This window comes from Bacillus rossius, chromosome 16, assembly GCF_032445375.1.
Source record: "Bacillus rossius redtenbacheri isolate Brsri chromosome 16, Brsri_v3, whole genome shotgun sequence".
In the NCBI taxonomy this organism is placed as follows: domain Eukaryota; kingdom Metazoa; phylum Arthropoda; class Insecta; order Phasmatodea; family Bacillidae; genus Bacillus; species Bacillus rossius.
The window spans coordinates 330-144,508 of NC_086343.1; the positions used below are offsets into that span (position 1 = coordinate 330).

The 144,179-nt window shown below is 42.5% G+C and overlaps 9 protein-coding genes and 1 long non-coding RNA gene across 20 annotated transcripts in view; 5 read left to right on the top strand and 5 right to left on the bottom strand.

The window, feature by feature from the left end:
- Positions 1–576: 576 nt before the first annotated feature.
- Positions 577–16,917, bottom strand: LOC134540023 (uncharacterized). 5 transcript variants are annotated; one of them, XM_063382457.1, is made up of 9 exons: positions 16,766–16,910; positions 15,284–15,461; positions 12,759–12,853; positions 11,378–11,535; positions 10,782–10,934; positions 9,544–9,702; positions 3,102–3,163; positions 1,501–1,685; positions 577–705 (listed from the first exon to the last, which is right to left on the bottom strand). In XM_063382457.1, the coding sequence occupies exons 2-9, from the start codon at positions 15,444–15,446 to the stop codon at positions 577–579; spliced, it is 1,104 nt and encodes a 367-aa protein (XP_063238527.1). In that variant the 5' UTR covers positions 15,447–15,461; positions 16,766–16,910. The 5 variants fall into 5 exon arrangements, with proteins under 5 accessions (XP_063238527.1, XP_063238526.1, XP_063238529.1 ...); XM_063382456.1 differs by having other exon boundaries at positions 3,102–3,178; positions 16,766–16,909; XM_063382459.1 differs by lacking the exon at positions 3,102–3,163 and having other exon boundaries at positions 586–705; positions 16,766–16,908.
- Positions 16,918–19,292: 2,375 nt separating this feature from the next.
- Positions 19,293–30,399, top strand: LOC134539923 (uncharacterized). 2 transcript variants are annotated; one of them, XR_010076367.1, is made up of 3 exons: positions 19,346–19,375; positions 20,792–20,848; positions 29,469–29,483. It is a non-coding gene; the product is annotated as an uncharacterized LOC134539923 (long non-coding RNA). The 2 variants fall into 2 exon arrangements; XR_010076368.1 differs by lacking the exon at positions 20,792–20,848 and having other exon boundaries at positions 19,293–19,375; positions 29,469–30,399.
- Positions 21,240–32,357, bottom strand: LOC134539922 (uncharacterized). Its single transcript, XM_063382274.1, has 6 exons — positions 32,242–32,357; positions 30,932–31,107; positions 29,549–29,743; positions 28,348–28,505; positions 26,853–27,810; positions 21,240–25,572 (listed from the first exon to the last, which is right to left on the bottom strand). Exons 1-6 carry the CDS (start codon positions 32,280–32,282, stop codon positions 25,481–25,483), a joined length of 1,620 nt encoding a protein of 539 aa, XP_063238344.1. The 5' UTR covers positions 32,283–32,357; the 3' UTR covers positions 21,240–25,480.
- A 1,569-nt stretch (positions 32,358–33,926) lies between these two features.
- Positions 33,927–38,167, bottom strand: LOC134539981 (venom serine carboxypeptidase-like). Its single transcript, XM_063382386.1, has 6 exons — positions 37,814–38,167; positions 36,933–37,119; positions 36,548–36,694; positions 36,085–36,159; positions 35,240–35,406; positions 33,927–34,515 (listed from the first exon to the last, which is right to left on the bottom strand). The coding sequence occupies exons 1-6, from the start codon at positions 38,108–38,110 to the stop codon at positions 33,997–33,999; spliced, it is 1,392 nt and encodes a 463-aa protein (XP_063238456.1). The 5' UTR covers positions 38,111–38,167; the 3' UTR covers positions 33,927–33,996.
- A 1,228-nt stretch (positions 38,168–39,395) lies between these two features.
- On the top strand, positions 39,396–52,501 carry LOC134539847 (venom serine carboxypeptidase-like). Its single transcript, XM_063382154.1, has 7 exons — positions 39,396–39,762; positions 40,356–40,542; positions 42,424–42,570; positions 43,347–43,421; positions 44,763–44,929; positions 50,240–50,386; positions 52,077–52,501. Exons 1-7 carry the CDS (start codon positions 39,466–39,468, stop codon positions 52,446–52,448), a joined length of 1,392 nt encoding a protein of 463 aa, XP_063238224.1. The 5' UTR covers positions 39,396–39,465; the 3' UTR covers positions 52,449–52,501.
- Positions 52,502–52,779: 278 nt separating this feature from the next.
- Positions 52,780–57,988, bottom strand: LOC134539848 (uncharacterized). Its single transcript, XM_063382155.1, has 2 exons — positions 57,912–57,988; positions 52,780–55,937 (listed from the first exon to the last, which is right to left on the bottom strand). Exon 2 carries the CDS (start codon positions 55,933–55,935, stop codon positions 55,234–55,236), a length of 702 nt encoding a protein of 233 aa, XP_063238225.1. The 5' UTR covers positions 55,936–55,937; positions 57,912–57,988; the 3' UTR covers positions 52,780–55,233.
- Positions 57,989–83,818: 25,830 nt separating this feature from the next.
- On the top strand, positions 83,819–94,998 carry LOC134539998 (glucose dehydrogenase [FAD, quinone]-like). Its single transcript, XM_063382412.1, has 2 exons — positions 83,819–83,844; positions 90,462–94,998. Exon 2 carries the CDS (start codon positions 90,470–90,472, stop codon positions 92,351–92,353), a length of 1,884 nt encoding a protein of 627 aa, XP_063238482.1. The 5' UTR covers positions 83,819–83,844; positions 90,462–90,469; the 3' UTR covers positions 92,354–94,998.
- A 2,709-nt stretch (positions 94,999–97,707) lies between these two features.
- On the top strand, positions 97,708–122,673 carry LOC134539925 (gastrula zinc finger protein XlCGF57.1-like). 5 transcript variants are annotated; one of them, XM_063382279.1, is made up of 7 exons: positions 97,708–97,867; positions 110,349–110,468; positions 112,187–112,294; positions 113,326–113,430; positions 114,797–114,985; positions 116,467–116,563; positions 119,203–122,673. In XM_063382279.1, the coding sequence occupies exons 1-7, from the start codon at positions 97,805–97,807 to the stop codon at positions 120,303–120,305; spliced, it is 1,785 nt and encodes a 594-aa protein (XP_063238349.1). In that variant the 5' UTR covers positions 97,708–97,804; the 3' UTR covers positions 120,306–122,673. The 5 variants fall into 5 exon arrangements, with proteins under 5 accessions (XP_063238349.1, XP_063238348.1, XP_063238350.1 ...); XM_063382278.1 differs by lacking the exon at positions 97,708–97,867 and having other exon boundaries at positions 110,211–110,468; XM_063382280.1 differs by lacking the exons at positions 97,708–97,867; positions 110,349–110,468 and adding an exon at positions 110,946–111,063.
- A 5,038-nt stretch (positions 122,674–127,711) lies between these two features.
- Positions 127,712–129,642, top strand: LOC134539926 (gastrula zinc finger protein XlCGF8.2DB-like). Its single transcript, XM_063382283.1, has one exon. It carries the CDS (start codon positions 127,853–127,855, stop codon positions 128,966–128,968), a length of 1,116 nt encoding a protein of 371 aa, XP_063238353.1. The 5' UTR covers positions 127,712–127,852; the 3' UTR covers positions 128,969–129,642.
- Positions 129,627–144,179, bottom strand: part of LOC134539924 (beta-galactosidase-1-like protein 3) — a 23,052-nt gene continuing 8,499 nt past the window's right edge. For both annotated transcript variants that reach the window (XM_063382275.1, XM_063382276.1), the window contains exons 5-13: positions 143,185–143,326; positions 142,443–142,602; positions 140,916–141,065; positions 138,160–138,306; positions 137,494–137,681; positions 135,552–135,799; positions 134,215–134,421; positions 131,723–131,939; positions 129,627–129,794 (exon numbers count right to left, since the gene is read on the bottom strand). In XM_063382275.1, the coding sequence (XP_063238345.1) occupies positions 129,726–129,794; positions 131,723–131,939; positions 134,215–134,421; positions 135,552–135,799; positions 137,494–137,681; positions 138,160–138,306; positions 140,916–141,065; positions 142,443–142,602; positions 143,185–143,326 (1,528 nt within the window). In that variant the 3' untranslated portion in view covers positions 129,627–129,725. The remainder of the gene's footprint in view (positions 129,795–131,722; positions 131,940–134,214; positions 134,422–135,551; positions 135,800–137,493; positions 137,682–138,159; positions 138,307–140,915; positions 141,066–142,442; positions 142,603–143,184; positions 143,327–144,179) is intronic.

Here is a 144,179-nt window from a genome sequence, read left to right on the forward strand (position 1 = left end):
AAAAGTGTGAATAATGAGGTTTTTTTAAATGTGTAAATATGAGCTCATTCAAAAACTATTACCTGAAAACAGAATTTAAAAAAAATATATGTATATTTCATGTTACGGTCAAAAATACTAAAATACAGCATGCTTTTACATTTTTTTTGTGATTGAATCACTGTTTATTTTCAACTCTCAAAAAATATCGAAGTAGTAGTAGTTTGAACTTTAGCCATTTGGCAGCTTACTGTGGAAATTCTCGCTTAAGAAACAAGTGTTTCGCCGAAAATCCAACTACGTTCTTTCAAGCTATTTTCTTTTTTGTAACACTAGCTATCACTCAGTTCGAGCACGGCACATAAAGTAATTTAGCTCTCCTGAAAAATTTGCTTTTTGTCACATTGGCTGTGTTGTTTCTAAAGTGACATGCTGGATTAAATCTCTGGGTGATGACATCAGGTCCATTATATATTTCAACTGCGTGTACAATCACCATTAAATTGAATTGATCATGGATACTAAATTGCCAGTTTTAAGCTAGAGATTTTGAACATTGGCACAGTCCTGCACACCCGCAGCAAGCGGTCTAGAGCGTCACCTGAGCTCCGACTGGCCCGGGTCCTGGAGGAACCTCGACAGCTTCTCATTGGCCGAGGTGAGGATGCTGAAGCCCGGCCGCTCGCCGCGGATCCTGCGCCGGCCCGCTCGGATCTCCCGCCCGCTCTGGACCACAACACTCCGTCACACCACCGCACCACATGGACAATGTTAACTATTACATTTCGTAAAACAATTGAATTTAATTGTGGTTAATAATAAAAATAAATAAACATGATGAATGTTTCTTCTAATTTATTAATTTTGATTATTTATTAAGTAATAATAATTTAATATGCATATAAATTAGACATGAGGATACACAAATTCACTAATATAAATATAATAATGTTCGCAGGCTTTCACGGCCATCGTTTGAAGTAGCTTGGCTTCTGGGTTGTAGCCGTGTCCTTGGTGAATAAATTCACCGACTTTTTGGTCGACATTGCAGTCGCCATCATCAGGGAGCAGTTACCTACTGCTCAGTAGGTTAACTGCTCCCTGATGATGGCGGCTGCAATGTCGACCGAAACGTCGGTGAATTAATTCGCCGTGGACGTGGCTAACAACCCAGAAGCCAAGCTACTAAATAAATATATCGTCCGCTTACTTCTGAAACCTTGTAACTCCATTTCAGTCAATTTCACAGGAGAACTCATGAGCTTTTTGGAAAACGGTCTCGACTGACAAAAGATACGAGGTTTTATAATTTGTGAATTGAAAAGAGACTGAGTAGAGTTGACTTACGAGGAGGTTTTTATCAGCATACGCACTATGAAAAAATGAAAAAAAAAAAAAAAATTACACTAAACACATACGGAATATAAAACTGGGGAAAATCTGGACTCACGAGGTTTTAGAAGTAAGCCGACGATATTTGAAAGAAATGTATGAACAGGATTCGCGAGGAGCGGCACCGACCAGGTGAGTGCGGCACGCCTGCCGGGCGTCCTCCGACATGAGCCCCAGGCCGCCGGCCAGCAGCGCCTGCAGCGCGGGCTCCGTGGCCTCCCGGGCGTCCATGGGCGTGGCGGGCGGGGACTCCTCCTCCCAGCAGCCGCGGGCGCCCGCCTCGCCCCCGAACCAGTCGCTCTGCTCGTCGTCCCCTGCACGCACACGCCCGTCAGTACCATCACATCACGTGCATCTTCAAACATGACACTGCACAAGAGAACTGTACGTGGGACTATTAGAACAATGTACAATTTTTTCTGACTCTGTTATGTTTCAAAATATAATGTTACAAACAGGGGCACAACAACGAAATTACCAAAGGAGGAGGGGGGGGGGGGGCAATATATTTTTTTTATAAAGAATCATCGATCCCCCCTATTGAAGCGGAGACCCGGGAAAATTTGTATTTCAAGGTGGGAAATGGTGCTATTTAAGCAGTTTTATTATCTAAAAATTGATTACACAGCACTTTCTTTGCCCGCCGTTTGCCCCCACTTCAAAGGTTTCAGAGGGGGATGGGGGAGGGGGCAAAATACCCTTGCCCCCCCCTCCCCCCCGGTTACAAACTACTGATCCGATTCACCCTGTTTTACGATACCTTCTCAGTAAGCCACCCTCGTACGGCCCTGTGTTGTGTACACACGCCATTAACCTTGGTGAAAATGGTGTGTATGATCAAATTAAACTTTTAAGTTGTTGGTGGCAATTTCGACTAGTTAGTGTGTGTGTGTGTGTGTGTGTGTGTGTGTGTGTGTTTTTTTTTGTTAAGTCACGTGTGGGCGGTTGCAACGTTGCGAAGGACAATGGGTGTGCCGTGCACGCAAAACTGGCTGTGGGACGCGGGACTGGCGCGGTGACTCGTGAGAGGCTGTTATCTACTGTATTGCAAGTGAATGCGTTGTCCTCTGGTCAAAATAAAATTGTTACCGTACAGACAAAGGAATTGTGCCATGCATTGGAAAACAAGCCCTCCTTACCTCATTCTACACCATTGCGTTCGAAACTATTCCCCTAATGCGATCATAATTTTCATAATGCTCTAAAATTGTAGCCCCTCAGCAAAAAACTTTCACTTGAAAATTTTTTTTTGTAATAATGATAAGTAGTGAGGGTTCTCAATGCCAATTTTCTGGAATCCAAATCGTAAATTCGAATCACAAAGACTAACTTGAATCTACTCGAATCCCAAGATACGTTACAAAGGTCAAAAAAAAAAATTAGACAAGAAATGATCAAGGTGATTAAAAATTCAATAAGTAAATTAAATATTCCTTTCACCAGCTAAGTTTCCAAAATCTATACATATCCTTATTTTTATTTACATAATTACATACACATTAAAGTTAAATCTTAAGAAATGGTAATTGCACAGGAACGAAGATAAAATTCCTAATAGACCTAGTAAAATTGAGTTGTCAATGTTAAGTTTTTCAATTTCCTATATTTACCATTACATTAACCATCTGGTTGGATTTTCAAACGTCACTGCAGATTTAACGGGAACACCAAATGCAGAATGTGAAATGTAACTGAAAATGCCGGCAGCCGGTGCGGTCCGAGGCACTCACCCTCCTGCCCCTCGTCGTTGGTGTACAGGCCAGTGTCGCTCTCCGAGCTGCTGAGGCTGCTGCTGCTCATCAGCTCGCTGCAACATGTCGCACAGCTGCTTCACGCGGATTGGACGGTGCCGGGCGCCCGCCTGCTCCGCCCCTCCGCTCCCTTCCCTCCTCCCTGTGCCTTCAACTGCTCGTTAACTCCATCACAATAACGTTTGGCATTCAAGAGATCTGTTTCCAACAGTAAGGCTCCTTTCACACGAGGCGACTGATCGCGGCGACTGATCCCCGCAACTTTTAGTGGAGCATTGTTTTGTATGATAACTTTCACACGAGGCGACTGCAGTCGCTCGAGCAGGCGACAGTCGCTTGCAGTTGCTCACTATCGCAACTGATCGCCGCAACTACAGTTGCCGCAACTGGATATGAAACATGTAATCAGATACACGTTTTCACACGAGGCGACTGGTCGGCGCGACTGGCGAGTGGCGTCTGCCGTTCCCATAGTTGTGAAGTGACCGAACCATGGCACATCGTGTTGATATGAACCGTTCTATTACTATATTAATAGAAGAAAGAGTAAACACTGAAGACCTCATTTATGAAGTACAGAACAACGAGGCTATTTGGAACAGTACACTTGAAGAATACGGAAATAAACTTGAAAAAGGAAATGCATGGCACAAAGTAATAACGAAATTCTTCGGTGATTTCGATGAAAAACCATCTCCAGAGAAAAATGAAATAGGTAAGATAAAACTTTATACTAGTTTCATTACGGTAATGGTTTATAGATATAGTGATACGTAATACGCTTTGTAAATGTATGAGGCAGTGACTACACTGAAAGTACGTCCGTAATAAAGTAGCGGCTGAAAATATTTTTTTTGTTCTTGACAAAACACTTGTCCACACTTATAAAAGCCTCTTGAAAATAGTTTACAATAGTTTTAAATTTTGTTTTGCGTTTAATGGTTCTTTTAATATTCGAGAAATTTGTGCTAGCGTTGTAGACTTGCAATGTTGTTGTGATACGGAACTATTTCTCTACCGACAGTAAATATTTTTCAACAATAATAAATTATATTTCAGGACGAACGTTTTCTGAAATGGTTCTTAAATACGTTCCATTTGCCAAGGGACGGAACCTTCTGCACTTATGAAGTACTTGGCAAACATGTCTCTAACATTGCTTGCAAGTCTTGGTGTTGGTCGTCCAGCGGGTTCCATATCAAGGAGTCCTTCAACTGTTAAAGTATCCTCAAAGCGAATCCCGTCCCTTTCTTTTACAAAGTTGTGTAGTAAACAGCACACGCTTACTATGTCTTCTGCTAGGGTTAAGTCAACATTTAATGGCCTATGAAAAATACGCCACTTGTATACGAGAATGATAAACGTGCATTCGATATATCTGCGCGCTCGGGAGAGTCTGTAGTTGTATATACGTTTTTTTACACTTAAAAATTTACCTGAATAAGGCCGTAAAATATTATTAGAAAGTCCAAAACCTTCATCAGCAACAAAGACAAAGGGCATAGGTCCATCAAATCCTGCATATGATTCTTGTGGCACCGGTATGTTGAGCTGTTGGTTCTTAAGTTTCTTGAAAAATACGCTTTCTTTAAACACTGTGGAGTCTGATGATTTTCCGTATGCACCTACGTCTATAAATAATAACTTATACGATGCATCACACAAAGCAAGGAGGAGTATTGAGAAGTAGTTTTTGTAATTGTAATATAAAGAACCACTATGAGCAGGTTTGATTATGCGAACGTGTTTCCCATCCAGTGCTGCCATACAATGTGGAAAATTCGTCCTTTCGTAAAATTGTGCTGCTGTTTGCAACCATAGTTCTTCTGTCAGTTCACGGAAACATATCGGCTTCAGTCGAATCCAGATTGCCTTGCAAACTTGACGGACGATGGTAGAAATTGTAGAGATTCCTAGCCTATATTGGAAGTGAAGGTCTGTCATTGTTGAACCTGCACCCAAGTACCTGTAACAAAATATAATAAATTGAAAATCTACACAATCTAATAGGAATGTGTCCTAACAAATTTGTAAACGGTATGTTACAGCTGCTGCTATACAGAAGAAGTGGAAAAATATCTGGACATGCTATGCTAGAGAACTTCTGAAAAAGAAGACAGAAAATCGTGGTTCTGGGGCTAGTGGCCGAAAGCAGTATGTATATTTTGAAACATTGCGTTTCTTAGAAACTGTGACGAAGAAAACAACAAGTAGTATGGTCTATGTCTCTGGCGAAGATCTTAGTGTTGAAACAGAAGTAGACGATGATATTTCAACACAAGAAGAAACCCCAGTAAATATCCAAAAAAACATCACGGAAGAGACAGATCAAAGAAAATGATGAGCTTATTAGTGTACTAAAAAAAAATTATGTATGGAAAGTACAGCTTCGGATGAAAAAGATGAGGATCGCTTGTTTTTACTATCTCTTGTTTCGGAAATGCGTAAAGTTCCCGATGACAGAAAGCTCAAACTTAAATCTGACTTAATTTTGGCTATTGCAAATGCTCAACAAGTGCGACAGATGCCACAACAATTTCAGTATAATAATACCAGTACTGTAGGCATCCAATTTCAATCTGTTCCACAAATCAATCATGGTCCATCATGTTCTCCAGTCGGTCTGCCAAGTAATTCATCAGTGATAAATTGTGCACCGCAGAGGGATTATGTTTACAATGTTTCATCTCCTGCATCTACAACATCACGTGTATTACGTTAACCAACAGAATCAGTGGGCAGCCAGTATAGTGATGTGATATGCTTTGAATAGTTACTCTCTTTCCCATTTTCGTGGCGTGGCCTCAATTTCTATTTGTTTTCCACAACTGTAACATTTCCTTTATGGTAATTTTATTCACTGTAGTCACAAGTAAACAACCTTAAGCATACTGTAACTTGCTATACATTGTCTTATGCCGTGTGCTTTATTCAGAACATTTAGTGACTGCTACAAACTAAAAACTTATTTCTTTATCACGAGAACAATGTTTCATGTGGTTGGTAGCCCCTTGCAAATTAATAATAAACACATTACAGAAGCATTAAAAGTTATTTTTTTATTATTTTTAATCACCTTAAATAAAAATATGAGTAATAATCTACTGATATGTGTATGCCATGTATTAAACATATTGCTTTGATTACACATATTACTTACCTTAAAGTAAGAGCAAGTTTTTCTTTAGCAGGAATACTTTTTCTCATAACTGTATCAATTCCTTGCACATCGGATTCTATGTAGTACAGTAATTCGTCAAACGAATTTCTTGACATACGAAAGTAATTAAAAAATTTCTTTCCATATGACAACAGCTCGTCAAATAAACTGTAAAAAAAGTCCCCGCTCTATTCTCGACCTTAATATAGGCTGCACATGCATGCTTCTTCTTGATCTGCGCTTTCTCTTCTTGAGAAGCAAGAGGAGCAGCAGAACCTCTTCCACCCTGGACGCCATGACGAACTGAAATCTATTTGACTCGGCGATCGCCGCAACCAGTTGCCTGCGCTAACGGCACAGTCGCCAGCAAAGGCAACTGATCGCCACGCTCAGTCGCCGCGATCAGTCGCCTCGTGTGAAAGGAGCCTAACCTTACTGCTGGATCCACTTGTACGCCACTGGTGACTGCCTCGCTTCGAGCTACAGTGATCACCAGCTATCAGGGCTGGTGCAAGGTAAATTGGCGCCCTAGGCGAAAAACCTGTCAGTTCTTTCCCTTTTTTTACTATAGCTGGGTCAGTTTGGTTTTCAACATTCTAAATAATTGTAACCAGACTTTATATGAGTTTGCTTTACAGTCATTGTGTTGTATTTCTTATTTTGCCAGTCGTGGCGGTATTGTTCGCGTTTAAAGCCTGCTTTGTGGTATTTCTAATTTGTTCGTGCACCCATTCAATTTCTTTTGCAACCTTGTTATTGAAATTGTAACGTTAAGATAACCTGACAATTGTGTTCCTTTAAATACATATGAACGTAACAGGGAACTTTACCTCTCTTTTGCCTTCAACTAATACTCTGTGCCTCGACTATAGAGTTTTCCGGTTTCTGGGAGATGGGGCAGTGGTTCATCACCACATCTACACACTACATCAAGCCTGCTGATTTCTACAGATTCAACCTGTTTTTGCAGGTATTAAAAGATAAAAACAAACTCATGTAAAAAGAGTGACATTCACAGATAATTTAGATGGTAGCTGCAATATTATTTTCAAATTTACATTACGTTCCTGACAATATTTACATTCCACTATCAAGCAGAGTTCCAACGACAAACAACTGCCATTAAGTACAGTACCATCACACTACTCAGCTTTTAATTGAACAAACCTTAAACATTGACCCCAAGACATTGTTTAAAGCATGTAAGCTACAGCAATATCAATCTATAACCTCATGGAATGTGTTTTTTGTATGTTGAATAATGCTCAGATAGCATAATCACATTATTTGAAGATTCAATTTTTTTGACATTATGTTTGCTCAAATTTGTTACTGAAATCGGGTTTAGGAAGTTTCACATTTTTTGCAATTTTGTAAAAAAAAGGTAAACGAAAGGCCTCACCGGACAGATCCTCGTATGAACAATGTTAAACATGGTTGCTACAGAAATAGAATCTTAGAATTCTCTGACTTTTCCCTGTTTTCCAGAAATTTAAGAGAAAAATTCCCTGACTTTCTTTTGAAGTACATACCATAAATATTAACGTGCATATGATTAAATGTAGTATAAAAATTTCAACATGAGGTAAAATAAGGTTTTTTTTATTGTGTTATTTAGACGTCAGAATTGCAAATGTGTTTTTTTCCTTCGACATGGCTGGTGAGAGCTCTTCGGCCCATATTGCTGAGTTGAATACTTTTGTAGCACAAAGTGCAGTACGCAGATTTATATTTTTAGCAGAGGGTTTGATAAGCTGAAACTGTGGCTCCTTGAGCCAATTCTCCTTAAAAGTAGTTTTCTTCGACATCTCTAAGCTAAAAAAAAAGTACCTATTAATATTTTCAGGTTAGGTTAAAACATTATTGCATATGAATTCTTAAAAAAATATAACTACACAAATACAAAAACTATTACAAATTCACACCTAGCAATATAACGGGCCTACTTAGAGAATTACAATAGCAGCATTACTACATGCAATAGCCTACTTACAATGTTAACTAACGATTCTGGGGAAAAACATGTTCAGTTATGCATATTTTTTTATACATTATGTGTCACACAAAAGAACTCACAAATTATAACGGTTGAAAAAAAAAGTAATTTAAAAAAATAGGGAGAAAAAATGCAAAAACATAACCGCACACAAAAGCCACCTGTTTTCGTATCAGCTTGATAGTTTTCAAAATGAGAATTGGTATTGCCTCTTTATCAAAATGCACTTTATTTTCTTATGATCGCATCAAAAACTAACTTCACCTGAAACAACGCCTTTGAATTCACGTAATAAGCTTTGTACTCACCTTATTCCACGTGAAAATAGCCTTCAAAAGATAAACGACGCCATGCCCGTTTTGTAGTTCATTGCATGGAACGGAACAAAACACAAAGTCTGAAGGGCAAATTAAAAAGGAGCAAAACACGAACAAATGAAGGCCTGGATTCGCTAGTGAACAAACGAGTGCTTGGATTGGATAGAAGTTATGGTGGGTGGTTGTAACAGCCTATTGCAACGGACAATCGTAGACCAAGTAAAAAAAAGTTGCAGTTGCCGTGTGCCTTAAGCAGCAGCCTTTTAGCGGAGTCGTTCTGTAGCGGTACGAGCGCATCAAAACAAAGCTTTGTTTGAATTATACGCAACTGTAAAATTTCCAGAATTCGTAGAATTTTCCCTGACATTTCCCTGAATTCCCTGACCATTTAAATTTCCCTGACATTTCCCAGTTTTCTAGTCCTGTAGCAACCATGTTAATGTAAAAAAAAAAAAAAAAAAAAAAAGAAAAAAGAGACCTGGAGTTAAAATGTTTGACACGTGGCAAAACTGAATTTACTGTTCTCTTGTTCGACCTGCATTTCTGAAATGAACGTGACGATGGGTTGAAATGTGCAAAAGTACGGAAGATCATACGAGAACTCCTCCAGCTGCCGATCAAAGTTGTTCTTTCACCGGTACATACATATTATAAACTATAACAAACTTTTTTTCATCCTGATATTAGTTTATAAATTAGAGGACTGCAGGCGACATAACAGTTTCAATAGGTGACGAATGATTGATGACTCCAACAAGAGACCAAAGATAGTTGCGGTGTTTAATTCCCCAGCCATGCAATTCTGCTGTCTGCAGCCTGATATTTCAAAGATCCATGATGAATATTAATTAATGCGATTAAACATTATAATTTTTTGAACAGCTCGTGGCTCATGGCAGCCGCCCTCACGCGAGAACGCAGGAGGGGGGGGGGGGGGGGCACACTGACCAATGGCCCGTGGTCTCCATGTGGGTGTCGCCGGCCCCCAACTTGTGGGCGGTGAAGACGCGCGAGGTCTTGGGCCGTGTCGCGGCCGCCGCGCCGTCGCAGTGCATCTTGGTCTCACGCACGCTGCGCTTGCGCTTCCCGCACAGGAGGCTGCCCAGCCTGCAACAGCCAGCCGCTTGCGCTCGGACCAGACCCCGGGCCGAGTGCCTCTAGGGGCGGGCTCGCACCGGAGCGCTGATCTCTCCCGGTCTGCCCTCGTCAGACGCAACAGATCACTTACAGTCAGCATGTAAAACACAACGGACAGACACCAGATTTTGTGGTTTTATTTTTTAGCCCAATTTCTTTCACAAACAGAAGATTACAGGTGAAATTGTTTTCACTTTACTGCTCATAAGTACTTTTTGTAATACTTAACTCCATTTGTACGCTGAACTTTTATGGTAAAATAATTTGTAATAAATTGGTCTAAAACAGATATTCAGAACAATACAAATAAATGAGTATTTGTGGTTTAAAAGTTAATAAGAGATGCACAATAAAAAAAAATTAAATTAATTTTTCAGATCTATGCACTTTGGTACAATTTTCGTACGGAAAAACTGAATTACTTGAATTTCAAACTTAAAAGATGACTTTTTGTTGTGTGATTTGAATAGTTTTGGTTCAATGCTGCTTAATTCAATGATATAACCTGCACTTCAGTGCTATATGGTGTATTAAATTACATTTTGATGTTACGGCTACGCGTTTCAGTGGGACCCTTCGGTTGGGCATTAGTCATTCTCATTATCCTTACTATTACAATTAAGATGAGCACATCAGAAAAAGTCAAATATTCTGCACATTACTTCCTTTATTAATCGCTAATTTTAAATACATTCCTCTTAAAAAAAAATAATTTTAAAGACTAATTACGAAAAAAATAACAACAGATACGTGAATAGATGCTGTTCATTATAATATAGAGATTATTACAGAATCCTGAACAGACTTTAATTTTTGATGCTTCCTATCGGACTGTTTATCCTTCCATCAAAGGGCAAATTTAGCACCAATGTGGACTCGGGACCAGTTACGACTTCACAGATTTTTTACTTTCATGTAAACTAAAATACGTGTGCATTACGTCAGCAGTGGGCCGGGGTCGTAGATCAGTCGCATCACTTGGCGATCCAGGTTGGATTGCGACAAGGGGGGAAACTGAAGGTGTTCCCGGCCACTCAGGAGACACTTGCCTGGCATCGCAGGGGGAGGCGGTGGCGTGCTTCATGATGCGCTTCTTCTTGGTGGCGCCGAGGGGGGCGAGCGGGGGCGGGGGCGGCGCCTGCGAGGTGCAGGGCTTGCTGCCCTCCCCGGAGTCCACCGCCATGCGCTTGAACCGCCGCTTCCTGCCGGACAGGTCACAGTCCTTGAGGCCGGGCCTCCCACCACAGCGTGCTGTTCATCTCGTCGCCATTACTACTGGTACAGTGCACGGATCCAGTTGGGGGGCAGCAGTGAAGGATCCAGGGTTTTGGTTCGGGAGGGGCTTGACCCAGCTGAGGCTAGGCTTTATCAGCGCAAACACTGAAACAATAGTGGACCCAGATGCTTTTGGAGGGGGCTTGAGCCCCTTAGCCTCTCTGGATCCGCTACTGATGGGCAGGGGAAACATCCTGCCCCCCCTCAGGAATCAAGCAGCCCCTCACTGAGGGGGTCCTCCCGTGCTTGCAAACGAGCGACTGACAAACGTAAACTTAAAAACTACATTTCGTGAAAGTTTCCCCGCCGATTGCGAGCGTCCAGGACGAGACGTGCAACTGACGGCGAGGGAGGAACGGCGCGGCTATACCTGTACCGCCGGGTGCTGGGGTGGACGGGGGAGAAGTTCTCGTTGAAGGAGTCGGACTCCATGGTGCCGTGCAGGAGCGCGACGCGGCGCGAGGTCAGGCTGAACTGGGCCAGCCGGCGGCACACCCCGCCCGAGGCCCCCAGGTCGTCCGAGTCGCTCTGCAACCACCGCGCCCCCGCTCACGCCTCCTGGCCCCCGCGGGAGCTTCGTACTCCTACAGCAACGATTAGAGTTCACTCGTTGCAATTTAACCCTTTCCTGCCTGGCGGAACTTGTGAGTCCCACAATGTTTGAAGCCCCATAGAAATAGTGTGTGCATGTTTGAAACCACATGCTGCCTGTCGGGACCTCTGGGTCCCTGTATAGCTCCGCTCTGCCAGTTGTCGAAGAAGTTCGATTGACAGCCGAGAGGTTGCAGCACTAATACGGCAGCGCTGCACCAGTCTGGAGCGCCCTTTTTTTTGTTCGTTGAGCTGGACATATGATAAATGCCTATCACTCTATCAGGACTTAAAAGTGCCATCATTAAAAAATATATTAAATATAAATTAAAAAATTTGGAAAAAATTATGGTCTCCTTTTATGCCTACTTAAATTTAAAAATGAAATAAAATTACAAATTTCCATTTTTTTACATTTCTAGGCAGGAAAGGGTTAAAAGAATGATATAATTTTTCGACTCATTTCTAATTTCAATAAAACTGATCATCTTAACCTGTGAAAGTGTAGCTAGGTATATAAGTTTTTTTTTTTTTTTAATTAATTTTTACATAAGCCTGCAATAAGTAATTTCATTATACTGTAATGTCTATGTTTTGTATTTCTTTTTATGCATTTTATATTTTGAAGTTTATTTTTAATAGTTATACTTATTTTAACTTTACTTGTTTGTTTGTATTTTGTTTGTATTGTTTATATGTTGTCCTTGTACATATGTGTCGTGCCCACAGCTTAAGCCCTCGGCTGTTGGTGGGCATGTTACAATATTAATAAATAAATAAATAAATACCATCCTGGTTTCTTGAACCCACTGACTTCTGGCTGATGTTTCAAGAACCACTGATTGTAAAGTAACATGTTGGTGCCTTGGCAGAAGTTACGTCACCAATCTTTTCCCTCTAATATTGAATCCTTCGAATACTAACGGGATTTAAGGATTTGATTGGCAACATCCCCATTTTCAAACACAACATTGCATAGGCCATTTCATTTTATGAATTTGACTGAAACGCCGCCCGAAAAAATAAATGCTTTCTTTCGAGTCTGGGTGACGGCAGATTGGGGTGTGTAGCATTGTCTCCTCAAATTACTATTTCCGGGCGACTTCCACGAGCGATTGTCGTCGGGGTTTGCGGGCCGCGGACGCCCCTGTCGGAGCTACCTGGTGCAGGCTGGAGGCCCCGCGGTCCTTGGACGTGAGGCGCTCCCCGAAGCTGCTGCTGGAGTCGTCGCTCTGCGTGCGGTGGCACGCCAGCACTGGGAACACACCCCGTCACTACGCGTCACTACCCGTCACTACACCACACCTCCACACCTTACAACCACGTCACACCTGCCACAGTCAACATTAAAAGGACTGGAGTGATGTGAATACCGTTAGCAAAGTATAAATTCAATCAAATTAAAATAATCACAATAAATTTTAATTAATAATGAAATCAATAAAACTGGTGAATGCTTATTCTATAATTATTAATTAAATAATAATGGAATGATTTATGGTAAATATGTAGTTGGACGGTATTTGCGAAAAAAAATGTTAAAAATCCGAAAATACCTTTATTAGATGCTCTTCAACTTCCTCTTTTCATTAAAAGCGGCGGCGATAAGAAATTCCAAATACTTTAGGAGATATCGAATTTTTTAATTTCATCACAATTATAGCAGTGCGTTCATGTGGCTTTCACAATTGTTTCTTGTTTACGAGCATTAATTTTTTTATTGGATAATGATGTCACATGATTGTTCGTGATATGCCAGAATTCAAATTAACCAATACGTGATTATTTACTTCATTTATTGTTTAAAACGGTATTTAATTACCGCCTCCAACTTAGGCGAGTTTTTAACGTTTCGAATTTTAAAGTCTTATTTTTTTATTGTTGCGCAAGTAATAAGTAACAAAAAAATTTTACGTGAGTTGTTTCTGTTCATCCTTAGTCCCGGTTTGTTAGGTCAGGTCAGTTACATTATAAATACTTTAAAACTAAAGAACCATTGAAATAATTTCATATTATTTCTAATGTACGCTTAGTTTCAAAGTATTTATAATGTAACTGACCTGACCTAATCGATCATTTTCATTAATTAGGCATTCACAAACACACAGCAAAATAAAAAAATGGCGACGGTCGAATGATAAACATAGGTCTTGTATGCAAAATAAGAACGGCGATATCTCTTAAAGTATTTGGAATTTCTTATCTCCGCCGCTTTTAATGAAAAGAGGAAGTTGAAGAGCATCTAATAAAGGTATTTTCGGACTTTTAACATTTTTTTTCGCAAATACCGCTCAACTACATATGATGAAATTTAAAAATTTGATATCTCCTAAAGTATTTGGAATTTTTACCTCCGCCGCTTTTAATGAAAAGAGGAAGTTGAAGAGCGTCTAATAAAGGTATTTTCGGATTTTTTACATTTTTTTCCGCAAATAACGCTCAACTACATATTTACCTGATTTATAATGATAAGGAATTATACAAACGGGAAAATAACTTCACTTACCTATATAAATAAACTTGCAAAAGTTTATAAAAAATAATTTCTATCACTAACATTCACAAAATATTTGGAAATGTTTTTAGGTATGGACCAGTATTCAATATCATTAAAGTATAAGATTTAAAAGTACATATATAATTTTTATTTTTATGTGGCCTTTTTACCATCCTGTGAAAATTTAGTTTCCTGGTGCGTGCACATCGTAAAAATTCACTTTCAAATTTTTCATAATGAGTTTACAGAAGTTAAACTTTAAAAAAAAAATTTGACTACAGGACAGCCAACAGACATGTTACTTGTCCAGGTTTAGGAAAAAAACAATGATATTTATTAGTCGCCATGAGTTCAAATTCACAATCATGACTTGCACTATTACCACAGGACCACTATCAATTATTTTATTACACCACATGCACTACTGCTGATAGCACTGAATAAAGTTGTTCATAACATTATTTTCCAATAAAAAATAAAAAATAAAAATTAATGCAAATTTTTTGTAATTAAAAAACCTTAATTTTTTCTCGGAGAAAATATTACTGTACACACCCTTCCTTCAATTTCCAAACTTTATCTATTTATGTTACGTTCTTGAATAACAAATCACGTTTAAATGTTTTATGCAAAAAATTTTATCTTCATGTCATATTAAATTGACACAAACATTTCCAGCTTGAACTATACGAATGCTTTACTCACGTCAACATTATTTTTGAAACTTGACAGGATATTTTTTTTCGCAGGGATCTACGCAGCACAGTTATTAACAAAGACCTCAGTTGGCTCTGGGTCGTGTCTGGGGTCGAACCCACGACCGAGAGCACATCCAGGGGAGGAGAGGGTGAAGGTGGATGAGGAGGGGAGAGGGATTTTTTTTTTAGAGAAATCAACCCTTTCCACGTGGGAAGAGAGAGCATGGTGTCATACTATAATTAACAAATCTACTAAACATAAATTTTTTAAACAAATGTTTGGGAAGATTAATTACAAATTTTGTAACAACAGCTCCTTGCTTGCGAGAACTCATTGAGGTTGAAAGCTCCGCATGGCTAACCCATTTATAACCTACTTTCGCCAATAGTGCTTTAGTACACAGGCACAAAAGTAGCCGGGGCAACGCTGGGAAAGTAGCCGGGGCAACGCTGGGAAAGTAGCCGGGGCAACGCCGGGACAGGCACGCACCGAGGTTGCCAGTGGAGCGGGCGCGTCGCCTCAGGCCCCAGCGACGCCGCGACGCAGGGGTGCGAGACGACTCCTCCAGGGCGCTGCTCAGGTCCGGCACCAGGGACTCCATCCTGAGGCGCAGTCCCAGCTTCAGCGGCACCGTGCCCAGACCTCGCTCCATTGGCACGGCGCACGCCTGCAACCGGCAGACCGACTGCAGTTAGGCGAGGGTCTTCAGTCTTCGGCACGGCCACGCAGTAATGCCAACTGTGATCATGTGAACTGTAACCTGGTAGAAACGTAACAACTGACAGTAAGGATAAACTTGCAGTATAACAAAACCGGCAGCACAGCAGCAACGGGACCTGGCGACTAATGTTCACAGCCGAGACCCGCCCGAAAGAACCCGAGTGTGTCTCCACTGCATGGAGGCCAGGCTGATGACCTTCACTAATTGTGCAGTTCAGAGGGCATTTCTGAGCAATTATCGTACATATTAACACAATAAGAACTCAAATGATTATTTTTTTTTTTTGCAAAAACCACGGTTAATTTGTATAAATTAGGTATCATTATATAATTTTTATTTTCATTGAATCTCTATATTATCTATTTATACTATTATAAAACTGTAAACAGAAGTGTGTTTGAGCACTGCGCAAAAACCGATTATGATGAATTGTTTAAAAGCTTATGATTAGACTTCAAAACTGGTGTAGCCTATGTTTTATCTCGAAAATGTGATGGGAGCCGGAGATAAATAACAATAAATGCACATTTTTTTCACAACCAAGTACAACAAATATAAGGTGAGCTCCATTTCAAGTTTATTTATATTGAAGCGGGTCAGTTTCTTTCTGTTCTAAAAAGCTGCGATGTCCAATAATTCCTTAATATCGTTAATGTAGCTAATCTAACCCACTGTTCAAAGAATTTCAAAGTAGATTTAATGCACCTAACCTAACAAACCATTCAGTAAAAATTCTGTAACACATATCCAAGTTTATTTCTTGATTCTAATACCATAATCATGTATAATTAAACTTGTGGTAAGTTATATAAAAAGATCATGGACATAAAAAGTGATACGTAACAATGAACTTTTTATGAGCTCCTACTCCAGGAAATTACAATATTTATCCCTCCCAGCTAGGAAAACATTCATATTTGTCATTAATTCATGTTTATGGGTCACAGCAAAGACAAAAAAAAAAATAGTGCCTCTGTAATTGTTTAGGAGTAAGAGTATGGATTTGAAGGATGTGGAATATCCCTCATTACTAAACTGTGTAGTGCATTAACAAGATCAACGTAATATGCGCTCCAGTACACGCAAAAAAAAAAAAAAAACTACCTAATACAAAACTATTTCCATTGCCTTCATACGATCATTTAATACTAAACACGCACACGTAATTGGCAAAAATGAACCACAAGAAAACAATATTATCGGTGTAAATTCAATCTCATTTATTTAAAACAGCAACTAATAATACCTACTCCTTGTTTATTCAATTTAATTATCTTCTATTCCACTTAGCCATATAAGTAATCAAACGTCAACTAAAAAATCTGTCAAAAACATATAATAAAAAATAAAACACACAACCATAGATAAACCTAACACCAAGTTCACTATCAGAGCAAATACAGCGCCATGTGACAAATGAAGTAAACAAATGAAGAGAGTGGCTGTTAAAATAAGACATTTTAGCAGGAAATAAAATTGTCAAATTGTAGTGACGGTGCTGTGCCATAGAAAAAAATTACACAAATTATTTTTTTCACGGTCTAAGTTAAGCTTACGATTTTCATTAAACTGTCAAAATGAGATGTTTTAAACATTGACTAATGCGTTTTTTTTAAATAACACTTTAACGGCCTTTTAAAATAACCATAAAAAGACACAGAATATATTAAAATTGAACATCAAAGATATTAATAAATAATATTCATAGCTCAAAGGAAAATGGCGGGGAAACGGAAATTTTGTTCATAATAGTAAACACTACTTTCTCTTTACATAAAATCTTCTTTCACAATCTTTAAATAATCTTTTTTTTTTTCATTTTTAACTACCGGGAAATAGCTAACATTAATAAAACACGCTATACAAACGTATGAAATACAAATATATTGGAAGGACTCTGAGCATATACCTATTACCGAAAGTAAAGCCAAACAAACCAAAAGAATTGCTCTTTACAATATTGCAGGCATTAGATACTCTCAGAGCTTCCTTATTAACAACTGTAGAGCTATTTTAATTAAAGCTCCACTTTTAGGTAAGTCAATTTATTATGTGCTGCTAGCTATTTACTTGTATTGACACATAGGTATACACATACATTTATATATAGGGATACAGTTGGTGATAAGTAGATTACAATATCATAAAAACACAATGGTAATTTTAATTATTTATTAATGAAATTCAAAGTATCTCAGGTTTATATCAAAAAGTAAAAATATTTATTGCTTCCAAAATCCTAAACTATTGTTGGCACTACAGAACACATATCTATATATTGGAAAATGTCTGGAGTGACGATGCGCACATTTACTAAATAATCAAGTGTCTCTTTTGTTCGGGTTAGAAAATCTCATAAACAGATTCAGTATATAATTATGATTTACATAAGTTTTTACCTCGGCTAGATCAAAATAACTCAAGTCAGTAGAGCTCTGATGCTCTCTCTCCCAGACCACTAGACCACTGGGTAATTACAGTTATGTGTTAAAATAGTGTGTCAAATTAGATTCACGTAGTTAATATTACATTGTTTCAATTTATCTATGTCTTTCTTGAAATTTGGCCGCAAAATAACTAAGTATGGATGTGACACGTGTCTCGTACTAACGAAATGGAGTAACACACACAGTCATTTCTTACTCACGTATTTATACACTCCTAGAATCTCTATCCTTTTGGATAAATCCCTGTTAATATTCACTGACACTTAAACAAACCATTTATTTCATTCTTTGGTGTGTATACCTATTTCTAATTAGCTATTTTCAGGATAAATTTCCGACGATGTCTTATATGTGTCCATCCCTTAATAGGTCATCACATTCTTCTTAAAAACCTTCTTAATTTAAGTAATCTAACAATGCGGGCCACATTTTAAACTACGGCTCCTGATTGGCCGAGAACTAATGATAGTTACATCACTTTAAATAAAACACATCAATTCCGCGCGCAACAATAGCGCGGAACACAAAATCTCACATTAAATTTGAATTAAATACATATAGGAATAACATTTTACATTAATAAACACGGTGTCAAATTAGCAATTTACCGTTTAAATGTCAATTGCTCCTAGAGGGGTTCATGCAATTGTTAGTCTCAAACGTTCGTTTTAGTCATAGAGTTTCAGTTAAATAGATATACATTGACATCGTACGGCCGAAGGCCACCCCAAAGCCCGACCTGCACCCGCCAGTACTCGGCTCCGCTAACGGAAAGCACCCCTAGCCATGGCCCACCTGAGTCAAGTGAGTTGACCGCAGCCCAAGGTAGAGAATAGCGAACCATTTTAATTACGCATGCAACGCACTCCCCGTGCCTACAAAATTCCCCACACAATAATAAAGTAATCAAAAACAAACAAAAGCCCCTAATTAATAGAGTGCGACGTAGGAGTGCCCGGGTCACTCACGTGTAGTTTTCTACTAAAACAGCTGTGAGTACAACCCTTGCGGCCTTCAGCCTTAATTCAGTAGTGAAACGTGTGACGTAACGCAAACCGCCCCAAATTAGCATTATCATTCGCCACTGGAGTAGTTATCAAGAAACAGACAGTCTCCAGCTTGACTCTAATATTCAAACTTATTTTAAACAAACTTATTAAATGTCATTTCTAAAACATATATAGGTATTAAATTAATCATTATGTTTTATTATGTGAATTTAGAGCCACTTGCTTTTTATTATTAATGTACTTTTTTTTTAATAACGGAACTTTAGAAACTCTGGCGCGACAGGGAGCTCACCCCTCCCCTCGCGCCAGGGCCAGACGCCAGTACAGCGCGACTCGCGGACCGGGACGGACGCGCGTCCCACGGGGAGCCATCATTTCTTTGTGTTCATCGAACTTTAATCTGGTAATTATAGTCACAACCAAAACCTTTTTTTAAATACTCCCCGTGTGCACCCGGTCCTTTTCCGGTGTAGGGCCTAACCCAGCCGCGTCAATTTAACACGCCCCACACAAAGCATTACGTGGGGCCGTGCAGTGTATGGTACGGGCCGTCTCCCGCCACCCCAGAACTTTAGTTAATCGCCCAGTGCACAGGCACAGGCTACATCCAAGCTTAAACGTGTCTTTAATTTAGTAGCGAGCCGCGGTCCACACAGGTGGGCCCGCGCGTCGCAAGTTACAGATTACGAGATTAGCCGATGCTAATCGAACGCTCTCCCTCAACTGCGACTGGCGTGAGGACTTAATAAGTAAACACACGTAGAGGCACGCAGGTGTCCCTCTCAGATAACGTGTGCAGTGTAATCGTGTACGTAAAAGCACCACAGAGTGCCGTTTTGTCAAGTGTAATTGTAATAATAGTGTAATCAAAACTTCTACGTGTTCCGACGCCTCATGGGCAGTCATGTACAGCAGAGTAGACCTCGCGCCCAATGTAATGAACCAGTGTAAATCGTGAACAATAAAACGTCCACCCCGCACCTCCCGTGCGACCCGTAGAACAACCAGAACAGTGTATGTAAATTAACCTAAACAACCCAACCTAATCAGGAAACAAATTCCATCACCGCCAACGATTCTAGCGGACCACGCTTTGGGCAACGAACCCACGACCATCACACGGTTAGACACCGAGCTAGCCTGGCGCCCTCCCGGAACAGAAATCTCTAAGAAAGCAGCCACCCCGCTAGGACCTGCGCCCGACCTCGAACACGAGACCGCGGCGGACGGCAACATATTAAATTTTTCAAACAATAAAATATATACATGGAACTAAGAAATATAAATTAAAATAAATTATAACTTAATCTGGGCTGGAAATATACATAGTTGCAGTACACAACACAAAAACTAGGTATTGGCGTCGGACTGCATGCGACGGTTAAGCCCGGTCCGTACCCCGCCAGTACTATTCCTCACTGGCGGAATGCACCCTCCACCAACATCAGATGTGTCAGAGAAGCAATAGAGTCAACATGCAAATAAGAGGTAGGGGGGGGGGGGGGGGGGGGTTGTGTGTGTGTGTGTGTTTTTTTTTCGCCTTTAATTCTCATTTTTATTTCTTAAGTTAATCCTTGCTGTCAATTGTTCCCTAAGGTCAAAATAGTCAATGGAGTAGTCACAAGTGACCTTAACTCCATGCAGGTGACACAGTCCCCAATTTGACTCATAAAACTAAATATTTGCATTAAAATTTAACGACCACATTTTTAGACCTTCTGTGCCATTTGGGTTTCTCTAATAAATTTAATAAAGAAAATTTATTTATTTTGTAAATTTTAATGTTAAAATATTTACCGGTACTGTTTTTGTGTGTTAGGCGTGAGACTGTGCTTTTTGCCCCTCCTCCCATCCGGGGCGGACGCATCGTCCCAGGGTGAGACATCACCGTTGTTTCATTGCAATGTTTTATATTAGAAACTAAGATTTGACATCTTGGGAGAAACAAAATCTGAATTTTAAAGATAAATAAGAAAATTTAAGTACATATCTGAAAAACACGCTGTCTGTTATACAACACTACATATAAATTTCATACTAACAAGTGAAATTTTTTTTTCAATGTTTGTGGATAAGTTGAATTTAGAATCAAAACTAGATTTTAAGATACAAAAAAAAAGCCAATTTAAACACCATTTGCCAGCAGTAGATTCTTTCTATCATACAGTGCATTAACAAACATATTCTCATAAAGCAGGAAGGAAATGACACTAAAAAAACTTAATACATAGCAAAATTCAAGGTAAATATGAAATAAAACTATTAAGTCTTTTTGGTCAGACAACCAAGGTAAAATGTTAAATCTATTTATTCCACAACACACAAATAAATACATAGGTAACAAATTTTTTTTTTACATAGTTTTGTCAACACACATTTCCACATTTAGGTATATTCTTACAAACATCAACAACTATTGTAAGGCTACTTCATATTCTTCACAGTCTTTTACCAACACTGCTATCAGCTAAGTCTTAGAACCTTAGCAAGCCACTTAGACAGTTGGACCTATTGTTGACACTTTAGTTTTTCTACATTATAATGAGTATAAGTGGAAATGTAGAAATCCCCACATTTTCTATTTCAAAAATTCACAAAACCTGGTTCAGAATTTTTTTCTTCCAAAATCACAACAAAATTTAATAAAATTCATCATAAATCAAGAATGTCAATAAAATTAAATTGAAAGTTATTTATAAAAAGAGCTGTAAAGCAACTTTTGTTTTAGATTTGTTGTATTTTGTTAACTCAGAATGAAAAACACATCTCAGAAAGAAAAAGAAAAACAACTTTGCAGCAGAAAATAAAAAAGGTATTAAAACAAATTTTGGAAAATTTTTTTCAAGTAAATATATTTATTCAGTAATTATTTATGTTCTTGATAAAATTTGAGATGCACGGTTTTCATTCTAAGCCAACAATTTGTTTTATTTTAGTACATTTGTGCTAAGATAAAATAATAACTTTGCTCATAACTGTCTTCAGTATGTTCGGTGACAGCGGGACAGTCTTTGGGGGGGAGGGGGGAGTTTACTGGCAGGAAACGGCATATCCACAACGCCAGCTATCCTTACGGAGGATGTTATATACGTGGCCGCCAGGTGTGCCAATGCAATCGCTGAAGTTTTGAAGCATGGACTGTCATTTACACTAGTCGGTCAATACGTGAAAAGTGCATTGGCTTAAAATATCAATGAATTATAATGAATTAGAAGTTTTTCTTCATGATGTCTACACAAGTAATTCATTTTAAGCACTACATGGTACAAACCCGTTTTGCAGTATTTTTAGCCCCTTATTCGTCACGAAAATCGTGAAGAGGGGTAGAGAGAGCTCGTATTCAGAAAGTAATTGTTTTCCATGGATCCTCTCCTTGTAAATGTAACTAGTGAAAGACATGTTCAGAGAAGGGGAGAAACAAATCCTCGGCTGTGAGCTGTACGTCTTCTCTCCGCGACATAATGCGTGGCTCACAGGCAAAAGGTAAAATTTGGGTATATAGAAGGCAGAGCGAAAAACCCCAACAACATCCCCTGATGTCATCTCTTCCAGAAGGTTGGCGGGACTGCGGTCACGAGCGGCCGTCACGCGATGGCCTGGCTCATGCAAGTTGACAACTCAGCTCAACAACTTTATGACGCATGTATCTCAGTTTCTCAGTTTCCATTTCAGCTGGTAGCCTTGAAATATTATTATTCTTTCAACAGGTTCAATAGGTTTTTCAGAAATTAATTTTCAATTTTTCAGAATTTTTTAACTCTCTTTTTTTACCCAAATTCTATGCATTTTCTGTAATACTAAATTACACTTAAAATATTAAAATAAAATAAATTAATATAACTGCACAGATATGGAATGATTGTTATACGAAAAACTTAGAAAATATAATTTATTAGTTCCAATTATTTAAAATAATATATAAACCAATAAATTCTGTTAAAATGAATCCGCAGAGAACACTGAGATACCTATGTCGTTAGCTAGCACATCACTTTATTCCAGAAATTCAAAGCTTTTTTTTCCAAACCTGAGAGTTCACCATTGAATACACTGGCTTCAGCACATGCTTCTTCAAGAATTTTACAGTTTTTCCTTCCTAGTTCTGACATCCAAATCGCCTGGCTTGCGACGACTGGGCTGACACTGGAGTTGTGTGTTCCTCCCGAGCGTGAGCGTTGCGTGCTGCCTGAACACCATCCACGTGACCCATGTTGTCTACAAGACAATCTGCATCTACAGAAGATCCTCTCTGAACGCCGAAATTTCTGTGTAACCTACCAGTAAAATCAGGTTCATTCAGTACCAGGTCCTGAAAGGAACACTTCCCAGTCACCTGGCTTGGGCCATTTTTGAATACTAATCTCAGTGAAAGCTTAGAATATAAACTTATAATAACATACCAGTAATTAAATTTAATTAACAAACAAGAGAACTATATTAACCCAACACATCGCAACATGAAGCTGAAAGTCATCTGCAATAAAAAAAAACTGAGGTTAAGTTACATAACCTCTAGTTATTTCTTACACACGAGACATGTCCGTTTGTTACTTCAACAATTATACAATTGTGATGTAGGGCAGTAATGTGTCATAACAACATTAATTAATTAAAGTTCAGTTTACTTCAAAGCCTACGTAAACATATAGTACAAAATGCTGTATCACAAACTTTCTGGGTAAAAGCAGAAACAATGATATTAATATATTAGATGAAGATGTTGCCAAATATTGATATGATAAAGTTGACACTAAAACAAGCATTAGCCATAATAAAACCAAAATTTATTTGCTAAAAAAATAAACTGTATGGAAATTTAATAAACAGAAACCAGATCATCAACGATAAAGAAATTAAACTGCAATTGGTATTAAGAAAATTGGGATGATGTGCGGTCAACAGTATGAATTCACTCTGGTGTCAGCTTCTAAAAGTGTAAACAAATGGTATTGGGACTGCCGATAGGCTTTCATCTGCAGACGCTGACTCTCCCATGGCATCTTTTCTCTTAAATTAATTATTTCTATCGCAATCCATAGCTATTAAATATATTTTCTATATCGAGTCAGTTAAACGCGTACATAGTCAACGACTGTTAATTGTTAGACGATAGTTACAGTATGGACGAAGAACAGCAAAACTCCCGAGGGGTGAATAAATTCATGGGTATTTCCCGCAGCGTAATATTCCTATGTATATGTCTACATTTTCCTGAATTTTCCGACCAATCACCACCCTGCGTTGGGCAATTTTTGGTTGACTTCGAAATTCTATAATGTTCAAAAACAAAGAAAGCCAGGGGTGTGATACCCTAGCGCCGTAAGTTTTGTTTGTCTCCCCAAGAAGTGCGTTGTTGGTAAAACCCAGCACGTAGGGGCATGACTGCACAGCAATGGAGTAGATGTTCGCTGAGCACTGTTTCTGCAGCCAATCAGGATGAACTACGCTGTGGGGGGAATGTGATGCTCCAGAATTTCATGGAACAATGTTTGCGCATATTTTTCCATGTATGGTCATGTGTATTGTGATAGGTCGGTTGGCCCACAGGGCTGCCTCCCTTTTGTTTCCACCTTTGTAAAGGACAGTAGCTGCGTTGTCTGATCAGTTGTCGCTCAATTGTCGCTGCGTGCGGTTGCGTCATCGGCAACTCTCAAAATTTTCAAGGGTAAATGTGACGAGATAATTGTACGCCTTCTGGTCGGGACCAGGCCAAATTTTAATCCTATTAAAATTTATTTATTTTTGGACAGTTGTAAACAGAAATTTTGACCTCTGGCATCGGCCCAAGGTGACTATGATCACCCCTCGAGACATGGGTTTCGAAGAATGAAGAATGTACAAGTCAAGGATTTTAAGTAAGGAATCCAGTTTTTTTTTTTTGTTATCGTGCGATGATGACAGTAGTATGAAAATATCATCTCGAACTGGAGCTTTATTTGGTATATGCATTCTACGTTGTAATCTGTTTTTTGAATGTATATATACAAAACAACAATATTGGTCAACAATTATTTTAATTGACATAAAGAAAAGAAATTAGGTAATAAGTAGTTCATCCTTACTTTTGGTGAAAAGAAGAACCTCAAAATAATTTTCGAAGTTATCACACATTAGCATTATATGAAATTTTCAAGAGGATCAGGAATTTGTTGATATTCTAGGTTGCCTAGCAGGGCCAACCTTGAATGTAAAAACTTCCAGTAAAAGGTAAAACACTGTTGTAGAGGGACATGTTTCAGGTGGCATGCATGCGCACATACGCATGCAAGCACGCATACACATGCACACGCCCACCCACCCACAACTGTGGGAGAAAAAAATTTTAAAACAAAAAAAAAAAATTGAAACACACTCGACCACATCTTACAACGGAAGGTTTTGCATACATTCTTACATTAATAAATAAAAGTTAATCAACAAAATATTACATAGCACAATACGTATAGTTACAATTCGACCAGGAAGCATCACTACCAGCTGCCAGTGTTACGCTCCGAGCGGTCGGAAGTCAGTCATCCAGCATGGAGTCGAGCCAGGCCTCTAGGTTCTCCTCGTTGGCCCTCTGTGCGACCAGCAATGGTCGACCGTCCGCTTCGTCCACTGCAAGCATCCGGGCGGGCAGCCGGGCAACACGACAGTTACATCTCCGACACACACAGTTACGAATGCTGCAGCACTGTTTCAGGAAGGCTACTGGGTCTCACAGAGAAATATTACAGTATTTACTTGCAGAAGAGTCGCCCCTGCCTTATGGCTCGCATATATAATTTTGGCCAAAAAAAATCTAACAATTTTACCTGTAAGGGTCACCCTAGAATAGGGATCGCACAATAAATCTGCCTGCAGTAGAATACAAGTGAAGTCTTTATGGTCCGTATCTCAGCTTATTGCAGGGGTATGAAGTCTCTTCCCTTTTCATCCTGCATGGCCAAACATATTTTTTTTTTTTATATTCGTGTTTATATTCTCACCTATTGTACCAGCATCCATCCAGCTAGAGAGAGAGAGAGAAAGAAAAGATGGCACACTGCTCAATTATTTTTTTTTCAGTTCCTCCTATTAAAAAAAAAAAGCCCCTTTAACAATTTTTATCATAGAATGTTGCAGTAGAAAGCGTGGGAAATCTCACACCAAAAACATTGTTTGAATACAGTTGTGTCGCAAAAACTTGTCGAGATAGAAGTGATGATTGTGTACGGTGCCAGTTCATGGACATTTATTTACAAGGATAAGAGAGGGAGCAAGAACCACTAACACTGCTGCATGGCTACACACGCACACCTCTCCTTTCTCACTCTCTGGATGGTTTATATTTAGATTTTCCCCTCTTGCTGAACGCCAGCCGGATAGAAACCCCGAGTCCTGGCTCGGTCCCACCCACGCACAGGGGCGTATGGCAACAGGACCTCGACGGTTACAGCATGAAGTACAGATCTGCAAGATTAGCATTGATTCCGGTGCCCGGTTAGACTACACAAGAAAGTGCACAATCCAATCGTTTTGGCGTGTTCATTGCCTACCATCACATCTTACCTTTTCTATGAGCCGCGCCCGATTAGCTCAGATGTATCTAGTGGGGTTTGTCATTGGCTACAGTTCTTGGAGGAAGTGTAAAATAACCCACCAATTACGTACAGAAAAGGGCCATTCAAGTGTACAAACAATTGCACTCTGAACTTTCTTTGAATAATAACACATATTTTGTAGGTCCATTGCTAAAACAGTATAAGCATAAAGACCTCTAAGAATCAGAGGTTCTTCTGCAAATACATAAGGCCTGACTAGGCAGGCCTTCTAGACTTCATGTACAAACACAGCCCTAGAGTACTACTTAATGTTCACAAAGAAAGGAAAATAATACCAAATGATGAGATACTTACTGTCGATGGCAGACCGCACCACTTGACTCGGCGCTGCTATCTTTGGCCTCACGTCCTCCACGGGCTTCTTGAGGGACAGCAGGAAGTCCAGGTCCTCGTCCACACGAGGGCTCTTTTTAACGTTTGCTTTTTCCTCCTTGTGCCCTTGTTCCACGGGTCTGCTGCCCTCCTCAACCACCTTCCTCTTAGAGTCCTTGGACGGCTTCACGGCGATCTTCTTCGTCTCGACCTCCGCCACAGGCCGAGCTGGTCTTTCAACCTCCACGACAACAACCTTCTCGGTGATGCCAGTGCCGTTAACGGCTTCCCCTTCCGCCATTCTTTCATTCTCGACATTGTTGTTCTCTTCGCTCCGCCCTTTCTTCTCGTCGTTCTTGCTCTTTCCTCTGGAGGCGCCCTTCTTGCCTCTCGCCGTCCGCTGCTCCAGGATCGCCGGCTTCTCTTCCTCCCAACAAGCTGTGCTGTCCGGTGGCTCCTCTACGGTATGGTTTTCAACGCTCGCCGCAGTGTTCCCTGAACGTGCATCATTCGAGGACGGGTCCTGTCCTACCGGAACATCTGCGGCAGTCGGGTCGGGAGACGAGGTTACCTCCGGGGTTCCCCAGGCGGGAGTTGTGTCCGTAAGGGCTGCCCTTTCCTCCACGGTGGGTGTGGAATCCCGGGGAGGTGGGCCCCTGGCGGGGGCGGGTGCCTCCACCTTCTCTGCGGGGCTCGCCTCAAACGAGAACCGCACCAGGCTCTTGTTCTCCAGCTGGTCGTCTTCGTCCACGTTCTCGTACATGGAGGGGTCCGTCTTGCGGCCGGTGCGGTTCTCTTTGTACGACAAGACGTTGAGGATCTTGTCGATGTGGCTGCCGGCGTCTGGCGCGCAGCCGCCGGTCCCGAGGGATGCCTTGGCGACGCTGTAGCGGGCCACGCTCTGCTTCGCTGAGTAGTCTATCCTCTCCAGTTCTTCAGCCTGCGAGTGAAAGAAGACTCACACAATGCATTCAGGTATGAGAGTAAATGCAAAAACAAAGCAAAACCCACGCAAAACCAATTCCAAACATAGCTTGAATGATTAATGTGCAGGAATATAAAGAAAGAGCTTAGACAATTATCGAACAGCTGGGATACACTAAATGGAGCTTAATACCTCAATTACATGGAGATAATTAGATAGAACCAACGGTGACAAGAGCTAATGGGAAACTGAAGGCCTATGGTAAGGTTGCATCAAGGCATTCACGCGGAGCTTTCGAGAGGCAGGAAGACGGCTTGACTGGGATTCAAACACGGACCTCTGGAATGTGAGTCCCGCGTCCTGGACCACAAACATCAACTTCAGTAAGAGCTCAAAGCCAGGGCCTACGCAACTTCAAACACAGAAGCTGTATTCCAGCCACGGTAAAGTATCTGAAAATCTCACATGGCAGGATCGTATCTCCCTTTAAATTGAACTTCAGCTGGAAAGCAAGGGACGTGCAACAGCGGCCGGGAGCGCCGGGGGACGCACCGTCAGCATGTCCTTGGGCAGCTCCAGCTTGTCGTAGAGAGGCACGCACGCCAGTCCCTGCGCCAGCAACTCCACGTTCACCGAGAAGCACCGGGCGCGCAGCGACGACGGGTCAGAGTCCCAGTTGCGCTCGCTCTTGAACTTGAAGTGGCTGCCGGCTGCAACACGGCACGGGGTCGCACTCGCCCGCTTCCTTCCAGCCACGGCACAGACCCAGGGATCGGCAGGCCGCGGCTCTTATCTCAGCACACAGGCTCTACAGTTCACCGCGCTGCCACAGCACAACACAACAATGTGGAACTAAACCAAACTGCACAATCACAACGCATGTCCTCAACCTGCACGCTCGCCCAGGTGCTTTCATATTTTAATAATTAAGTAATTAAAATGATTTAGGTTTCCTTGTTTAATAAGTACAACTGCCAATGACTACTATATTTATGTGTTTTTTTAATTTCCTAAGTGGCCTTTATTTTTTAAGATTTATGTTGAATTTGTGAATAAAATATTTTGATTTTAACTAAATTTTTTTTTTATCATATTAAAATTCTGTGTAGAAAAAGAGAAAATACATGTTGCGGCTATCCAAAATAAAAAAATTGGAGAATCTGTTTACTTAATTTCTGGCTCGTCTCGCTCGGAAGTCTGCCGACCCCTGCTCCAGCCTGCCGCTTGCAAGGCACCAAGAAATGAACGAGAAATCACAACCCAGTGCATCCCTGCGCCCGTTGTCACGACAAAGGGTGCAGCCACAGGATGTAAAACTGTGGTCATTCAACATTTTTGAACATTTGTGAGTTACATACACAGCAAAGGTGCAAGAAACACTGTAATCAAAAACCTTCTCAACCGAAAGAAAAACCCTAGGAGAAGGAATTAAAAAGTTTTTATTTAGATACAATATAACCACCAAATTTGCACATAAAATTTATTTCAAAAACAGTGTAAATTAAAAATGTCTGCAGGCTTTCCCGGCCATTGTCCGAAGTAGCCTGGCTTCTGGGTGGCAGCCGTGTCCTTGGCGAATAAAAACGGTGAATTATTCACCAAGGACACGGCTGCAACCCAGAAGCCGAGCTACTTCTGTGTAAATTAAATTGATATGATCTTGTACATTTCAGGACAGTGTTTGACGTCGTCATGTTGTGAACGCGAGTGGAAGGCGATGTGACGCCGGGACGCGGAGGGGGCCCGCACCCACCTGACGCGGGCAGCCGAGCGAGGTCCTCGAAGCTCGCCGGCCGTCCCTCCGCCTCCTCCTCGCCGGCCGCCGCCGGGGGCTCGTACCGGGTCCAGTTGCTGAACACCTGCCGCTTGGCGTACTTCCTGCTGGTCAGCGCCGCGATCTCGTCCGTCTCCCGCTTCAGCCCAGAGAAGTCCGGCAGCTCCGGCGGCTCTGCGGGCAGCCAGGTCACGCTTCACGCACCGCGACGCCGTCTTAGGAAATAATTAAATCAATTTTTAGCGTGTGAGAAAATGGGCACAGCCATGAAGAAAAGCAGAGTTACAACAAAATAATACAAATAAAAATGTGCTAATCTGAATTTTGGTACATATGGACGAACTTGAATTACTCAAGATGAAAACATGACCGGAGTAAGATGATGAAAGTTTATAAATAGTAGCAATAATATTGTGCATATTTATTAATGCAACTTTTTTTATTCCACTTTTAAAATTCTGGTTAAAAGGAAGAAAAAGGGTGGAACAAGGAAACCTTTTTAAGCAAATAAAAAAATATATGGCATGATTAAAATACTTACAAAAGTTAGGTTTTTCCTTTAAACTTCACCATTAAGATGGTAAAATTAAGGTACATATATTAATATTTTTTGAAAATAATATAATTTCTCCTAATCTTTGAAAGCAAGAGGTTAGAAATTGCATGTGAGTAGTACACCTGAAAAATATACAAACTTATTTTACCAACTTTCAAATTTCTAATGCTATGGGGGTGAATTAAGTTTTTTTAAAGAAAAATCATAACTCCTAATTCATAATATGTATTAGTAAGTAAGGCACTGGTCATGAATAAAAAAAATACATAACCTATTTTTCACAATTTTGTATATTCTATTTCTAAAGGAGTGTAATACGTCTAATCATATGAAAAATATTTAAAATCCTACTAACAGTGTGAATGTGAACGTATGTATGTTTGAATATTTATTAGTTATTCACGTTGTTAATACTAAACCAACATGGCTCAGGTACAATAACTAACGAACCAAATATCCCACATACATCCATGCCGAGGGGCAGAGAGAGGTCATGTCTGCATGATTACATGCCAAGTGCGTGAAGCTGTTTTTTCCTTCAGCCAATTGTTGCACCATATTGGTTAGACGCCCAAAACGTTGTCTGAGGTTTAGTGTTTTCAGGGTGGGAACAGTTTTAAATGACGGTTTTTAATGAAGGAGATTATAAATCATACTTACTAACCATCATCAGACGTGGTCGAGCAGCGTTTCCGCAATGTTTTGGGCGTATACAGTATGAAGATGGTGAAGTTAAAAAGTGACTTCACCTACGTCACAGCGTGCAGTCTCCATGCCGAGGGGTAACTACAGGTGTTTGACCACACCTGTGCTCTCGGCAGGCGCTGCCTTGCTCGCGGGTCCCTGGGGCTCGGCGGGGGGCCCTGCCGTGTGGTCCCGCGGCCGGCCGCTCTGCTCCCGCTGGCCCTTGGGGCCGTGCTGCGTCTCATTGCCCGGCCGCCGGCTGTCCTTCCGTCCCCGGTCCCGTCTCAGCTTCTGTTCCCTTGGCGCGACAAGCGAGACAGGCCAGACTCAACTGTACTGCACATGACCAAGTAACTTGGGTGCTCACTGGCTGATACGGTCAGTCCCTTGGACTGGACTCCTTGTTCATTACTGGCACATCAAGAGGACAATATGTCAATCATTAAAATAACACATATTTATATCTGCTTCAGCCTACTTGAGACTGAATGGGGTGTCAAAATCACTGTGCCTCTTGGAACTTATGTATTACTTTAATTATTCCAGTTACTTATGAATGACAGTTGATGGATAGTTTACGATTCACAATATGTTGACAGGGGAACCCCAAGACTGAGCTTGTCCCATAGTTAAATGATGTCAACGGTAGTCTGTGCAACATGATCCTGTAATTACTTTCCATTGCTTTCCGCAGCGAGATGAAATGACAACACTTCTCACTACTAAATTATAATTACGTTGGTAAATATCTCTGAGAGCAGCACATTAAATATTAACCAAAAAATACATTTTTTTTACTTCCTAACAATTATTCAAACAAGATTGTACAGCCAAAAAAGACAATAATGTGGTACCATTTGGACGGCAGCCGTGTTGAATAATAAAAACGGGCACAGCAAATGTGGAAACGTGAAAGTAACACGCTAGAAAACCGGAAATACTACACTGAAAAGAAAAACTGACAACGATAAAGTCTGATAAAACTGTTTATGGAAGTATTTACATCTAGATAACCTAACCTAACCTAACCAGGCATTAAGATAGCAAAACACCGGTTAGCTACCTGAATCACAGCAATGCATGTATATAAAATGATTATAAACAATTTCAGATAAGTAAAAAAATGCAATTCAACAAGAACCAACAGTACCCTCTTCCGGAAGAGACCGTAAGTTATTTAAAACCACCCGTCCTATATCCTACTTATCTCTGTGATACTTCTCAGTTCTCACTAACTACAACACTTGACCCACTAACCTTCTTAAATCGCATCTACCCCCAGTGCTACGACTTATCCGTCCCCTATCAATAAAGTTTTTTTTTTTTTTTAATTAAATGCTCTCATTTATGGTTACAAAAGTAATTACTGACATGAGAAATCATTTTCGTTGAAAAAAAAATTCTGTCACAAAAGCATCCATATCATATTTACCTCGCTTGCTTAGGATTAAATGACTTTTCTCCTGGATCCATTTGACAACGCGAGGTAAAGATAATTAAATAATGCTGGTTGAGAATAAACTAAAAAATAATAATAATAATAACGACGGCATACTCAAAGATAAAGAAATCTACGGTACAGAGTAAAAACCTTAATTCGAATCAAACGAACAGATTCCTGGTCAAATTTTGGCATTTTTATCACCGTTCGTATCGATAGAATATAAAATTACGACTGAATTTAACAATGAAGGGTTCGGCTACTAATGTACTTAAACAAATGATACTTTCATCTTTCTTTTTTTTAAATTAGAGCACAACACACCTGTAACTGATTAAAAAAAAAAAAAAAATTGGTTTAAAGGCTTGGCAGGGCTTGAAATTTTAAAAAAAATAGTTGGTTATTTAATGATGTGTTAGCATTGAGCAGGCATACTCAATGTTTTTGAAAACTGTGAGCCATATTTCGTTGAAAACACATTGCGCTGTATGGACCAGCAGAGCCAAATAGTAGGGAACTTTTATAACCTAACTAAAAACTAAGTGCATTTGCAGGAGTGGTCCGAGAAATTGAGGGACCTAGATGCATATTAGACCAAATCTATGTAAAGTGCATAACATTACCATTTTTAAGACGAGTTAAAACGATCTATAGCTCCATATCAGGACATGCCAGGCCATAGATAGCACATTTGTGAGGGCTGTGACATTAATAAAACCAGATCTTACCAGAATTCTTTGTGTAAATAATTAGCATAGTCTCCTGGAGTGCTAGAACACTCTAGGGTACCCCTATTGAGCCACAACTTTGCTGCTTCCCAGGCACATGGCTATGTCACGACCCTGAGAGGAGTCTCATGTGAACTAGTGCACATGCATGCACACCCAGAACTACACCTCGCTAGTTGGCATCCAAGCAGGCAGTAGGATGTCAGTCCTCAGTTGACTACTCGCTCTATGTGAAATGTATTGCGCTTCACCTATTGTGATCACACACCTTGCTAGGGTGGTGGCATGGCATAATGAGCTGACTTACCCAAAGGGACATTGGGAGTCGTCATCAACTTTTGTATCTGCGAATTTATTTTAGTTGAATTCTTTGAAATAAGATATATAAGGCTCTCATATAACCAGAGGGAACAAAGCACGATAGGAATGTGGTTTACAAGTTTTCTTTTATAAAATTGGTTTAGGTTCTGACCAGAAACACATGCGCCATAGGCCACACAACGCCCTCCAAAGTGTATGTTAATTGCTCTAATTTTGGTGGCTGTGCTACCGTCGTCGTAGCATGTGCTATCCACAGATTATCTTGAAGCCTGTGATATCATTATATCAGTGAGTCATATATTAGATTAAAAATATATTTTATCATCAAGATATTAACAATTAACATATTTCCTAAATTAAATAAATACCTACTGCATAAGGATATGCACGGAACTAACTAGGTGTTGATGTTGGATAATCTATGATAAACTTTAAGAAATGGAAGAGATCAGAAAATTACCCTAAGATTCTGACATGATTTTCCTAGAGCATAATTACAATATTCATATGCTTTGGGATTTGGTACCCAAAAAATATTCACCTTTCTCATTTGTGAATGATTTAGTTAGGATCGAGTGTCAAAGGCCAAAGAGACAACCAGTGCCATTAAATCATAACTAGCAGACATTTTTTTTTTAAATTATTTTATTGACTGTACATCCCACATTCACTTGTTAGCATTGGCGAGTCACAATCTTCACCGCAGAGTGCCCCTGGTGATGCTGTATATGAGCTGGAAGCCGGCCGCCGGCTGGTCAGAAGGCACCATGTGGCCGGCACCTCGCACCAGCACCTCGGTCATGTTGCCCGCCGTCTTGGTGTAGCCGGCCACCCTGCCGTCCACGAGCCACGCCTTCCTGCTGGCGGTCTTGTACTCCTGAGCAGCGTTGAACCGCAGCCTCTCCAGGACGCTCACCGTCAGCGGGTAACCCACGATGATGTCCAGCTGGCCGTTGTAGAACACCACATGGTACCCGGAGTCCAGCAGCTCCTCCACCCACGGCCGCACAGACTTCATGATGTCTCCTCTCAGTCGGTCGTAGACGACATCACTCGATGGGTAGTACGTCTGCTTGCCCACGTGGATGGCTGCGCGCACACTCGCTTTCTCCAAGAGCTTGGCATAGTGGTTGTCGATGTCGTCATTGTCCGTCAGCAGGTTGTACACTCCCACTCTGGCCTCCGACCCGATAATGCCCAAATTGTCATTCATTGTCTGAAAAAAAACACAATGAGTTTGTTACTGTATACAATAATACAAGGTGGCAATGAAGATATTTCATGCTCAGTGACTCCATGAACAACAGCGGTGGGGAGGCATGGTGCACCTGTGGTTTTAATGTTAAATAATTCTGTGGTGATTTGCCATTGTCATCCACATTGTGGATATGAAGGAATTACCCAACACCCGGTCCTGGACCTCGGAAGAAAAATTGTATAAGTTACTCCATAGGGAATCGAACCCAGTACAGCAAAGCTTGTAAAAGCATGTCTTTAAAAATAGTTCGATTTTATGTTGCACATGGACATAAAAGAACATACAATTACAGAGTAAGAAGTATAATTTTTACATCAATGGAAATATGTTTTAAAAATTTGACAGTAATTTGACTAGAATGTAAATATTGAAACATTGGTTATAGAATAACATTGGTTATTGAAATAATGGTTCAAAGTGGTGTCGCTCATTACATTGTTCTAAAAAGTGGGTTGGTCGTCAACAAACATGAACATGACCATACGAACACGAGAAGCAGAGGCGAATTGGAAGAGAGGTAAAATGATAGGGCGTTATTGACGAAAGTCAATGTTACAATGCAGCAGCTCCTGATAAAAAAAAGGCATTAGTTAAAATATTACGATATAATGAAATAGGCTTGATGACTTGGATTAAGAACGTTACTTAAAAACCAGCAGAGAAAACCAGCGAATGTCGTTACCTCGACTGCGAGCTTGTATTCTTCAGCTTCAATAAGTTGTACAGTTGCATCTTCAAGTTTCTTCATTTGTTTCCAGGTGGTGTTGTCGACGAGACCCCACTGGTATACCAGGTCACTATACTGTACCATGTGCACTGGATCCACGAGACCATCGCCTATAGCCATACCTATGCAAGCCACACTATACCAATTAAAACAGACTGTTTCAGATACGTTTAAAAAATGTAATTCTACCATACCGAAACATTGTATGTTCTGAAACATTTCTGATCTAAATCTGAAACTTATCACTGCATGGCTATAGTGGTTGGACCACAAAAAATTAAAGGATGCAGAGGTATTGAACCAATGACATAAAAAATGATTTTTTCATGTATTATTGTTAACAAATCCATCCAAACTGTTTACAAACATAACATATTTACTACAAATGATCTTTTTTGATTCCCCTTGTATCTGTGGACAAAAAAAACACTAACATTTTTTTAAAAAAATATTTTTAAATAAAGAATGTTTTCCTTTTGTGATTGTATGGCTCCATTGGACCCTACTTCCCCATAAAAGATGTTGGATTTCGGAAAATTCCCCTCCCACCCTGCCACCGACTGAAGGATTCCGAAAAGTGCCTCTCATACCCCCTTCTGAATACGCCCTTTTAATGCATTTTTCAGCAAGTTTCGTTGTACAGAACTGGCTTGTCTGAATAATTCTGTAATTTATAATATAATCCCATATATTTTAGTTAAGTGTTGTTCAATTGAACCAAATTTTTTTATTATAAAAATAATAATTTATACCTTGCAGTCCTAGCGGGAGTGTAAATGAGGTGGGATGAAAATATTTACCTTTCAGATTTATCTTCAAAGAGGCATTTCTATTCTTCTCGTGAATGGTGCGGCCTAGAGCGGGAATATATTTACCTGTAAAACATATACATGCAACTGCAGTAAATAAATGAACACGATGATTGCGAACACAGTGAAAATAAAAGGCAAAATGATTGTTGCATTTACATAGTACAAATATATTGTTATTAAAATACAATCTGTGTTATCGTCTTGTTTACTTTAAGGTGAGAGCTTCAGGATGCAATAGATTCATTTGTCCATAAATGTTTTCCTTCCCTCTAGTGGTGTATTGTATAAGTTTATCATAATAAGCTCAGTCGAGATAAATTGATAACTTACACTCACTATTTTTCTTATCCTTTATAAGTAGGTACTACTTCGAGGATACTGCAAAACATTTTTATTTCAGTGTAGCGGCAGGTGACTAAGAAATGACTCTAGCTGCAGGTTTGGTACTCACCGGCGTACGACTCGCCGCATATGAAGAAGTGGTTCTTCTGCAGCTCTGGGAACACGACGAAGAACTGCTCGAGAGCACTGTGCAACTGCTCCCCTACTTCCTCTTGAGTGGTCACATATCCGGCGTCTTTCTTCGTGAAGCTGAAACCTACACATGCACACTGGTGAAAACTAATGCAATGTTAAAGTCAGTTCACTAACTCATTTTTGCTTCGGAAGTAATAAGCAGATATGATAATTGTATTACTAAAATATTTATGAACGAGCCATAAGTTATATCAAAACCAGGACATTTCCAACTTTATATCACTGGCTAAAATTCACTTGGATAAATGAAATTATGTCCTGATAAAAAAACACGAAAAGACTGGAAGTCATAGCTATACCTGTTCCAACGGGGTTGTCGATGAACACGATGGAGTGGTTCTTGTGCCAGGAGTAGGGGTTCCTGATCAAGGACTCGCCGTCCTCCGACACGAAGAACGGGCCCACCTCCATGAAGAGGCCGTACAGGGACGACGCCCCAGGGCCCCCTTGCAGCCACACCAGCACCGGCGCGTTCTCGTAGTCTCTCTGCGAACAGTTCTCCCCTGTACCGAGATGGACTGTTTCACACAGTCTCCTGTACAATCTGCTACATTGGACAGGCTTCTTCACACACAACTTCTAAATTATCCATTAATGCAAAGAGTCAGCTTGTTTGGTTTCGTAATTCACTGTTCAGATATATACACATATATACAATCGATCGAGTATACCAGAAAATAAAAGTTTTTTTTTTTTTTTTTTTTTTTAATTTTTCCGAAATTTCTAGCTAAATAATTACGGATTTTTTTATCGTATTTAGTAAACTTTTAATATTTTCAATATTTGTAAACTAACTGCTCGCTCTAATGATAAATAGTGTCGCTAAAATTAGTACAAAAAAAAGGTTGTTTAAGAATTCCACCTAGTAGGAGACATAACAGATGTTAGTGTATGCGACTAATAACCAAAACTTTAATGTAACTGACAAGCAGTTTGATAACCTTCTAAAGAATATTTTTTAATAAGTACTTATTGATTGGGGCAATTTTTGTTTGCTAATTAACTGTGATATCAGTGTCAAGAATACATAAATGACCCACATATTTAAATTTCATCAGAAGAAGTAACTTCTGCAGTGTATAAATAAAGGAATAATGTAAAAACACATTACAAAAATTACAGTACAAAAACCTATAACTTAATCACGTGGTTTGCGAGCCGGCGGGCTGGTGGGGTTCACCTCGGCCGGGAAGAACCAGAAGAAGAGGTTGGAGCCGTGCCTCTTGTCGACCGTGAAGAAGCCGGAGTAGCTGGGGATGTCGGGCGGGAAGGGGCCGCCCGTGACCTTGGACAGGTTCCTGGCCTCCGCCGCCCTCCCCGCCTCCACGTAGCTGGTGAGGATCAGCCTCTCGCCCGCCTCGGCCCCCAGGCGCGTCTCGGGGTCCTCCGAGGAGACGGGCCTGATGCGGAACCCCGGGTAGCCGGCGGCCGCCTGGCCCGCGGCTAGCAGCACGAGGCACAGCGCTCCGGAGGTCATCTCCGTCCGGCACTGAGCTGCGATCTGGACTCTGCTCGCCCCACTCTTCTTGTACCAAGTGATAACACTCGACAACCCACTCGAACTTTATAACAAAGCGACACTTACATTACCGTGATAACAGTCGATGTGTTCATAACTTGCGTAACTGCTAAATACTAGCTAGCTGGTAACAGACTAGTTGCCTTCTTGTAAGTCAACAACGACTGTGAGTTTTTGGTGTCGTGAAAGCTAAGGAGGGAAGAGGAAGCCTGATCATTGTTTTTATTTTAGCATGACTCATAATAGCTCGTATTATATAGTTCCCTAGTGAAGCTTTTCCCTTCTTAAGTGTTTACAAAAATAACTCTTAAATATTTAAAACAAACCAAAATTTTGAAATTTATTTATCTGCATTCCCATATTAAAATCGAAATCACGAATATTGCTTCCTACCAGTAACATTAACTTAAATAACAATTACACACCAGAGTTTGTAAAATGAGAGACACGTCCATCGAAGGAATGAGACATGTAGGTGACCATCATTCCTGGACATTTCATAAATTTTATACCCTAATAGGGAGTTTCATTTGAATGTAGAAGCATGAGTCAATAGGATAACCCCGAGAAAACTCACTGGCTCTCAACGACATTTTTTTCCCACTTGCAAGAGTTTTGTGATTTGAGCCACCAGCATTCGATTGACAGTGGCGGACCCAGAATATTGTGAAGGAGGCTTGTCTTTAGAAACTAATTTTTTTACCCATCCCTCTACCTGAAAATTAGGCTCAGTTGGGTGTAATTAAACTCAGAAGAAGCTTCAGGCCCTTAAGATATCCTCCATCTTTTGTGAATTCACCACTGCGCTAAACTGCTTACATATTAGGAAAGTTGCCTAAACACTGCACCAGCATTTCGCCATTAAAATTTTAATATAGGCTGCATTATGGAGATAAAATCTAGATTGTAGTCTTTCATGAACATAGTCAATAACTCTTTTTTGACACCTGTGCTGATGTCAAATCCGCGAGAAAAATAACTTCGCCATCTTCAAGGGCGATTAACAACTGTTGTCTACCGTCGTTCGAGATGGCTGCAGCAAGACATGTCGAAACTTGGGCCCGTCATCAACTACACGGACATGGCTCAGCCCAGAAGCCAAGAAGTAGTAAGTAGTGACTCTGGCCAAAAAGCGTACGATCCAAATTTGAAGTTTGGTAACGTGTTAAAACAATAATTGATATGGGAAATCACTTATCTTTTTATTTTTAGGCAAGATAAGTTTCTTCGTGCAAGTGGAGTGTTTCTTTCGTGGGCATTATCAGAAGAGTGGGGCGAGCAGAGTCCAGATCGCAGCTCAGTGCCGGACGGAGATGACCTCCGGAGCGCTGTGCCTCGTGCTGCTAGCCGCGGGCCAGGCGGCCGCCGGCTACCCGGGGTTCCGCATCAGGCCCGTCTCCTCGGAGGACCCCGAGACGCGCCTGGGGGCCGAGGCGGGCGAGAGGCTGATCCTCACCAGCTACGTGGAGGCGGGGAGGGCGGCGGAGGCCAGGAACCTGTCCAAGGTCACGGGCGGCCCCTTCCCGCCCGACATCCCCAGCTACTCCGGCTTCTTCACGGTCGACAAGAGGCACGGCTCCAACCTCTTCTTCTGGTTCTTCCCCGCCGAGGTGAACCCCACCAGCCCGCCGGCTCGCAAACCACGTGATTAAGTTATAGGTTTTTGTACTGTAATTTTTGTAATGTGTTTTTACATTATTCCTTTATTTATACACTGCATAAGTTACTTCTTCTGATGAAATTTAAATATGTGGGTTATTTATGTATTCTTGACACTGATATCACAGTTAATTAGCAAACAAAAATTGCCCCAATCAATAAGTACTTATTAAAAAATATTCTTTAGAAGGTTATCAGATTGCTTGTCAGTTACATTAAAGTTTTGGTTATTAGTCGCATACAGTTATATCTGTTATGTCTCCTACTAGGTGGAATTCTTAAACAACTTTTTTTTGGTACTAATTTTAGTGACACTATTTGTCATTAGAGAGTATAGCAAATATTAAATTTTATTAATTACATTATATTTTGTGAATGTGAGTGTATAGATCTGAACAGTGAATTACGAAACCAAACAAGTTGGCTCTTTGTATTAATGGATAATTGAGACGTTGTGCGTGAAGAAGCTTGTCTAATGTAGCAGATTCCACAGGAGAGACTGTGTGTAACAGTCCATCTCGGTACAGGGGAGAACTGTTTGCAGAGAGACTACGAGAACGCGCCGGTGCTGGTGTGGCTGCAAGGGGGCCCTGGGGCGTCGTCCCTGTACGGCCTCTTCATGGAGGTGGGGCCGTTCTTCGTGTCGGAGGACGGCGAGTCCTTGATCAGGAACCCCTACTCCTGGCACAAGAACCACTCCATCGTGTTCATCGACAACCCCGTGGGCGCAGGTGCGGGTCTGGCTCACCCTTGCCGTGTTCTTGCATGCTTGCAGTCGAGGGTGTTTGACACCCAACCCCATAAGTAGAGACCTGCAAAATTCGCGGTTTCGATGGCCTTCGGGATAGACTGCACATACCCCTGTACACTCGGGAAAATAACGCAAGTTCATTGGCTGCCGACTTGTAAGTCGTCTCCAGCTGGTTTGTCCGTGATTCGATCCTTCATTGGTTGAGGATTTATAACTGGTTGAGATTCGTCGAGATGAACAGTAAGCCAATAGCTAAATCATCTAAGAGGTATATATATTTGTATTCTAGCCTATCACCGAATGAATCCGCGTTTTTTGCAGGTCTCTACCCATAATCATAGGCACGCGCAGGTTTCTTGGCACCTCCAGCCTCAAAAAATAAGCAGTTTTAAGTGTGTTTCACACGTAATAATTAGAAAGAATAAAACTTAGAAAATAAAAATACAATTGGATTGTTTATCCAAATAAAAAAATTGTGTTGTACAGTAACAATTATACAGAGTTGATTTGACAGTACATTTTTTTATTTTATATTAATACTGTATTTTTGTTTACTTGATTTTGTTTGGGTGTATGTTAAAGCTCGCATTACTTAGATATTACAGCTTTATTAGTGCCTAGTTTAGGTCCATATTGTATAATTCATTTTGTCTAAAGTTTTACTGAAAATCTAACGCGCGTAAATCTGTCTTACGTGCAGTGGTGGATTCATAAGGGGGGGGGGGGGGCGCAGGGGGCGCGCGCCCCCCTCCCCTTGCCCAGGGCAGCCCAGCATCAAGCATGGTTCTTGGCAAGGGGAGGGCGCGCACCCGGCCGCCGATGTTACACAATACACATTCATACACTTACCTTTAACGACTTCATGTCTTGGAAACAGTTTGAATGCAGTTTTATTAATCTTTGCATGGGACTAGAATCTTTAGTTTTTCTGTAGTGCTTTTGACATTTGTATGCTGCACAATTGGCCATTTTAACTACATATAACACACAATTATGCACCAACAACAGCAAATATTCGGGCGAGACGTAAATGAAACGGATAGAGCTTGGAAAAAGATATCTGGCTGCATCCAAGCAACCAAGGTAACTTAACAAGGGAGTGTGTGGAAGAGGTAGACCTGCGCCCCCCCCCCCCCCCCCCCATCTGAGATTTTTCTGTATCTGCCACTGCTTACGTGCTGTGTTTGGTCGAATCCAACACAATGCGTAGATCGATATCTAAAACTTATAGGCCTTATTTTGAATAATTATTTATTTACACCTAGTTTGCAGAGAATGTAAAATTACATACACTCTACACATCAGAAGTATTGCAAATATTAAATTATTAATTTTTTTCAATATTATTAATGAGAGTAAATATCAATTTGTGCAATTTTATATAGAAAAATTCTCTCATTCTTAAAAGAAGGTTTTTATATATTTTAGGTAATTTACAGTGTGTGATACATGCAAAATTTGCTCATATTTTAAAGGGGAAATGGTGGATTGGGGAAGTGTAGGAAGGAAATGGGTTACTGCATAATATGGAACCCCCTATACTAAAATACTGCGTATATCTAGGCCCATCTGGGCCTATGTCCTCAGTCACTAAACATTCAATCAGTGGGGGAAAAAATGGTCGTATATTAAAACAAAATTTGTTAACAAAATTTCTAATTTTTGTACAGGTCTATTATATAGCTGTATAGGCTTGATTTAAAAAAAAAATTAATTTTTTTCGAGGTCAAATTCAATCGTGCCAGACTACTGGTTAAAGCCCTGTATGTAAGCATGTACCGAATCAGACAATGCTGCGACTGTCCTGGAAGTGGTAGAACCTAGCTGTGGTGGATGACGCGGTGACCGGCTGTGTCGACAGGTTTCAGCTACACGGGGGACGAGGCGGGCTACGTGACCACCGAGCAGGAGATAGGGGAGCAACTCCACGCTGCTCTGGTGCAGTTCTTCTCCGTGTTCCCGGAGCTGCAGGAGAACCACTTCTTCATCTGCGGGGAGTCGTACGCCGGTGGGTCCCGTGCTGAAACCCCCGGGGTAGCCTCCTACTCTTCACCGCAGTCACCATGATTCACATACCTGCAGTGGGATTTGGAATGCATGTTCACCACTGTTTAGCACGAGAAAAAAAAGTAGATCGCAGAATAACACCAACATGACAAAAAAGAAGACAGTCCTGGGAAACAAAAGAGATCCTCGCAGTTAAAATGGTAACAAAAAAAATAAAACACAAGACGGTATTTTACGCAGGAAATGCAAAGGTAATATCTTCCATTCTTCTGTCGTGGGTTTGTTTATTCGATCAGGGTTCTTTAAAACATGTCATAAAACATGTCATAAAACATTTGCTCGCTTATCAGAATTATGACACAAGGAAGGGGTTTAAACCAACCCTTCTACTGGATCACTGACCAGCAACATCGCTGAGCACTTATCACTGGCTGTCAATAGGGGAGTATGCACACTGCATGTTGTGTTCAACACGAAGACAGCTTCCACACCAGGCAGCGCAGGAAGAAGCAAGTTTTAATTAAGCCTCTGCACTTTTAGAAACTAAGGTAAATTTGCTGATTTCCAACGAAGAATGGGCTCAAACAAAATACGAGTTCGTATAAGAGTGGCTCTGTCCACACTTGGCTGTGAGGTCCTGGCTGAAGCCACGATTAGTTAAATAGATAATTTAAAATACCTGTTTAACTTAGTCTCTTTTTGCGTGTATTGTACTCTACTGAGTATTTCAAGTGCATTGACATGAGTCCATTAAAGCTATTGTGTGTGTTTCAACAGGTAAATACATCCCAGCTCTGGGCCACACCATCCACATGAAGAACCAGAACGCTAGCTTGAAGATTAATCTAAAAGGTAAAAGTATTTTTTATTGTACTTTTTTTCTAGTCGTACTTACTATATGATTATATTTTTAGAATCATAATTTTTCTCATTCAAACAATATTTTAACTGGAATTTAGTTTCATGCTTACAATGGATCCATTCATTGTATAAATGTCCAAAATAGACTAGACACATATAAATGTCTTAAGATAATATAATATGGATTAGCATTTGATCGTGTGGTTACGTAATAATAAATTAGGATTGGTTTTATATCAACATCAATTTAAATCTTCACACCCATTTACCTGATAAACATATGGCCTATACTATGTAAGTCTACTAAGTGTTGTATTTACCGGTCTATAGAGGTTGAAATAAAGAAATTATTTTAGTACATATAATGCGTAGCCTATATGCATTTTATATTTATAAATTTATGTAAAACTAAAAATTATTTAGGTCAAATTCCAATAGTATTAGTCCTATTAGGCTAAGTAATATAAGTATTAATATAGCCTCGATATTTTTCGTGAATTTATTCCACTCCAGGCTAGACTCAACTTGCCGATTCGTAATCAAACATTTTTAATGTGCTCATTTCTCGATTGCAAGGTCACTTTTTTGTGTGGAATTAACACGCGAATGGGTAAGCACTTGGCTCATGGTCGTCAAGAACACTGTAGTCCAATCATCAACGTGCAACAGATGTTTATGTGCTTCAAGACTTATTTGGTACTCAATCAATTCACGAAATAATCGTGGCTTTAGGTATTGACTTAGCAATGGAGGAAACTACCCTAGTTTGTGCCAAATGCTACTTCCATGGTTACTTACATTCTGACCTGTTGCACACTCACACAAACAGACTTTCTCATTGATATGATGTGTAGAACTGGTAGTTACTGCTCGTGACATTGAATAAACTGTAGGAAACGAAACGGAAGTGTGTGAATGCTATTCCGCGCGAGAACTGGACATTTCCAACACCTCCTTCAGACCGGCTAGGTTAAATTTGTCACTGGAGCGGGTGACTAGGAGACACTAGACACAGAGGTTCTTGAACCGGGGAAAATTATCTTACACGAGTGGAAATGGGCCTAGTGTTAGCACACCGAACTTGCAATTCGAAAGAAATGGGTTGGAATTTTCGGCCGATCCATCATGATTTTCATTTTCCAAAGTTGTCCACAGTCTCGCCAAGCAAATTCTTGGATGTTTTATCTATAGAGATCGTTGCCTCGAATCAGCAGGGACTCGAAGCCGGCTTCTAAGGTTCTCCAGTTACCCATCCAGAGCAGCTGGTAGGACCTGCAGTTGGTTCCAGTGTCTTCCTTGCCGTGCTCGTGTGGACGACCTGGCCTCGTGCAGGTCTGGCGATCGGCGACGGGGCAGTGGACGGCATCAACATGCTGCAGTACAGCGACATCGTCTACCAGTGGGGCCTCGTCGACAACACCACCTGGAGGCAGATGAAGGACCTCGAAGACCAGGCGGTCAAGTACATCCAAGCCGGAGACTACAACCGCGCTCTGGATGTCAGTACAGTGGCAACTCTAGTTCACTGGAGCTGGTGGCTCTGGTTTATAGTCCAAATATAATGCATGAAACAAGGTCATAAATTAATGTGCTTCAACACTTGCTGATGTGTGGCAATCCAGCCAGTGTTTGTGGTTCACCTTGATCGGCCTTTGGTTCTTTTTTGACACTTTCTGCTGATGTATAAATATCCCCTTAAGGTGGATTAGGCCTCACCATCTTACAATTTCAAATAGTTTGATACTGCTTGCAATAAAGATTTCGATAAATTATTTTATTTGACTTGGCATAGGACTTAGCTTTGACTGCTTGTTGAAATAAACACTTGTGAACTGGTATGGTTATCGTGGCAGTTGTAGTCACCCGCGAGAAATAAGTTATTTCCTCGCAGTGCTCACAGGCTGGATCCTGTTAGTAAATATGTGGTCGCAACAAAGCATACAAGGTCTGAGAACTATGATTTGTCTTGACATGCCAAAAGTTGGGATAAATAATTCAAAATTAGAATTATAGCAAAAAAATGAAGGAAAAAACCAAGACGGTGATGCCTACTACCCCAAAACTCAACATTTTGGTCGGGTACACATCGTTTGCCCTACAGGCGTTTGCCCTAAACGTAGGGCAAATGCCTGTAGGGCAAACGACTTTAGGGCAAATGCCGTTTAGTGCAAACGACTGTAGGGCAAACGCCGGCAAGCACTTATGTTTTGGATTAACGAAACCACACCAACTTTTAGGGCAGACGCCTGTAGGGCAAATGCCTTTAGGGCAAACGACAGTCGAAAAACTTATTTTAGGGCAAACGCCTTTAGGGCAAATGCCGGAGCTTGGTCCGAATGGGATTATCAAACATTTTGTGCAAACGCCTTTAGGGCAAATGCCTGTAGGGCAAACGCCTGTAGGGCAAATGCCTTTAGGGCAAACGCCTGTAGGGCAAATGACTTTAGGGTAAACGAAGTTTAGGTTATTTTGGGTAATGTAGGTTCTTTCAATTATGTATCGATTCAAACAGTGTTCTTGTAGTTTATATTTCCTCCGCAGGTGGCAGTACCTAAATAAATGTTTTCCCTCTAAATGCAAAGTTTACAAAACCGTCGCTAGATGGCACTTTTGTAAGCCTATATCGAGGTTTGGTGGGAATTCATGTGGTATGAACTTCCTAGATTCACCAACAGATGCGCTAAGTTCAATGTTATCGAATATTTTTTCTGTAAAATATTTCGGAACATTAGGTGATGTAAGGTCTTCGAACAAAAAAAATCGTATAATAAAAAAACAGTATTGGCGATTTAACAAAAATATCGCTGGGAAAAGGTTCAACTTTTTTTTCCGGGGCTTTGCTTATTTCAATTTCAGCTGTCAGACGCGCATTACGCTATGATTACTTAAAATATTACGAGCATATAGGTAAATAATGCGAATACTAGCTGTTAAACATTTTCTTAATTAGCATAATATTAATAATGCGGTTAAACTCCTACATATTGTTCATACTATTTTATTCTGGAATGTATTCACAACATACAGCTGAAGTACACAATGAAGAAGTATTCCAGTTCGTTTTGTTCTGGGTTTTCCATAATTGGCATTTAGTTTGTAATGTTTGTGCTAGATCATTTTGACGTTCAGTTATAAGAGTTGGCCGATAATAGTCATTGGTTGGCACGATCCTTAAAATAGGCTACATCCGTAATATAATATATATTTAAATATATCCATAATATTTCCATAGTGGATTCCACTTATATTCCCAAAATAAAATAATGAAGATACGGAATGATATTTCTCAATAATAATAATAATAATGTGACTTTAGCCCACCGCACACAGAACTACTTTCCTTGCGGGATTGTATGCATATTTGTTTGTTCCACAATATTCCTTCCTTCTTCCAAAGTGACTTGCAGTGACGCGATGTAATGTTCACACTTACTTAATAGTTCATTTTCAGGAATATCACACCCTTGTACATCAGTAACTAGCCCTGATGAGGATCCATAGTCAACATTTGGTTTAGTCGATTGGAGTTCACGCCGTTTTAGTTTCAACCGACTATCTTCTTGGCAAGCCAGTTTACGCCGAGTTGTGCCGTGTCGAATCTTTTTACGAATGACTTTCTTGATTATTGAACCAGGGCTCCTACCTGACATTTTTTTGAAAGGACTCTTCTCACAAGCTAAACCTTTCTTGAATCTTGTCCTGCCATGTAACATTTACGCTGAAAAGAGCCTCGCTGTGTGTGTAGGTAATTTATTATTTTGCGTCCATTAAATTTGGCAACGAGGCTCGTATAGAATTCTGCCGAATCACTGGTTTTGTTTTCTTTGAGATATCTGTCACAAAAAATATGTCTTATTAAAAACTTAAAAAATTTCGTTTGAACAAGATTGTTTTAGATATGAAGCGTATGTGTGCATAATAGTGTGAAATCATATATCCCATAATTATAAATGAAAAATCCTCGATGGCAGCCAGTCGGAAAGGTAGATTTCGCCGTGCGGCCTAACAATATAAAAAAACTTTCTGAAAAATTCCAGAAGTTTAATAACTATTTAAAATCTTGTGAATATTTCTAGAATATCCAATGTAACAATAAATTGCAAATTATTTGTTGGCTCAACAATATGTATGGGATATAAATCCAATCCAACAATACATTAGACATTCATATTTACCTCAATTAGAAATTCTGAAATTCATAGGATCTAGATCGGAGAAAATATCGTGAAATTTTCTGTAAGTCGCTCTGCGAAATCTACCTAAAAACGATCTCATGAGAAAAAAATATATAGTCACGTACAAACTTAATTTGTGGAGATGAACTGCGCGTGCACAACTAATACTATTTTTGATACATGATTGTTATGCTAACAGTTTTTGTTATGTTTTGCTGTCCTGTAAGCCACCCCGCACGACGCCCAATTGCTGCTTTATATTCTATTATACCCATGGGTATAAAAGTGGGTATATAAATTTCATTAGCAGAAGTGAAGAAAGAATTCATTACTCCATACACACGATACCCAGAGTTCTAACAGAGAAAACAGCCAACATATTTGCCGACCAAGGCAAGCAAGTCGGGTTGGATAAACCTATTGCGTACATTTAACCAAATACTGTGTATGTATGTATGTATGTATATATATATATATATATATATATATATATCGTGCTCACTGTTAAAGTCGTAAGACTGTTTGTGGGCATGTGACAAATATGTTATTAACTAAATAAAATTGCAACGGTTTATTTAGAAAATTATGTAATTCGGTGAATTTTTTTTTAAATATTTATTTTCTAAGCTTCACTTGCAAAAAAATTAGAGAAGTTGATTCAGTGTTTTAAAAACAAGATCATAGCAAATTTGAAACTGAATTGTTTTGAAAAAATATTAACTAAAATTGCACTTTTTTTGCTGATTCATTAGCATCTGAAACAGAGTTATATTTAATGATCTTTCTTTGTGTATTATACTTTTACGTAATTCATTATTGTACAGTCCACGACATATCAACATCGTTCCTAGTTTACACTCATACCTATGACATTCATTCAAATATTGTGGCAATATGGATGATATGATTAAATGCATTTTGAAAAGTTGTACATTTCATTGGCTGTCACACATAAAATCAGTCTTTTATTATACTTCACTTGTTCCCATAACACTTATTAGGGGTTAAGCTATAGATGGTCTGAGCGAATCAGCAAAATATGCACACTCTCGATGGAAGTATTTTCACCGCATTCTACAAACATATTAATAAAACGACAGATCCAGTTGGGCACATGTTATATAAAAATTGAAAATATGCATGAAGGTCTCGGAGGCTATTTTAACAGTAACTTTTTAACGCCGAAAATGATTTTATAAATGCATATGTTTAATCCTCTGCCTTAAATTATTTTAGGGTCATCGTTTTTAGGACGACTTTAAGTGAAAATTTCAGCAGGCAAGGATAATAAAATTTTGTAAGCTCCTTTTGTTAACGCTTGTTTTTATATATAGCAGCAATATTAAATTAAGTCAATTCGTTCGCTAGTTAACCCCCCCCCCCCCCCAACCCACCATGGAAAATATTACATCATCAACCTCTATGTTAAAAAATGATTTAAAAAATACAATCCAGTCACTGAGATTGGCGCAACATCTGTTGTAAGGTTCAATAACAAGCTGCATTCTTAGACTTCAACGTTGGGAAAGCCAACTGTATGTGCTGCCATCTAATTTGTGAATTTTGTACTTTGTACTCATTTGGAGAATGGTTCCAACATTTGTCAACAGGGCCGACACACGTAAGGACATCTATCTTCGAAAAGGTTCGTAGGACAAACGTCTGTAGGGCAAACGACTTTAGGGCAAATGACTTTAGGGCAAACGACTGTAGGGCAAACGCCGGCAAGCATTCATTTTCGGATTATTGAAAATTCGCAAACTTTTAGGGCAAACGCCTGTAGGGCAAACGCCTGTAGGGCAAACGACTGTCGAAAAACTTCTTTTAGGGCAAACGCATTTAGGGCAAATGCCGGAGCTTGGTCCGAATGTGATTATCAAACATTTTGTGCAAACGCCTTTAGGGTAAACGCCTGTAGGACAAACGCCTGTAGGGAAAACGCCTGTAGGGCAAACAACTTTAGGATAAACGCCTTTAGGGCAAACACTTTTAGGGCAAACGCCTGTATGGAATGAGGAATGCGAGAATATGCTTCGAAAATGCGTTTAGGGCAAACGCCTGTAGGGCAAACGACGTACTCCCTTTTGGTCTGAAAATCCTTTCAATCGAGAACTCTCGCTGCAATATGAGTTTTGTGTCCATAATCTTAAAGCTACATTTCATACATATTTTCTGCTGTTTTGTTATATCCGGTAACAATGGCATCCACAATACACACCATCTTTCTGACAATCTTGCATTGCATCCTCTCCAACACACTGATAGAGTAATAAATTTTATTTTATCAAGTCCACGCCAGAGAGCAGATTGTCCTATCCAATCCTACAATACGAATGATCCTTTTTGTTTAAGACTTAGGAATATCATGGGTTGAAAATACAGTTTTGTTTTATCTGTAGTCGCTCCCTAATTAGTCTACTTTCCCAAGAAATTGCCAAATGATCAGTATATAATCCCAGCTACCGATTGTGTAGCTTAATAGGATAAAACCGACTATTCATATGTATTCTAGAACAGAATGTAATATAACACCTGAACTTTTGTTAGAAGTTTATAAGCATTTCAAAGTCTCGGTGTTTTACAAAGACCGAGGAGCACGCAACTGAATCGGTTCTGACCGAGGCGTTGTTTCAGATGGTGAGCGCCGACCTGGGCACGTTCGGGGCGGCGGCCAAGGTGGGGCTGTACAACCTGCTGACGGACAGCGACGAGATCGACAATCACTACGCCAAGCTCCTGGAGAGGGCGAGCGTGCGCGCGGCCATCCACGTGGGCCGCCAGGTAGCTGCACCGTCCCTCCTCCTGGAGCGACCCGGTTCATGCTTAAGGCCAAGGGCGCAACATCTAAATTTCCAAAGGGGGGGAAATATAACTTTTTATAAAGAATCATCGATCCCCCCTATTGAAGCGGGGGGTCCGGGTTCCTCCCCCGGGAAAATTTGTATTTTAAGGTGGAAAATGGTGCTATTTAAGCAGTTTTACTATCTAAAAATTGATTACACAGCACTTACTTTGCCCCCGTTTGCCCCCACATCAAGGTTTCAGAGGGGGGGCAAAATACCCTTCCCCCCCCCCTTGTTGTTGAGCCCCTGCTTAAGGCACAGCCGCGCGACGAGGGAGACGCGACAGCAGACGTCATGGGTGTGTCGATCGTGATTGGCTAGGGAATATTCGCGTCGTCGCCGTCGCGCTACTGTGACTCCAGCATGACTGTTTCCTCACACTGTGTCCACGGACGTGAGCAGGAAACACAGCTCACCCTCTACTGATTGGACTCGTTCTGGACGGCTGCCAGCGAGTAAGGTCACGGGTGTGTCCCGACAAGGTAGGTAGTGCTTGCTCGCTGCCTCGCACAGTGAACGAGGGCTCGAAGTGACTCCGGCAGGTGTACCACCCGTCCAGCGATGTGGCCTACGACAAGCTGCTGGGCGACCAGATGAGGACCGTGTTGTCTCTCATGTTGTGTTGGGACACCGCCCTGAGGGCTCAGGGTGACTCCTGCAGGTGTACCACCCGTCCAGCGACGTGGCCTATGACAAGCTTCTGGGCGACCAGATGAGGACCGTGTTGTCTCTCATGTTGTGTTGGAACACCGCCCTGAGGGCTCGGGGTGACTCCGGCAGGTGTACCACCCGTCCAGCGACGTGGCCTATGACAAGCTGCTGGGCGACCAGATGAGGACCGTGTTGTCTCTCATGTTGTGTTGGAACACCGCCCTGAGGGCTCGGGGTGACTCCGGCAGGTGTACCACCCGTCCAGCGACGTGGCCTATGACAAGCTTCTGGGCGACCAGATGAGGACCGTGTTGTCTCTCATGTTGTGTTGGAACACCGCCCTGAGGGCTCGGGGTGACTCCGGCAGGTGTACCACCCGTCCAGCGACGTGGCCTACGACAAGCTGCTGGGCGACCAGATGAGGACCGTGTTGTCTCTCATGTTGTGTTGTGTTGGAACACCGCCCTGAGGGCTCGGGGTGACTCCGGCAGGTGTACCACCCGTCCAGCGACGTGGCCTATGACAAGCTTCTGGGCGACCAGATGAGGACCGTGTTGTCTCTCATGTTGTGTTGGAACACCGCCCTGAGGGCTCGGGGTGACTCCGGCAGGTGTACCACCCGTCCAGCGACGTGGCCTACGACAAGCTGCTGGGCGACCAGATGAGGACCGTGTTGTCTCTCATGTTGTGTTGTGTTGGAACACCGCCCTGAGGGCTCGGGGTGACTCCGGCAGGTGTACCACCCGTCCAGCGACGTGGCCTATGACAAGCTTCTGGGCGACCAGATGAGGACCGTGTTGTCTCTCATGTTGTGTTGGAACACCGCCCTGAGGGCTCGGGGTGACTCCGGCAGGTGTACCACCCGTCCAGCGACGTGGCCTATGACAAGCTGCTGGGCGACCAGATGAGGACCGTGTTGTCTCTCATGTTGTGTTGTGTTGGAACACCACCCTGAGGGCTCGGGGTGACTCTGGCAGGTGTACCACCCGTCCAGCGACGTGGCCTACGACAAGCTGCAGGGTGACCAGATGAGGACCGTGGTGCCGTGGGTGGAGGAGCTGCTGGACGCCGGGTACCGCGTGGTGTTCTACAACGGTCAGCTGGACATCATCGTGGCGTACCCGCTGACGGTGAGGGTGCTGCAGAGGCTGCAGTTCAATGCTGCTCAGGAGTACAAGACCGCCAGCAGGAAGGCGTGGCTCGTGGACGGCAGGGTGACCGGCTACACCAAGACGGCGGGCAACATGACCGAGGTGCTGGTGCGAGGTGCCGGACACATGGTGCCCAAGGACCAGCCGGCGGCCGGCTTCCATCTCATATACAGCATCACCAGGGGCACTCTGCGGTGAACACCGCACACTGCATCGTGCACTCGAGTCTGAATAAAGTGTTACTTGACTAACTTGTCTTTGTGGTTGTTAGAACCCTGCTGGCCATATATCTACTGTATACCATCCATAGCTGCCAACCTCGAACTATACCAATTAGGTGGTGCCATTTACCAGGAAATACTTATCTAGCCCGATATGAGGTTACTGTTGCCTGATAATTAATTACAATAATTAATGCTAAGCGATCCTATTGGGATGAGCTGTACCTAGCGTTGTAAAGACTTTTGTGAGTACAACAGTCTAATGATTTTATTTCACTGCGTTAATGGGTTACTAAAAAATGCATTAGTAGCGTGTGGAATTTTTGTTATATTAGTAACATTTAAAATACTTTTAATACAATGGAGTACATATGATTAACAACCAAAAAGATTTAGGGCTGATAATTAAAATTCAAGCTAGAAAAATTGCATTTTAATCTAGAAACACCAAAATATTTAAGCCATAATATGAGGATACGAGCTGATAGAGAGAAAGTAAGCGGATCTCCAATGTATCATATTCCAAAAAAAAAAATTCATAAGATATGTAATATAGTTCCTGGGACTTCTTGGCTAGTACAGGAAATATATAAAAAAAAGTTACCTAACAACACAGTCACTGAATGAGCTGAAAAAGAAGGAATAGTAATGTTTGACAGATGACAAGCAAAAATAAAAGATCAATTAAGAAATGTTTTGTATATAAACTATATACTTAAGTAACCCGATGACTTCTTCCTCATTATTTAGACTTTTAATAGTGCGGGGAACTGCCATTAGGGCAGTATTAGACAAAATACTGAAGGAAAAGAAAATACTACAAAAATATATTGCCACTAAGAAAACGTTTTTAGTTGGATAGGCAGGTTGGTATTAGAGCTTACGTCTCCTTGTTCACAATGACGTCATTAGAGACAGATACTTATTTTACAAGCCATGGCCCATTGTCAGGGGGAAGCAGAACAATACACGGGATGAAAGCCACACCCGAACAGTTCCGAAGTTCTCCGAAGTATACCGATCGCTCGTGAATAAACACCCTATTACCAGGATTTATATATTTTACGGTCATAGAGTATTTTAAATAATGTTTACCTAACCTAAACCCATTTCATTCTAGTTATGATATGATATCCCAACCTAACCCACCCTCCTATAAATAAATAAGCATTTCACTTCGGTAAAATTCGGAAAATTTCGGGTTTAGGTTGTCAGTTACATCCCTGTGAATTGTAGACTATCCATCGCCAGGAGTCATTCCAGCATTTCACTGCAGTGATTTCTGGAAAAGGTGAAAACCAAATCTAGAAAGATAGACTATGTTCAAACCTGGATCGTCTTTTAACTGTTTTGTCGCCCTGCTCGGCACAGACAACTAACACAGAATTGGCGTGCCACCATTAAAGACTTTATCTTTTACATTTCTTTTGCAGTCCTCGTGCAGAATGGATCCTACATACAAACTTGGAGTATTGCGATTTCGGATGGACTGATGGCATTTGTTGTTATTTATCACAGTCTTAACTATTACTGATTGTTATAACATATAGGTATAGTCCCTTGCCAGGATACTTTCCCTAGTGTTCAAAAACAGTCTGTATCCCAGGTGAAAACAGCAAATACTTGCGAAACACTTTGTGAAAGAAATAATAACTTGACATGATACACCAGAAAAAATTGTGACAAAGGATTAAAGCTTATGAAGAAAATTTGTGTACTTTTAGGGATTCACATAATCTGAACTAGAGCCGTATATCACACCATAAAATTGATATAAACCATTTAATATATACTACCATAATATCTCATTTTCGGTATAGAGATGATGGGATGACTGGGTTCATGTATGCTCACTAGTATATAGGAGTGTGCCTCTTAATGCAATAGGAGAAAAAATTTTTTTTATCAATGTCATGTATTAAATCTTTTTTGTTATGATATTGTGTGATCAACACAAAAACATTATTCTGGGAACAAGAATTTTCAAAAAGCGACTTAACCTTCAAGAGTATTTCAATGCAGCAAGAAAAACCCGCAGGATGTTGCAAATACGAAAGAAGTACAGTTCAGTTGGAAACAAAGAAATAATTCAGATGTTAAAATCGCTTTTTCAGCATAATTAAATAATAAGGATAGTTGATGGCTATTTATAGATATTAATTTGAATTCTTGTCCAAAAAAAACATACTCTTCCACTACAATATTTAGCACTGTAAGCATCCATGGATGTAAACAAACTCTCATGAACATTGCGAGAACATTCTAGTATATTCTCACTCGATGTGAGACGGGTGGTCAGTGGTAGCTGTTCGGTGGTCGGGGGTCAACTTGCAGGCACACGCACCGAACTGGAGAAATCCCGAAGATTGTGGGAGATTCCGAAGATTTTGTAGAACACTTTGGTCGAAATGGTCAAACACGTGCAACCACCACAGCTACCATAGAGCACGATGGGAGACTCGAGGCTGCTACCACTCTCAACATCAATGCTATCCGGCGGGTAGTTAGGTGTGGCTGCAAGGTGAAATATACAGACACGCACATCCATTTATATATAAATGTGTATATTGACATGTTGAATTTTTTCCAGTTACACAATAACAATCAATAAATGATTAGCTACATCAGTTTATCTGGCATGCCACTCGGCTTCTGCAGTGAAGGCCTGAGACCTCAAGTTCGGCAAGTGTTGTAGTTCGGGCAGAATGTTGCCGAACAGGAGCTGCCGTAGCCAGCCAGATCACCAAAGTTGCTCGGACTAACTAGAGTCCGATAGGTGTGTCCAGAGGTTCTGTCTTGAGGCTGTTGATCACTTCATCCATGATGGCACTGAATTTTTCCCAAAAAAGTTCTATCAGCGGGGGTGGCCGCTGAGGGGGTTCGTCGCTCGCCCACGGGTCCAGTCCGCCGAGGTCGGGCGAGGTCTCCCCCGGGTCTTCAGAGCCGGCGGGGGGAGGGGACGGCTGGCGGATCACCACGTCGACCACGTCGCGGATTCTCCCCCAGAAAGTCTCGATGAGCTGGAATCGCTGGCGAGGGCTGAGCAGGCGTGACCGCAGGGCAGCGGTCAAGTTGACCTTGACCACCGGACCAGTGATGTCGGGAGGGGGCACCGGGTCTGGCCGCAAGTCGTACACGATGCCGGGGGTGTTCTGGGGGCCCGAGTGCGCAGGCGGGTGCGCGGCCAGCGGGTACGGGTGGAACACGTAGGTGTGGTTGTAGTAGTTCAGGTTGTTGAGGTGGGCGGGCGAGGCCGGGTCCGGCAGCTGCGTGCTGGGGAGGTCGGGGTACTGGTCTGCCGGCTCGTCGTAGTCGCCGGGCGAAGTCCAGTCCGGCGGCTGCGGGGCGTACAGGGCGTAGTTCCTGGGGTCGTCCAAGTACATGAGTGCTGGCGCGTGTTGGGGGGTCGTCAGGCCCAGCAGCGCTCCCGTGGCGAGCACCAGGCGCGCGACGGCGGTCTGCATTCCTTGAACAACGACACACCGTGTCATTTATCAGGGCCGGCGCGTCCACACAGGCGAACCAGGCAACCGCCTAGGGCGCCAAGTAGCTGGGGGCGGCGCAGCACGACACACAACAGCTCATATAACATGTTTAACGATTATTGAAACTAGACGAAAATTGATTTCTGTAACAGTTTGGAATACTTATATTGATATAAGTAATTATTTAAAGTCCACGGTGACCTGTTTATGATTTTTAATAAGTAAAAAAAAGTAAAAAAAAAAAACAGGCCTGCTTACATTTGATTGCTGACAAAATCTTAGGATTACGTGATGTATTTTGAGGCAAGAAAATTTTTTTTTTGCGGGTGTCCATACCGGGGGGGGGGGTTAAGGTTTTTCGCCTAGGGCGCCAATTTACCTTGCACCGGCCCTGTCATTAATGTAATATCGCATACATGATGCTGCATGTACAGAACATACACAGCATGCCCCATAACTAAAAAGTCAAGCCGAAAATAAGATGATAGGCCCAGTAAATTATGGTTCCGAAACCGGAAAACAAAAAAATTCTAATAGTGTTGTGTTTTCGAGTTTAAAGCATTTTTTTTTTAAATTTAAATCCTACCTTCCCCCGTAAGGAAATTATTAGATAGTGTGACCATATTTTTTTTGCTACACATTCATAAATAACCCTACTATTTATGACAATTCAAATAAAACCAAACAAGTTATAATGCTAAAGGAGAAAAGTTATTTGGAAGACTTATGTGGCAAAAAAAAATATATTAATCGGTTAAATTTAACTACTCATTCTGTAAAAAAAATACTTTGATAAGTTAGCACGTTATTTTTTAAAAAAATATATAGTTAAAGCAAAAAACTTTGAAAGTTAGCAAAGTGATTTTGTTTACAGAGTGAATAATCAAAGTTACCCGATTAAATGACGTAAATAATTTTTTCCTAAAGTACATCATGCTTTACTTTATTTGGAATTGTTATCAATAGTAGGGTTATTTGTGATTGATTTGCAAATTTTGTTTGTCACATTATCTAATATTTTGGTGCTGGGTGGGGAAATATAACATTCTGAAAAAAAGTTTATAAATAGAAAACTACAATTTTTTTTATTTTTGTTTTATGATTCAGAATTATAACTTACTGGCCTATAAACTGATCTCAGCTTTACGTTGAGTTATGGGACATACTGTAAAATAAGTTTGCATTAATTTACGTTTATTGTAGAATATTTAATTGTGTTCGTTCTCATCATTAACCTACCACCTCGGAATCACCAACTACGAGTCTTCAACACAATACATAATTTCTGGGCATGTACATAATAATTAAGCTTAATAAGTACAACTAAAGACATAAGTAGTATATAAGAGTACGCGTGTCCAATCTCGGTGTCCAGGTTTAACAGCCGAGGAACCAGGCGCCAAGATGGATTGTGATGTCAGGGTCATTATCTTGGATGACCTTGACTTTCAAAAGTCCCCAAAATTGAATCATAAGAACCAAAAATAAAATACTAAAAAATCCCTCAAATGACTCAAAAATTCCCATTTACGAGGGAAGAACTTTTTTTTTAGGGAAATTTTTCCCATTTTTGTCCCCGAATAAGGAGGTGGTTTAATATGTACCCCGAAGCCTCAGTTAGCCGTTGGAACGCACTGGTACTCAGCGGTAAAATAAACACGACACCGTTAAATTAAAAAAAAAAAATAATCCACGAAATTTCTAGTTCCTGCTACTTAAGATTCATAGCTTCTAGTCATCCAGTGTTCAACACTTCACGCGCTGTAATGAGGCAACGATAAATGATACATTTCAAACTGTTCTAAAAGGATTATCAGATGTTTTATTTACAGATTAATATCATGTCACTACATACTCTACATAGGAATGTAATCGCATGAAGTGCGCATTAAGGCTAACACAAGGCATGGTGCGTGTCTGGTGGTGAGCAACGTTACCGAACGACGCAGTCTTACCTTGGCGATGGTTCCGTGGGGTCCTAAGTTAAGGTCTTGTTCTACAGACGACGCCGGACGATGCCAATCTGCCTGTCAGTGCATTTATATTCCTCCTGCGTGTCGTAAACTAAGGAGCGATTCTCTCTGGAGTTGTTTTACGACGGTGTCGACTGTAGAAATTGTCGCGGTTCACACTTATCGCCGGCGCGATTCCGCGTGCGACAACTGAACTGAAACCTTAATTCAAATATCAAGTCAAACTCCGTATGAAACAAGAAACAAAATGCGTGATGTACATCGAAGGCACGTCAATAACTCTCAGTCTTTGTGTTCATTCGAGGGTATCATGTTGCGATAGAGTATTAAACCTCATAATTATTCGTATTTTTTAAAAAAAAAAAAAAAAAAAGGTTTTTACAATAGGATACTTCTGCCATTTTACGATTATCTTTAACTCAATTAAATTTATTTTCTTTTATAGGTGTGTAAGAAATTGATTAAAATTTTTACTAAGGTTTACGTTACACGCATTTTGCCACTGCGAACCAAGAAAAGAATAGTTTTAAAGTTGATATCATCCTTAAAAATTTATCTTCTACCGTGACTGAGACAGCGAACCTAAGGCTAGCGAAATTGGGTAACGTTACATGCAGTGTTTGCCATTATCATGTCTATAGTGCATTTCAGCTAACTTGATAACTTGCTCATCTTTTTCTTCAAAGAAGCGTTAAAATGTGAAATAAATTATCGTAATGTCGTCAGCTGAAACAGATCTAAAACAGGTAGTTTAAGATTAATTCTTGCAGTTGTTTAGAGTTGGTTGGTAGAGAAACAGAAAAAGTTTATTTCCAATTGTTCAGGTTAGCTGGGAGGCATCACATTTGGTATAGTTTATTACAAAACGAGAAAATGTAGCTGTGGAATATATTTTGACATATAACAAAAAATAAACGTAAATATACCAAAACACAAATAAAATGTGAGCGAGTCTTACAGTACCCGCCAGTGTTGTGTGAACATCTAACCTCTGTCACGAGCAAATTCATTTGTTCTAATCTCACAAATAAACTTATATCTAATACGAAACTCGGGCATAGAACACGAAATTTAACGTATAATTATTTAAAATAATGCCGAGCGTAATAAATTTACGCAAATTGTGTTTTCAACTACATCTATGGACGCGAATTACACAAAGTTTCCGCACTCGCCACTAGAATTCGCTGCCGAAGCAGCTACTCGACTACTGAATCATTCGATTTTTAGAACGAAATTTTAAAATACGGAGTGGTTAAAAAAATGTAAACACACTTTAAAGTGTCATAGAAACTCTATTTTCCGTTCTACAAGGTTAAATTCCAGTAAGAAATTGATAGTTCTAAATCCAATTTGAAAAATAAATGTACTTTCTGATGAAAATGCGGTTAATGTTCAAAATGGTGACCTTCACCATCAATTCATTTATGAGTACGAGTCACCGCTGATTCCGTGCATCGCACCAAAGTGTCCTATGAGATTTCTGCGAACGCCGCTTAGATCTCATTCCCAAGTGTGCCTAGGATACGTGGTTTACGTTTGTACACCTCATATTTTACTGTGTGTAAGGTCTGGAGAGCGCGGAAGAAAATCACTTGCCCCCCCCCCCTCCCTCCCTTGCGGGACACTCCAAAGATCTGGTAAATTTTGATACAGGTTTGCTCGTACGTTCCTATGATAGTGCGGCCGGGCGCCATCTTGCTGTAAATAAAACTTGACATTACCTCATAATGAACGAATGGCAGGGAATGAATCAGCAAACATTGGAAGTCATGTTTATCCAGTTGCATTAACTTCAAAGAGGATGTTAAAGTCCCCTTGCAGGTAAAACCACGCCACACTTTTACACCAATCGAATTCACAGGAACATCTTCAGCCCAGTACACGCAATTTTGCCTATTGACAGTTCCATCAAGTTTGAACTGGGCTTCATATGACCAAAATTATTCTTCCCATTAACCCCGTTAACGTCTCACCATCTCCTGAAACCATTAAAAAAAATTCTAAACCAGCCTTGGAATGTACACGCCAAACTTGCCTTTCTTCAGAATGCGTAGCGCAACACTAGCACTTACCCCTGCCTTGAAGGTTTCAGAGGTGAACGCGGAAACAGTTCAGAGCCGCAGTTGAGGATTCACCACTTGCAGCTGTACAGGGTCACCATGATCACCCTTCCTGCACGTCACACAGTGTTCCATGGCTTTCTAACCTCACGTTACAGTTGAAAAGGCTGTATTCAATATTAATATAATCATGTACACAAAATTAATTGTTTAATTTAGTGAAATAATAATGATGAATTTTAATTTATATTGAAAGCAATAAACATACTGAATGGTTTTTTTCTAATTTGTTAATTTTAATTATTTATTAAATAATAAAGTAATATTTTATAATGCTGTTACGTACGAAAGGTAAGTCATTCCACAGTTTGCTGGCTTTGTAAGTAACTGATATTCTGTAAACTGTACGTCTGTGTGCTGGAGCCCTCAAGTTGACGTCTCCATGTGTCCGTGACTAGGTTAGAGGTTTGTAGAGTCTTGAAGTGTGTTAATAAACCTGCAATGCAAACGGCGACTGATGTTCACGATGCACTTGGCTAGTTACCTCCAAATCACCTGACAGCACTAAAACTGCAATTTATGGAGAGACTCGCCGCAGCCGGCAGCACTTGCAAGTGCGGCAGGTTGCATACCCCGCTGCAGCCAGGCGGCGCGCGATGTAACCGTCTGAACCACATGTAAGTCGCAGTTTGCGAGCGCGCTAGTAACAAGGGTGCCTTCCATTCAGCTCCTAGAATAAGGGTTGAAGCATAGTGGAGCCCTTACTTATTGTATTGGTTTTATTTTCATTATTTTAGTGCCAAATAATAGTTTTTCAAAATTTTATGTGAGTTAGATCTATTTGGCTTGTTCGCTAAAGAAAGAAAAAAAAAAAAAGGGGGGGGGTGGGACACAACATGTCGATTTCGATTTCGACAGAAAGTTGAGCTCTATACCTTCATTCATTCACTTATTTACTTCATTCTCACTACAGAAAGTTTTCCCCCTATTTATGTTTTCCCTGTACGAGAAAACAATGTATCCCAGTATCACAGATACATCTGGCAATTAAACAAAAATATGTAAAATACGAAACCTCCAGAATATAAAATATATTAAAATTATAAATAAATTATTATAATCAACATTTAAATATAAATATTATTTTATACTGAAGATTAAGTATATTTTAGTTTTTTATAGATAGTAATTTTTTTAATAATAGCGTGTTTGTTTTACTAACACAGTTTGGCAAATGAATTATTAATAAATTAAAAATAATATAACTATAACATGATAAACTGACCTCTAAAGACCGCATGCCATCGGGACTGTCAGTCTACGTCACCGCCCGCACTACGCCTCATGCAGCTAGCTTGGCGCGTTAATGAAAAAACCGAACATAAACTTTGAACATATATAGTTAATATCACGGTAAATAAAATAGTTATAACAACGCTAATATAATAAATCGTTGTATTATGTACTTAATGAAGGTACTAGAAAGCATTTCGCACAAAATTAGCCTCAGTAATGTAGTACTGGAGTTCGCAAACCAAGCACGTAATCTTCGAACCTATAAAATAAGACGACCCTTAGAAGTACATTATTTGCAACAACAATCTAAGCTACCGTATCAAAGGCAAAGCCAAAGTTGCATGTTTAGAGTACAACCACTTAAGTACTAATTTATGTTTCTAGGTAGTAATAATGAATTAAAAGTTACTGGAATGTTAACCTAAAAAATTCTAAATCATGCTTTTCAACCCATTTCATTTTTATATGAAAATGCATTTAATAAAATATTAATTGTTCAACATTTTTTCTACGTGTACTAAGACAATCTTAAGGATTCGTGTTCTTTGTTCGCTCTTTTGCGTCAACTATTGCAACACAAGAGTTGTTGAAATCTGAAGGTGAAAAAAAGACACGGAATTGATGTGAACAACCTCGTCATTTTTTTTCCCCCGTCCCAATTCATCACTGTCGCCAGACTTCTGCACGTATTTTTTACTACGGAAACACACGAGCGCGGTGATAAAACAGCCGTTTATCAAGTTCCTGAGTCGCAAGGCTGCCAAGCCTACAACTTAAAATAAAATACTGCAGGAGAAATGTTTAATTTGTATGTTGCCTTTTGATAACTCGTGTTAAAGTTCTATGATCGCAAAAACTTTTTTTAATCAGAACGAAAAAATACAGCCTGCCTTAAATATACACCATTTAAACATTAAAAAAAAATGAAAATACAAAACAGACTAGTTTTCTTCTTTGAACATCTTTGCATCTTTAAAAGTTTTTCAGATTGCATAAATTCCTTTTCAAAATAATTGGTCTGCTCATGCGTTGCGTTCTTGTGTATTGCGTGGATTTTTACTTTTTTTATATATACATCTTATGTATCTGATAGTTTATAAACTAACTCTTAGTTTGTTCACAGTTTCATCAGTCATAAATATTTTACCGTAAGTCCATCAGTCGTGCATTTCAGCTCCTGAACATTTGGGAACTGACGTCCATAGTCAAGAGCGCACATAGAATTTCTTGTCGGGTGAAGGAGGGAAAAAAAGGAGGGGGGTCATAACCTCTTTGCTTGTTGTTTGCTGTCAAATTCTTTCCCTTTGTTTGGTGGGAGTAATCGGTTTTTCAGGATTATTTAGGATTTCGGGGGGAGGAGGGTTGATAGATCCCCCATTTCTCCTCTCCCTTTCAGCGTACGTCCCTCCCTCCAGTCACTCCTGCCAACGGTTGCACAAAATACGACTGTGTCTTCTCCCACGGTTACCAACTGCCGTTCTGCAAGTTACCAAGCCTTCTCGAGCGGGCGATAGCAGCGCTCTGGCGGCCAGGCGTGGAAGCGGTTCCTACCTCCGAGCACGCCAGCGAGGAACAGCAGGTTGAGAAGGCCATAGCGTGGCAACAATAGCCCCGACTGAACAGGAGGAATATAGCCGCTAAAATTACTGTGCGGTTCAGAAATTACAACACCAAAACTTAGGTTTTAAATGTAAGGAACTCGCAAAATTTTCTTAATCATAATAACTTGAATAAAAAGTAAAACTACATTCTTAGTTCAGAATTTATAGAATGCTGCATTAACGGAGTAGCGTATTCAGTACAATTGAAAAGTATTATACTTGCAACAATTTTTGACAAGGTTGAATTATCTAGGCAGCAATGAAATGAGCATGGCTGCCATGTGCACATGTGCAGAGCGTGCAAGTGTATTTTTTTTTTTACAACTGATACAGAAGTTATGATTTTCAACAATCGTACTTTATAGCTATGCAGTTTTTTTTTTTAATTTTTGAAACAAAACATATTGTTTTGGTTGCTCCGTATTTTAAAATATATATATAATCTTAAACACATGGTGAATATTCCCAGCAACGAACGACCACAAAAAAAAATCATGGTTGCCAACATTTACTTTCGAATATTTAACGATTTTTAGGTTGTCTGGTAGCTTACAAATACTGCACAGTTGGCTGATTTCCATTGAGATTAAGAGCGTTATTGTGTACTGGGTTGCGACTTGTTATCCTCATTGCTCAGTGGACACGACCACAAGCAACTGGTCGACCTCCAGACCTCGCCGACTGCCCATTGGCTGTCTTCAGTGTTGGGGACGTCGCTGTTCGAGTCGACTGCACGAGGCTCAGCGAGGCCCTAGGACCGAGTCCTTGAGACATCGCGTACTTCATTTTCCTTGTAGTGAACATTAATGGCCTCTACAAATGGTATTATCCAGCCAGAGAAGTCGCTGAATATATTTTTTTTATAAATAACACCATCAAAAATTTTTAATTTTATAAAAGTAATTTTTTTGCACACAGTTACAAACGCATACATTTATGGCAATCAACTCAAATCTCCTACTTTTGCTTCGTAAGTTATGGTCGGTATTTGTGCATGTATTTGTTGAAACTATGTTATGAACTGGTTAAAATAATTTTGTTTCAAAACCTTTTAAAATATACGTATATACTTTCTCACTCGGTATGTATTTTAATCCTAGAAAAATATTACTGAAAAATATTTACGAGTCCTTTATTTACAAATGTGCTCAATCAAATGTTATTTTTGTACTTTTTGAATTTTTTATAATATGAATAATAAAGTTGGGAAAAAGTGTCTAGTAGCATTCACACATAAGCTTGTTTTTGTGAGTGTTATATTAGCTTAAAAAACTTAGTATTATTGTGTAAATGTTATTTAAAAAAGGAAAAAATACATATATATACTTTATAAAATAAAATTCTTCATTTTTTTTTAAATTGCGGAGTTTCTTACCTATAAGTTTGCCTGAAGCACGCAGACTAGTTTACTTGCGTCCCTGCCAGCTCCACTACCAGTTCGGACAGCTCTCGCGATGTCTCCTAGGAGACAAGCACGTACCAGCAGGTGTAGGTCTAAGTGCCTTCCTCAGGTGGGCGTGGCCAACATCGACTCTCCAATCACGTCCCACGGAGGAACCCAGCTCGTGTGAGTACATCATACACCATCCATGCCCTGCAGGGCGACTGTATAGATGGTTCCAAAGATGTAATTCTCTGGCGGTCTGATGAAAGGTATCACATTGTTGTGCTTGACACGCCAGCGTGGGAATGTGGTTTTACAACCCATATTTCTGCACCTATACCGCGAGGCTGCTCAAGGTTCAGAAATGTTAGCATCCATGTTTCGATCTTCTTGGATCTCTTCAGGTAAGTGTAGACTACAGTTTTCAGGAGTCAAACGTACTACATGGTTTACAGATTTCAGTAAATCAAGAGGCTGGCGTGTCAGGCACAAAAATGTGATACCTGTATGGATGGTGATTTGTCACGGGAAAAAAAACCAAGAGCCAGTCACGCTCAGTGGTATTCTTTTTGTCATTGAATCTTATCAATAAAAAAAAATATTTCGCAATTGAGGTGGAAACGAAAATTACGCTATTCACAAAAAAAATTGTAGCGTTACTTTTTTTTATGTTTTACTGTTTATATTCGTAGCTGTTTAGAAAAAAATTGCATGTTTTCAGAGTATGAAGTTCCTTTTCTTTATTGCGTTGAAGTCTCCATTTACAAGGCCTCGGAGTTCCCCGTCATCCGCCTTAAGTGCCCTCGGGGGGCTTGGAGTGTTCAGCCAGGCACCGAACCCACACTGCGTCCATGAAGGCAGCCACGCCCTCCTGCTTGTTTGGTTATCCGCGCTCTTGCAAGGGGCGTGGCTAACTCTCTCTCTCTCGCCAATGAACGGCCAGGGTTCAGCGCCCCAGCTCTTGACACCCCGGGAGCAAGTGACCCCAGGGCCGGTGCAAGGTCAATTGGCGCCCTAGGCGAAAAACCTTAATGCCTCCACCCCCCCCCCCCCCCCGGCCCGACACCCCAAAAAAAATTTTCCTTACCTCAAAATACATCACGTGAGCCTATGATTTTGTCAACAATCAAATGTAAGCAGGCTTGTGTTTTTTTTTTACTTTTTTACTTATTACAAATCATAAACAGGTCACCGTGAACTTTAAATAATTACTTATACCAATATAAACATTCCAAACTGTTACAAAAATCCATTTTCGTCTAGTTTCAATAATCGTTAAACATATTATATCAGCTGTTATGTGTCGTGCTGCGCCGCCCCCAGCTACTTGGCGCCTTGGAGGGTTGCCTGGTTCGCCTGTGTGGACGCGCCGGCCCTGAGTGACCCTCCTAAACCTATGCGAGCGGTCATGCACAGTCTCATCTCGTTGCACGAAGAGATGTGGACTGAAATAATTAGCGGATGCAACATGTGTAAGCAACTATGGTTCGATTGAAACGAGTCGCGATGGTAACCAACGTCCACTCACCACCATGCAGATTATCAGACTGTCCTCTTCCTGTGCGCAGGTGCACCAACCTACTTCCTGGCCACTCCAGAGTGACCAACCACAATGCCCTGCAGGGCGGGAAGTTTAAAATGTTCAAAGTTTGTACCTACACTACACTAAACATGTTCAAACTATATAGGTACACAGAAAGTTGGAACACATCTCATTCAACTTAAACAGGTTGACAACGTATCTCATAACGACATCTCTTCCACACAAGCCTCTGATTGGCTGTTTAGTGTGGAGAGTACAGATCCTTGGCGAAAAACGCAAGTAGGAGAATGTTACTGGCACAAGTTCGTGTGATAGTTTACCGTCTACAACAACAACAACAAAAAATATACCAAATGGTAAATACTTTATTATTTTAAAATTTATGCTGACGTAAATTCTCTAACAGAGGTACGCTTGCTCTAAATATGATCTGCAAACACATTCGTTCGATGATGGAAGACAATCTGTTTTGGAGTTTAAACAACTGTCAATAATGTTCGCAGGCTTTCACAGCCATTGTCTGAAGCAGCTTGGCTTCTGGGTCGTAGCCGCGTCCAAGGCGAATAATTACACCGACGTTTCGGTCGACATTGCAGTCGCCATCATCAGGGAGCATTTAACTCCGGTAGGTAAAAATGCTTCCTGATGATGGCGACTGCAATGTCGACCGAAAGGTAGGGTGAATTATTCTCCAAGGACACGGCTACAACCCAGACGCCAAGCTGCTTCTAAACAACTGTCGTTTGTGAACATGTTTGCCTGGACCTGTTGACGGGAAGTAGCGCGCCCTGAGAGGCTGTCCCGAGGCCAGTGGAGGGGTCAGAGCGGCCGGTGATGACCGGGTCGAAGCCCCGGGGTCGCGCAGGCACGTCCTGGGGGTCGCACCATAACGCCGAATGCCAAATTGACCACAACGCCGACAGCTAGAAAACTGCTGTGTACCACAACGCCGAAATACACTAACGCCGAAAAATATCATTGCAGGACTGCCACAAAGGTTAGGTTAGGTTAGGTTAGACTAGGTTAGGTTAGACTAGGTTAGGTTAGGCTAGGTTATGTTAGGCTAGGATAGGCTTGGTTAAGTTAGGTTAGGTTATATTACGCTAGGTTAGGTTAGGTAAGGTTAGGTTTGATTGTGGTATTTCGTCGTTAAGGTACATTTAAGAAACACACACAAATTCATTCAGTTGTTATTTCGGCGTTGTGGTACACAGCAGTTTTCTAGCTGTCGGCGTTGTGGTCAATTTTGACATTCGGCGTTATGGTATTTCGGCGTTGTGGTAACGACCCCACATCCTGTTGACCCAGACCAGCACTGACTTACCCCCCCCCCCCCTCCTCCACAGACACACCACGGTCATCTTACGGTGGCGATGGCTGGCGACCCCTACCCATCCTCATCTAAGATGCTCAGGGAAAAAAACACTATCTTTTCAGTGTATTATTTCCAGTATTAATGCGCGGATTCATTTGTTCGCAAGCTAGAATGCTCGTGCACTGCTGTTGTTGATTGGACCGCAGTTATCTGGACACGCCCCTCACAAAGCCCGGCTGGGACGGGAGTAAGCTGGTTAACAACAACAAAAAAAAAACGTTTCAGCCGATGTAACGTAAGGCGTTTGACACGAAACGAATTCGCGAAAATTACTAAGACTGTCTCATGTGTGTGCCACTCTAGTTTCTTTTCATTGCTGTCAACTGTGGGATTTTTTCTGTGAATATGTTCAGATATTCTCTTGGGTTTGTCGTTGGGTTACAAATTTTCTCACCAGATATTTAGTAAATGCAATTTTTCGAGTTGTAAAAAATAATCACGCCAGTGATCATAATTAGAGCCACGGAATTTTCGTGCATTCATTAAGTCGCAAGCTAGAATGCAAACCTCCACACTGTCGCACTGTGTTCATGATTGGACCGCAGTTATCTGGACACGCCCCTCTACGACCGTGAGCCAACGATGCCCAGCTAGGAGAGAAGTAAGCGAATCAGGTAGTGCCAAATAACAAGAATAAAAAAATGTTCTCGCTAAGAAATCAACCAATGTGAAAGTAAACATGGGTCGAGCACACCTATAACTTTGAATTCTATCCTGAGACCAGAGGAATCCGCGAATTTTCCGGTACTCTAATCATAATCACGGTTATTAGATCATTGTTAAAAAGCAATGTTGAGACGAGCGGTGATACGGAACAGCGCTGTCGCGGTCGGGCTCACAGGCAATGGAGCACCAGCTCCGCGTGAGAGACCGGAACAAGCCACGACGTGCAGTATCCTCCACTCGTGCAGCTGTGTGACGTCACAGCGGGCTTCCCCGCGGTTCGCCACACACCTCCCCCCCCCCCCCTCCGCCACCACGCTGCCACCGCGGAGTGGTTATCACGCGCAGGTAACAACTTGCGGTCGCTAAGGTCGTCTCGCCCCTCGATCCAGCCGCGGGAACTCCACTCTCCGGGGTCGCGTGACCTCTAAGAGCTGCTGAGAGTGCGTCATCGGTCAGGCTTGACTCTGCGTGCCTATGCAGAGCGCTGATTGGTCGACGACAAGGTCGCACTTGTTAACCTCTGGCTCAGTGTCGTCTTCAGGGGCACCGGAGTCTACTCTGCCACCCGCTGAATCCGCGAAATAAGATACCCATTGCGTGAATCATTTCAAGAACGCAACTGTCAGACCAATAATTAATAACTAGAGACCGGAAAAATTCGCGAATTCATTTCGCGATAGGCTAAAACACAAATAGTTATACCTCAGTGCTGCCTCTGCTATTGGCTCACAACTCACCTGGATTACTCTGGGCCAATGAGAAACATTCAACCAAAGCTTTATCGAATCACAGGCTTCTACGTTGGGACGTCTCACAAGACAGCAGCCAATGAGTGGGTGGCATTTGACCGAGTGTACGTAGAACTATGGAGTTCATCCTACAGGTCATTGAACCCGCGAATTTTTCCGGTCCCTACTAATAACCTGTAAATAAAAAAAGTGGGGTTGTCTGTAAAGTCGGTTTACGGACGATAATTTTACGTGATAACGTCATAAGAAAACATTGATGAAAATTGCATACTTTTTTAATTTTCACATATTATTTACAGTTTTTGCACATTTAATTAAATTAATGTGTTTAAATATAATCACAAGCAATTGGTTAAAAAGCCCGCCTTAACCTCTTTGATATTATAGAAGATTTTCTCGCACGGTGGTTGGCCGGTTCTTGCACGCTCGGCTCAGGCGGAACGTGACAACGAGTCATGCTTTTTCGTGCGTGCAGCCGGCGTTCATCGATTCATAAGACGTTATAACGTCGTCAAAAAATGTTCAATGCAGCAAACAAACAATGAAATCGTCAAACAAAATCGAACTCACTGTCTTCAAGCTAGCTTTGGTAACACTCTCGTCCCACTCCGTTGCGCTGGCAATGTTTCAAACGAGAATGGCCTCTGCGTCCTCTTGCTCAATCAGCCGGAGAGAAAGTGTGGACGCGATAAAGTCTTGTTTTCATTTGTATGTTGTGTGAGTGTGCTTCACGTGACAGCTGGAACTATAGGCAGCTGTGTGGACACTCGGCTATGGCCTTCGGTGCACATCAAGGGTCGGCAACCGTCCAGCAATCAAGGGCCAGTTGTTTCCTCAGGTAAAGTGCCGCGTGTCTTCAAAAACACTGCGAAGACTGTCCACCCCTCCCCTTACCAAGAAAGGGTTTATTTCCCTTTATTTCACAAAACGACAAAAAGGAACATTTAACAAATCAATTACAGGTTTATTTAAATAAACCATTTTTTATATAAAAAATTACTTTGGATCTGCGAAACAAATATCTCAAGATTTATAAAATAAATTTATAATACAAAGAAATTGGGCCTCAAAATTATATTTAAACATAGCACAGTAAAAAAGTTCAATTTTAATGTTTAGGAAGACTAAATCATTTTACAGGGAAAACTGTTAGTTTTTTCTTTCTTTTAATTTTGATGACTGAAACGAGTCTGAGTGAGTTATACACTTTTAGAAACTACATTTATTAATGGACTTTTCAACGAAAACGTTTACTGAAATAAGCGAAGATTTTTTCGTCGTTTCAAATAACTGAATGTTCGTAGAAACTACTGCTTATTTTCGACTTCCGAGTTGTATGTTTCGTTATAAACAAAGGTAAACACAACATCCTGTAGATTTAACCAGTTTTTGATTTTTTGTTGTTAAAATCCCAACAATATTCTTTTGAATTCATGTCCTAAGTAAGTGAACTCAGTGTCATTAAATTTACGAAATTAATCGTCAATTCACGAAGATCCATGGGTAATTTGAAACCAGCGATCTTTGTAAACCGAAGGTGAAGATTGTTAACAGTGTAAGTTACCATCCGCCTCCAGCTGCCAGCAGACGTCTTCAGGCGTAGTCCACACAGAGATAAAGGTTTGTTTGAATAAAAAAAAAAAAATATTTGTTATATATTGCGAAACAAATATTTACTTGGTGGAACAAAATATTTTGTTAGTTTAACCAAACTCGGTAAGAAACAAAAATAATGTGTTACACCTAACCAAATATACTTACATTTGAGTTGACAAAATCTTTTTTTGGGGTCAACAGAATCTTTCCCACTACAAAATATTTGTTTGAATTAACAAGATATATTTATTTCGCCATATATAAACAAATATTTTGTTGAGGCAAACAAACCTTTCTCTCAGTCCCAGGGCCGGTGCAAGATAAACTGGCGCCCTAGGTGAAAAATCTAATTTCCCCCCCCCCCCCCCCCCCGGGACAGACACCACCAAAAAAATTTTCCTTGCCTCAAAATACATCACGTAAGCCTAAGATTTTGTCAACAATCAAATGTAAGCAGGCTTGTGTTTTTTTTTTTTTTTTTTACTTTTTTACTTATTACAAATCATAAACAGGTCACCGTGGACTTTAAATAATTACTTATATCTAGGGACAGGAAAAATTCGCGGATTCAATGACCTCTAGGATAGCCTTCATGTTCCTGTGCACATCTCAAGTAAACACGCGTGTTCATTGGGTACTAAATTCTGAGGCGTCTCCTCTGGGTAGCTTGTGATTCAACGCTTCTTTGGTCGATAGTCACTCATTGGCCCAGAGAGCTCCAGTTAAACTGCGAGCCAATAGCAGAACCAGCAGAATTGTACACATGTTTGAATTTCAGCCTATCACGAAATGAATCCGCGAATTTTTCCGGTCTCTATTTGTATCAATATAAATATTCCAAACTGTTACAAAAATCCATTTTCATCTAGTTTCAATAATAGTTAAACATATGATATGAGGTGTTATGTGTCGTGCTGCGCCGCCCCCAGCTACTTGGCGCCCTGGGCGGTTGCCTGGTTCGCCTGTGTGGACGCGCCGGCCCTGCGCAGTGCACCTCGCAGTGCAGTCACGTGTCCAGGGGTGAAGAGCACCGGCAGAGGTCGTCACTCCGCATCGCCGCGTGCCGTAGTCATCGTCACAGTCCGCGTCACGCGACCAACAGCTCTCCGTCAGCCTCCGCGTGGGAGGGGCAGCAAATGTGGTTTTAATTGTCCCAGTCCTGGCCTTCCCCGCGTCTCCTGGACGCTGCACCGCCTGGTCTTTAGTCCTTACAAATTGCTGGCCTGTTTTACGTTAAATAGTTCCTGTGTGTGTGTTTATTTATTTATTTTTTATTTTGGCTTCTTCTAATTGCTTTGGTTCACGTTCGCTCCAAGCGTGGAGAGCGTCAGAGTTGCCGGCTCTTACACAATAGTCATTCCATTGTTGTGACGACCTTGCAATGTCAGACCGCGCGGAGTGTTTCTTCACGCGGACAGCTCGTCGACATGTCGCCGGGAGGTTCCTGTTGCACTGGAACAGCGTTCGCGTGATGTCCGACTTGTAGAGACCTGCAAAATTCGCGGATTCATTCGGTGATAGGCTAGAATTCAAACACATATACCTCTCAGATAATTTTGCTATTGGCTTGCTGTTCATCTGGACGAATCTCAACCAGTTATAAACCCTCAACCAAAGAAGGATCGAAACACAGACACACCAGCTGAGACGACTTACGTACAAGTCGGCAGCCAATGAACTTGCGTTATTTGCCCGAGTGTACTAGGGGTATGTGCAGTCTATCCTGAAGGCCATCGAAACCGCGAATTTTGCAGGTCTCTACAGATTTGTAGTGGAGATGTTTTCCACAAGGGGTGGGGGTAAACTGTTGTTAAAATTAGTTTCATCCTGCGCTAAAGCGTTATTGGCAGACACGTGTAATGAATGTATTGCCGGCTACAAATATCGCCGGCTCTCGCGGCCTTTGTCTGGAGTTGCTTGGCTTCCGGGTCGAAGGCGGAGATTTCGCCGACGTTTCGGCCGAGGTTGCAGTCACCATCTTCAATGTGGCAGTTACTAGGGTATTCGGAACCGGATCCCGATTTTCATAACCGGGAATTTCGGTACAAGTCTTCAACGGAACCGAGAACTCATGGTTCTTTCGATACTAGGAAGTTTTTTTTTATTAATGGTACAGCAGTCGATGGTTGAAGTAGTAATAGTTTTAAACGATTAAACAAGTTAATATAAGAAAGGGAGACTCTGATTGGCCCACAGCTGCAGCCAATCGGGAAACACTCCCATCATGAGAACTTCCAAGAATTCACCCTCCCCCTCCCCCCAAAAAAAACACACACACTCACTTAGTTTTAAATTAGGTAAGGAAAAAAAACAAGAAGCTCAGTAGGTAATTGCTTCCCTGAAGATAGCGACTGCAACTTCGACCGAAACGTGGGTGGAATCTTCGTCTTGGACGCGGCTACAGCCCCTCTGGGAGGTCTCACAGATGTCATATACTGGGATAAGGGTCGTGTGATGCTCTCAGGGGTTATCGTCTGAGGGGCAATGATTCTGGATGAGTTGACTCAGCCTCTAGCAGCAGCTCTTCATGAAACGCCTCTGTTCACGATGAAGTGTTGTATCCAGGGGCGTAGCCAGGGGGGGGGGGGGTGTTAGGGGTTCAACCCCCCCCCCCCTTAGCACCAAATATTTGATTAAATTTCTTATTCATCACTCAAATTTCATATTAAAAATTAATAAAATTTTTACCATTACAATATTTAAATTTAAGTAGCGAAAACTGCTAAAATAGCACTATTTTACGCCTTCAAATCCAAATTTTTCCGGGGAAGGACCCCCGGACCCCCCACTTTAATACGGGGGGGGGGGGGCATGCTTCATAACACCCCCCATACTCAAATCCTGGCTACGCCACTGGTCGTATCCGTCCCCATCTGCAGTTGGCCACGCCAAACCAGTCCACATCTGACTAGGCATTAATCTTTTCACAAAGTTAGATAATGGAAAAAATGTTAATTATACGACGTGTGATCGACTCGTAGTGTGTACTGCAACCCAGCCATAGCAGCGGGTGAAGACCGTGGCGTAACTGCTGTGGGCCGATGATTCTGCGGAGGATCGCCATTGCCTTAGGCGGAGGGGCAACACAACATGGACAACACAGTTCTGGACCAGCGAGAAGCCTCTGGTCCGGACAGGAATCGAACCCGGGAGCTCTGAACTCTGAGCGCACTTGGAGGACGAGGCATCTCACTCGCTCTCACGTCGGAAACAGCCAATATGCAGTGGCCTCCGCGAACTCTATGGCGTCACTTTGCTACTGGATTTCCTGACCAACCTGTAGTTTATACTGTTATGGAACTGAGAGCATTTAATTAGAGATTAGTAGGTAATTATAGTATGTTCTGGGACAGTGGCTGGTGGCGGGGGATCCGGGGATCCGCGGTGGCCATCTTGGAATACGTCACTTCCGGTGGCCATCTTGGATTACGCCATTTCGGCGGCCATCTTGAATTATGTCACTTACTGCTGCCATCTTGGATTTCGTCACTTCCGGTGGCAATCTTGGATGACGTCACTTCAGGCGGCCATCTTGGATTCCGCCATTTTGTTTTCAAGAAAATTCTGCCATTTTGTTTTCTAGAACAGTCCACCGAATTATGACGTCACATCCACCATCTTGAAAAATATTAACTTAGAAAACCGGGAAAAAATTATTAAAAAAATATTAATAAAATATTAATTTCAAAAATTGATGATTTCGTCATCGAGCTCCTAACTCCTGTGCGTTGCACTTATCGTTACGATGCCATCATCATCAAGCTACCCACTTCTACCCAAGCATTATAGTCTGCTGGAGGCAGCCATCTTGTTGAGTGGAGACCGCCGTCTTGATTTCATCTGATGGATGTCATCATCGGGTGTAGGTTTCTAAAGAATGTTAGTGTATGTAAGGTCGAGTTTATATTTCCTACCAGTGTTGTTATGACAATAATAGACCAAAAAATTCACAAATTTTTTTAAAATAAATCACACAGTCCACAGTCATTTTGTTGTTGTGACCATCATTTATTTCTAAAGACATACAATGTATGTAGAAGTGTGTTTATATTTCCCAACAGAGTTGGTATGAGCCTTATGGACGAACAATTTTAAAAATAATTTTGTCATTTAATTGCTGTGACCACCATTTTTTCTTAAAGACATAATCATTTATAGGTTTGAACTAAAATATGTCATCAATACTATCGTTGTGGATGCGATGGTTTTAATAATGATAATTTTATTACTCCATCTTAGCGGACCAGAAATGTTTCAGAGTCCTCACAAGTCCGTGTTTGTGTACTCGTATTTTAAAGCTACATGGAAGCAGATATTTTAATGTTTGCGTATAATTTCACTCTTTTTAATATGATTAACTTGAGGAATAAAGGTTCTATATCAAAAATAATAAGCAGTATGTAGGTATAATCATATTTATTGAAATAAGCTCGGACGCTACAAAACCAAAATACGGTGTGTATTGCAGTGCTTGTTTCTTCTTTGGCTGAGTTAAGTGCGGTACGAGCTTCTCTGGCCGATCAGAGCCGATGAGTAAAGACAGGTTGCGAATGCGGACCGGGTGTATTGAAGCCCAGCAAACAGTATAATTTCGCCGCGATGAATCATCGCCAGGCGCACACAACGTGTGGCACGTGACAGCTGCACATCACGTGACTCGCCGGGCCCCGTCATGGCGGCTGTGCTGTAACAACTCCCCCACTTTACCCACCGACATGCTTCGCCTTCCAACCGGACCTGAAGCCTCGTGTTTGAAATTAGCGGCTGGGTTTTGTATCTTTTTCAAGGAACCTCGTGGTTCTCAGCGCGGAGCGGAGTTCCCAGTGCGTACAGCGCGCGCCGATGACGTAGCAGGCTGGGGTCGTGTGTTCCGGAGGCTTTCCTTCGCCGTGTTTAGCACCTGACCCTTCCCCCGCCCCCCCCCCCCCCCCAGCCCTTCCCGTACCCGGCATTGTTGGTTTTCCAGCCGTCCACATATTGAACTTCTTATGTAATATCTTGAGTTTAATTTCATCAAAACTCCGTGTACCTACCAGTAGGGACCTGAAAAATTCGCGGTTTCGATGACCTCCAGGATAGTCTACACAGTCCTCTGTACACTCGGTCAAATAACGCCAGTTCGTTGGCTGCTGACTTGTGAGTCGTCTCAACTGGTATTGCCCGTGATTCGTTACTTCTTTGGTTGAGGGTTTCTCATTGGCCCAGAGTCGCCCAGACGAACAGTGAGCCAATAGCAAAAGCAGCTTATAGGTATATGTGTATGAATTTCAGACTATCGCGAAATGAATCTGCGAATTTTTCCGGTCTCTAATGATTGTTGATAATGAGTAAAATCAAAATATTAGTAAACATTGTGAGTTTTTTTTTTTTTACCTTTGTAGTCCTTTGTCGGCTCGTCCTGCGCGCCTCCGGCTACCCCCCCCCCCCCCCCTCCTCCGGGAGAGCAGCAGAGACGCGGCCGAGCTGCGGCCGCAGGAACGCCCCTCGTGGTCAGAACCAGAACCCGCCGCGCCGCGCACGTCTTGGGGGACTCCGCGCCAGGAATATTCCACTGGCCGCCGCGCGCGCAGAGAGGGGGGGAGACTGGCTCGGGTGTAATCGCTCGGGCTTCTGGGAAGTGGCCCGGGGAATATTTCGACCGCGGTTGGCTCACCTGGCCGGCGCGCTGCGAGGTCTGGGTCGCGTTCCGTAACCGCCGGTCGCCGCGTGGCTAGAGTCACGTGGGGGAAGCCTTCAGTTCACAGACAAGAGAGCCAACCGCCCGATCGTGCATCTTCGGTTTTGTTTTGTTCATTGTAAAAGGTTAGGTTAGCTACATTATAAATACTTTAAAACATTGTGGACGGTTGATTTGGTTAGGATAGCTACATTAAAAATCTGTGAAATCATGTAAACGGTTTCCTAGCGCTGGATAGCTACATATTAAAAAGTTATTTGCTAAGCAACCATTGAATGATTTTACAGTATTTTTTAATGTAGCTATAATTACATACCTAATATAACCAACCATCCTCAATGTTTTTGAAGTATTTATAATGTAGCTAAACCTATCCTAATCGACCGCAAAATTTAATGCCACACCGGTTTATACAATGAGATAGAACGGAAAAACAAAAGCGAGCATGAACTTCGGGGAACTTCGGGTGTGGCTGTCTCGTCTGTGAAATGAAGGCTTCCCGGCTGCGCACAGGCCGAGTACCGCTCGGCGCATGCGTGTAGCACGCAACACGCAACACGCAACAACACAACAGTCTGAACCTTTACGCGGTTCCAATGTGAACGACGTCACATTTTCGCATTGAAAACAGCCCTGTCTGCAATTTGCGATGTTCGAATCAACTTATTTCTAGAGTAGTCACCGGAGCGCAGTAAATATAGTGCGCCAAATTAAGTGTTTGTTTTGTTTATGTTTGTTTTCATGTATTGTAAACGAGTACGCGGCCAAATTGTCAAAATATTAATTTACCCTGTGAAAGTTGAGAACGTTCAAAAATATTTGGTACCTACCTAAGTCTATCTGATTAAGTGCAAAAATTTTTTTTTAAAACCGACATCGGAAACCGCAAATATCACGAGTTTTGTTCTTTTTCTACGCAACCAAAGGACACAGTTTGGGACAAACAGGTTCAGGTTGACCAATGTAATCAGACTATAGAGATCTGGACAACATTCCACACAATCCATGACGTCAGAGGATCACGTGGACCAATCAGCGACCAGTGTGCTTCGGACCAGGCCTTGGGTACACATAGTTGAGGGCCCTTTTAGAAAGTTAAAAAAAAATTAAATAAAAACTTCAGTATGTAAATTTATTTAGTGTCTTGTTAGACGCCTAAAGCACCCATTGAAAATTGATGACTTTTACAAACACTTTTATGTACAAGAAATATATATTAAAAATATTATTTCTCTTAATATCGTGCAAATGAAAATTATTGTTATATATATTATAAAAAATGACAAAAAACTGTTTTTTAATTAAGAACCTTTTGAAAAACTACATCGCGTGTTAGTAATCTCTGGTCAATCAATAAGTTGTTTTCATGATAATGTACAAATGAACAAATGTTTGTAATATTACATGAATATTTTTGCTCCATTCACAGAAAATACCTCGTAGCCTATTCATGAGGGAAAAATAACATTTATTTCCTTCCCCCTCCCCCACCAACTCCTTTTCTAAACAGCAGATCCGTAGTTACTTAGTAGTAGCAGTAGTAGTAATAAATACACACCTGCTGCGACTGACATCTGAGCCAGCTGTAAACAAGGACCAGAAGTAATACGGCAAAGGCTTGAATGTGTAAAGACAAGTTGAGTCTAACTTATGATTACTAGCGATCACAGATAATATAACTGACACGAATATCAAACCTCATTGGTAGGAGCATACGTATATATATTTTTCGCGAAATAACCTGATCGCCCATTAGCCTGCAGTAACGTAGGCTATGCCTTGTGATTGGCGGCCATCTGCGGGCCGTCTGTCTGGCCGGGCCAATCAGGACGCGTCCCACACTGGCCGGCTGTGATTGGTGGGCTGAGAGCAGACACAAGTGCCGCTCAAAGAAGATTTCTCGCAAGGTGCTATCGCGTAAAGAAATGGTCCAGTAACAAAACATGGCACTAAATAGAGCAGATTTTGGCCTTGGAATATTAAAAAATTCACTGGCTCAAGAACTGAACTTTAATAGTTTATTTATTTTTTTTATATGTGATTTTAAGTACAGCATGTCAATAAAAAAAGTTCCAGTTATAAATTTAAAAAGTATCAACTGTAAGCATTGTAAAGTGTTGGATCAACAATTAAAGAGTAACTCAAACAGTTTTAGATAGGTAGGGCCTACATGCGGGAATAAGGCATCGTTGTTTTCTCCCTTGCAGCGCGAAAGAATGGCTCTTTCCCAAATTAATATAGGATGAAACTGTAAACTTTATTTGGAGTCACCTTGTACGAGAGTGGTTGAACGTCGAAGTACCTGACCGTTGGATTGTCGTAATGGTACCGATGACAGAGCTCTTTTTCGCTGGCCTCCACGTTCACGTGACGTAACGACATGAGATTAATTGTCCTTTAGGGCTTTATAAAAGATCGTGTCTACGTTCCGCCGCTACCTAATGATTTTCCAGAGTCAAGACATAGAATTGAAGAGGCTATTGTTTCCATTACTGAGGACTTGTTAACCAAATTATGGGAAGAATTATATTGGACTTTAGGTTGTAAAAGAGCGGTAAAAAAAATTAAGGTGCCCATATTGAAATTATGTAAAAAAAAATTTTGTTTACCTTCAATTTGATATTTAATATATTTTAAATAGACTAATTAATAGGGACCTGAAAAATTCGCTGTTTCGATGACCTCCAGGATAGTCTACACAGTCCTCTGTACACTCGGGCTAATAACGCCAGTTCGTTGGCTGCTGACTTGTGAGTCGTCTCAACTGGTGTTTGCCCGAGATTTGTTACTTCTTTTGTTGAGGGTTTCTCATTGGTTCCTAGTCGCCCAGACGAACAATGAGCCAATATCAAGAGCAGCTTAAAGGTATGCGTGAATGAATTTCAGACGATCGCGAAATGAATCTGCGAATTTTTCCGGTCTCTAACTTTAGGTTGGAAACGAGCTGTAAAAAAAAATTAAGCTGCCCATATTGAAATTATGTAAAAAAAAAATTAGGTTTGTTTACCTTCAATTTGATATTTAATATATTTTAAATAGACTAATTAAACAGTTATAATATAATATTGAAACTGCGATATTTCCTTTTATGGACACGCTGAATCATGTAAAACCAATAAAAATAAAAATAAAATCAGGTTCTGAAGCGGCTCGGGCTCACTGTGCAGTGACGCAGAGGGACGCAGAGGGACGCAGAGGGACGCGTGCCGGCCCCTGGGTATTCCCAGGCCCTGGGCTCTTGGCGTCTGGCCTCGCTCCAGCCGCTGTCACGTGGGCCGCACACAGAGCTGTTCTGCTCGCCAGCTCCCAGGTGCAGTCGCGGCCAGGCTGTGATCCTCCAGGTTGTTCGCCAGCAGAACTAATCGTTAGAGACCAGAAAAATTCGCAGGTTCATTTCGCGATAGTCTGAAATTCATACACGTATACCTTTTAAGCTGCTTTTGCTATTGGCTCACTGTTCGTCTGGGCGACTAGGAACCAATGAGAAACCCTCAACCAAAGAAGTGACGAATCACGGGCAAACACCAGTTGAGACGACTCACAAGTCAGCAGCCAACGAACTGGCGTTATTTGCCCGAGTGTACAGAGGACTGTGTAGACTATCCTGGAGGTCATCGAAACCGCGAATTTTTCAGGTCCGTAACTATTAATTGTAACAAACAATTTAAATGTGTGGCCACAAATTACTCACACCTTCGTTACTCCACGTTCAACTGTCTGCAATGGGGCTCGGCTCGACAGTCTCTCTCTCTCTCTCTACTGCTCGTCTCTTACCTCGCCCCTCTGGCCCAACACACTGCCTCGTTATACTCGCTCGTCCGCCGCGCACACAACACCGTCCCCGGTGCTCCGTCTCTCGTCGCCCTCTATCGCTCGCCAAGAGGTCCCTCCCCTCCTCACTGCACTGCCGCTAGCCTCTGTCCCGGCTCCGTGAGGCGGGCGTCGTCTTCTACAGCTGACGAGCCCGTCCCGGGGAGGTCTCGTGGCCCTCCATCAGAGTTACCGAGCTGACACTCGAAGCTGTGAGAACAATGGCGTCCTAGTTACGCCACTGCGCGCAGACGGGGCTCTGGTAGCCTGCCGAAGATGCGTCACAGCCTCTTTATCGGGTTTACGTAAGAGAGAGACGAGCGCTACTGTTCTTTAAATGATTCGGTGAGTGGGGAATTTTTACTTAATACAATTTCTTGGACATACGCCATTGCGGTTTTACACTGTTTGTTATGGGAAAAATTAATAAATGCAAAAAAAAAAACAATAACCAATTGAAAAAAAGGGGGTTTTCTGTCAAGTCGGTTTACGGACGATAATATTACGTGATAACGTTATAAGAAAACATTGATGAAAAATTGCATAATTTTTAATTTTCAAATTTTTTTTAATGTTTCTGCTAATTTAATTAAATTAATTTGTTTAAATATAATCACGAACAATTATTTAAAAAGCCTACCTTAACCTGTTTGATATTATAGAAAATTTTCTCGCACGGTGGTTGGCAGGTTCTTGCACGCTCGGCTCAGGCGGAACGTGACAATGAGTCATGCTTTTTCGTGCTTGCAGCCGGCGTTCATCGGTTTATAAGACGTTATCACGTCAAAAAGCCTCAAACAGCTAAACACAACGACGAGCCCAAGCTGGTATTATGAACACAACGAACAGCACAGACCAACACATTCAAACTTGAATATCAGACAGCACAATAATTCCGTGGAAAGAATTTAGTCATGAAAAAAAAATAACAGCACACACGAGCACATTGGGCTCAGAACGACGTGACAGTTTCAACAATAACATTAAACGCAAACAGACAACAAAATTGAGACAACCGAGCAAATATACGAACACAACGAAGAAGATAAACAGATATTATGAACAACACCGACAAACACAGAATTTTTTTTTCTACGATAAAACAGCGTGACACCTCTCAAGGGTAAAGGGAGAGGGTTTCCCTTGGGAACCGTCTGGCCGGTCCTCGTCTCTGGCAGCCTCGTAACACTATTATCCCTCCGTGTATCTGACCTCCAGGCTAGGCTCCAACACACCTGCTAATACTCCAGGGACTGTGAACTGTTCATTGGCTACCGCTTGTGTCTGACGACATTGGCTCGAAGTCTTCTAGCACTTTCCTCACTAGCGACGGGTGGATCGCACAGAAGTTTGCAGCACATCCTGGTTGTAAAAAAATACACCGCGAAATGATGACTGGAAGAATCACATTTAACACGCATGGCTAGAGATGCTTTATCGCTAGAAAATTTCGACTGTTTAAAATGTTTTCGCGAGATGCAGGTATATTTATATACCATACCACACCTTCAAGAGAATAGCGGTGCGATAAATGTTCCAAGCATGAAAAAGGACTATCGGAATCAAACACAATTATGAGGGACCTGAAAAATTTGCGGTGTCGATGACCTCCAGGATAGTTTACACAGTCCTCTGTACACTCGGGCAAATAACGCCAGTTCGTTGGCTGCTGACTTGTGAGTCGTCTCAACTGGTTTGCCCGAGATTCGTTACTTCTTTGGTTGAGGGTTTCTCATTGGCCCAGAGTCGCCCAGACGAACAGTGAGCCAATATCAAGAGCAGCTTAAAGTTATACTTATATGAATTTCAGACTATCGCGAAATGAAACTGCGAAATTTTCCTGTCTCTAATTATTTACGGGTGGATGATCACGGAAATTCTGCTCGACCTTGCATAGTGGTTACTTGGTTTCAGTTTGTGGCAAATACACCCACAACATTGTTAACCGGTTCCACAGCCCATTATTACACTTGAATCTGTTTCCAACAAGTTGAACTTGATGAAAAGTTTTCTTGAGGGAGTTAGGTAATTTGTTTAAAAGTATAAGATGGTATAAAAAAACTATGCTAGACACGGCAACCTTCATTAAGCTCAAGTACACACTTAAAGTGGTCATACCGGTTAGAAATAAAGCAGAACCCAGTTTGCCAAGAGCGGTCTTGTGCGTTGTAGACTCTGCCATAGAGTGCCATAGAGTGACCAATGAGAGGCAAACAAACAAACATCTTTAATTTTACAGTCGCGCGCAGCCATTAAAAGAACAATTACCACTACAATAACAGGCCTTCCATGCCAATTCGCTTTTATAAAAATTATTTATTTTGTGAGGTGGTTTCGTCAAGAGGCCCGCAATATTCGCGTTATTTTCTGATATCGGATTTTTAATTTTAAAAAAAACTTGTACTTGAACAAGCCTGTGTCCTTTGTTAAATGGCTTCAGCCGAGCTTTACCTTCCTGCTGGAGTGCATACGTGACTATAAGTCATCTGGCGGGGAAAATGAACCAGATCTGAATTAATATAACAGTATGTTATTTTCTATTGTTTTACACCTTTTTTTACGATATTAATACTTTCTTATAAATGAACTCCAATGTAAAGCCAATGGAAAAACTACAAATATTAAAATAAAAAAAATAATACGCTGAACTCTCCACTGAGCTTTTGCAAACGCATCACAGATTTTTAGTTCTCCTCCAGCAGTCTCGATGACAACAAATGTCATAACTGTAATTATTAATAATGACTATTTTATTGTTTTATTATGTAATTATTAGTATTTTTATAAAGGGGCACGGAACAGCTTTGATTAATGTTGCTAAAATAAGAAATGATTCGCATCATTTTCAATTTTAAAAAAAACTAGAGCTCCGGGCAAAAGCGTACATATACGTTCTTTAAATGATTATTGCAACGGGGAATTTTGTTTTAATTCATTTATTGAACATATGCCATTGCAGTTACGCACTGTTTGCCATGGGAAAATTTATAACAAAAAATTGGTTGTCTGTAAAGTCGGTTTACGGACGAGAGTTTAACGTGACAACGTCATAACAAAACATTAGTGAAATGATTGCATACTTTTATGAATAAAATTGAATCATTTTTATTGAATTATCACTATTTTTTATGGATACAAAGAAGGAGTGAAATGAAATCTACAATTTAATTGAAAAAATTACTTTTATTTTCACTCACTAATTCAAATATATTTATTACTTTAACGAAGAGATTATTTTAACTAGAACTTTTATACATATTTGCTATTTAACTTCTTCCAATCTGTGTTATTCTGTTAAGGATAGGACGATGATGGTTGTTCCAATCGAGTGGAAGAGAGATAGATGCGGCGCAAGCGTACAATGAGCGTAACGGGACAAAGCGTAACGGGATAATGTGCGTAACGGGACAATGTGCGTAACGGGACAATGTGCGTAAGGGGACAATGAGTCATCCTTTTTCGTGCGTGCAGCCGGCGTTCATCAATTTATTAGACGTTGTCACATCAAAAAAAAAAAAGAACTAAAAACACAATAAAACAAACCTAACTCAGCTGATGTCAAACAGATAAACCCAAACAATATACCCAGACAGGTATGGTCAAAACGACGAAAAAATAGACGAACGCAGAGGTTACATTACAAAACTCCTTCCACGGAATCCTTGTGCTGTCTGATATTTGAAGTTGTCACGTGTTCGGCTGTACTGTCGTCTTTGTGTTGCCCATGATACCTGTTCATGTTCATACGCTGGGTTTAGCTGTTTCACATCAGCTGATTTAGGTGGGTTTTTTTGTCATAATTTTTATTTTCATATTTTCCATTTATGAAATTTTTCCCATGACAATTACAGTGTAAATCTGCAATGTCCAAGAAACTGTATTGAAGCGTACACGTGGTTTCTCTTCGAAGGGGGCGGGAGTATATAATATGTTTGCCTGCTGTGTGTATATGAAGGGTATCGACAGAGGGGGTCGCATGTATCTCCCCTGGCACGCCCCTGACCCTGGTGAGCGCACTCAAGCACAGCACTAGCTCTAGCAGTGGCGCCACCACGTGACACAGCTAGCGGGGAGGAGGGGGCAGCGGCGCTCCTATAAGAGCAGGCGGAAGGGGCGGGACCGCCGGTACACGCCTGGGGACGCCGCGACTGGCAGGTAAGACGCTCTTCTTTGTTCGCCGGCTGCTGTCGGTGGCTTATCTGCTCTCGTGGCTACACAGCTGCACAGCTGCACAGCTGCACGGCTACACAGCTGCACGGCTACACAGCTGCACGGCTACACAGCTGCACGGCTACACAGCTGCACGGCTACACAGCTGCACGGCTACACAACTACACAGCTGCACGGTTACACAGCTGCACGGCTACACAGCTGCATGGCTACACATCTACACAGCTGCACGGCTACACAGCTACACAACTACACAGCTGCACGGTTACACAGTTGCACGGCTACACAGCTGCACAGCTACACAACTACACAGCTACACAACTACACAGCTGCACGGCTACACAGCTGCACGGCTACACAGCTACACAACTACACAGCTGCACGGTTACACAGCTGCACGGCTACACATCTACACAGCTGCACGACTACACAGCTGCACGGCTACACAGCTGCACGGCTACACAGCTGCACGGCTACACAGCTGCACATCACGTGGAGAGAGCATCTTCCTTCTCGCTTGTCTTTGTGTCACTTTGTCAGTTACCTTAACGGTCGAAACGTTTAAAATCAAATCTATTCGGGGCATAAGGAATCACATTTTTTTTTTTTTAGTACTGGTAGAGGATGCGACATCCGTTAATTCTCGCGTAAGATTAAATAACATTGTTGCGCGACCTTATTGTAAAAGTTAAACTTATTTGCCATAATAAAAAAAAATTCTTTAATTTTTCATAAAAATAATAAAAGGACTGGAGTGATATTATAAATGCAGTTGGTAAAAGATAAATTCAAAATAATAATTAAAACAATTAAATAAATACTCTGTATTCAATATTCAATATTTATATAAAATATAATGTTGGTATGATTGACGTTGATAAACTCCGACACCGTTCAACCAATCACCATGATTTTAATATACATAGATATTTGAACACGGAGAATATTTTCGAGATAGCCAGTTTGATTTAACTCGCGGACAATATATCACCCTATATTCAGCCCGGGCAACGCCGGGTACTGCAGCTAGTGTTAATATAAAAACGCGAATAAATAGCTTATTTAATTTATTAAAATAATCTGTATAAATTTTAACTAGTAACGAAAGTCAATGAATATCCTGAAAGGTTTTTCTAGTGAATTATTTTAATTATTAATTAATAGTGTAAAAATTTATAATAAAAACTAATTATACGGGAACATAACCTCACTTATATAAATACAATTGAAAAAGTTTATAAACTAATTTTTATCATTAATATTCACAATAAATAATTGTTTTTAGCTATATAAACCAGTACCTGTTCAATATCAATCATTAAATTGTAAGATTTAAAAACACATAACTTTTATTTGTGTGTAGCCTTTTTTTCAATCTGTCAATTTTTGTTGCATGCTGCGCGCGTATTGTAAAAAAAATTCATTCTAATCAATTTTTAACTCGCCTAAAAAAGGAAAACTTCAAAAAGGGAACATAACTCTATTGTTTTGTTTCGGTTACATATGCTACAAAACTAACTGTTACTAGATGTAACGAAATTTATAAGGGTTACTAACAATTTTGTCTTTTAATAAAACCAGATTTCCAAAATTGTACCATCTGAAATCAAGATATTAACAGAGCTACGGTTACTCCACTCCAGGCTGGCATGACGAAGCCCTTGTAGACAAGTGGTCGATAACACCGAAATCCAATTCAAAACACGAAATTATACCAACTCAGCTGAATTACCTAAATTGTCTATTAAAATGTAAAAACTCATTCATCAATTTTTAGTTTAGGCTTTTATTTCTAAAAAAATTAATAATTCTATGCTATTATGCACAGAAATTTATTTTCAGCCTAGTGAATGAAATTTTTTCAAGCATCTTGGTAAAATTAATTAAGTAAAAATGGTTCCATTAAAAATTAATAATAGTTAATTAAATAATAGCCATTAATATCTGATACAGTGATACCATACAGAAGTGGAAAAATGCTTACAGATAAACGTGGGCTTTCAAAATTACGTATTGTTTTTTTTAATTCATATTAATGGTATTGTAATAAAAAGATTGTTTCAAATTAAAACCACGCCATTCATTGAATAATATTTTTTTTTCCCCGCTCCTAATAATGTAATGCAGGTTTAGTAGTTCCAACAACATTGCGTCTTGTTTTGATACATAAGTGATTATGCCACAGGTTGAGTTATTGTATATATTTATAACTGATAACTAGAGACAGGAAAAATTCGCAGATTCATTTCGCGATAGTCTGAAATTCATACACATATACCTACAAGCTACTCTTGCTATTGGCTCACTGTTCGTCTGGGCGACTCTGGGCCAATTAGAAACCCTCAACCAAAGAAGTGACGAATCACGGGCAAACACCAGTTGAGACGACTCACAAGTCAGCAGCCAACGAAATTTGTTATTTGCCCGAGTGTACAGAGGACTGTGTAGACTATCCTGGAGGTCATCGAAACCGCGAATTTTTCAGGTCCCTACTGATAGCACTGTCTGTGGACCCAGAAGTAGCCATGTAGTTTAGGGTGACCAAACGTCCCGTAAAAACGGGATTGTCCCGTATTTTAACGATCGTACACGGGGTCTTGAAAAAGTCTCCCGGGACGCCTAAATGTCCCGTATTTACGTTGGGTTGATGATACACTTTTGTCGCGCCTCTCCTCGGACCGGATTCCCCTCTTCGCGACAGTTGAACTCACCCATTTTAGTTACCTTGTTTAATTATGTCAGACATACTTATAATAAATAAGTATTCACTGCAAAGTTATTGTTTTTATTTATTATACGCCTCAGAATTTAAATTAAATTACATATTCATTGGTAAATTGAAAAAGATTTATAGGTCTCAAATTAGCAAAAAAAGAGCATGTTTCAATGATTACGTCTCGATGGAGGCCCCTGGACCCCCCTTTAGCTGGAGGGTATCGCCCCCAAACCCTCCTTGGATGTGTCCCGTTTTTTCAAGTTTATGATTTGGTCACCCTAATGCAGTTGCATCGCTGCCGGCAGGCTCGGGGTCCCAGGTGCGTGAGCTGGAAGCGTGTCAGATGACGTCACTCCATCGGGCGAGGGGGGGCCCAGATCTGCCCACGTGGACCCGGGCGCCCGCGCGAGAAAGCGAGAGTGCGCGCCCCGACCTTGATAGTGTCGCGGAACCAGCCCCGGCGACAGTTCACAGCAGGCTTCTTGCTTCTCTTATACTCGATGATTCGCTCTCCTCGACTCGAGGAGTCAGCGACTGTCTGTGACGTAGTTCCGCCCAGGACAGTGCAGCAGCGGTGCTCGATAACTAGGGACCTCAACAATTCGCGGTTTCAATGAATGACCTCCAGGATAGTCTACACGGTCCTCTGTACACTCGGGCAAATAACGCCAGTTCGTTGGCTGATGACTTGTGAGTCGTCTCAACTGGTGATTGCCCCGTGATTCGTTACTTCTTCGGTCGAGGGTTTCTCATTGGCCCAGAGTCGTACAGACGAACAGTGAGCCAATACCAAAAGCAGCTTAAAGGCATGCGTGTGTGAATTTCAGACTATCGCGAAATGAATCTGCGAATTTTTTCCGGTCTCTATCTATGTGTAGATAACTGCAAATTATGCAGATTAATTTGGTGCCTCGCTAAAATTCATGTATTTTTTTATGTACTCGTGTGGTGAGGCACCAGTGGTGCGGGTTTTCCGAGAGTCGCCGACACTTGTTCGACACAGCGATCTGCTAGCGAGGGATCACTAGACACAGTCAGCTAGCGCGGGGTCGCACCACGCTCGTCGGCGGCCAGGCTTCACGGCTGCCAGCTCTGCGCGGGACACAGACACAGGCACAGACACGCCGAGGACACAATCTGCGATGCGCGTGACACAACGACACACCGCTACTCATGTCACGCGCGATAAAACCCCCCACCAGTTGCTGGCAGCGCGTCGGTTTGTTTCTTTGCTTTCACCTGCGGCTGGAAGGAGCCGGGGGGGGGGGGGGTGCTGCTGGCATCCTGACAGGCAGTTGCAAAACACGCGTCGCCGAGTGTCTGGAGGCATACCTGGGACCATGCAAGCAGCTGGCCCAGCCATTCGGTTCGCATGCTGTCAGCCGTCTGGCCACATTCGGATATCACGTTTGTAAATACAAGGACAATATAGCTAACTGTTCATTATGCATCCTACAAGTTTCTCGAAGGTTCTATACGCTTTTGTCAAAGTGAAACCTTCAAGGGGCCCACACATTGTGTATTAGTGTCAGTGAGTGCGACGCTCGCTGGTGCTTCTAGCGCGGGTTCGCCTCTAAGCGCAGAGCTACGGACCGGCGCTCAGTCTTCTCGTCGTGCATGAAACAACTGTGAGATCTGAGTGGTAAACACAATACTTTATGGCGGAGGAATGAAGAAAAAGATACAGTGCAAATCCCTTGAGTGTTTTCCAGAATCTGCACCGGCAGTTTCATGCCCAAAGATCATTCTGAATATTTGCATTTTTAGCAATTTTCACTATTCCAAAACTACAGTTTAAAAAACTAAATCTACAAACAGACATACTAATAGGCCATCAGCGTAACCTTAATAGCTTTTCGTGAACACAAACATATCTTGAGCAGTTTTCAAATCGCGTGTTTAATTTTCTTTGCTGCACACCGCGTGCGCGCGCAGGTATAGGCAGGGCCCCTTCAGGTAGTTCGGGAAAAACTAAAATTAAACACAAATGTTAAAGCATTTTGAAAAAAAAATAAAATAAAATTGTTCACCTCGCTGGTTTTTGGCGCAAAGTGCGGTCACGCATCCAATCACCCCCCCCCCCCCTCCCCCCTCCCCAAACCCGGGAGAAGACCCGACTGCGACTACTCGGCTATTCGTGCATTCAAGTCTCCTAGTGAAGTCGTTTATTCAAGTCTCCTCGTCCAGTCGTATATTCAAGTCTCCTCGCCAAGTCGTGCATTCAAGTCTCCTCCATCGCTGCGTCGCCGGGGTCGCCTGTTGCCGGCGCGGTGGCGCGGTGTGTAGCGCGCTGGCCTAGCGGGATCGAGTCCCGGGCCTCTGCCCCCCGGTGTGTCCAGAGACCAGTGCCGGGAGGGCTCCTGCTGTCCCTCACGTCCCTGGTTCGTGCGACTGGGCGCCTGTCCCTGGCTTCGCCTCAAGGACACACCACGGCTCGTCCTCACACGATGCCCCCCCTCTCCCTTTCATTTGCTCACCTCCAGTGCCGTGCCCAGGATTTTGCTCTGAGGGGGGGGGGGGGGGCGGTAGGCAGAAGGCTAGGGCCTTTCCAGGGGGTCTGGGGGGGGGGGTATGGAATACCCCCCAGCTAGGCGGGGGGTCCGGGGGTCCTCCCCCGGGAAAATTTTGAAAAATACGTGTGCAATATTGCTGATTAAGGCTATCTAAAAATACTGTTTAATTAAACATTTATGCTTGTGTCATTTAATTTATTTTATTTATTTTTTTAATTTTATGAATTTAATATTAAAATATTTTTAGCCCTGGGGGGGGGGGGGGGTCCGGTCCCACTCGCCCCCCCCCCCCCCCCCCCTAGGCACGCCCCTGCTCACCTCGCACAAGTATTCACTTAGTGCAGTATCACGGATGTAACGGTGGCTAGCATGTATCACTTGAACGACATTTTACATCCACGATATTACACTATCTGTTGAAACAATATTTTTGGCAGAACAAATGTACGCGGGATATCAATTGAAATTATATTTAGAAATGGCCCTTAAAATAATGAAGTGAAAACGTAAAAAGGGGGGGGGGGGGGGGGCGGAACGAAAAAAAAAAAATAAAAAACTGGTACGCAAGACCGGTCCCTAATCGCAAGTAAAAAAAATGGGTGCGTGTACTTGCATGCAAATAAATATAAATTCAGTCAAACAAATTTTTTTTTAAAAATACTCTGAATTCTATTTTATTATAAACAGGTGTATAAATTTAAACATTTAATTTAATAAAATTATCGAGATAAATTTTAATAAATAATAAATATCAATAAATATGTTAAATTTTTATCCTAATTTATTAATTTTGGTTATTTAATATATAGTAATGTGATAATTGATAATTACGGCAACAAAACCTCACTTTTTTATAAACACAATTCCTATCACTAATATTCACAGTAAATAAATGTTTTCAATCATATGAATCAGCATTCAATATCAATCACTGAAGTATATGATTTAAAAGCACGTATGTAATTTTTATTTTTTGTGCTCTCGTCATTGAAAAAGAAGTCTGGCGACGCGAGAGCGCGGGAGGGCGCAGCCCTGCGCGCTGGTCGCTCCAAGGACACCAGGACGACCAGTCAGCCTTCCCGGCGTCTCACGGCTCCCTTCCCTCCAGACGTGGGCTGCGCCCTCCCCGTGTCACCAGTCACGGCCGTCGAGCTGGGGGGGCTGGGGGGGAGTTGATACTTGTACCCCCGCCAAGTACACTGTTACAAGTCACGGAGAACGCTTCTGAACTTACCGTTATCATCGTAATTCTAGACGTTTCAATCCATACCGCAGTAGTCGTCTTCAGGGTACAGTTCTCGTGCTCTCAGCAGCAGGACACTGCCCTGGAGACGGCAGGACGCGGCTACTGCAGAGTGGTGCTTGTGTCGCAGGGCTGGCGATGCTGAGGATGAAGGGCGCGACCTGCCTGGCGCTGCTGCTGCTGCTGGCGAGACGAGCCGCGCCGCAGACACCGGGGGTCATCTCGTCCTTCCTCAACATCCTGCAGGAGGGCGTGACGCAGGCCGACAACGAGCCGCGAGACGAGCCCACGGTCAGCCCGGAGTACGACTTCATCGTGGTTGGCGCCGGCAGCGCGGGCTGCGTGGTCGCCAACAGACTCACCGAGGTCCCGGACTGGACCGTGCTGCTCATAGAGGCGGGGCGCGAGGAGAACTACGTCATGGACGTGCCCATCATCGCCAACTACCTGCAGTTCTCCGAGGCCAACTGGAAGTACAAGACTGAGCCCTCGGACGCGGCGTGCCTGGGCCACACCAACCGGCGGTGCAACTGGCCGCGTGGCAAGGTCATGGGCGGCTCCAGTGTTCTCAACTACATGATCTACACCCGGGGCAACTGGCGCGACTACGACAACTGGCGCAGCATGGGCAACGACGGCTGGGGCTTCGACGACGTCCTGCCCTACTTCCTCAAGTCCGAGGACAACAACATCGAGGGGATGGCGACGGACTCGCGATACCACTCCAAGGGAGGCTACCTGTCGGTCAGCAACATCCCCTTCCACACGAGCCTGGCCGACGCGTTCATCCGGGCCGGGCTGGAGACGGGGGCCCGGGTCGTGGACTACAACGGCCGCGACCAGGTGGGGTTCTCGTACCTGCAGGTCACCATGAAGAACGGCACTCGCTGGAGCTCCTCGCGCGCCTTCCTGCACCCGGCCAGCAGCAGGAGCAACCTGCACGTCAAGAAGTACTCCCTGGTGACCAGGATCCTCATCGACCCGCGCACGAGAACCGCTTACGGGGTCGAGTTCACGAACAAGGGCAAGACGTATCGGGTGAAGGCCAAGCGGGAAGTCATCCTGTCCGCGGGGGCCATCAACTCGCCCCAGGTGCTCATGCTGTCGGGGATAGGCCCGAGGGAACACCTCGAGAAGCTCAAAGTTCCTGTAGTCAACGACCTGAAGGTCGGCTACAATCTCATGGACCACATCGCCCTCGGCGGGCTGACGTTCCTCTGCAACCACACCTCGCTGAGGACGTTCGATCTGATACAGAGCTCCAAGAACTTCCTCGAGTTCTTCTCCTACCACCGAGGGCCTTTCTCCGTGCCGGGAGGCTGCGAGGCGCTGGCGTACTACGACCTGAAGAACCCGGGCGCCGCCGACGGCTACCCCGACGTGGAGTTGCTGTTCCAGGGCGGGTCCATCGTCTCCGACCCCACGCTGAGGAGGAACTTCGGCATCGACGACGCTCTGTACGAGAGAGTGTACAAAAGACTGGAGACCGAGAACACGTGGATGATGCTCCCGATGCTGCTGCGCCCGAAGAGCAGAGGGCGGATCATGCTCAGGGACGCCAACCCCGGCCACAAGCCCCTCATATACCACAACTACTACGCCGCGAAGGAGGACCTGGACACGATGGTCGGCGCCATCAAGAAGACCGTAGAGCTGAGCCAGACCGCGGCCATGAGGAACGTCGGATCCCGGCTGCACGACGTGAAGATCCCCGGCTGCGCCAGGTTCCAGTTCGGTTCGGACGAGTACTGGGGCTGCGCGGCGCGGCACCTGACCTTCACCATCTACCACCAGTCGGGCACGTGCAAGATGGGGCCCGCCGGTGACCCCTCGGCCGTGGTGGACCCCCGCCTGCGAGTGCACGGCGTCGCGCGCCTGAGGGTAGTCGACGCCTCCATCATGCCGGTGATACCCATCGCGCACACCAACGCTCCCACCTACATGATCGCAGAGAAGGCGTCCGACATGATCAAGGAGGACTGGGGCCGGTTGGCAGGCTCTCAGTTCCGGAAGAAAGGTTAGGCTGTACCAGTGGCGGATGCAGGATCGACTATAGGGGGGATGAGGGCTACCCCTCACCAATCAAACCACTGGACTGGTTATGTTCCTCAGAAATATTACAAAAGATTAGTTGGTAGATGCACTTTTTTAGATATACGAATACTCTTTATAGCGTTATAAGTCTTACATAAAAAATAAAAACAGTTAATGTATTCAATAACAGTTCAGCAGTTTCCCAATGTTGAATATCTAGGTACTTGGTCTAGTCATTAGATCCAGACTAAGTTATTGCAACTAAACATACTTCCTTGATAAGTATTTGAAATTAACAAAGACCAAAAATTTACTTCGGAAGTCATTTCAAACAGTGCATCTTTTAACCTTCCTGGTGGCCTCCCCCTTCTTTTTTTCTTTCTTTCTGGATCCGCCTCTGAGCGATACTTGTGTGTACGCGAGCAGCAAGGAAATTCTGCTCCATTCAAAATTCCATCCCACGCTTATTTCCCGCCCCGGAAATTAAGATCATTTAACGAGCCACGGAATTTTAAGCGCAAAACAAATAGATAAAGGTTTTATTTATTTATTTATTTATTATTGCTGTAAATATTAATTCAGAATAATCACTGAAGTATGACACAATGATACAAGTGATTTTAAAGTTTCGTTAAAAAATAATAATAATCTGCTACGCACATTTCTTTTCTCATTTAAGACATTCGCGTGATGCGGCTATTGCTACATTCTGCATGCATTTGTAACAGTTTAAATGTCCGTTTGTTTCGTGCGTGACGGTGGCAAGCAACGTTCGCGATTCAAGATGCAGGTCCATCACGACTAAATAAGTTTAAAACTTCTAAACGACTTATGATGTAAAGTGCTTAACTGACTTACCGGTATACGTAATTATAGTTACAGCTGAATTCGATGTCATTACTAAAATATTACCTTAAACATTTTAAAACACATATCACACTAAGTTTATGTTTGTAAATTTGTTTTTGCTTAAACTACTGAAATCAGTTAGAAAATACTAGCTACAAACAATCATTAACCTCATTGAGCTGATTCGACATTATTATTACATAATATTATATCAAATTGTTATTAAAAAAAGTTTTTTTTAAAAAATCAGTTACGAGATTTGAACTACGTCCGTTGAATTTAAAAAGCGACCGCTCCGCCGCTGTGCTACTTATAGCCTTTCACGAACTTCGAAGGAATATGAGCTATCATGATTATAATTACAGTTTTATTACGTATTTTAATAATTGAGATTACTTCTTTTTAGTATGACTATTTTAGTTTTCCAGATATATTGCGGGGAAGTTTTAACCATCATAAAGTTCCATTTTTGGCACACCACTACGTGTTTACGAAAGTTAACTGTTGCTACACGTGGGTCCGCCATCTTGGTTACACATATCCGTTCCATTCCGTTCCGTGGCTGATGCGTGAGAAATGCCGGAGGAATGACGCAAGCGACGCGGCGACGCGCGGCGAGAGAGCCGTGACTCGGCCGACATCTTGACGGCCAGCGACAATGGAAGGTCGCGCTCGAAGGATGTCCGCAGCAAAAACCCCTCCTACGTCAGGGCGAGCCTTGCTCCTGGATAACCCCGCGCCGGACGGGCTGTGCGCGCGTCTCATTGGCTGCCGTGTGCGCGCGGCTGGTTGTGCAACTCGTCGGCGTGGCGTTCCACACAACAGTGCTCCCCCCGTGCGTCTACTCACCCGCGGCGACGGCTACAGCAACACACAGAGGCATTCCTCCTGGAACTAACAAGCCCCTCATTGTGAGTCGGGGTTCATAGATGTAAACGCCAAAACACTGTTTCGTGGAAAACTTCCTGTTTATAGTTTAAAATTTTCTGCTTTATGCATGCATATATATGCCAAAATACGGGCAGTGTACAACATACAAGCACCGTATCCACGGATGACTTGAGTCGGTTAAGAAACACGCGCAACTCTCGCATTTCCCCCCTTCCCCCTTTTTCCCACCTACGAATTATATCGTGTGTCTTACAGTGTGATTACAGTCAAGTGTAATACATACTGCAACAATACACGTTACGTGTTGGGTTCGTGCGACCAAGGTTCCTACTCAGGTATTCTGTATGCTTGCTTCAGCCATTGATTGTAACTGAAACGCATCAGGTGTTTGTGGAGTACACAATATCGTGGAGTTAATCCACGACGCTGCAAACTATTTGTGCCATAATTCTGTTTTGATGTACTGAAACAAGTTAGAGAATTCAACAATGTACCTTCAGCAAATCAGTAGAGTGCAGCTGTACAGACTTATTATTGTTTGTATTACTAGTGTATGTATAATAATTTATCAACGATTTAAAGATTATTGGATGTATAAATGCCTAGTTTTTGTAATTTAATGTAACTTTTTTTTTTAATAAAAGGAAACAAAACCTGACAAATCTTACTTACTTCAGCAAGTGTTAGTGCAAAAGACTCTTTTATTATAATTATCAACCGAGTTGCAAATCACTCAGGCATATGTGGACTGGAATGTCCATCAGACAATTCGAAAGCGACCTTAACTTGAACATGTTTAGTTCTGGAATGATTGGTCTGTACGAATTCTAAACTTTAGGAATGAACTGTAAATGTAACAAGTAAAGTTTGAAATAAATGTTTTGATTTGTCAATTGGTGATTGATGGTGATGTATTACTCTCTCTCTCTCTCTCTCTCTATATATATATATATATATATATATATATATATATATATAAACTTTTGAGTTGACGATGGTTTTAGGGTCTATGGACCATGAAACGAAAATCTATATAAATGTTTACCGAAGTCGCACCATGGTAACGGCTACAATTATATTCACAAACGAATATATGCCAATCGAAGCCAGATGTTACTATCACGGTCAAATAGATAAGTCTGGCAACTTCCTATCCTCTGCCTCGGCATTTCTCATCTGCTTAGTGAAGCTCACGGCGGCCTGCGAACTAACGGCGCTAGTAGTAGTTAAACCCATCATTAAAATTGTGTTAAATGGGAGTTTCGTATAAAATATTATGTTTTTCCTAGGGGCATGCAGATTTCGCGAAAATAATTCGAGACTAGATGAAAGTTAAAACACTACAGCATCGTCTGTGTTTCGTGATTGGGTGAGTTTCTGTCAGGTACAAATAGATTGTAACAACACCAATCACAGTGATTCAGTGCAGAAGTAAACGAGTCCTGAGTGTCTCAGTCAAGCAAGGCAACGACTTCTCTCGCAGACGGCCGCCAATCACAAGGAAGAAACCACAGGTGCGGGTATACCTTATTGCAGTTTAATAAGTGTTCAGGTCTTTTCGCAAAAAATGCCTGCCCCTAGTTATTCCTAATTCCTATTCAAATATTTAAATTTTTTCCCAGATTAGTATTTTTTTTTATTTTGGTTCTTGGAAAATGCCTTATATGGACCATTTCCTTAGCATTTTTCCACAGTTAAGCTGAATCGGTTAGAGAGAATCTTGTATTGTGCCTGCCTGTAATGAAAATTACGGCTTAAAACCGTCAAGATTTGTTTATATATATAATTATACATATATATATATATATATATATATATATATATATATATATATCTCTGTGTGTGTGTGTGTGTGTTTGTGTGTGCATACTTACCTACCAACCCCATTTGAAAAAAAAATTTAATTCAGTTAGAAAACTAATTTTTTCTCATGTGTGTTAAGTAAGTGACAAGGTGTAGTATTTAAATGTATAGACTGACAATTTGCCGGCTCGGGTTCGATACCATCTAAAACAATGATTTATTTTTATTTTTCGCAATATAAAAAAAATAATTGCAGAAATTGATTATATTTATACTGTTTAATTACATAATTGGTTAAGTGTTTTGAACAAAATAAACATTTACGAAAATTATTGCAAGTAGTTATCTACTCTGCTTAGTATTTATTATCAAATGAAACATTAGTTCCTAACAAATTTAAAAATCCTCAACTCTACCCGATTTTTAAAACTAAACTGTTTGAAAAAATATTCCCACTTTTATAATAAACTCCCATTTAACACAATGATAATGATGGGTTCAACTGCTACTAGCGCCGTTAGTTCGCAGGCCGCCGCGAGCTCCACTAAGAGGACGGAGAATAAAGGTAAGTTGCCAGACCTAGCTTAACGACCGTGGTCAAGATGTTTTGATCTAGCCATGCTTCCAGCATATAATAATGTTACTTTTTTTAATATATTTTATGCTGTGTGGCCTACAGCCATGCAGTTGGGAATTGCCAGGAGACGGTATCTTGTGACGTAAGCGAAGTCACTTTTTAAACTCGCCATCGCCATATTGTATACGCCCAAAACATTGTGGAAATGGTGCTTTACCATGTTTTATGATGGTTAATATGAATGAATTAGAATCTCCGTCATTAGAAACCACCACTTTCATTTTAAAAAAAAGTCATTTAAAACTGTTTATACACTGCAAACACTACACTTCAGACAAAATTTTTGGATGTTTAACCAATATGGCGCAACAATTAGTTGAAGGAGGGAAAAAAAGGCTTTAAGCAGTTAGAATGTAATCATGCAAGCATGACCAACCCCTGCCTTCAGCGGTGTATCAATGGCCATAGTCATTTCTTTCTTAATCGAAACCTTTTAATATCATATCATCAATCAAATTGCTGTGCGTAGATTAACACCCATGTCTTACCCGGGACTCGAACCCGGAACCCCTCGCACCGAAAGCTGGTGTGAATCCGACTATGCTACGGAGGTCAGCTAATAATGTTACTTTATTCGAGGTTGCCAATTGAAAATAACATAGAGAGAAAATATATGAATGAATTAAGGAGAATAGATAGAATCCGAAAGCAATCCAATTTGTTTTTCAATGTTTCTATGCCATAATAATTTTGTGTCATATAATTTTAATATTTTGCTTTTCTTAAGTCAGTGATCTTACATTAAGATATTTTTAAAAACCATAATATATATTATCTGTATTAATACAGTAAGAATTAAATACAATAAGCCAATAAATTAACAAGAAAAAACAAGTTGCAGCACCCAGTCACTTAAATTACTGGTATTCAATCAAATAATATAGTATGTTTTAACAAAGACTAATTTTGAAAATTTTATGACAAAATTATTTTTTCCTTAAAACTGTTGAAACAAAGATGGCGATTATCTCTTCCTTCGTACAATTGTAAGCCCACCCGTATTATATTACATGACATTTAATTTACAAGCTTTTTGTTAAGTACTTAAATCTTTCAGTTTTCTTTTACAAAATGACACTTACTTTTATGTAATTTACTAAAGCTTTAGTTTAATAGGTGTAGGGCGTAGCAGCGTACAGAACGAATTGAACCCTCTTTGTTCATAATTTTGTATTTATAATGAACGCTTTCGACCGAACTGTGGGTTCATATATTGTGTGGGATCAACTTATTAGAATAAAGAGTATTTAAGTTCGTTTATGCGCAACAAAATGCTACTGCAGCCTTGTGTTGTAGTTTTATCCAGAATCAAAGTAACTGAGGTATGTATGAAGTTTTGTTTCAGCCTGTAAGCACTCTATGCTGTAAGCACAGAGTAGTTCTGTGTTCGAAATTAGTCCTTTCGCTATAACAGCCCTAGCATAATTATATTTCTGAAATGTTTTAAGAAAATTTAGTGTTTCCTATGTTTGCACACCTCTAACAAATAAATTGATTATTATTGTTATTTTTATTATTAAAACTTTACGGAGGTTTGAAACTTTTGAACATAGAAGCCGTGTTCGAACTTACAAATCCGTAATTTTTAATTTGTTTTCTCCCACATTTCAACGAATATTATGGGATACTCTGGCTTTTGGTAAGAAGAAACTTGGTAACAGTACACACTAGCCCAGAGTCAATTCGAACATGGCGGGAAATTCAAATTAAACATTGCAACCTAGTGCATTTGGTGTTTCCTCAGGGTTTTTTAAAATCACTCCACAGAATTGTACTGTTATTATTAAATATATGATGTAAAATATTTCTCCTGTTACATATTGTAACAATTTTATTGCTACTGACATGATTTTTATATATTAATTACACCAGTACTGTGTTAAATGGAAAATTTGCTCTTTGTCATACAAATAAACCAATTGGTACACATTTAAAGCACATTCACTTGAAGGATTATATATTTTTTTAATTTTGATAAAAAAAACAGAGAGTTTTGGAAATAATAGAATCAAAGAAAAGGATTTTGGGATTAATGTAAAAATGGGAAAAATGAAATGAAATGAAAATGAAATGAAATGTATAAATTAATGATGAAAAATTTAATTTCAGAAACTGTTTGTTCCAGCCTCACTTGAAAACTATTTAATGGAGTTGACGACAGTCGTCGTACCCTCCCAGATACAGAGGCCGTACCTGGCCACCGACGCGGGCCTGAGGGGGCCTATTTTCCCCCCCAGTGAACCCCAGTGTGTGCGACGGCCAGGGACGCACCCGCGTGCGCCCTAGCATGCCAACGAGTGTTTTTTCTATGTGACTTTATCTTTTATTTCAGTGTGTATATATTTGTAAACGATTAAGGGATTTGAATGTGTGTAATTAACTTATTTTATTTATTATTCATTGTGCAAGTTCGCTGTGTAATTAATGTCTCGTGTATGTCTTTGTAAATAATTCAATAACTTTTTCTGAAGTGTTTCGCCGTAGTATGTAATTGCAGCCTGGCGCGCCGCGGGACGGAGCTCTCTCCCACGCCGGCCGATTTTCCCCTCCCTCCCCGCCACCCGCGGGCGCCGGCCCGCGGGCGAGCGGGGAGAGGCAGTCGCGTCCTGGTCTCGAGCGGAGACAGACGTGTTCGTTGCTCCGCGAGCCGCGCACGTTGCGCTCGGGATTGAACGTTCGCTCAGTCCGCAGTCGGTCACGGCAGCTGAGCTGCCACCGCGAATCAGCTTAGCATTGTTAACTTACGAGTCATCGGGAGACGTGTCTAGCGGGCAGTTTCTACAACGCGAACGTGGTGCTACGAGTCTCTGAACTTTTCGCCGTCCACGGAACATTACGTAACGGGCCGCGTATGTACAGCGTTCCGTCTTCGGGCCCTTTCTCACTGGGTCAGCCTAGCATTAATAAACTTTACGATTCGCGCCGAAACGTATTTGAGAACCGCCCCGTCATCAGGGAGTCCGTGTCGCCGTGGTAGGGCACTTGTTCCGCGACGGTTCCGCCAGGCTGCGGCAGGACTTTATAAGCGTTAATAAAAGACGGCTCGTGAAATTCGTTAATGCCGTGTTCTGCTTGCGACAACCTACCAACATTCCTCGCAATCACTTCACTCTCCCTCCAGGTCCCGCCTTTCCCGGTCCCGGCCACGTTGGCCTGGACCCACACCTCTCCGACGAGGGCAGTACGGGCATAACAGGACATTTATTTCAACGGGAAAACGGGGACCTGAAGCCGAGGGACGTCATTTGGCGCCCAACTAGTGTGGCCGTAAGCATACGCAAGCGCACGCAAGCGCACGCAAGCGCACGCAAGCGCGCAGGTGCAGGACAGAACGGAAGCAGGTGCGGCTGCGCGGCGTGGGAGCGGCTCGAATTCGAGACGTCGCGCCGGCGCGCCGGCGGGAGATAACGCAGCGCGGGAACGGCGCGAACACGAGACGTTTCGGCGAGAGATAGCGCGTCGTGGGGGACAGAAATACAAGACGGCGGTGCAGCGGTATCCCGGACTGAAGATAACGCGCTGGGGAGGATCGTATTGTATTACTGGGGGAGATTGTGTTCACGATCCGCGGATCAGTAGCACAGGAGGACAGGATGGCGTGGAAACAGGCGGGACAAGAAAGATACGATCTAATCAGTTTCGAAACGGACTTGTGTGAGGAGGGAGACTCCGCGAAAATGGACGTAAAAAACGAGGTTTGCGGGTCCGGCGGCGCGGCCGAGGGCGCAAACAGCACGGACAGCACAGTTGAGGACAGTAAACGGGAACAGGGGGACAGGCACGCGGACGCAGATGGGCCGGTAGTGCGGTACGTGAGCACGCAGTTTGAGTTGCCAGAGTTTGCGGGGAGAGACAACGAGGACCCGCGGGAGTTTTTGCGGGAGTGTGAACACCTCCTAAAACTGTACGAAGTGCGACGGGCGGAGTGGACGCCGCGAGTGGCGGGACAGCTCCGCGGCGAGGCAAGGAACTGGTGGTCAATGGCCGGGAGTTTTGATACCGAGTGGGGACATTTTGTGCGCCAAGTCAAAACTAGGTTTGATAACGATCAGGCGCGGGCAATGTGTTTGCGGACATTTTATTGCCGAAACCAGGAGGAGGACGAGAGTGCAGAGCAGTTCATTTACGAGAAGTTACGCATGTTCCGCCGATTGGGGACAAGTGGGGACGTGAGTGCGGCGTTGCCAACCATTGTCGAACAATTGCTGCCAGAGTTTCGCCCCTTCATGAGGACGGCTGCTGGTCGTGACACGGAGGAGTTCGTGGCCCTCGCCCGCGTGATCGAACGTGACATGTCGCAGTGGAGGACGGCACTCAGGGGCGCGAGAGCTCCCCGTGCTCGCTCGGGGCCGCGAGGGGTCACCGTCACAGAGGTCACGGACAGTGACTTGACCGTGGTGAGCTACGCCGGCGGCGCGGGACCGCGCAGGACAACAGACCGCGGCGGCACCAGGGAACGCCCGGAACCAGCTGCGACAGGAGGAGGACGTCACGAGCGGACAGATACGAGAGAGAGGGACGAACGTCCGCCGCGATGCCGTTTTTGCCCGGACGCGTACCATTGGCATCGCCTCTGCCCCACCAGAGCCGCGTGGGAGGAGGCGCGCGAAGGCAACACGTCGCAGGCGGGAAACGCAGGACCGGGGGCGGAGGGACAACTGGGTGCCGCTCCCCGGCCCGCCAGCCACCGGCAGTCCCAGTAACTGACAGAACACGTCGACCACCACCGGCGCCTACCGCACTAGCGTCCTGTATGCCGCCGGGAAGCAGGGGACAACGGGACTACTCCTCATCAGCTGTCCCCATGCCGAGGCAACTGCGGGGACAGCTGACTGCCGGCGCCACCACCGCGGTCCTGAGGCCGGGTATACCAGGGCCGGACCAGCCGCCTCGTCGACACGCCGTCGACGGGGTGGACAACCAGAGCGTCAGCGCAGGCATCCCGCCGGCCATTTCCGTGCAGGGACAGCTGACTGCCGGCGCCACCACCGCGGCCCTGAGGCCGGGTGTACCAGGGCCGGACCAGCCGCCTCGTCGACACGCCGTCGACGGGGTGGACAACCAGAGCGTCAGCGCAGGCATCCCGCCGGCCATCTCCGTGCAGGGACAGCTGACTGCCGGCGCCACCACCGCGGCCCTGAGGCCGGGTATACCAGGGCCGGACCAGCCGCCTCGTCGATACGCCGTCGACGGGGCGGACAACCAGAGCATCAGCGCAGGCATCCCGCCGGCCATCTCCGTGCAGGGACAGCTGACTGCCGGCGCCACCGCCGCGGCCCTGAGGCCGGTTATACCAGGGCCGGACCAGCCGCCTCGTCGACCTGTCGTCGACGAGGTGGACCACCGGAACGTCAACACGTCGGCGCCGGAGCGAGCCGCGGACCTCGCCGCGAGTTCCCCACGCCCGGACGGCCAGGTGGCCGGGGGCGGTGGGGGACAGACGACTGCACAGCTGGGGCAGGTCGGCCCCGAGGAGCCGGAGCTGCTGCGAATTCCTGTCCGCGCTAACGGGCGGGAGATGCTGGCCCTGGTGGACACCGCCGCCAGCCGAACCTACATCGCGGCCCACCTGGTGGGAGCGGAGGCAGTGACACCGTGGAGGGAGCTGGTGCAGCTGGCCACCAGGGATGCCGTCGTTGCAGCAGGGGGCATCACTCAGGTAACAATGAGCATCGTTGGTCACGTTAGCCACGTCGAGGCCTGGGTGGTCCCCGAGCTCCGCGAGGGGCTGATTCTGGGGGTCCCATGGCTGCACGAGGTCGACGCCACCGTGGAAGTACGAGCTGGCCGGATGCACTTCGGCACCCAGGGGCGCTGGACGGTGTACGGCGTGCACCAGGTTCCCCCCAGTCCCCCTCAGTCAGTCATTCGCCTAGAAGACCTTCAGCACGGTGTTCCAGAGGAGTACGTCGATGTCATCAACCATGTCCTCACCTCTCAGGCACAGGTATTTGCGGCCGCGGACCGGCTACGACGGACAAACGTGACGGAGCACCGGATACCGATGGTACCGCACCGCCCTCCCTTTGAGAAGGTATACGGATTTGGCATCCGGGAACGGGAGGCCATACAGACTCAAATTGACGAGATGTTACGTGACGGGGTAGTGGAACCCAGCACCTCCCCGTATAACTCACGGGTGGTGCTGGCCACCAAGAAAGACGGAAGTCTACGCTTTTGCGTAAATTTCAAGGCGATAAACAAACTGACCATTCCCGCCCCGCCCCCGCAGATCAATATCACAGACGCACTGGCAGGACTGGGGGACGCCACTATTTTCACGACACTAGACTTAAAATCAGGCTACTGGCAGGTGCCGGTATGTCTGGAGGACCGCCCTAAGACGGCATTTACGGCACCAGACGGTCGACGTTACCAGTTCTGCGCCATGCCGTTTGGTCTCATGGACGCCCCTGCCACGTTCCAGGCCCTGATGGTACGTGTTCTGGATGGGTACATTGGTGAGTTCGCCAGTGCCTATCTGGACGACGTTATCATCTGGTCCAGGACGTGGGAGGAACACGCGCACCATCTGGCATTGGTGCTAGAACGTATGGCCAGACACGGACTGACGTGCGCCCCAAAGAAATGCCACATTGGGGCCACGGAAATAGAGTTCCTAGGACACATAGTGACGGCGGAGGGGTGCCGCCCCCGACCTGAGCAGTTGGAGCTAATAGAGGGAAAGGGGGCACCGAAGACCAGGAAGCAGCTCCAGAAGCTGCTGGGGCTGCTCAACTGGCTGCGGTCCTTCGTCCCCGACTTCGCCACGGTGACGGCCCCGATGACGGACCTACTGTCGCCGAAGACTAAGTTCCGGTGGACCCCCGCCGCGGACGAGGCCTTGCGACAGGTGAAGCGCCGGTTCAGGAACTGTCACACGCTCTCACGCCTGGTGCCCAGCCGCCCCATCTTCATCCAGACGGATGCGAGTCAGGAGGGGATGGGGGCGGTGTTGTACCAGATGGATGACCGGGGCGAGAGGCGCGTGATCGAGTACGCCAGCGCCAAGTTTGGGCAGGCTGAGCGGAAGTATCACGTGAATGAGCAAGAGTGCCTTGCGGTGGTCTGGGCCCTACAGAGGTACCGTCACCACGTCGAGGGCCGCTCATTCACGCTGAGAACCGACAGCCAATGCCTCCGCTGGTTGGACTCCGCTCAGGGCCGGAAGTCTAAGTTCACTCGGTGGGCCATGCTGATCCAGGAATTCTCGTTCACGGTCGAGCACATTCCTGGACGTGAAAATCAGTTGGCCGACGAGTTGTCCCGGAATCCGGACCCTGAGAATGAGTTCCACGACGACCAGGGCTGGGAGGAAGTGCTCCTCCCTGAGCGTGAGCGCGGGGTAGAGGACTCGGTGCCGCGACCGTGCGCGTTGTACGCGCTGACAAGCCCCACTGCTCCTGCACCTGACGCGCGACCCGAGACTATGACTGACCTGCTGGCGTGGGTCCACGCGGCGCAACTCCGGGACCCCGACACCCGGACCCGACTGACAGAGTGTGGGGAGGGGGTGATACCGGGCTGCCGGAGCCTGAACGGGGTGCTCCAGACCAGGGGGGCTCACAGGTCGAGCGGGTGGCGGACCCACGTGCCGCCCGAGGCCAGGCGCTGGGTCCTGAGCTACCTGCATGACCACCCCCTGGCGGGACACCCGGGCGCGGAGCAGACGCTGCGTGAGGTCAGACGGACGTTCCGCTGGCCTGGCGACGCGGCAGAAGTAAGACGCTACGTGCGGGCCTGCCTGCGTTGCCAGGAGCGGAAGTCCAGGCGACCCGACGGCAAGGAGCAGCAGGTCCCACGACGGCCCCGGAATCCCTTCCACACTGTGGCGGTGGATATTATGGGGCCGTATCCTCGCACGTCCCGTGGTCGGCGATTCATTGTTGTGGTCACGGATGTCTTCACCCGCTGGGCGGAGGCGTTCGCAGTACCAAACGTGAAGGCCGGCACCGTGATTGCCCTGCTCGAGCGCGAGTTCTTCCCGCGATACGGGTACCCCGCGGTCCTGCTGACGGACAACGGGGTGCAGTTCACGGGGAGAAGCTGGCGAGTGTCCTGCGCGGGTTGGGGGGTGGAGCATCACACGACGCCCACCTACCATCCGCGCGCGAATCCGACCGAAAGGCGGAATCAGGACATTAAAACTCAGCTGCGCATCCGGTTGGACGAGGACCACACCAAGTGGGACCTGCACCTGCCGACGCTGCTGTTTTGCCTGCGCCGTCGGACGAACGCGGTCACGGGCCATTCCCCCGCTGAACTGGTGCAGGGCCGGAACCTCGCCCTGCCCGGGGAAGCGCGCGCAACCCCCGACTTGCACAACATGACCACGGACGATCTGCGCGAAGACGCCCGACGTCGCCAAGCTGACTACCTGACTAGACGTACGCCGCAGACGCACCAGCCCCCAGCACGACTAGAGCCTGGCCAGCAGGTGTTTGTTAAGTGTCATCACCTGTCGGCTGGCGAGCGGGGCTTTTGCGCCAGTCTGGCTCCTAAGTGGGCGGGGCCACAGGAGATCGTAGACAGACTGGGCACCACCTCGTACCTCGTGCGTCGCGCCGACGGACGGACAACTAAGGTGCACAGGGACGACATTCGACTGATAGGCGACCCGCACGACGAGTACGACCACGACGACAGCGGACCAGTGGACGGTGACGAGGCCGAGGATGACGTCACCGAAGGTGTACTGGCCGACCTCGGCGCCCCTGTGGTGGTACCGCCGGAGCCGGACCTGGGACGTCGACGGGGACACGCCCACCCCAGGTCACTGCGGGGGGTTGGCAGGAACGTTGACAGGGACGACGACACACGGGACGGGACCGATGACAACGTCGCAGTAGGAGTCCTGGTCGACCTCGATGACCCCGTGGTGACGCCACCGGAGCCGGATCAGGGACGTCGACGGGGACACGCCCACCCCAGGTCACTGCGGGGGGTGGGCAGGAACGTTGACAGGGACGACGACACACGGGACAGGACCGATGACAACGTCGCAGTAGGAGTCCTGGTCGACCTCGATGACCCCGTGGTGACGCCACCGGAGCCGGATCAGGGACGTCGACGGGGACACGCCCACCCCAGGTCACTGCGGGGGGTGGGCAGGAACGTTGACAGGGACGACGACACACGGGACAGGACCGATGACAACGTCGCAGTAGGGGTCCTGGTCGACCTCGGTGACCCCGTGGTGACGCCACCGGAGCCGGATCAGGGACGTCGACGGGGACACGCCCACCCCAGGTCACTGCGGGGGGTGGGCAGGAACGTTGACAGGGACGACGACACACGGGACAGGACCGATGACAACGTCGCAGTAGGAGTCCTGGTCGACCTCGGTGACCCCGTGGTGACGCCACCGGAGCCGGATCAGGGACGTCGACGAGGACACGCCCACCCCAAGTCACTGCGGGGGGTTGGCAGGAACGTTGACAGGGACGACGACACCTGGGGCACGACACATGGACGGGCCCCCACGACGACACCGACTCAGCCTCCTACGGGGGGACAGCAAAAGGGGAACGGTGGTTGGCAACTGGCAAGAGGGGGCGGGGAACGGACGCCCGTCAGAAGGGGCGGAAGGGGTCCGCGTGGCGCAAGCATGGCAGAGCTGGAGCGCTTCGTGGACCGGGTGCTCCCGCCTGATGACGTCAGCGCCTACGCCAACGACACTGATGGACCGCTCATCGAGGACGTAACACATGACAACACTGCTCAGGGCGACCTGGTCGACCTGAGTGAACCAGTGGTGACGTTGCCGGAGCCTACCCAGAGACGTGGACGGAGGTACGTCCACTCCTGGGAACGGCGGGTGACGGGGACGGACGTGAGCAAGGACGTGACAGACGGGGTAACGGTCCGGCTCCTCAGTGGGGAGGGCGATGTCGACAGGGCCCAGCAGGTGGTCCTGGACTTGCCTTCCGGGGAGCCGAGGATGACCGCTCACGCGGGGAGGGGACCGGCGTTGCGCCGGTCCACGCGTGAGAAGACGGCCCCCCACTACCTCCGGGACTACGAGTGGGGGAGTCAGCGCAAACCCCGCGACGTAAGACAAACGACCGACGGGGGGTTACGCTGCAGCGTGATGCAGCTCCTGCCCCAGTTTGCCCGACCCGGACGGAATGACGTGACGAGCTCCGACGACCAGACAAGTGGCCGGACGCGGACGCAGCTGCCGGTCTAGGTCGGCGTCGGGGGCCAGGACGGCCTCGGGAGAGGGGGGGCATATGACGACAGTCGTCGTACCCTCCCAGATACAGAGGCCGTACCTGGCCACCGACGCGGGCCTGAGGGGGCCTATTTTCCCCCCCAGTGAACCCCAGTGTGTGCGACGGCCAGGGACGCACCCGCGTGCGCCCTAGCATGCCAACGAGTGTTTTTTCTATGTGACTTTATCTTTTATTTCAGTGTGTATATTTGTAAACGATTAAGGGATTTGAATGTGTGTAATTAACTTATTTTATTTATTATTCATTGTGCAAGTTCGCTGTGTAATTAATGTCTCGTGTATGTCTTTGTAAATAATTCAATAACTTTTTCTGAAGTGTTTCGCCGTAGTATGTAATTGCAGCCTGGCGCGCCGCGGGACGGAGCTCTCTCCCACGCCGGCCGATTTTCCCCTCCCTCCCCGCCACCCGCGGGCGCCGGCCCGCGGGCGAGCGGGGAGAGGCAGTCGCGTCCTGGTCTCGAGCGGAGACAGACGTGTTCGTTGCTCCGCGAGCCGCGCACGTTGCGCTCGGGATTGAACGTTCGCTCAGTCCGCAGTCGGTCACGGCAGCTGAGCTGCCACCGCGAATCAGCTTAGCATTGTTAACTTACGAGTCATCGGGAGACGTGTCTAGCGGGCAGTTTCTACAACGCGAACGTGGTGCTACGAGTCTCTGAACTTTTCGCCGTCCACGGAACATTACGTAACGGGCCGCGTATGTACAGCGTTCCGTCTTCGGGCCCTTTCTCACTGGGTCAGCCTAGCATTAATAAACTTTACGATTCGCGCCGAAACGTATTTGAGAACCGCCCCGTCATCAGGGAGTCCGTGTCGCCGTGGTAGGGCACTTGTTCCGCGACGGTTCCGCCAGGCTGCGGCAGGACTTTATAAGCGTTAATAAAAGACGGCTCGTGAAATTCGTTAATGCCGTGTTCTGCTTGCGACAACCTACCAACATTCCTCGCAATCACTTCACTCTCCCTCCAGGTCCCGCCTTTCCCGGTCCCGGCCACGTTGGCCTGGACCCACACCTCTCCGACGAGGGCAGTACGGGCATAACAGGACATTTATTTCAACGGGAAAACGGGGACCTGAAGCCGAGGGACGTCAGAGTTTGGTGAATTTCTTTGGCTAACTAAAACACCAGGCTGTACCTAATTAAATAATATCACTCCTATGGGGGTGAAATTGGTGTGAATATGGTTTTAATTAATTATATCTCCTAAGCTAATCAAGTATAAGAAACTATACTTAGTACCAGTAATAAACATACCAAAACAACTAAACACAATTTCAAACATTTTGCAAAATTAAACCCCCAAGGGTTGGAAAAGAAGTAATAATGGTTTTAATATAATTAATTATATCTCTGAGTCTAATCCAACATAATAAAACATAATGGGTACCAATAATAAGCATATGAACACAACCAATCACAATTTCACCATTTTGCTCAATTAAAATCCTAAGGGGTGAAAACAGGGTAAATATGCTTTTAAAATAAATAATTATATCTCCAAACCTAATCAAGCATTATAAAAGATATTGCACGGTACCAAAAATAAACATACAAAAACATACTAACCATATTTTTATCATTTTGCAAAATCCTACCCCTAAAGGATAAAAATTGGGGTAAATATAGTTTTAAGTGAACATTTATGTCTATGAACCTAATTCGGCATAAGAATAGATATTCGGTAGGCCTACCAATAATAAATATACTCAAACTAACAACCACAATTTTTTTCATTTTGCAAAATGCAACCTCAAAGGGGTGTGAAATGGGTAGGCACGGTTTTCAAATGAAAGTGAACACTTCAAAATAAATTATAACTGGAGGTAAGAAACTAAAAAAGAACAACTTGCATGTAAAGTTTGGTATTGAAATTTTTTAAATTGTAGAAATTCATTTTTTAAGGGTGTAAAAAGGTTGTAGGCTTTAATTTATTTTAAGAAATGGTATATGGAAACTAATTTAAAAAAATTAAATCATTAGGCACAATTACAAAACTAACAAACCACACTTTATTAACTAACCACCTTAAAAGTTATGCCCCTAAGAGGTGTAAAAGGGGTAAATGTGGTTTTAAGGGGGGGGGGGGAATGTATACTTCTGAATCTACTATATCTAATGGCTAGAAATTAAGAATGCAAAAAGCATATACTTAGAGTTATGATTTTTTTCCCTCCATTTTTGTAGAATTAGTAATTTAAGAGGATGAAAAGGGGTAGGTTTTATATAAGCATTTTAAAAACACATATCTCCGTAGCAAATAAAACTGGATGTAAGCAACTGAGCATGAATAACTTTAATTAATTACTTAGAATGAATTTACAATTTCCAAATTCTACCCCAAATGCAGTGAAAAGGGATGATATTAGTTTTAATAGTCATAAATAATTTACCTAAGCAAATCAAGCTGGATGTAAGTAAGCGAGCAAGAATAACATACATTGTGTGATTTAATAGCATGTGTATTTATTTATTCACAAATTGATGATTTTATGTATTATTTTACTAGAATCTAGCTGGAGTTGACTTTGTTCAGTGTTTATGTATGTTTAAAATATGATCATATAATAAAATGATTTTTCTTTTGAGTAAACAACTGCCCCCTCACATGTTATGTTTACTGGTTTGGTTGGTTATTTTCAAGGCCTCAGTAGAAAATATTAGGCACCCAAAATTATCTTAACAGTGTGTATATTTCCTATGTTTTTATTTACTAATACTCACATATACTGTTTACTATCTTTCCACTCAGAGTAGCAGTAACCAACCTAACAAAACATTTTATACAATATTACATATTGATTCTGTTACTTCACAGAAAGCTAACTGTGTCACACTACACCATATAATTAAAAACATTTATTTATTGTGATTATCATTGATAGAAATTGTGTTTATAAACTTTTTTTAAGTATATTTCCGGGTGTATTTATATAAGTGAGGTTATGTTCCTGTATGTATAATTTATTTGCATTATAAGTTAAATATTTTTAATAAATAATTAAAATTGATAAATTATAATATTCAGAATACATGTTGATTTTAATTATTAATCAATTCTATCTTAAATATTTTACGTAATTAAAATGATTAATTGTATACATGTGCTTATATTAATATTGAATTATTTTATTTTTTAAATTTATACTTTACCAAATGTACATATTTATAATTACACTCCAGTCATTTTATTATTTTATTTCTATTAATTTTTGAATGCAAAAATAAAATGGTGTTTGAAATAATGAAAATGGAGAGAGAACCATGCCAGTTAAAGGGATGGTAAGGGCTGTATTTTCTTTATTTCTTTAAAAAAAAATGCACACAGGTAAATTATTTAGTAAGGAATTTTTTTAATGTTGTCGAGGGAAAGCCAGGGTGAAACCTGCTGGTAACGTACAGTGTCTGGAGTAGCGGCCAGCCTGCACTCCGACAAGAGAGAAGAGGGCGCAAGTCGGAACACAAGGAAACAGAGAGCCTAGTCTAACAAAGGCAGCAGCAAATGGCTGGATGTGTGTTTGCGGGTGAACAAGTGACAAACACATTATTTATTTATTTATTTTTTTACTTTCAGGCACAAGCCACAGACCATGGCTTGGCTCGTGTCAAAGATGAGATCATCACCGACTGCAGATGGTCTTCAGCTCGCGGCCACTCAGGTTTCGCGAGCCTCGAGGCAGCGGGACACACAAGGGTGAGTTGGCTCAGTCCTCGCAGGGAATAAAACTAGTTGGCTGCACGGATCTACAAAATGTAGAATATAAAAACATTCTATTGCAACAGACTTAAAAAGTTTGATCAGTGTTAAATTGTTTGATTTTTTTTTTCCCCCTCTCAGATTCTTTGTATTAATCTGTATTCCATACCAGGGGATGTACATACCCTCCCCTCCCCCTTTGCAATCCTAAGAAATTAAAAAAAATCTGCCATATCCACTAACAAAAGGAAAGTATTTGAAAGCAAACAGCATGTAAGGAGATTCTATTTCAACCCCCCCCCCCCCCCCCCCAACCACTGTTTTTTTTCCCTTCCTAAAAAAAAATTAAAATTTCTTTTTTGCTCCTAGCTGTGCTATACAAGTATACAAATCCTAACATTTAGAATTTAAAAACAGGTATTGACATCACATCCATTACCACATCTATGTTAAACAAGTTTTGCCACGGCCAGTTTTAAACATGGTTCCTTGAAACATGTTGCAACACTCTTCGGACGTCCCTTCTCCCTGTCAGCTCGACACTGAACTGAGTCGTCTCGGTGCGCTCAAATATTCAGCTGCAACTTTCAGTGTGTGTGTCTTTCATTTGAGTAATAAAAAGGGCAAATGCTATAACATGGGACACTAGTTGAAGTCAAGGTCAGAGGTCAGAGCCTAGTTCTACTGATGCATCCGTAGGCACCTCGACGGTGTTATTTTAGTTTTAGTTCCTTTAGATGGACAACTACATTCATCAGTACCAATAACAGTAACAATTACAATGCCTGGAAAGATAGTGTAGGATGTTTATGATTGTAATGTCAGAATCAGTGAGAGTATTTTTTTTTTAGGTGGAGGGGGTGTTGAAAAAAAAAATTAAAATTTGCACACGTGTAAAAAAAAACTTACATTACAACTGACACTAACAAACTGACTATGAGCCTACAGTTGTAGCCATAGTAGATGTGGCTTCTCACAGTAACTTAACTGCTGTCACTAATATCTTGCAAAATTTTTCATAGCTTCTGAAAAAGTTGAGGGGGAGGGGGTGAGGTTTAACATCCCTTGTGTCAGCCACTGGCCAGAATGTTGTGTAAATAGTACTAAATGCTAGTTTTGGTGGAGAAAACTGATAAATCAAGAGGAATATAGCTGTGTAGTGGCGGTCCTGTGGCGGTAAGACTGAGTAAGTCTGCTTTGTGGCCGTCAAGATAGAGGTGTGGGAGTAAGAATACCCGGGGCCCGAACACCAGTGGTTCAGAATGGAGGTTAGTTTTGATGCTTGAGTTTACCCTGATAGGAAATAAAAATTACATATTTATTTTAATAGTATTCATAAGAAAGTTATTCAATATGCACAGATCACATTTACAGTTATTGCCACGTGTAATGCGCAATAACTGTTTTACATTAAAGAAGCGAGAGGGAACCCAACACAATTGTTTGCCCCGGGCCCTTAATTTCTGTCGACGCCCTGAAAGACCTAGGCCTATACATGTTTCATGGGTCTAGCAGCATGTTTCGTCTGCACTGAAGGCTCCCTTATTACTGGTTCAGGGAAATTTTTTACACTTTCCTGGACAATCCTGCGAATATCTTCAGTGGTTACTTTTAACATTTTTTATTTGTTTGTAAGCCTGCAGCAAGAGTCGCAGACCAGGTCGGTGGGCACCTTAATTCCAGGTGAAGTCATGCCCTGGTATGTCTTATTGCAGGAAGTCAACCACAAGAGAAGAGGTGCGTCTGTCAACAGTCAGATGTCGCTGAGACCTCTTAAAATAGTTCTGCCCAGAATCAAAGTGGAACCTGGTGAGGATGTGTTGGTAAGTGTAAGCAGCTGTAAGTGTTAACCTGGGAATGCAAGGAGTTACGATAGTTAAGTGCCAGGTTCATTACCTTCCCCCAAGGCAATAAGAGTTAGAATCCCTACCAGGTCAATCCCGGACATACATGGTAGACGTCGGTAGTTTTGTTTTGCCTCCATTATTGTAATCTGTCTCTGCTCCGCCTAATTTCATTCCTCATCCATTTCAAATCACTTTGATGAGACTTCATATGTTCAAGAATGCACTATTCTGTCATGACAGGAATTCAAACCCAGTTCCCCTATAGGTCGAGGATGATACTATTTTTTGCCTGATATAAGCTCAAAGCATGCAAACATGGATTAAAATCCCTTTTTTTGTAAGGTGCCGTGGAAACAACGCACCCGGCATATGTGCAGTAGATTACTTAGCTTGTAACAAAGCCAACAGTGTCTTTCTTTCATTTAATACTGGAGTGTTTATTACTGTAAATCTCATAAAATTTTGTGTTTTACCTCAATCCTATATAGGTATACTCAAAAATGTTCAGGATATATGTAATATGATGTAAATATCTAAATCAGGTTATGTTTTCCTTCAGACAAACTTCAAAACGACGCATGCTCATAATACACTAATGCTTTCACGGTATTAATGTAGCGTGTGTGTACTGAACCTCAGGATTAGGAGTTGAGATGATATAGAATAACTTCTGTTATTCATGAATTGTTTAGATATTTCTTACTGTTTATGTTACTTAAAAAGCCAGACCAAGTGAGTGAGTTGCGTAAGCCAGGGTAAATAGGATCAAAAGTTTGTAACATATTACTTTAAAACATAATATAGCAGAAAAAATTATACATTTTTCTAATAGTTCTAAAGATATATATGATACATACCTAGTTCTGTGTATCATTCATGTCTGCTATATTATGTTTCAAAACATAATGTTACAAGCTTTTTATCTTATTCACCCTCTGATCCTGATCACTTGGTTTTCCTGTACCTTAATTCCCGGTGATGTCGTGTACTGTTATGTCCTATTGCAGGAGGGTAACTGCAAGAGAAGAGGTGTGTGTGCTAGTAATGAGATGCTGGAAGCACGTGAAATAATTATACCGAGAATTAAAGTAGAACCTGGTGAATATCTGAAGGTATGTACCAGTTGTGAGAGTTTAATGTTCTGTGTCTTAAGAATGTAAGAGACCGCAGTGGTTAAGTGGTGAGATCACTCAGATCCCAGGAAAGTGGCGTCAAGCCCTGACTGTTCGCCGGAGGGAAGTATGGCAGGTGTTGCCGTGAGCCGGGGGATTTTCTGAGGATGCTCCTGTTCCCCCCCGCCCCTGCTCCATCTCGCTTCATCTCAAATGACATCAGTGTGGCCACGACGTCAAACCTAGTTCAGTCACACACTCAAGAGCGCACTGTTCTGACGTGACGGGCGTTCCAGCCCGGGTCCCCTGGGGCAAGTTGGACCAAGTGCAGGGGGCGGTGGACTTTAGAGTTGAGTTGAGACTGCCTTCGGATCATAGCCGTTCCAAGATCAAAGGAAGTACTCCTGACACTGATTTTAAATTTTTGCAATAGGTAGTGTTTCAAGTTGAACTGGTAGATGATATAATTATTTTGCAATATTAGACTTAGTAATTATTTGGCTTTTTATTCAATTTGCAATTTATTTGAAACAGGAAGTAAACTGTGCTATAACATTACTGCTTACATACAAAACTAGATCAAACATTCAAACTGAACTACTTTGTCAAATTATAAGTCTGCAGAACGATTTGCCGCAACTCTCCATGCCAACACGTCCAGCACTGATCTCCCATCTTCCCAGAACCAGCCTCTGCTCACTCCACTACTTCGTCAAACAACACTCGACTGGACGGACTCACCGACCATTCCTTCCCCAGCTTTCAGCAAACATCGACACAGATTTATGCCATCGACACGGGCTTTTTCACTTGTATCGGTTACCACAATCTTTCCACCAAATTTTCTGCATCATCAGTACTTAACCTAAGCTGCAAATTTTTAATCTTCATTTATTTAAAAACATAATTAATTTATCTGCCTCAAAAAAATTCCAGTTGCAAAATTTAATATGTGGATAAATTTTAAAATTGTAGGTCTAAGGTCATGCAAGTGCCCGAGATATGCTATTAGGGAGTTAGGCTCTGGTTTGATACTGGACCAAGTCCATGATTTCATAAATGTATTTTAATTGTAATTTTTAGTCTAGGGATTCTGTTCTCCCACCACAGTGCCACATTTATATCTTCTACTAGTAACAAGATAAGTCATCGTGGATTTGTTTTTGCTACTGATTATTAATAATTTTTGTGGCTAGCATAAGTAACTTTAAAAGACTCATTAATACTTGTGTAGTCCGGTATTAGAACATTATTCAGTTATATGTAGATGTGTACCAACATTAATTAGAATCTGTTTAAATTCATGTTGTAAGGTGCCAGCAACATGCAACAATCCTAATTATGTTTGTTTGTTTTTTTCGCCCAGGTGCAAAGAGCGATTTTTGGTGCTGATCATGTCAAGTCGGAAATTATTTCTGATTGTAGACTCTCCTCAACTCCATGTCAAATAAATTTCTCAATAGTAAAGGAAAAATCAGAAAAGTACGATTGCAAATCTTCAGTTCCTCGTCAAATACATCTCACTGAACAAGGGGAAACTGCAGGAAATTATGAGGTGAGAGTGATTCACTATTCTAAGTGTTTGTGTGTTTTACACAATTGTTAATTGAAAGTTATTCTTTGGGGATAAAACATACGAGGTGTTTATTAATGTAGTGTAATGCCCTGGCCCCAATTTACAAACTTACCAATTTACTCAGAGTGCCAGTTTTACAAGAGCGCGAGAGATTGAGGTGCAAAAAAAAAAAAATTGGCAAAAAAATTTGAGGGACAGGGGAAAATAAGTTTTTTTAACATACGATAATGATTTTATTTTCAAAAATACATGTCATATTACATATTATTTAGTTGCATAGTGTGCTGTTTTAAAACAGATAATAAATAAGCTTTAATTTGTTAAATTTGTGATGTTTGAGGGAAACTGGAAAGGAAGATTAGCAGCTCAAAGCGCTAGCTGCCTGTAATCGGGGCCTCGTAATGCCTGTTGTTTACGCCACCTTCATCCTTCAAGGGTGACCCCATACGACCCTTGCAAAGACGTGCATCTCTAACTGAACACCCAGATTCACTCATGACTTACAACTTATGATAAATAATTTACAGGGAATGATCTTTCATCCGGCATTCTGTGGTTTGGCACGCCCTGCGATCTGGGACCAATCGAACCACTCGCATTCAGAATTTTTCAGGTGGATTCTCTCAGTGTTTATTGTTACTGTTGATTTTCATCAGTGCAGTGTATCCTGTTTTATATTTTCTAATGCATCACATTTCACTGTACAGTTCCGTGATGATTTTTTGACAAGGACCAACATTCATCTGTATTATTCTACCTATGAGCTACTTGTTAAACTTGTTTAGATACCATTGTACTTACATTAAATTTTCTTTGGTATTCTGGTTAAAATTATAATTTTCGATAATGAGGAAAAGTAACTGATCCGTCGCGGCCGTGGATGTGAACATGCCGGGCTAGAGACCGTCTCCTTATCACTTCAGGATTCGCAGGGGCCAGGTTACAGGAAATGTAGATTATCAGGCAGTACCTGCCGTGATTACTAAACACTAAGATGTAGAGCGAATACATCTGTAAGATGGCTTAATGGCAGCAAATATTGTTTTTTCGCGAGCATTAGGATTAACATAAGGATCAACACAAATACTGGCCAGAAATAAATTTTTATTGTATATTTTAAAGTCTCGTATTTACACTTCTGAGCAATCCCGAACCATGCAGAACATTCACAGCTAATCCTGCGCCAATCTGAACACTTCTGACTACCACTATGTGTGCTGTAAAAGCATTAACCTGAGCTAAATATGTCAAAGATTTTTTTTTTCCTTTATCTAGTTGGCTTATGTCCGTTCATTTCTTGCTGGTTACCAGACAATCGTTCATTCCGGACTATCGGAAGTCTACAGTAATATGTACCTATTGACAAGTTGCTATTAGTAAGTCATGTTGAGTTGCAGTAATACGCTGGTTGGTATGGTAAAAGGCACATTGTTTAAACCCTTGTTGTTGAAATGTTGCAGTCTCGCTGTAGTCTCTCCCAAGAGCCAGCCACTAGCCTGGTTGCCAACTTCGCAGACGGGGAACAGCTGGTTGGTAGCAGTGAAACGGCACCTAATGGTAGGTTCGCCACTATCAGTGTCAGGTCTGTGATGCGACTAAACGTTTGTGTGAGCTCTACTTTCAGCTGATCTCAACCCTTCAGCGATGCGTAACCGAGTCATGTGGAGCAGTGGTACAGCAGGAAGTAATTCTTAGAAATATACCTAACATTGCTCTAGATACACAGAAATATCCCGAATTCGTTTGGCGCCGGAACAAAATATGAAGTATCTGTAAACTCTAGTCACACATGCTATTCAATTTACTGACTACATTGTACGGAACGTCTGGTTTCTTATTGCTGGGCCGCTCATAATTGCTTACTTCACTGACATAACCCGGGGCTGCGTCCATCTGAGCCCGATATGTCACCACTCCTAATACCTCTCCTTAAGGCATTTGAACTCCCCATCGGCGACATGGCGTGTGTGACTGCACCATGGACAACCGCAAGGGGCGCAGTCGAGTCAGTGCTATTCAAAGGAATTAATATTGTAAGCTTTTCTCTTGCATTTATAAGTATTGTAAACTTTTTTTTTCACCATGATTGTCCATGTCTTATCAGGTTTCATAAGACGTTATTATATTTAAGTACGTATCTGTTAATAACAACGGACGTGGACTACTGTATGCTATTTCATATTTGAGTTGTAATTGGTTATGAAAATTGTTTAATTTACGAGAGAAAAAAATTTAAAAACTAAGAATTAAGATACGAATTTGAGCAGCATGACTTGGGTTTGGTGCGATTGTACTGGCGAACGACCTCGGCGGCCATGTCTCTCCCCGGTCACTTCACACAGCCACCCGAGGTAGGGCGCTTCCCGCACCCCGGGGACTACAACTGACCATAGTAATTCTGTTATCGTTGGATTAATTTCAGTCACTTATTTATATTCTCTGAGGTTACCTCTGGGGTGCGTATGCTTACCATAAATACCATAGCCGCTCGCTGACTTGTCACCATGTGATTCCATCGTCCAGCCACGAGGAGATTGAGACCCTTCGTAAGCCGGTGGTGCCGCAAGGTGTTTTAGTATCGTACAATTGATGTGTACCGAACGCCGTTCAATAAATATCAGTCTTACCGACCTCATGTTCGCCTCATTCGCCTGACCACGTGTGTGTTGTGAATACCATGGGCGTGTGGGACGCCCTAAGAGCTCACTGCGGTGCTCACTAAAGCGTGCGGGCAGGGTCCAGGTAATTTAGGCAGTTTAAGGGGGCACAAGTCATGCCTCACACAGGAGACATCTCGACCCTAGATCTGCAGGCTCTGCAACTGCTCGCAAACGAAACCCCCATCCATGTCACCACCGACACTGGTTGTTAATCGTCCACAGGCATAAAGGCATCAAAACTGCACCCCGTATGATTAACTCCATTCAAAAGTATAAAGTTAGCTGGTGAATTGATAAGTCTGCAAAATTTTGGGTGTCTCAATACGTTGGATTGTTATTACATTTCAAATACCAGAGGGTGCAAGATTAAGTCTAAAAAAGATTTGTCAATCTTTAGTAGTAGCTGTTGCCACTAGAGTGTACCAGGCCATTGCACTAGTTGGTGATGCCAAATTCGAATACTAAAGGGCGCCACATTTAAATTTCAAAACGTAACTGATGAAGGGCGCCAAATTAAAAATATAACGTCATTAGGAGGAATTCCTTGACGTGCACAGAGAGCATAAGGAAAGCCTGTAGGCCCCACCTGCTTCGATTTAAAGGGTGCCATCTTGAATAGAGAGTTATAGGCATTATGTGCCTAAGGACTGAATACGTGCATAGGAACCGTATACGATGGAGAGTTATAGTTATAGGCATTAGATGCACTCACATAAATTTTCTTGATAAACAAATTTTTGTTGTGGTTGCTATAGGCATAGTGGTAAACTAATCTTTACATACATTTTATTATAAGAATAGATCCGGGTAACCATTCTGTTTTAGGGGAGCATATAGGATTTTTTTATAAAGATAGCCAGCCGTTCTCTATACTTTGCTTATGAAATAATCAAATTTTTTTTTATTTATAAAAAAGGTGTAAATGAGATCACTCTATAGTGTTATTAAAAACTGAATATTACCCCAAGCTGCAAGCCAGCCACTTCCTGCAGTCACACAGAGCGGACCACGCAACAAAAGACATTAACTCTGTGGGAGGTTAGATAATTTTAAACTCTATAGCAGCCCTGCTCATGCAATGAACTTTGCTTAGGAGAGAAAACACAGAGTAAAATGTTTGTAATAAACATTTCTTTATGAACCTAGCATCAACCTGATGGATCCACTTTCGATGTACCAGCTCCTCGTCACGTGTTATTTAAAGAGCAACAACTGAAGGAGCAACAACCTGTTGTCGGGGCCCCTTGCCTCCTCGGACCGTGTGTGTGGCCGAGAACTGGCTATTTCCTGCTACTAAGCTGCTCTTCTGCCATCTTCGTCGTTTCAGTCGTCGCAGCTTTGTTATTGACCAGTCTTTATAAAGTCCTACTATTCTGTCAGCCATACATTTTATCTCTCTTCCATATGTTATTTTCTTTTAGGCTCCTCTTTGTTTACCATAGTGTGCCTGTTTTTTTCCTTCAATCTATTACACATTTTCCTTATTAATTCCACTCAAACATACAACAGTATAAGAGTGTGTGGTGTGTGTCATAGCTGCTGCAGCCAGTAAAGAGCCTCCGTCTGGCGTCACGGCTGCCCGTGTCGAACACGGAGCTGCTGCTACGAGCTGTGACAGCCGTGCTCCCGTGTCAGCACGGCACGATCGTTGCTCGGGACGTACAGAGGCCGGGGACAACGCTGGATTGGTGGATTCCTCTCCCGAGCAGTCACGCGAGCTACAGTTCTCCTGTTCACTTTGTTCCGCTCGGTTCCCTAAGAAGAAGTTGTTGCTACTTCACCGTAGTAAGCATGAGCGCAAGGCAAGTTTTACATGCTCTGAATGCTTAAAAATATTCACTTTTAAGGAGAGCTTGAAAAGACACATTCACTCATATTGTGGCAAGAAACGTTTCTCGTGTTCCATCTGTCCATCTTTCTTTACTGTGAAAAATGAATTGAAACAACATATGAGTGTTCATATGTGTGAAAAACCTTTCTCATGTAACGTATGTGAGGCTAAGTTTAACTCAATTAGGAATTTGAAAAGTCATATGCGCATTCATACCAATGATAAACCATACTCATGTAGCTTGTGCAAAGCAAAGTTTAAACTTAAAAGTTACCTTAAGATACATTCCTCTGTTCATTCTAGTGAGAAACCATTTTCATGTAATGTATGCAGTGCTAGGTTTAAATCTACAAGTTCTTTGCAGGTACACATCCGCATTCACACCGGATATAATCCGTTCTCGTGTAACATATGTGACGCTAAGTTCAGAAAGAAAGCTCATCTAATATCTCACATTCATATTCACACCGGTGAGAGACCATTCACATGTACTGTGTGTGAGGCTAAGTTTATGACGTACGCTAACCTTCAAATACACTCCCGCATTCACACAGGTGAGAAACCATTCACATGTAGTGTGTGCAAAGCTAATTTTAGTCAGAAAAATAGTTTGAAAATTCACTTGTGGATTCACTCAGGTGAGAAACCTTTTTCATGTAGCTTGTGCAGTTATAAGTGTAGAACTAAACAAGTCCTGCAGAGACACTTTTACACTCACACAGGTGAGAAACCATTTTCTTATAGTAAATGTAAAGCTAAATTTAGTCTGAGAAGTAAAATTAAAACATGCCCGCATTCATGCAACTGAGGGACTATTTTCTTGTAGTTTTTGTAAAGCTAAATTTAATTGGAAAATTAACTTTAGAAAACATATTCAAATGCACTCACATTAATGTCAGTATGAAACCATTCATAAGTATCATGTGTGCAGGTAAATTAAATTACAAATTTCTCTTCAGATACCGGTACACACTTTTGTTCATTTTTATTTAGTAATTTATTTATTATCTTTAACATGCCAACCTACAGCTGGGGCCCTTTGTTTGAAACACTTGCTTTCAGTCATACGCAAGCTCAACTAGAATGGTGATATCAAGTACGAGACCATTCTCGGCAAAGTTGCTATGCTGGAACAATTTTTCGTATACAATTTCAGTAGTTATTCTCATATATGGTCGTCATATACGATAGTTCCGGTCTAGGGGGAAATTGCACATGTTCAGCATTGAGGCATGTTCGGTACTCCTGTTGTTCGGCTAGCCCTGAGAAATCAATAGTACCATCTTGTTTAACAGAATTATAGTTAGATTTTAAAAAGGGGAAAAAATTTTACCTTTTTTCCCTAAAATGAATACTTTTCATATTTTTATGATCACGTCGACGGGGCTATGCCCTCGCCCCGCTTCTGCACCCTCTGTTCAAACCTTCTGCCCACGAGTGTGTGTGTGTGAGTGCGTGTGTTTGCCCGCTCTGCATGTGCCTAGCATCACTGAAATAATATTTTATTTAATATAATTTGTAATTTTACTTATATTTTCATCCCCAAGTGTTCTATTTTTTAACAGCTTAAGTAAGGACGGAGCAGCGCAATGCACAAACATGTCAGAACGCACCCCATACACGGGCAGTTTATTTTTGAACTCAATAATTAACAATACAAGTAAATATTATTACTTTGTAATTGCTCGAGATGTTCTGTTGTGTTATCTGTTTTGTCTCGTAAATATAGATGACCTAAGGTAGTTCAACCTTTTCCTGCCGCCGTGACACCCGGATCACACCCCAGTCTCTCTCATGCGCTGCCCGGGGAAGGACGCATCCTACGCACCTCGTGGACTTCACCGTTCTATTTTGACTGATCTTCAGCTACCGCCGTCATTAATGTCGTTTTAAACCTTTTCCGTTATCCTTGAGCCGAGTCCCAGGTAGTCGACTGTTTAATTCATCATTTAGGTCCAGAAGGACATTTTAAATCAATGTGACCTAGTCTCTCAAGGGCAGGCCACACAGTGTCCGGGTCCACCCGTGAACCAGTTGAATTGCTTTAGGCATCTTTTTGCAGCTCATCACGTAGCGTTTTGTTTCATATATTGTGTTTGCTGGTGTACGACTCGGCCAGAACGCAACCCGCCAGCCAGATCTGTGCGGACCACGTGAGACGCTCGGGAGCCCGCCGACGACCGCCGCTCGGCATTGTGGGAGCGTAGCCGCAGCTCAGAGCTCGTCAAGCCCTGCGCCCACACGGGCCACGTCACAGAGTCCACAGTCCATAACACGCCTCATTAGTTAACCACGTAAACCCCCGTGATGTCTGAGCTTCATGTTATAACGTGACAACACATGAATTAGCTCGTTACCGAGTTTAGATTGTACACTTCACTGGTGAGTACTGAAAAACTCTCTCTTTTGACGTGTTTTTTGTCTTAGAATCAACAACAAGAACTGCACTCTTTTCCAATATTTCAAAAGTGCAGGAATCAGCCCTATGTTTCAATGTTACGTGACTTAAGTATTTTTCCCGTGAACATGCCCGTAAATCTATGTGTACTACTGAGAGTGTGAATACAGTAAAGTGTAGTATGTACATATATATGTACAAACTGTAATAATACAAGTTAAGTGTTGGGTTTATGCACCCATGGTTATTACTAATGGCTTACTTAGCCATTGATTGTAAATGAAACACATCAAGTGATTGTGCTGTTCGCACTATCATTGAGTAATCGATCATACTGCAAACTGTTTGTGCCATAACTTTGTTTTAATGTACTGAAACAAGTTAGAAGGTTCAACAATGTCTAATCAGAAGTGTGCAGTTTTACAGACTATTTGTTTGTATAGTAGTATTTAATTTTTTTGATATCGTAATTAATAAATGTTTATGTAAAAATAAATTATTCAGAATTAGGATTATGTAATATGAAAAGATAATTGTAGATCTAAATGCTAAGTTTTTAAATTTAACAAGTTTCTTTTTGAATGAAAGGAAATAAAACCTGACAAATTCTACTTCAGAAAGTGTGTTGCAAAATACTCTTTTATACAAGTCTAAACAAAGTTGTAAGTCGCTCAAGCAGATACAGACTGGAATGTCAACCAAGCCATCTGGAAGCATATGTATTTGAGAATGTTGAGTTCTGGAATGATTGTTCTGAATAAATTCTAAAATTCAGTAATGACATGTATGTCTGGTCTTTTTTTTTTTTTTTTTTTTTAATAAAAGTGTTGTTAAAAAGTACAATTGGTAATTAATGGAGATATCAGAAAATAATGTTCTAGATTAAACAGAAATAACTATTTTCTCACAAGTAGTGGTTATATTAGTTTTACTGGTTGTTACCTGAGAATAAAAAAAAAATATTTTTCAATATTTACTATGTTTTAAATGTGTTGTTCAGATTGTTGTCATAAAACCGAAAAGCTACAAGATTTAAGAAAAAAAACATACTCTGGCAAGATAATTTTTGCGATAAATCACTATTTTTTGTAAGGACCATCAAAACCTGCCCAGGGAATGCTGTTGCAAACTGTGCTGCAATTAGCTTCAGGCTGCACCAAGTTGTTTCATGGTTCATATAAGAACAGACATGATTGGAACGCGAAGTGCCTCTGGTTGTTGATCGGCCGTCACGTGAGATCCCACAACTCTGCAGTGGTAAGAGCTTCCTGGTGCGTGCAAGTCCGGCACGCGTTGGCCACACTGCAGCAGCCACCTCTAGCACTACAACCACCCGTGTCTCTAAATATAACGAGTCTTTGGTACAGTCCAGAAGTATTCATGTAGAGTATGATGTTCTTCCACTATTCTGAGTATGTTAAAAAAACCACAAAACAGTCTACCTTCTGAAGTAGCATGCGATACTCTCAAACGTTTGCTAGAATTCAAAATTCTGTAGGTGGTAGAAATGAAAGAGACAAAAAGATCCGGCTCCAAAAACGTTCGGCCTTCGCAGAACCGAGCCTCTTCAAGTACACACACTTGAAAAATGTTTGATCAGACTAAATTTGTGTTCTACTTGGATGATACAAAAGAAAAAACTAGTGGTTTTGTTGAGTGGTCAGCGTGCCTGGACTGCAAAGTAAAATTCTGACTTTCAGTTCCTGCCCGGGAGGAAACGACAAACTACCGCAGGATCACTTGTCCTGGTTACGTCACTGTGCGGTGTGCTCGTCACAGAGATGCCATGTCACCAGACCGGCCAATCCAGCACTCAGTATTACATATATGAATTTTTCAAGGGTTCTTCAGGGAGTGTAACAGTGCTGTAGGTGAATGTTCTCCCCAGTAATTTGACTTCGTACTTCGTACCTCCTTGCCCCTTAGTTAAAGCAAGGTCCCAGCAATGTCTGCAGGTACAATGTCCATAGCTACTATTAAAAGTATTAATTTTTTCCATACGTCCTTTATGTAAATACACATCTTGTAAGATATTAGGCAGTAAATATTTTTTTATGGCTGAACTTTATTGTAAACATATGTACCGTGATGTGAGGGGGAAAAAATGGATACAGACAGAAAATTTTCTGATCGTTGCAATGAAACACCTTTAACATCTCAACCACAGATTACTGAAACGAATTTAGTCTTACAATGATTATAAACTATAAAATCTGAAAATTACTGAAGATACAGACACATGTCAAAATCTCATCTTTCAAATAAAGTTTATATTGAAATACAGTAGGTAACTGTTAAAAATATTGACATCCTTCACTGGTTTTAATATGACCTTTTCCTGCAGTGCCCATAAGTAAGTATGGGAACAAAGCTGCTTGGGTGCAGCTGAATCCACGCACTGGTAGAACTGGTATTTGTAACAGAGGGCTCTCTCTTAACTGACCTCCGCGAGTTTGAGACGGCGATGACTCACAGACCTGTCGCGACGTTGTTTCTTCACGTCCTCTCAGCTGTGGGTAGAATACAGCTGAAAAACTACACTCTCTGCCTCTAAAATGCATTACTTACACCACTTACGGATGTGACAGATGAGACGAAATAACACTTTGGAATGCCAGGGAAGTGGGTTGCTTTCTCTCTTCCACCCCTGCGACTGTCAGCGAAGACCATTCCCTACCCTTCCCCTGCACCTGCCCCGGCGACCATTAAGGTTTAACCGGCCGAATCATAATCCAGTATGGGGCCCCGTCCCGAAGATTCCGGTCGAGAGGGAGTCCCCTGTGAGTACATCAGCAGTTCGGAGGAAGTGGTCAGTGTCTGCGAGGGTGTTGGTGTATCCAGAGGAAACAAGACGGTGGGTTCTGTAACAGGGCGGCGGCCGGGCAGTCACCCTCCAGAGTGGAGCAGGGCCTGAACCAGCCACTCAAGTGTTGCCGAGTCCTCGCGGCCCCCACGGAGAGCCCCGCGGGACGGCCGGTGACGACGCTTACGGTACGTGTGTGAGCTCTTCTGCGTGGTCGCTACTCCGAGCTCGTTGTGTTCATGTGCAACCGTCAAAACTGCTGGGAACATAACTGCAGAAGTGGCTCTGTAGGGTTCATTCTTACTGGGACTGTTGGCTGTCATCCCCTTTGCCTTTTATACCCCCTCCCCTCCTGCTTTGACCTCGTTGAGCACACTGTCAGCACTGGACTGTCAGTACGCCATTTAACACGGAATTGCCGGCCATTTCGTGATAATATTAATTTAACTAAGATTGCTAATTTGTAAATTTCTAATATTCATAATTTTATTCAAAGTTTTTTTGTAGTATGTTTGTTTGTTACAAAATATTTTGACCAAATGGGTAGGGAAAAATAATAATTATGTTTCCCTTTTGATAACAGATCTGTTTTTACCATATTTTTATCATACAGTTTCAGATATCTATACCACTATTTTGTAGAAAATAATAGTAACTCTTTTGCTCCAGAAAAAGGAAATGCAACTTTTACCCACAAAGTGTAGCAGATAGTACCAAACAGTCAAGGGTGGCTTGCAAAAATGTCACAGAGAAATCACACACAGTATATAAAAACAAGCTTCTGTGAATAAATAAAGTAAACAAAACTTTGAGGTATCGATTTTACAAATAAAAACTATTTTTATTTATTTTTAGCAGTGTAGATAGACGCCCCAATTGACAAAAGTTGTGTGCGGCAAGTAAGCATTATTTTATGCATTCAGGATAAGTTAGGCACCATTTTTGACGTATTTTATTGCTGCCATGAGGATTACAGTTATGTCTGAGGGCAAGTAATGTGCGTTAAAATAAACATGAGGTATGCCGGTAAGAACTGTTCATTGGCGCAGCCGACTACGGGACCAAATAGTACATTATCCACGCAGCTGTCAGAGGTAATACGTTGGAAATGACAAGAGTCTAATCGTGAAGAATGCTAGTCAAGGATTGCGCCTGCCTTGTCGCAGGCCTGGAAATACCATGGCGTGGGTAAGGACGGGAGGGGGTATCACCTGGGCAGCCAACCCAATGGGATTCCTGGGAGACATGTTACATTCCTTGGTTAGGTACGGGGAACGCACTCCCGTGGGTCCTGCCGTTCCCTGACAGTGGATCCAGCGGGGCAGATGCGGTGGCCCATGAGTGGTTAATAACACTAATACCATAGTCCTTAATAATATTAAACCCAGTAAGATTGGCTCTTTTACTTTTAAGAACAAACTGAGCTAAAAATAAAGCTTTATATCTTGTCTCTACTAATGATGTCGCTGTCGGCAAAACCCATAATAAAGATGAAGAAAAAAAAATTGTTTTTCTTTCCCAGGCAGCTGCTGTTCTGCCGTCTGTGCTCGAGTCATCACAGCCTTGTCATGTCCGGGCCTTACAGGGTCTTATGTTTCTGTCAGCCATACAGGCTGACTCTCTCTTTTATACAAGCATATCCGTAGTTATCTTTCATGCTCCGTATTAGTGTTATTTCATGTGCTTGTATTTTACTCACATTCCATCACTCAATTACACATTTATATATAACTAGCTGCCCGACCCGGCTTCGCACAGCTATACTATTGGAAAAAAATTAAGCCACCTCTTCCATTTACAGTAATGGTAAATAAAAAAAATTCAGTGAAAATTTATTACATTGCTGTATAATGTACCGGAGAGAAAATGAATAGCACCGATGGTTTCCCGACTCGTGCACGCAACGTACAACTGATGTACCCGTACTTCGCTACGGCAGTCTACAGGCAGATCACTCTTGCGCCGCTCATTATACATGCCCCTCCTTGTGGTTATGCCACTGCCGCGCGATGCCCGTTGCCATGGAGACGCAGAAGGCGTGAACAATGCAAAATTCTGTTCTCATGCAGACAAAGTACACACAGAAGCCTGGTTTTAATCACCCATGGGATCTAATTTTCGGAAAATGTCATCCTGTGTAACATAAGGAACATTACTGTGAAGTTTCAAGTCTGTAAAATATATATACTTGAAAAAAAGGACAATAAAAAAACAAATTAAACACAGAGAGAGGAAAAAGAAACAATAGTTTAGGTTTGTGATTTTAAGTGATAAAAAGTATTTAAATACTAATTGAACTTTTATGAGGGTACTGATTGCTTCGTTGTTAAAATCACACGGGTGTTTTTTACTTGTATGGGAAAATTAAGAATGATAAGGCATCTAGTGCGTGGCAACAATGTTAATAGGCAATAGGCAATTAACTTCTAGCGCCTGCGGCATTGTCAACACACATATTGTACGTGTACTGCATGTTGTATCTAACCCCCTCCAACGCATTTGATTCTAAATTGGACTTTTAGTTAGGATCCCTAATGTTATTGATAATATAATATAGCCTATAGCCTTCCTCGATAAATGTACTATCCAACACTGAAAGAATTTTTCAAATCGGACCAGTGGTTCCTGAGATTAGCGCGTTCAAACAAACAAACAAACAAACTCCTCAGCTTTATAATATTAGTATAGATTAGGTCTACTCAAACATACAACAGTATAAGAGTGTGTGGTGTGTGTCATAGCTGCTGCAGCCAGTAAAGAGCCTCCGTCTGGCGTCACGGCTGCCTGTGTCGAACACGGAGCTGCTGCTACGAGCTGTGAGAGCCGTGCTCCCGTGTCAGCACGGCACGATCGTTGCTCGGGACGTACAGAGGCCAGGGACAACGCTGGATTGGTGGATTCCTCTCCCGAGCAGTCATGCGAGCTACAGTTCTCCTGTTCACTTTGTTCCGCTCGGTTCCCTGAGAAGAAGTTGTTGCTACTTCACCTTAGTACGGATGAGTGCAAGGCAAGTTTTACATGCTCTGAATGCTTAAATATATTCACTTTTAAGGAGAGCTTGAAAAGACACATTCACTCATATTGTGGCAAGAAACGTTTCTCGTGTTCCATCTGTCCATCTTTCTTTACTGTGAAAAATGAATTGAAACAACATATGCATGTTCATATTTATGGAAAGCCTTTCTCATGTAACGCATGTGAGGCTCAGTTTAACTCAAAAAGAAATTTGAAAAGTCATATACGCATTCATACCAATATTATACCATACTCATGTACCTTGTGTGAAGCAAAGTTTAAGAGGAAAGATGGCCTTAAAACGCACTACCAGATTCACAGTGTTGAGAAACCGTTCTCATGTAGCGTGTGCCAAGAAAAATTTAAACAGAAATGTGGTCTAAATATACATTTGCGTACTCATACCAATGAGAAGCCATACTCATGTAGTGTGTGCAAAGCGAAATTTAGACAGAAAGGTGGTCTAAATATACATATGCGTACTCATACCAATGAGAAGCCGTACTCATGTAGCATCTGCCAAGCAAAATTTAGACAGACAGGTGGTCTAAATGCACATATGTGTACTCATGCCAATGAGAAGCTGTACTCATGTAGTGTGTGCAAAGCAAAGTTTAAAATTAAATGCAGCCTAATAAAACATTTCTCTGTTCACACTAATGAGAAACCATTTTCATGTAATGTGTGCTGTGCAAAGTTTAAATCTAAATGTTCTTTGAGGACACACTGCCACATTCACACCGGAAATAAACCATTCTCGTGTAACATATGTGACGCTAAGTTCAGACAGAAATGTCATCTAATATTTCATACCCGAATTCACATGGGCGAGAGACCGTTCACATGTTCTGTGTGCGAGGCTAAGTTTATGAGGAAAGATCACCTCAAACTGCACTCCCGCATTCACACAGGTGAGAAACCATTCTCATGTAGCATGTGCAAAGCTAAGTTTAGTCAGAAAAATGCCTTGAAAAGTCACTTGTGCATTCACTCAGATGAGAAACCTTTCTCATGCAGTGAGTGCAGTGGTAAGTTCAAAACTAAACGGCAATTGAAGGTTCACTCAAATATTCACTCAGGTGAGAAACCTTTCTCATGTAGCTTGTGCAGCTCTAAGTTTAGTTACAAAACCAGCCTGAAGATACACTTCCGCACTCACACGGGTGAGAAACCATTTTCTTGTAGCTATTGTGAAGCAAAATTCAGTCAGAGAAGTAACATGAAAGCACATGCTCGCGTTCACGCACGCCGTTAACCATTCTCATGTGGCATTTGTAAAGCTAAATCCAAATGGAAAGTGATATAATAATAAGTAATAATAAGATTAAATCCTCAAACTTTCACTTTCATGTCTTTGAAAAAACCGTACACATGTAGCATTGCGATGTTTGAGGTAAATTACAAAAGTACATACCCATGTTCATACTTACCGAGTGCCATTCCCGTGTTCGTTTAGTGTTGGTTGCAACAGTTAGCCCATGGAAGACAACATGTAAGTATTTGTAAACATTAGTCAGGGATGGAAGACTCGGTAATAGGAGAACCACTTTCGCGAGGAAGCATCGGGTCAAGCATGGTTCTCTTACTTGGCAGTTGTGACGCGCATCTCGGGTTTGACGTGCTGAGTTATGAGGCGGCTCAAAATATTATAATATGCAAAGCTTGGTGGTGAATCTACACAGAGGTCATGTAATTTTGGTAGTTATTGTAACAGGGGAAAGAGAACCACGCTCGACTGCAGTGAGCCCCGCTATTGGCTGCCGGCCCGGTGCCCCAGCGACACTTCCCCAGGCTCTGCCCCCTCCCCTGCTCGCCCGGTGCTGTCCCCAACCAAGTTACCCTTCTTTTTTTCATGCATAAGAAAACTTTTTGATCAATTCATCATTCATGTAGATCATAAAAAGATGTATAAATATTTTATAACATGCCACTTTAATTTTTAAATGCTTCATAATTTATAACGTCGTATGAAGACTACTCTGAAGTTACATCATCTTTATTCACTGACCTCATCAGCTGAGTTTTGGTGTTGAGGAGAAAACTATCTCCTTCGCTGGCGTGTACATTTCGAAAACCATGATCTGAAAGAAAGCAAGTTTTCTCTTAAATTCCTAACACAGGCAGCAGTCTCTCTCAAGCAGCTATTTATGAATATTTTTACTGTACAGCAGTTACAATGTGCAATATCTCAGAGTGAATTGCAAAATTTTCTAAACACGTAACTGTTAAAGTTGCATCTCATCCATTATGAAAATTTATTTATTGGAGGGATAGTTGAATTCCAAATTAAATTTCTACAATTATGTTGTAGTAATCATAATTTCAATTAGGTTGTATAAGCATTAGAGACTGACAAATTGTATGAGATATATTTTTTTTCATACTAAGGGTCTTTTTCCCCTCTTCATTGCACTTTGTGCAGGCCTTAATAGAAGAGGATCATATTTCCAGACACATTTTTTATGTGATTGTAGTTTTTACATATCTATTTTTGAAATTGTACTGCTTATTTCTAGAGCTACTTAATGTTTCCATCCAAGGTTGCCACATCCAAAATGTTATAAAAGAGAATTAATTGGCTTAGAGAAATGTAAAAAAAAAAATTGTATAAATGTGTTGTTTATTTGCCAAGCATATTCATTGTCAAAAAGTAAAAAAATTGAAACCTGGCTTAAACTGTAATGATGCTTGCTTTTCAATCAATGATAAGTTCTGGTAAAGGGAGGGACATTTCTGAATGTGTGATCAAGTAATGAGGCTGTGTGTGTTTGTATGGTTTTGCAAGAAAAGTTGTAATTGTTTTACCTCTGTCTCTCTCACACACAAGCTCCTGATGATGCATACATCTAAGAGTCAATGGCAGCCCAGGAATTCCCTCTTTGCAGGCTTTTCAGATTTTGCAACTAGAACTAAGTTTACTGAGGTTTTCCATTCTCGTTCTTTCAGGAGTAGAGGAGAAACATAAAGCATGACCCTTGGGTTTTATTGGAACATTATATATATATATATATTAATTGGTAATTAACTAAAGAATTTTTTTAATACTAATATATGTTTTTAATATGGGTATTGAAAGTAGTATACTGTAGGAAAAATAAACTTTGGTTATGAAAACTGAATCAGCAAAACTAATCTTTATTCTTCTTCAATAAAAAGAATGCACCTAAACTAAAACTTAGTTGTCGCGGATCACCGAGATCAGTTCCATATCGTCATGTAAGAGCGGAAGATCTACGCCCAATGAAAGCTCAGGGGCTATCCCGCCCCCTCCCCCCCCCCCTCCTCCTACCAACCGCACCAATCCCATTTCTGTCATTGGGATTCACAAGTGCTTCAATGCAACTACACACAGTCTCAACACTTTGTACAACCTAAGATTTTCAGGATTTTATAACTAAATTACTTTTTTTCTTCTTCTGTATATCAATTGTGTGACATTGTGTTTGTATGTCATTTTTAGCATTAAAAAACTGAGTTATTTTTTCTCAAAGCGGCTGTTGTTAATGACACTGAAACCCAGTTCCGGTCCCACATTGAAATACAGCGATCACATTAGTACCACCTTTGAATAAATATACTGTATAGAAGTCGCGAGTGGATAGGATTTACTCTACGTCTTTCAGGAGCGTATGATGAGCAGCTTGGGAACTTCACCGCTGCAGTGCGCTGCCGTAACGCCCTGTATCGTCTTAGTTGTTATTTACACGTTAGAGCGCAGCACTGTTGCTCGCTGTCATTCCCCCCCCCCCCCGCACCCCCCACCCATCATTCACTGCAGCTCGAGGTCGTTCAACAGGAGGGGGAAGGGGTTTTTGAAGAGTTCGACACTTGTCCGCTAGGGACCACCACGAGTCGATGCCCTAGAGATGGTGGCAATTGCGGCGGTGAATTAACCAACTACCTCAAAACCGTATTAGAAATTTTAACCTGGGCTGGCGACTACTATACAGTATATATATTCAAAGGCACCACCGAAGCTGGTCAAGCGTGTGATGGCGAGGGTCGTCACCTGGTTGGCCCCCGCGCGGAGCAGCGGCGCGGGCACGTACAGCGTGCGCTGCGGCCCGCCGCTGAAGAACCGGCCCACGTTGAAGCCGTTCACGAACGCCACGCCCTTGCCCCAGGCCGACATGTCCAGGAAGGTGTCAGCGGGCAGCGCGACGTCGAGACTGGCGCGGTACAGCGTGGGGCCGGAGGTCCGGGCGACCTCGCGCCAGCCCGTCAGGCTGCAACACGCACGGGGCAGTGTGGTCTCACCGCGCACGGAGCTCACCACCGACTACTGTGTGGGTTTGTCCCGTTACAACAAATACTGTCAAAACTACTAAACTTTGGATGTGACATCTAATAAATCGATGAACGCCGGCTGCACGCACAAAAAAGTGTCCCGTTATGCGCATTGTCCCGTTACGCAATGTCCCATTACACTCATTGTACGCTTGCGCCGCATCTATCTCTCTTCCACTCAATTGGAACAACCATCGATTTGACTTTTTTGAGGCACGTTAAACTTGAAACACTCCCATTCGTTTCCCTACTTTTCCTATCATCGTCCCATCCTTAAACAGAATATAACACAGATTGGAAGGAAGTTAAATAGCGAACGTGTATAAAAAGTTATAGTTAAAATAATCTCTTAGTTAAAAGTAATAACACATATTTGAATTAATGAGTGCAAATAAAAGTAAATTTATCAATTAAATTGTAGATTTCATTTCACTCCTTCTTTGTATCCATACAAAATAGTGATAATTCAATAAAAATGATTCAATTTTATTCATCAAAGTATGCAATCATTTCATCAGTGTTTTGTTATGACGTCGCGTTAAATATCGTCCGTAAACCGACTTTACAGACAACCAATTTTTTTAAAATGGCTTAACTAACACAAAAAAAATACATGACATACTTTCTGCGTAATTAGCTGCCAAAGTTGCATTTTTTAATGTTTTTGTTCAATAACGATAATAGCAGAAAATTAAATTGATTACAGAACTAAAACTTTTCAATTTTAAAGTTAATGGAACTGGCTTTTTTTAATGATATTTTTCTTTTATAATTTCTTTCAGAAATATGTATTTTATTTTACATAGCTGTCAAAATCTTAAAAATTTTGCAATCTAAAAGTGCATATTCCTTATGTACCTCAGCAAATTTTTCAGCCAAAAGCATATTTTTACACATTCCTTCTTAAAACATTTGAAAAACTGAACTGAAACTGAAAAATTGAATACGAGTTCTGTTGTTAGTCAACATTAGATTACTGCATGATATGAATAACCAATGATATTAAAATCAGAATGTTATTGTTTAGTATTAGCCTCAAAGAATGTTTATAATTTTCTTTAATTGTACGTAGGCCAAATCACCTCAAGAAAAAGTTTATAGTGATTTTTGTTACATATTTTTATTATTTTTCCTCATTGTTTTCCTATGGATATCTATCATGTCTACAGTCCTGTACTTAAATAACATACCACTCCAAGTATGGCTAATAATTTTATTTTTTACAATTAAGTTCAGATTGAATTAATTTTTTTTTTATAAATTCCTTGCAATACACTACAAAATCAATTTTCAATGTCATGGAAATTTGGGGGGTAATTGACCCGCACTCCGTGACCAGCAATTACCCATGCACTGCCCTCATAGATACACAGAAAGCATGGGTTTTGCCCATAGCCCGAAAGTAGTGGGTTTCTGCCCCTATGACCCTCCCACCCTCTCTCTTCAGGTTATTGTCACAAAAGTATTGCATTGTCATCCAGATTACATTATACTTGCAAAGTTTCAAATCGATACGACAATTAGAAGTAGGTTAAAATCAACTTTAAAGATTTGATTACATAGTTACAGTTACAAGTGAAGCTAATAATAAAAGTGTGTTAAAAAGATATTGCTTCGTTCGTAATTCTTTATAGAACCTTTCAAATATCTTTGGAGCCATGTTTGTTTCAACACAACCTAATTTTTAATTTCTTTCAAGTTAATCTCGTGTTCTGGAGAGATAAATATGTACAAGTTTTTAAGCAAAATAATTGTTCCATAAAAATTGGTTCAGTAGTTTTTTGCATGATGCTCGAACAAACAAACAAGCAGCCAAACAGGCAAATACAGTTTAAATAATAGTATAGATGAGATTCCATAAATATTCTGCAATTTTATTATAATGTATTAATTTTAATTATTTATTAAATAATTTATAATGCAAATAAATTATACATACAGGATCATAACCTTACTTATATAAATAAACTTTAAAATATACTACGATTTGGACCACTATTAAATATCAATTACTGAAGTATAAGATTTAAAAGCACACAGGTATAATGTGAGCCTTTTTTTTTTATCCTGTGAAAATTTTGTGGCATGGTGCGTGCACATCGTAAAATTCACTCATCTTTTTTTTTTCATAACGCGCTTAAAGACGTATAACTTCAAAAAAAATTTAATTGTGAAATGAATGATGGGAGACGGGCCCTCCTCGGCGCGACTCACCCTTGCACCCAGCGCTTGTTGAACTGCAGGGCGATGATCTCCCAGTCCCTGAGGGCAGCTCCATCCAGCAGCACGTCGCCCTCCCACAGCCCCTTCCACTGGCGGAAGGTGGCCGTCGAGTAGCCGTAGTTCACCCGCCCCCAGTTCTCCACCAGCAGGTCCAGGGTGCCGTTCCTCAGGGCCTGCCTCGCCTCGAACTCAGCGTCGCTGCAACACCGACGAGGCGCCCGTCAGTCGCGGGGGTCCGGGCCCTGACCCTGTCTACAACTGCCATGTTCCATATCCGAAAATACCAATTTCTGAAGTGTTCACCAGAGCGCAGTAAATATAGAGTGCCAAAATAACTGTACACACACAAAACACACGCCCTTTTTTTGTTGTGTACATGTAGTGTCAAATTTATAATGTGGTGATATGGCCTCTGCGTTATGCATCACTTTTATATGTATTATTACTGGTATGTGATATATGCTTCCCTTTGGTATCTATGAGCACTTTTATCGGATAACTGAGTGGTTTCCTTGTAAATAATATTAACACAGTGCATTAACATAAAAACAATTTTTTTTTTTATCTTTGGTTAGCCTTTTGAAAAATACATGCCCCCACCCCGCCCACTACCCCAAAGGGTAAAATATGCACTGGATAATATGACTTATGAAGTAATAAACAGGTATTACGCTAGGCCCAGACTACCGGTGCCCCACCCAGAAGTCAATCCCGGGTCCGTCTCATCTGGTGTCCATATTCCGCCTGTCCAGTTGCGCTCCCGGGACTGGAACCCTGGACCAGGGGCGCAGTAACCGGGGGGGACAGGGGGGACGTGTCCCCCTGAACTTTTTGGGTGGAGGGGACTGTCCCCCCCCCCCCCCCCCCGCCAACTTTCTAGACCGTGATATTTTTTATTTTATAATATTATTAAGCCCAACTTTATTTGTAATTTCTTCATTCATCAAATTTCATCTTAAGGAAACAATAATAATTTTAACATCGATGTATCCAATGGTTAGATTCAAAAACTGCTTAAAAAATGCTATTTTGCAGTTTTAAAACCAAAAATTTTCCGGTGGAGGACCCCCGGAACCCCCCGTCTTAGCAGGAGGGGAATGGGTTTACATGACATCAAAATCATTATTTGTCCCCCCCCCCCCCCCCCCTAACTTTATGAACACAGCTGCGCCGATGCCCTAGTCGACGGACGCTTCTCCAAAGAGGGGAGGGGGCAGGCACAGCAGAAATGCCACGCCAAGGGACCTCATGGGTGTCGGGGAGGGGGGTGGTCTCGCCAGGGTGACGCCCCTCGTGTGTGACGTCTGGCCTGTGCGGCCGGCACGCACCTGGCGTCGTAGTAGCCGAAGCCCTTGGTCTGCTGGACGCCGGTGAAGGCCTCGGTCTGGCGCTCGCCGTCGAACAGCAGCATCCCCACGTCGTGCACCCGGCCCTCGATCTTCAGCGTGGCGCCCTCGGGCACCGTCGCACCCGTCTTCCGGTACACCGCGTAGCCGTAGCTCTGGCCACTGCCGTTGTTGATGTCCAATGTCTCCATGGCCAGCACGCGGGGCGACCTCACGCGGTCCCCGCTCGGCTGCCGGGCACACGCTCCCGTCACCTCGCTCTCTCCCTGTGCGACACGCTTCAGCTCGGAAGTAATGCTCAGCGTTCAACTGGTGGGAAAATTCCTTGGTCTATGAAAATGAAAATGAAAATAAATCGACCTAAGCTACTCGACGTGTAAGACGGAGCATTTTGCAAATTACTATGAGGCAAACTAGGTACGTGCTGAAAATCATAGGCCATTGTGGTATACAGAATCTATGTTAACTAATTATCTGGGAATATCATCCACTATTTCTCGTTATTGTTATTTTTTGGTATGGGAACAATTGTGACAAAAGTAACTGCAGCAAAATATGATGAACTTTAGAACAGTTACAGTTTTAAAGATGTGTTAAGCTAACAAACCATATGTGTCTGACCTGTCGGCTGAGTGGCTAGGCCTGGCATGTGAGCCAATAAGGGTACCAGGTTCGGATCCAGGCCGGGATGGGGTAAGGTCACTTCCGGTAAATATCCTTCCAGGACTTAAGGAAAAAAAATGTAGAGGAGGCTCATTTCTTAACATAGTATTAGGTACTTGTAAAAAATTTGAGCCAAGGCATGAACGTACTTGTCTGCCATGGTATATGCACAGAGTGATAATCAGCAATGAGAAATACTACTCTATTTGGTGATGTATGTATGTATGTATGTATGAGATGGAAGTAGTATGTGTCGAGGCCTTGGCATCATCTCTGATGATCTTGGTTTTGGTTCTGAACAAATGAACCTCTCATCGCCAGACCTCGTGGGAAGCTGAGGGTAAAGTCTCGTTGGACTGCACATTGCTGGTCTACTACAACTTTAGTTTAAGGCCGAGTTGCAACGTTGCTGTCTTAACAGTGTTCAATGCTTATAGTCATTGTTTGCTATCGCTGAACTGTACAACAGAACCGGAGTACTTCAAACAATGGCATCTTACGACATCTTTTTTGTTCCAGATAAAAGGTCAAGTCAACATCTTTCATGCTCGTTTATCTGGAGCATTACAGACCTTGGTGAATAGGCAGCTTATGTTTTATAAGCAAATTTTATAACTTAATACTTTACACCTTTTAATACCTCATACCTTTAGATACCTGTTTGAGGTTGAGCCGTGTCGCAGTATGAGAGTGTACCAAAGGCATGTTCAGGGTTGATAGAACCAAATGTACACTGTGAAAGCTTTTTGTACTTTTTACACGGGAAACGGTTGAAAACTCGGTTGCCAACAATATATAGTTGTAAAACTGCAAGTAAAGGCAGAGCTTAGCAAAATTGCAAATGGTGCAAAGCTCTGCATTGGAGAGTTTTACAAGTTATGTCGTCAGGGGTGCAACAACTAAATTTCCAAAGGTGGGGCAATATACTTTTTTTTATAAAGAATCATCTATCCCCCCCTATTGAAGCGGGGGTCCTCCCCGGGAAAATTTGTATTTCAAGGTGGAAAATGGTGCTATTTAAGCAGTTTTATTATCTAAAAATTGATTACACAGCACTTTCTTTGCCCCCGTTTGATCCCCACTTCATGGTTTCAGAGGAAGGGGGGGGGAAAAATACCCTTGCGGCCCCCCCCCCCCCCCCTTGTTGTTGCGCCTCTGGATGTCGTTATCAACTGAGTATCCTTGTGAAAGTAGGAAAACTGTATGCGGTGCAAGTCGCAGGGGGCTAGGGGGTCGCGACCGAGAGCCCGACGCGCCTCACCACTTGCGCCAGCAGCTGCCCCAGGTCCAGCATGCCGGACACGGGCGTGGCGGGGTAAGCGCGCTTCGTGCTCTCCGCCGGGCGGGCGGGCGTGCTCAGCTGCACCGGGTTGTACTTGGCGGCCAGCGCGCTCGTCACGTTGTACTTCTCCGTGTAGTCGCCCGCCTCCGACAGCGGCGCCGCGTAATCTGCCGTCAACAGCCACCGGCAGCGATCAGCATCGGTCGGGACATGGACCGACACAGTGATGGCTTCGAGAGCCCTCAGTCCGAACTGCCGTGTGTGGGAACACACGTCCCGCCAGTCCATCTGACGAGTGTCATGGCAGACATATTTGTTTATACTCTTTGATTTTTTTTTTACCCACTTTGTCTAACCCAAAGTGCAATTGCAACTGCAGCATGCATAGTTTCTGCCACGTTCTACGATAAAAACGATACATCCAACAGCAGCAGCAGCACCGATCGGTGATAATCGTGTGGGGAAGGCTTCAGTTCAGCCCAAACTGTCCCCAGGCTTCTGTAGCCCTCCCAGAGCTAGAAAAAACTGGAGATATCCTGTATCCGCCATTGCTCGGATAGTTCTTGAACTTGAAAAGCATTTTTTTATGCATATTTTAAATGTTTTTTGACTTGAAGGCCACTGATGGCAGGCTGCACAACTCACCGTAGCTGCTGACGTCGAACGTGACGGAAGGGAAGCCAGTGGCCACATTGGCTCCGTTCAGGAAGCCGAAGCTGGTCCCGCCGTGGAACATGTAGAGGTTGATGGAGGCCGGGTACCGCAGGATCTCCTCCACCCTCGAGGCGTACCCTGGGGGCAGCACACCTTACGCTGTTCTCCGTTCACTCTTACCTGGGGCTTGCGAACAAACATTGTCATTGGCTGCCGGCCGCCGCGCACATAGTCCCTTGGTTACGCACCATTTGTAAGTATTTTTACACTGCCTTTTTTATAACCATTGTTGTTATATAGCATTATAGCGTTTCACCGTTAATATCCAATACAGTTTAATGTGTCAGCAAGTATTTACTTACAATTATGTGTACATGTGTACAATGTACAGTTGATGCCCGGCGCAGCAGTTGTATTTCAGATTCGCGCACGGTTTTTATGGCTAGGGACTGGAAAAATTCGCAAATTCAGTGACATACAGGATGCTTTTGATTCGATACTTATTTTGTTGAGGATTATTCATTGACTGAGAGTCCTTCAGACAATCTGTAATCCAATCAGCAATCACTGAAGCAGCAAAAAGTTAAACACATTTGGATTCTAGCCTATCGCGAAATGAAATCGCGAATGTTTCCGGTCTCTAGTTATGGCTGACGCCGGACCAAGTTTTGTAAAGCACAGAACGGGAAAGCCTTTGAAAAGTGCACAGAAAACTATTGTGTTGAATTTTTTTAAAACATTTTCAGACCAATATCCAGTTTATTGTGTGAACGATATCGCGAGTTTAACTGCGGAATTTACGGGTGTTTCGAAGAGCAGTGTGCTTCGTGCAAGGAAATAATTACAGGACACTGGGGCATTAACAACTCCCGGGAAGAAAAGGAAACGTGAGTATCCTGTTATCAAAACTTGTGATGACTTTGTGAAGACGGCTATTAGGCGTAAAGTGCATCGTTTTTTCTTCGCAAATGAACCACCTACGCTGAACAAAGTGCTACGGTGTGTTAACGACGACCCTGAACTTCCTAATTTCAGACGAACAACATTTTATAAACTGTTAAAACTTATCGGTTTTCAGTACGTAAAGAGAAGCAAAACAAATGTCATAATTGATAGGGACGACATTTCACTATGGCGAAGAAATTATTTAAGCAAAATCTGTGGTTACCGACAAGGACGCAAAATATACTATTTAGATTAAACTTGGGTGAATGAATTGCATGCTGCAAACAAGTCTGGGAAAGATTCTACAGTTAGAAGAAGAGAGAAGCTTTTCTCTCAGGACTGTCTACAGGACTAAAAAATCCAACAGGTAAGGAAGGGGCAACGCCTTATATTGCTTCATATTGGTAGCGACAGTTGTTTTGTGGAAAACGGTGAGTTAATTTTTCAGTCAAAGAAATCCGGCCATTATCATGAAGAGATGAATGGTGACGTTTTCCGGGATTGGTTTGAAAAAAACATTGCCAAAATTAGAACAGAACAGTGTTGTTGTTATGGACAATGCATCCTATCACAGTGTGAGTGTGATCGTGTGCCAAATCATTCGTGGAGAAAACAAAATATTATTGAGTGGTTACAGTCAAAAAATATATCCTTCAGTGCAATGTCTGTGAAAGTGGAGTTGCTGAATTTAACTCATACAGTACGTTCATCTTTTACTGCATATGTGATTGACAACATCACCGAGAAAGCGGGGCACACTGTACTTAGGCTACCGCCATATCATTACAACTTGAATCAAATCCAACTCGTGTGGAGTCAGATTAAAGGTTTTTGTGGCACGTAATAACAGAACATTCAAGCTAAGCGAGGTACGTGATTTGGTAGCCACAGCTTTGTCTCAGATTACTTCAGAGAAGTGGAACGACTGTATTCGGCATGTAATGAAAGAAGAGGAAAGAATGTGGGAATTGGATGGTATCAGTGATATTGTCGTTGACAGTGTTATAGTTCCTCTCGGTGACAGTGACGACAGTAGTGACGAAGATAGTGGTGGTAGGGTCTGGAAGGGATAGCACCAATGCCAGATAGTGATTAGGTGAGTACATACCAAGTCGTAAGACTATCATATTGTTGTCCTACGTTACGGTGCTATTTTATCGATTATTCAAAAAATAAACATATTTTGCTTTTGTGTCCTGAACGGTAACGGCACCATTTACCTGTTATATTACTTCTCCGTCATTTTATTAGCACCGACTGTACTGAAGTGTGTGTGTTGCAACTGGTGCTATCACTTGCTGACGCGGCGCAGTCAGGGCTGGTGCAAGGTAAATTGGCGCCCTAGGCGAAAAACCTTAATGCCCCCCCCCCCCATCCCCCCCCCCCCCCCGCACCTGAAACCCCAAAATAAATTTCCTTGCCTCAAAATACATCACGTAAGCCTAAGATTTTGTCAACAATCAAATGTAAGCAGGCTTGTATTTTTTTTTTTTTACTATTTTACTTATTACAAATCATGAACAGGTCACCGTGGACTTTAAATAATTGCTTATATCAATATAAACATTCCAAACTGTTACAAAAATTCCATTTTCATCTAGTTTCAATAATCGTTAAAACATATCATATGAGCTGTTATGTGTGGTGCTGCGCCGCCCCCAGCTACTTGGTCGCCTAGTTCGCCTGTGTGGACGCGCCGGCCCTGGGCGCAGTGATACGATGGTGTTTGTGTATTTCAAAACTCAGCTAAGAGTGAACGGAGAATAGCAAGCCAGGACGGCGTGTCCGCCGGCGGCACTCACCCCCGGTGTCCATGCCGGCGTGCGCGCCCATCCAGCGGTCGTACCAGCCGGTCCAGTACTCCATCACCCACAGGGGCTTGTCCGGCTGCAGTTTCTTCAGGGTGTCCAGCTCGCCCGAGGGGTTGTCCTTGAAGTTGGCCGTCATCAGGTCTGCACAGCCGCGACAGGGGCGCTACTCAACACGCTCTGCAGCTTCTTGCAGTGCACGCCACTGTATCGTGACAGTGGTGTTCAAATCGCACTAATCCCGGCGTAAGTTTCTACAAACTTGCCTTATAATGAAAAATAAATTAATTTGAGCTGTTGGAAACAATTAAAAGCAATTTTTATAAAAACAAAAATTCAATTTCCTTAAATATGTATTTACTGCCACTTAAGTGACTAAGAATTTAAAATTTCTGTTTTGGGGATTGTTTGTGCAACTTTGTAGCTTGACAGATTATAAATAACCTCAACAAAAACAAGAAGAAGTTGCACCCAATTCTTCCCTTTTTCTCTACTCCCAAAACCCATGCCCCTTTGCCTGAAAAATAATAAGGCCTTAGGAATTGGGCTTTATTTACTTGTTTGTTAATTTTCATGATTTTCTAATAGCAAATAATTAATGAGTGATGGTCCTAACAAATTATAAATTTTTACCTTGTAAAATTAAGCCATTTAAAATATATGTATCATTGTAATTTTTTTTTTTAAATTATTTCATGATATCTTTATAGCATAATATGTGTCGTGAGGGGGAAGGGGCGGATGCATCGCGGCAAGACTTGCCTGGGCCGAGGCTGTCCTACTGGCCTAGCCGTGGCAATGGCACTAGGGACGGGAATATGTGCAACAGCACCCATCCTTTACTCCAGGCAGCTGATTGGCAGCTGGGCGGGTTGACGAGTCTCGTCGCCCGCCCCCCAAGGGCGGTACCGCAACTCAGGATTGCGCAACAAACGTAGGTGCGGACTGAAAGGCCCCGGTTCCTAACCCCCGCATGGTTGGGATTTTTCTGTCCCCCCCAACTCTTCTTAACTGGGCCTTCTTCCCCTTGTCCAGTAGAAACCAGCTTGCTTCCATCCCTGCATAACCCAGCCCAGGGTTTATACCTGTGTCACTTTATCCAGCTCTAAGCTAGGGCGACCAATGGGGCGTCAGCCGTGGCTACATTCGCTGCCATGACTGGCCAATAAACCCCAGTAACACATGATGCACGTTACCTTTTCCCGCGTGATTTGAACCCAGCATGAGTAAAGTGTATGGGCTAAAGCCTGAGACACGCTTAGGTCCTCACCTAACCTGGACCCTCCCGCATACTTTATATTTAACGTAGGCAAGGAAAAAAATATAAAAGTACTTTTACTAAGCGATTAGTCAAGTAGATGAATTAAAATTATTAACCTAAAACTGTGTATTATAACCTATATCCCAAGTTTTTTTTTTTTCCTTTTGCTAACTGATAGCATCACATATCACGCGAAACATGGTTTCAGTTTCCACTGTAAGATTCGCACTTCCAGGGGGCAGGCGGGGCGGGACACTCACAGTTGCCCACCCTGCCGAGGGCGGAGCGGGACGGACTGTCCGCGGTGTACTGCAGCGAGGCGTTGAGCCCGTGGCGGTCCTGCAGCTGGGCGATGTACTGCAGGTAGCGCTTGCCAGCGTCGCCCGTCGACTTCGCCATCGCGCCGTACTCGTTCTCGATCTGCGCACCAGAGGCCAGCACCATCGCCACACACCGCTCCTGCACGCCATACACACTCGCTCCTACTTGCTTTCCATATCAGAGAACTGTGCGATATTCATCGGCAACCTAACAACCTACAAGTAGTTAACTCTCGAAAGTAAATGTTCGCAGTCTTCTTTTTTTTATTTGTGGCCGTTCGTATCATTCCGCCACGTGCATGAACAGCATCTTCACGGGCCTAGATGCCCGAGCAAGTTGGAGCTGGTGCCTTGTTGCAAATATAAGAGATGTTAGTAATGTTGCTGTTATTCCATAATTTATTTAAATATACCTGAACAACGGCTAACATATAAGATACGCAGCCAATACAAAAGCATTAACATTTTTTTTAATTCCAAGGTAACTGATTTTTTTTTTTTTTAACTTTTGGTTAAAAAATATTCCGATAAGCATGAATGGACATTCTTACTTATCAAGATCCCACACTCACATGCTAACAACGTAACTGTCGAAGGTAAAACAACTACGTATTAAAATGTAACTTAAACAGTATATATGAATTTAAAAAAGAAACTCCAAATTAAATGTTACTGTACCAACCTGTATTGCTATGATTGGTCCCCCATTCACAAACTGTTGCTTTGCAAGAATGGGAAACAGTTTGTCGAAGTATTTCTCAACTCGTTCGAGGTACTCTGCATTCGCTGTCCTCACTTCGAAGTTCTTGGCTCTCAGAAGCCAACTATGCAAATAAAAATACAGAAACAATTTAATTATAACTTACATTTTACAGGACGACATTTATTACTCTTCCTTTATCAAAACTATTTGATAGTCCTCGTAATTCACTTAATATGCAATGCTTGAGCGAACAGCTTGGCTCCTCACTCACAACCAATAAAGCTGTTTTTTTTACTTACACATATGTTCGGAAATTACATGTTTATAGGTTGTTAGCTTCTCCGATATATGGTTGAAGCCAATATGTCAACACTGGAAAGGAAGTAGGTATGTTATCACACTCAAAACGGTTTAAAGTAACTACTATTTATGTCTAGTTTCAATCATAAGCTCTAATTTAGTGCTCATTCATTACAAAATCATAAAGAGTGACAGCTCCAAATAATGTTAACGACATGATTTTCAAAGTAATGAAGTTCTACACCGCTAAAATTTATTATTTTTCAAGTAATTTTGAGTGTAGTCATGTATTAAATAAAAATAATCAGAATAACAAAATACCTTTTGAGTAAAATATTGATAATTTTACTTCGTTGCGACCCCCCTGGACAAACATTTAAAAAAAAAAAATTAAAATTACATTTGAATATTCTATATTTTCTATGCTGAAATTTAAAACTCAAGCTTTAAATGAATGCAGAGATAAATTAAACTTTTGAAAATTGTAATGATTTTTTTTCCACCCCCTAGTCTACTAGCTGCTTTTATTTCACTGCTATATAGGAGCCAATATTATTAGTGTGTTTATGCAACAGGCCAAAGTAGTGATCTCTTTTAGTAGAGTACGAAATTTGTTTATGAAACAGAATTTTTTGCACTACTATCTACTTTTTATTTCACTAACTATTTAGGAA

Coding starts and splice junctions, on each gene's coding strand:
- LOC134540023 (XM_063382455.1), bottom strand. CDS start 15,446: ATGGAGCGAGGTCTGGGCACGGTGCCGCTGAAGCTGGGACTGCGCCTC. Junction 12,854..15,283: donor CCGCTCCACTGGCAACCTCG/GTGCGTGCCTGT, acceptor GTGTGTTCCCAG/TGCTGGCGTGCCACCGCACG. Junction 9,703..10,781: donor GCCTCCCCCTGCGATGCCAG/GCAAGTGTCTCC, acceptor TGGCTGTTGCAG/GCTGGGCAGCCTCCTGTGCG.
- LOC134539922 (XM_063382274.1), bottom strand. CDS start 32,282: ATGGATCCAGGAGAAAAGTCATTTAATCCTAAGCAAGCGAG. Junction 27,811..28,347: donor TGCCCAAGGACATGCTGACG/GTGCGTCCCCCG, acceptor TTTCACTCGCAG/GCTGAAGAACTGGAGAGGAT. Junction 25,573..26,852: donor GGTGCGGTCTGCCATCGACA/GTAAGTATCTCA, acceptor GGATGCTTGCAG/TGGACGAAGCGGACGGTCGA.
- LOC134539981 (XM_063382386.1), bottom strand. CDS start 38,110: ATGACCTCCGGAGCGCTGTGCCTCGTGCTGCTAGCCGCGGGCCAGGCG. Junction 37,120..37,813: donor TCTGGTTCTTCCCGGCCGAG/GTGAACCCCACC, acceptor AACTGTTCGCAG/AGAGACTACGAGAACGCGCC. Junction 36,160..36,547: donor ATGCGGCGAGTCGTACGCCG/GTGAGTACCAAA, acceptor TATGTTTTACAG/GTAAATATATTCCCGCTCTA.
- LOC134539847 (XM_063382154.1), top strand. CDS start 39,466: ATGACCTCCGGAGCGCTGTGCCTCGTGCTGCTAGCCGCGGGCCAGGCG. Junction 39,763..40,355: donor TCTGGTTCTTCCCCGCCGAG/GTGAACCCCACC, acceptor AACTGTTTGCAG/AGAGACTACGAGAACGCGCC. Junction 42,571..43,346: donor CTGCGGGGAGTCGTACGCCG/GTGGGTCCCGTG, acceptor GTGTTTCAACAG/GTAAATACATCCCAGCTCTG.
- LOC134539848 (XM_063382155.1), bottom strand. CDS start 55,935: ATGCAGACCGCCGTCGCGCGCCTGGTGCTCGCCACGGGAGCGCTGCTG.
- LOC134539998 (XM_063382412.1), top strand. CDS start 90,470: ATGCTGAGGATGAAGGGCGCGACCTGCCTGGCGCTGCTGCTGCTGCTG.
- LOC134539925 (XM_063382278.1), top strand. CDS start 110,277: ATGGCTGGATGTGTGTTTGCGGGTGAACAAGTGACAAACACATTATTT. Junction 110,469..112,186: donor AGGCAGCGGGACACACAAGG/GTGAGTTGGCTC, acceptor GTCTTATTGCAG/GAAGTCAACCACAAGAGAAG. Junction 114,986..116,466: donor AAACTGCAGGAAATTATGAG/GTGAGAGTGATT, acceptor GAAATGTTGCAG/TCTCGCTGTAGTCTCTCCCA.
- LOC134539926 (XM_063382283.1), top strand. CDS start 127,853: ATGCATGTTCATATTTATGGAAAGCCTTTCTCATGTAACGCATGTGAG.